At 36.1% G+C, this 110616-nt stretch overlaps 2 protein-coding genes across 3 annotated transcripts; one reads left to right on the top strand and one right to left on the bottom strand.

Annotated features, from left to right (window-relative positions):
• Nucleotides 1-859: 859 nt before the first annotated feature.
• On the bottom strand, nucleotides 860-17228 carry LOC145691063 (uncharacterized). Its single transcript, XM_081766716.1, has 3 exons — nucleotides 17131-17228; nucleotides 11278-11690; nucleotides 860-2490 (listed from the first exon to the last, which is right to left on the bottom strand). The coding sequence occupies exons 2-3, from the start codon at nucleotides 11664-11666 to the stop codon at nucleotides 1809-1811; spliced, it is 1071 nt and encodes a 356-aa protein (XP_081622842.1). The 5' UTR covers nucleotides 11667-11690; nucleotides 17131-17228; the 3' UTR covers nucleotides 860-1808.
• A 10167-nt stretch (nucleotides 17229-27395) lies between these two features.
• LOC145691062 (uncharacterized) lies at nucleotides 27396-79867 on the top strand. 2 transcript variants are annotated; one of them, XM_081766714.1, is made up of 4 exons: nucleotides 27396-27525; nucleotides 36661-36829; nucleotides 39692-39924; nucleotides 77267-79867. In XM_081766714.1, exons 2-4 carry the CDS (start codon nucleotides 36698-36700, stop codon nucleotides 78186-78188), a joined length of 1287 nt encoding a protein of 428 aa, XP_081622840.1. In that variant the 5' UTR covers nucleotides 27396-27525; nucleotides 36661-36697; the 3' UTR covers nucleotides 78189-79867. The 2 variants fall into 2 exon arrangements, with proteins under 2 accessions (XP_081622840.1, XP_081622841.1); XM_081766715.1 differs by lacking the exon at nucleotides 77267-79867 and adding an exon at nucleotides 64435-65203.
• Nucleotides 79868-110616: the final 30749 nt, after the last annotated feature.

The raw sequence follows: 110616 nt of genomic DNA, 5'->3' as shown, positions 1-110616 counted from the left end.
AACACAAATGTGTTCCCACTGGAAAATCATTTATTGAAAGACAATTGCAAGTACATTTGCTATTTACTTTTAAATGATAAAGAAGCTTTATAAATTTGTTTCTACAAAACCATAATCTACATAATTAAAAACGAATTATCGTGTAGTTCCGAATATATTAGAGCAGGCCGCAAAATTTCCCGTCGCCAGGTCGCCATTGGCGACTACAAATTTAGAGCTGACAACCAGTGTTCAGTAGTAATGAATTTTGTCGAAACTCGCAGGGCTGGGCAGTTTCTGTTTCGCACGAAAATAATTGAAGCGCTTGGAGGATAGTGTTATATTACATTTCTTAAAACGTTGCATTCTGGGGTTCATGCGCGTGTTATATGTTAATCATGCCATGTAACACCTTATTTAGTGAGTCCTCGTCTGGGTGCAGGTATTTAGAAAGGATGAAGGCGATATGTAAAGGAACAAAGTTGTGAAAGTCAATTTTCCCGTCATATTCAATTTGTTATATAGCACCTTTATCCTCCAAGCGTTTCAATGGTCACTGAGTGAGAGAAATGAATAATGTGGAGTCTCCACAACGTTGTTATTCGCCCCTCCTTTCCCATCCTTAATCGAAATGTTTTGCCTCCCGGCGTGTCAACACGAGAGATCGTTTCCCCCACTGTTTGAAGGTAAAACTGCTAGGGATCAGCCATTTGCTTAGAATAGATCAACCAATCATGTCACGATGTTAGTGATAAATAAATAAAAAAAGAATAATTAAATACAAAATATATTTAAAAAATAGATATTTGTATGAGTTACTGTTATCACTTCAATCGACAACTGGAACTTCAGTGCAGAGAGAGATAGTGCGTTACACAAACACGAGATTTTAAGGTAAGATATTTTTTAACATGTATATGAATTGTCCAATTCAAAATTGATTATCCTGAATCTAATTGTCCGGTTTTAAAATTTTATGCCCTGATGTAATCTATTTACTTGTCAAACCAAAGGCCGTGGAGGGGGCTCTCATAATTTGCACGTGAGATATTGGCGACCATAATTTTTGGATTGTCAAGTTCGTCTCACCAGGGGCGGATCCAGAACCGACTTCTGGGAGGGGGCGGAAGGTCGTCATACTGCTACTTAGAGCTACTTTTAAGAGCTTCAAACTCTGGGATGGTTTTTATTTATATATATAAAATAAGAAAGTTTCCTGTTCTGGTGGGGGGCGATTGTCCCGATCGCCCCCCTGGATCCGCCACTGCGTCTGACTTTGAAATTTTGCGGCCTGTATTAGAGGATCATATTGATTTACAGTTGAGGAATTTTAGATTATTGAAATTGTCGCTTTAATTTTGTTGAAAGAGTGAAACATTCAACATACTGCGAAAACAAATTATTGTATGTGCATATCGTAGGATATTGTTTATTTTATACGTACGAGAGAATGAAATATAAGTAGTCAGTTAATTACATTGTTTTTAAGTCTGCATCAAAACATTGTGTGTAAATCTATAAGAATAATCTAGAATTAATAAATAGTGAATATTGTGAATATTTCATTACGCAAAATTTTAAAATGTATACTATCAAGTCTCACTCTTTTAAACTTACATTAAAATAGTAGAAAATGTTTCACATTAAATTCGCAATATTGACGTTCCCTACAGATAGGCCCTATATGTTCAATCATTACTATTCGTAAAATCGTTATAGACCCTATATTGTTTGTTCTATTTCCGTTTGAGAAACACTACAACTTCCCTTTTAATAAAATTGACATGATTTGAATCAAAATGTCAGACCACTATGCTTCAAAACAAAAGTTAGTAACAATTACGTCTCATATGCATTCGAATATGATATTTGATTCCAGTGCGATCAACGAATGATTGTCCACAGTATTCGCAGTTGTACCTTTTATCTCCAAGATGGCGTTTGATGTGTGTTTGTAAGACCTGTTTGTCATAAAACTGTTTTCCACAGCGATCGCAGATACCGCCGCTGCCTCCCCTATGAACAGACTCTTCGTGGACATCCAGAGTGGTTTTTGAAACAAATGCTTTCCCGCAAAAAGAACACATGTGCCTTTTATCGCCAGCAACTGATTTTAGATGTCTACGAAGAGCGCTCGTGTCAGAATAGGTTCTTTCGCAGTGAGAACAAGGATATCGGTCTAATTGATGGATTTTCACGTGAGCTGTCAAATGAGTTTTAAGAATGAATCTCTTTTTGCAATGGAAACACTCGAACCGTCTAACGCCAGAATGAACGTTTATTTCGTGATATTTTAACGTGATTTTACTGTTTAATATTTTTCCACATTTCTTGCATTTGTACAAAACTCCCGAATGTGCTTGTAAATGGTTGTTCAGATAAGTCTTGGCCACAAACGATTTTCCGCACACTTGGCACTTATGTTTCCGTAGAAGTTTATCACCCCATTTTCTCTCGTTCTCCTCGAGGGCAAACACTGAAGAATATACACTAATTGGAACATTGTTACACCTGAAAACAAATAAAAGAGATCGGATAAATTTTAAACAATATAAGATATTTGTAGATGAAGTCTATCTTCCTTAATAATAATAATAATAATAATAATAATAATAATAATAATAATAATAATAATAAATCAGGGTCTCGCTACAAGGAATAACACAACCTTATTTTAATGCTATTAATAATTTAATTTCTCAAAGTTCTGGATTGGAAACTCATAAGCAAAAATATCCTAATAAAATTAATTCTGAAAACTGAGTGAATTCAAATATAATCCACACTGAAATCACGATAAATGTATGTGTTTTTCATCCATTGCTCTGTGAAAGTTTGTACAGTGCACTTTCACACAGGTTAGCACTTTGAAACATACGCGAGTATGGAGATTTTTTTTTTTTTTTTTTGTGGTGAAAGGTGTAATACTTCCCTCTGATAATAAAGGTGTCTCTTGCATTAGGTTATTCCTCCATGACTAACGATCTATTTAATCAGTAACTCGTATTACGGTTATCGAAGGATGACAATCTATACATAAAATATTATTTTCCAATATCCAGTTACCAACATAAGTATCTTCCTCTTGACTGTTGTAACCCTATCAGGTCGCATCCAGCAATTTGCTGGTGTCACAAACATCTGGATAGACGCAACCCAACGTGCACGTATGAATTCTCGCCGACGAAAAAGTTGGGAGACCTGCTTGAGCAAGGTCTTTATGCTGTACAGATGACGACGTATTCTAAAATGAATCTGCGTTGTTTGGAGTGCGGCGTATAATGAACTCCATATAGAGGAAGCTCGGGTATTATGGAATATTCGGTAATATGGAATACCTCATTATCTCACCTGTGATGTGTTGCTTCCAAGTTCCCATGATGCTCTACAGTCAGTGTCCTTGTGATTGTGACATTCATTGTGTTGGTAGAAATGAAAATCTGATTTCCTATTCCTCAAAATTTTACAGGTAAGTGTTTTACAACCTGTATTTTCCTATTGAAATGTATTAGAACAACAATTCTTTGTTTACTATGACGTTGAATATACAGAGTGGTAGGTTGATAAGCGCCATTATCCTATACACCTTCGAATGCGTTTAACAGCTCTTTCGTTTCCAAGTTGGCGTGGAGTGCAATATGGAATACCCGCAAGAAAAGCATGGTATTCCGTATGGTATTCTGATTACAAAAATATCTATCGGTATTTGGCAATTAAACATACATTTATGACAACAACAATGCTAAGCGTAATTTTTATTTTTTACATCAAATTTTCTGATGATACAAGGGGTGAGCTTGGGTCCAGCGTTCATCATGTTTAATGTGAGCACACAATGACTGTGCCGATCCTAAAGCAGAGTTTTATATTTATGACTTTTGCAAGTAATCAGATTCAGTTATGGCTTGGCATTCAGAACTTTCATATATTGTCACTGCATTCTTCGTATGTTCAGCAAACTCATTTTTTTTCTATATAGCATTTGTATTCCATATTACCCGACTATTTCACATTACCCTCCAAAGAAGTTTTGCCCACCCCTGTACCGAAACTTCTTTATCAAGATACGCAAAAATAAAGCCAAATATGTAAGGCGTATATTTGTTTTCCTTTCTGTTTCAATGTGCAATTCTTAACTGAATTACAAGCGAAACAAAACTGGTATTCCATAATACCCGAACTTCCTCTACGAATAGCATTGTACCTCGTTGTGTACAATGTGTTATTTCACTACATACCGTAAATTTAAAAAGTAAAAGTGGAAATCAATATTTTAATTTAATGAAATCATTATGTTTAATCACTTATGTGAATTTCTTAGTTTGTTTTCTCTATCCGTTTGTTAACCCTTATCCGGGCAACCGAGGCCTCCCAGGCCCAGTAGCTTCATTTTTCTAAAATTTCTCAATAACCATACATATTTCGAAGACATAAAATACTGAATTCTTCTATCTTTCGTCGAAGTTAAAATCATGAACATATCGAGTTGGTAAAGCTAATGTTTTTTTGTTTTTTTTTAATTTGAAAATCTTTTCCTGACGTAACCGGGCAACCGGGGCCTAGGAGGCCCCGTATAACTTTAGTGAAATTCCTGTCAAATATTAGATCAAATTGTCACATAATTATATATTGAACACGTGACTATTGTAACCTTTAGTCGGAACAGTATGCGGCAACAGACATTGAATTTTGATTGTTCTGCACTTAAAATATATACTGGGCCTGACAGGCCCCGGTTGCCCGTTTACGTTACAAAATTTCTGGACCGGATTTGCTATTCTGCTTGGCTTACAAAAGCGTGATACGAAGTTTCGCTACTTGACAAAAATATATACCGGTACATTCTAGACTAGTCTAAACAGTAAATGACAATAGGCATTGATTTTGTGTATTCTGCACTTAAAATATATACTGGGCCTCACAGGCCCCGGTTGCCCGTTTACGTTACAAAAATGTCTTGCCCGGATAAGGGTTAAATTGTCTAGACAAGGCGGAAAAGAATAGCGTTATGTGTACATATCTAAATTCTGATTGTCTCCTTTGTAGAACTTCCGCGTTATGTAAAACTGTGTACGCAATAAATTGTAACAAACTGTAAGAACTTTCTAGTTACTTATGCTGATGAACTTATTTCCGTCAAACTGACAATTTTTTGCAGACGTCGAGATTTTGGATTTGAGATTCCACAGGTAATTCTTTTGCATGTTTCTTTACTATCTCTGAAACAGTATTTAAACTGAGGATTTCCTACTTTCATTCAGTTCGGGCTCTAATATAGTCACTCGTAACTAACACACCAACACCTTAACCTTTCAGAGATAAACTACCGAAACCGCAACGCTAACTGTGAATTTAACCTATCTTACGAGAAGTAACACTCTTAATTAGAGCTTAGCTCACGAATCTCTGCCGCGATTGACGCCAACGAACAATTAGAATCGCGGCAAAGGTTTGTGAGCTAAGCTATATAATCTATTCTTATTCTAAGTTGCACTGGATAAGTAGCGAATCTAGTGGACTTCCTGTTTAGTCCCATTCATCGATCTACAAGGACGAACCGTTTCCAGGTTCATAAGAGAGAAACCATCTACATCAGTCGACTGCAGGTTAGTAAGATAAATATATTCCTTGTATACACAAATTCCTTGAATACACTACATTAGACACTCTACATTTCTTAAATGTTTAACGAAAGACTAATAAACTCCGATATAAAACATACTTCTGTGTCAAGTAATTCATTTCTGCGAAAAGATTAAGATTACCAATACGAGATTGGTAAAGTACGTGTGTCTCCATCTCTATAACAGTGTTAAGGCATGTTGTCATGAAGAAATAAAATTCACTGATCATACTGATTGAAATAAACTGAAAATATGAAGTCTGGAACAATTCAAGGAAATAAGTTTGTAAATCCATTCAATTGATCTATTCAATATCCCATCATTATCGTATCTCTTTCCTTCTCTACAGGCCCGTATCCAGGATGGGGTCGGGCCCCCCTAAATTTTTGCTGGTCCCATAAAATTTTCACGGTAGGCTTGCAAATCAACTATAATATGGTGGATCGGGACCCCCCTAACTTCAGTCGGGCCCCTCCTACATTTTTGGGCTGGCTACCGGCCTGCTTCTCTACAAGAGGTGTTGTATCCCTTTACGAAATGCGTTACTGGTACCGTAGAATTTTAAAACATGGCTATTTAGATAGAGGGTGTACTACTCCTTCAGTAATTTCTTGGACCGATTGCAATAGTTTCCCTACTTCCGGAGTTATGCAGCTGTAGTTTCTTTATATGTCTTCCTTCTTTCGAGTTTCTCTACAAAATGGCGTTAACTTATATATACTTACCATTTCTTTATTGTTCAAAAATACAGTAAGTAATAATTTTTGCAGACAGGATTTTTCTCATTTACAATTCATAGGAAGATTATGACCAATCAATATTTTATCCGAGGGGAAAGATTGTGTTGTACATCGTTTCTTCTTTTTTTCTTTCTTTTTATTTCTAGTTCAAGACAATTCCTGATACTCTAAAATCATGCTTGATAACAATGACAGGGGAAAACAAGGAGAATTTAACTTCAGACAACGGACATTTCCATTTATTTTTTATTGCTCTAAAAATTACTTCAGAGTTAGCTGATTACGGAGAACACTTCCTTTTGCTCATGCGTTGATTCTAACTAGTCTAAATTTTCCATTGAATGTCCATGTCGGTACAGGGAAAATGACTGCGCCCCTCACTAGGGAAACGGCTTAATGAAAGACACGATGCATGTTTTTCAAATGTTGCGGAGGAGAAACATAACTAATAAAGGAAGAATATGAATAACGATTGCATATTACGGAAAGGAGAATGCTACGCTCTGGATCTCCGAAATAATAAGAAGGTATAGAATATGGAATGAGAGAGTAACGCTGCCTTCACACTAGGATTTTGTGAGCCGCTCATGTGAACCTGTAGTGTGAAGGCATGAATCCTTCTGGGCCACTCAAAAGATCGTAATACCAAAATGGCAGTCATGCTAGAGCCAGAAGCTGTAACTTTAATCTTGAATATAAATTGCAAGAGAAAAAGGAAAAGAAGGTATAGAACAATGTGAATTCATCCTATAAGTCGATCAAGACTCGAAGAGTGTTCATGTTAGTCATCCAACTGAGAGAAGATGAAAGAAAAGTTTACAATTACTTCAGGATGTCTATATCTTCGTTTGATCAAATTGTATAATAGTAAAAAGTGCGCATTTTATCAGAGTTACAGCAAAATGAGAAAATTTTCAAGACAAGTATATGTACACTTTTCTCCATTCCAACTGAGTTCACGCTCACGTGTGAAGGGCTCTCATAAAATTGCGTGCTATTTTCTTCCCCTCCAGCAGCCCACTCGAGCCAGCTACTGGCGGGGTGGTCTTCATATCACCTCAGAGCCATGGTTCATTGCACCGAAGCGCGTATTGAAGGCGTACATTTAAGGGGACCGCGCCAAGGTTGGACGACGACAAGCCTGGACACTTTTTGCAGGGGTGCCCACAAGGGGGGGCTATGACGCAAACTGCGTCATTGAAATATTTGGGGGGGGGTTAAAAATCTATATAAATATGTTTGACGGGGGGGTAAAAATTAATCGAAAAGATTTTTTTCATGGAAGAATACCTATGGATAGACAATTGCGGGGGGGGGGGTGCGTCATGGACATAAGGGGGGGTGCGCACCACTGCTTTTTGTGTCTAAGCTTGTCGTTGGCCAACCTTGTCGTTAGCGACCCAAAATGAGATTTGTCAAACCATCTCGGGGTCGATCCCGACAAGCCTGGACACCTTCAGGAATGTGTCCAGGCTTGTCGTTGGCCAACCTTCTCGTCAGCGATCCAAAATGAGATGTGTCCAGGCTTGTCGGGATCGACCACGACAAGCTTGGAGACCCCAGGAATGTGTCCAGGCTTGTCGGGATCGACCGCGAAAAACCTGGACACTTGAGTAATGTGTCCAGGCTTGTCGTCAACGACCCAATTTGAAATGTCTGTTCCAACAAACTCTACCAGTTAAGGCGTTTCCAGTTCATACATACATGCCCCTCAATATGGAGTTGCATGGGTCGCATCTATATCGCTATTGGCTGATTCTCGCCAGTCAGCTACTGCCCTCTACTAGGGAATTTTCGAATTATTTTAAATTTATTTACCTTTTATTAAAAGAGATTATTATTTACAAAATTTTCGTTTTACTTAAAAAAATTACAAGCAGTACTTAGCAATCGTTGCAATATTTCCGCCAAAATATCATGGTAAGTACGGACCTTGCGATTCTGCCGTGAAAACCACGTTTTCATGCACCGCTGACTCTAGGGGTGCGTTCTTAAACATCGATCAGGTTAAATGCTTTCTTTGATTAGGTTAAATGCCTAGTGTTATGAAATTCTTTTCGCGAAAACGCTTATTTCGTTACGGGAGGTGAACCAAATATTACCGTGAGTAGGCGTACACTTCGCAAAAAAAAAAAAAAAAAAAAAAAAAGGACCTTTTTGATGAACAATTATGGAAATGAGTTATTTGGGGGAGATCATCTGCTGAGCAATCGTAAGCAAATTAAGTATATCTGGTTTCTGGAAGACTATCTGATAGAATAAGAAATATCTAAAAAAAAAAATCATGATCTACGACCATGTAGAGCATTTTTGTTTGCGTGCCTCTTAGTAGGATGTTGAAAAGCTGAGAATGGGGTTCGTCTTAAAGAGGGCCGTACTCAGGATTTGTTTGAGGAGTTTATAGGCCATATTTAGAATATTTTGAGGAAGGTATAGACTATATCTAGGATATTTTCATAGGTGCATCACTGTATTTTATTTAAACTAGTAACTATAATAAAGGACACTAACAGTGTCATAGCAGCATTAGGCTGGGACAACAAGTATTTGTGCTAATCTTGATGTTATTTTCGGACTATGAGAACATGAGCAATTTTGAAATATAAACCAAGAATATTCCAATATCGCACAGTGTGTTTTTCTACGGACGCCATCTCGATGGAGAACAATGTTACAAGAAAGTGTGGGTTTCCAAACTGGAATGTTAGAATTGAATCAATCGTTTGAGCTATACAGATGTAATCTTGAATGGTAGAGAAAATTCTGTGTGAAACTCTCTTGCTTCATATCAGTGTATGAAAGAGTGGATAGTTTTATGACTCTAATCCAAGGAAAATGAGACAGACGGGCAGCTAAATGCTGATACTTGCTTTTCGTACAAGTGTTACAGATTTGATCTGAAGAATCTGCATTAATACTAAGCTTCTTTCTCGCTCCCCTGGCCTATCGCATTCTTCAGTTAGTGCATAGTCTAACCCATTCTATTTCTCTTTAATTCCATCTTTTTAATATTGCTGTTACAGCACTTAATTTCTTCTGCCCTCCTGCATTATATATTTTGTCTGATAATTTACCTCTCTCTCTATGCCCACATTTCGAAAGTTTCCAATTAGATTTCATTATCTCTTCCTGCACGCCCGGATTTCCCAATAGGCCTACTGAGCCCGGGTCTAGGAACTAAACGTTCTTAGATGCGCACCGACAAAAATTGTATAAGAAACCGCCAGAGTGATCATAGTTTAGTTTTATATCCTTATTGTCAAAGGATAGGAGAATGTACTAACAACTTTTGATCAAGAAATCTTGCAAATCAAATGCGTAACATTGCATTTTCTTAGGTGATCGGTGTGAAAGTGAACATGATTTAAAGCATAAATTGAAAGCATGTAGAAAACCGTCGCCATTCTGCATTTCAGACACGAAAAATCAATGAATACGTTAGTTGGAAATTGATTCTATTTTGAATTGGAACTCCAAAAAGTTCACCACGTAATACAATCACAAACACTAGAGGTGAACACGTTTAAAGTTTCTGCGATTGCTTTTCGCGGCGAATAGCCGCAGTCTTAGCGTTCTCTTTTGTATTAAATGCATGTGTGGTTAATTGATACTAGGTGTTGCGTTAAAGTCTGACGGACCCGCTCAGTTCGGCGCCACCGTTTCAGCTCGGCGCTTATGTTAATCAAATGGGATGTGTGCCCTTGTACACAAAATTTTCGCCGAACTGAGCTGGCGCCGAAACGGTGTCGTCGAAACGTACCGGCCCCAAATCCTGATGGCTTGAATATGTTTGAAACCTAGGCATTTTTGGGTTTTAATCCTCGTTTTTTTTTTTAAAAAAAAATTTAAACCGGGTTTTTATGGTGGAAATTCACGCAATGCTGCTCTTTCAGCGCTAAATAAACTTATTGTCACGTGCTCTGAACGCACGGCCCATTGGAATGTGTCCAGGCTTGTCGTTGGCCAATCTTGTCGTCAGCGATCCAAAATCGATCCCGACAAGCCTGGACACCTCAAGAATGTGTCCAGGCTTGTCGTCGTCCAACCTTGTCGTCAACGACCCAAAATGAGATGTGTCCAGACTTGTCGGGATCGACCACGACAAACTTGGACACCCCAGGAATGTGTCCAGGCTTGCCGTCGTCCAACCTTGTCGTCAACGACCCAAAATGAGATGTGTCCAGGCTTGTCGGGCTCGACTACGACAAGCTTGGACACCTCAGGAATTCGTTTGAGTCTGGCGCAAGAGGATAAAATGAGAAGTGTCCAAGCTTGTCGTTATTCAAGCTAGTCGTCGTCCAACCTTGTCGTTGTCCAACCTTGTCGGGAGCGACCAAAATTAAGTGTCCAGGCTTGTCGTCGTCCAACCTTGTCTGCGTCCCCATTTAAGAAGATGTAAGGTAGGAGCTGCAATTCACGTGAGCGGCTCACAGGATCCTAGTGTGAAAGCTACCTAAGGAAAAAACAAAAGTTCTAGAAATATCTAATAAGATTCGAGAAAGAAGGCTGCAGTCGTATGGCCACCTAATGAGGAAAACAAGTGACCATGTGGTCAGAAAAGTGATAGCAATGGGAAAAGAGACAGAGAGAGAGACATAGAAGTATATGAATAGACTTAGTTAAGAATGACTTCAAGGAAAAAGGTCAAAAAGAGGAAGAATTCTGGGATACAGCTTTACGGAAAAGACTTACGAGAAGCGTGGACCCTATGAAGTGCGAAAAGACGGAGGTAAAGGAACCTCCCTACTCTTTGAAGTTTTTCACGCCCATACTATGCAGCACACAGTAAATTTATGACTGAAAGTTCAAAGTAAGTAAATCAATAACAAATCCTACTAATTCTGCTATTTCTTTGTCCATCAGCAGCTAATTAAAATTCTGTTCTTCGAACTATACTTCATTCTGATAGACAACAAATAAAACATGATACAAACCTTTCCAACGATGAACCTATATCTAGCGATCCCTGTTGAATGCCATCCTCTGACATTGCTAATTGAACACAAGACTCAATGTCCATAGTTCGTACGCCTTTGTGGGTGACTATTTCGCCAAATTCGTCAGATGTAAAGCTCTCCTTGTGTTCTGAAATGTTTGAGCTCCAACTTCTCTCCACATCTAACACAGGAAATGAAGTTCTATTCATATGTATAATTTGAATGTCCTTCAACTTCAGACGGATGGACACGTATCCGGAGTCTACAGAAGAATCAGAAGAACTACTACAATAATCATCATCATCGTCGCCAGAAGACTGTTTATAGGCAGTGACACATGTAACAGTGACAATTTCTAGTTCGGTGATCACTGACTCGGAATCCATATTTAACTCATATCAAGCTTATCGCTGAAACAATAATAATTGATATCATAAGGAATATTTACAGCCAAAAATTACTTGCAATACTACATATACTACAGAGTGGCCTATAATCAGTTGGAAATATTACATTTTTAATGTAGGAGTAAAATTCAAACAAAAGCTGACTCAGATAGCATGCTTTGACTCCAGAGAAGCAATAGAGATAGTGCTCAAGTACACAATATATGGCTACAAAGCATGCTCAAAGCGACTACCATTTTGTTGGATGCAAAGTTCATATCGTCGTAACACTAAAGCCTGTTATTACAATATTTGGTGATGTATAATACATCATCAAATATTGTATGAAATGTTTCAGCAAAGTGGAATTTCAACGTGTACGATACTAAGTTGTATGCAACTTTTGGGTTGGCTACATTTGATACAACTGTTCTAAAATAAAACATGTTTTAATCCTATCCAACAGTACATAAAAGAAAACAAACTAATATCGCGGTGCGGTGTCGCTAAATACGGACACGGCAAGCAATTGAAATGCTTATTGATGCCTACAAGGAGCCTCCTGTTTTGTAACTTAAAAAATATTACAATAAATTCAAACACAATGAAACCTTGGGGAAAATGTAGCTGAACTTAGGCTTTAAAAGAAGGCCAGAGACCACAGGTTGTTGAGCGTTCACATTTCATATGCATGGTTCAAATTCCAGTTGCTCGTTTATTTTAAGATTTATGATTTTAAAGCTTATGTTGAAATAACTGCCTCAAGCGAGTACTGCGTTGCAGTCTATGCCTACCAACAAATGTAACAAATAAATAAAAAAAATGTAAACAAATGAGCAACAAAACTAAGTTTTGTATTTGATCGTTTATAGTGCGTGTAAAAGTTTTAGCCAACTTATTTAATCAAATAACTATCAAAGATAAGTTTAATTAAACATTTGATGGAAAACTATGACCATGTATAAGGGGCTTAAATCACAAGTTCTGATTGCTTTTGTCATGGTATCCAATCGTTTACTAACCGATGAGTGAAGCTGGGGACTATTTACGTTAACCAAGAATTCTAGTTTCATTTTCTTTCTTTGAAGATGACACGTCAGATTGACATTTTAATCGCACCAACCAGATATATATTGCAATTTTTTTGGATCAAAAAACCCAATATATTTCAGGGAAAAAAATATATGCCTTATGTCTGGAGTACTACTTATAGTGCAGCCAAACCCAAACTACCACTTAACACACAAGGGAACATTCCGATATGGTGAATTCAATTGCTTAAATTAATTGCTAGCACTGGGCTCAACACCAAAAGAAACCCAGAAAAAGATGGTGTTTAGTGGCAGATCGTATACAGAGTGGGAGATAAGTGAAGCCAAAGTGCGAAGATATAGAAAATGTCTAGAAAAACCATGTTAATTTTGAAACGAGTAGAGAGATTGACGTCAAATGTTGAATATGAGAAATGCATGTTGAGCTCCACTAAATATGAGTGATATGAATCATGGGGGACATCTGAAAAGTCATTATGTTGGAAGTAGCGCAAGAATATACGGGAAAGGGGTCATGCGACATATGGCTCTTGACGCACACCGTCTATTGAAATCAATAGTGGCCAATACAGTTCGAGACCTCTGTTCAATTGCAACTGTTATGGAACTTATGAATGATTGTATGGTTGATATAAAAATAGAGACCATAGTGGGCACATTTGAAAAACGATAAAGAAGTACAACCGGTCTGTCACAGCTGTCTCTGGTACTGAAATTGAAGCAGTAGTCGATAGGTGTCATGAATGCGCCAGGTGTTGTTTGCAAATATCCAGTTTCATAGAACGCATATCTAATCATAGCTTGGAACTTTGGTGCTGTAAACTAGAAGTGGGTGAGTGATTGCAAGTTAATTAAGTTGTCTCGTTAGGATCATTTTTGAAGTCAGCTGACGAAAAGCGGTATATGTTTTACGAAATTCTTATATGGACGGAAGAACAACACACCCAACGGTTGTATGAGTGACGTGCAGCCTCCAAGGGGGTCTAGGGAGCCGAGCCTCCCTAAATTTTTGCTGGCCTCTCTAATATTTTCACGGTAGGCTTGCAAATGAACTATAATATGGTTGGATCGGGTCCGCTAACTTCATCCGGCCCCCCTACATTTTTGGGCTGGCTACCGGCCTGTCATCAGGGATAAGGAGTCGGGTAAGTTCACCGGACCCTGCACCAACTTTTCACCAATTATCCGGTCTCTGCACCAACTTTTCATCTTTATTGGTTCTCCATGAATTGACGAGGAGCAGCAGTTTTATCTGCTCTATAGAAGGCCAGAAAACGTCAGTCATTCTCTTTCAGATTGTCCTTGATCATATTGATACATTACGAGAGTATTGATACATTACCATAGCGTGGAACGCCTCCTGTTCCAGAGGTTTCATACTGTATTGGCCACTATTGATTTCAATAGACGGTGTGCGTCAAGAGCCATATATCACACGACTCCTTTCCCGTATATTCTTCTTGCTCTACTTCCAACCTGGCGGCTTTTCAGATGTCCCTTATGATTCACATCCCGCCTATTCTGTGGAGCTCTACATGTAATCCTCATATTCAACATTTGACGTCAATGTCTCTACTCGCTTCAAAATTAACATGGCATTTCTAGACATTTTCTACATTCTGTCTTCACACTTTGCCTTCACTTATCTCCCACCCTGTATACTGTCTGCCACTAAACTCTCTTTTTCTCTGTTTCTTTTGGTGCTGAATCCAGTGCTAGCAATCATTTTCAGGAAATGCGAATGGTCCCTTGTCAGTATGATGTGCTTATTCCATAAAAAAATATGAAAACTCGATTTAGGGGCTGTTTCAAACTTTTGTGCTCTCTCATCCAAATCTAATTATTGGCCAAGATCCAATCTTTTGATGCATTTTTTGGATCACTCCTGAAATTCTTGGCCAAGTTCGCAATCTTTTGATTCATTTTTTAAACCATTCCTAAAATTTTTGTTTGTTATTGTAAACGAACTCTTTCGAAATGTTACTTCTTTGCATTTCTTTTAATAGGAACATGAAGTATATTAAGAAAAACTGACTTAAAAATTTTAATGTTTAATATTGCATATTTATATTTGAACTTACAATATTATAATGAAATTTATTATAACTCGCATTTGCAAATAACGTATTACATTATTAGGCCTAACATTTCAGTAGTTAGAAACACAGCCGACCGTAGATTTCATTTGCTCCAGACCAGTGGTCGAAGTGAGATGGTATACGGTAGTGTGCCATACCGTCTCTGGTTTTTCAGTGCTAAAGATATACCGTCACTGGAGAGTAGATGCTAAATACCTTTAATAAATCCACTTTTAGACACAGTAATTGACGAATGTGTTTGCACGGGAAAAGATTTTATTTCTTATGTAGAAAGAATTTCTAAGTTGACAACACCGACATTTTTATATTTTCCCTACATTTTGTTTTTAAAATTAGCTGTCTTCAAAGAAGTTCATATAGTTTATAAGTATTTTGATGCGCCATATTGAATTGTTTATTTATTTATATGTGCGTGTATTCTTGCCTTAATGCATGTAAGTCGTGTTTTAAGCATGAACAGATTTAGGGCTTTTCTGCTGTAAGGGACGGATCTTGCAGGGGTTTCGAATACCCTTCAGTCGAGTGGGGGTCCGGGATTTTTTCCGCAAAAAAAACTGTTAATATAAAAACTCGGATTTTGAACATTTTCATGTATAATTTTCTATAATACAACGTACAGGGATTTTTCCCCAGAAAGTTGTTGGCGGGGATCAAAGTCTCTTCACAGCCTCTTCCTAAAGAGAAGCTCTCCTATGGTTTTCAGTCTTTCTGCAAATAGAAATACAATCTTTTAGGCAACATATCCTCACCGTATTTCAACATTTAGATAGCCGGTATGTCAAGTCAAAATCATAATAAAACATACAACCTCTGCTTTTATTTTCCACTTCGAACACTGCTCCAGGCAAATAATTTCGTCGCTGATAAATACGGCAAGAAAGCTAACTATAGCAATTTATCGTTGAAGTTGGCGATACAAGTGCACGATCGATGACCGATATTTGTTGTAAAATTGATTAAAGTTTAAGATTATGTTGTCTCGGTTTCTGCAATTTTGATTATTTTAAATTGAAAAACTTAATCAGTTTCTTATTATTTTATTATTATTTTAGTAGACTTTATAATTTTTAATAGAATTTGCCAGGACTTGACAGTGCTTTGGAACCCAGAATTAGAGAAATCTGATGAACTTAAAACTAAGCCGCTGCCCCCAAAACTCAAACGCTATCTTCCGTGAGTAGCTATAATTACGCCCAATGGAGAACATTGAAGTAGCTACTTCCAACACATTATTCTTAGTTTTAGATACGTTGTGAAATAATTTTAAATGAAAAATCAAATTACCTTAAATATTTTTTGTTTCTCCAAAATTATTCATGACTCTTAGTGAGTTATGGAATCCCGTCTAGGCATTGCTGGATTGGATACCTTAACAAGGCCCGCTTCAGCTAGTATTACGTAAACACGAGAAATGACACTGGACTAATTTTTACTGAAGAGGTCCAGGCAACTTTTCCCAGTGATGCCAACATGTGGGAAAAATCTCATATCGTGGGAGTTTTTGACCTTATTTTCTTGGAAAGGGATAAAAAGCAGCATATATGGGATTTTTCGAGATCAAAATTTACGATTTGTTCATTTAGATATTGTAAAAAGTCACTAAAACAGAGAAATTTAGGGCATTATCAGGCCCGTATCCACGGGGGGCCGGCCCCCTAAACTTTGGCTGCCCCTATAAAATTTCACGGTAGGCTTGCAAATGAACTATAATATGGTGATGAAGTATAATATGATTGGGTCGGCCACCCAAACTTTTACCGGGCCCCCCCTAAATTTTTGGGCTGGCTACGGGCCTGGACCTTATGCAGAGATGTTTTAACGTATGATTAGCATTATACTAAAGGACAGACGACTGTACGAAACATATGTTAGTCGAACTTTTTAGTATGGCACTAATCGCGCGTCAGAACGACTCTGCATAAGGCTCTTAGGGCCTTATGCAGAATCGTTTTGAAGCCTGATTAGCGTCATGCTAAAGGCTTGACTACTGCAGGGAAGATATGTCAGTCAAACTCTTTAGTATGGCACTAATCACGCGTCAGAATGACTCTGCATAAGGTACTTAATTTTTAATATTATAGCATACTATAAATTAGTATAACGTGGGAAATTCTTACGTAAAATGGGACTTTTTGTCTCTCGACATGAGATTTCATAATGTTTCAGGTTGGTATCACTGCCTTTTCTTAAGCTAACCCATCACTAGTATACTGTTCCCTACTCTATTCTATCTTCATCTAAGTTACCAAAACCAGTCCTACTTTTCGATGCGGGTGTTACGTAAAGTAAACCCAAATTAGCTCTAGTACTTACTTGAAAGATATCGATACATTTAACAGAAAATCCAAAATATATATTAAGACCACCAGTTAGGAAATAAAATGATTGTTTTATTCAACTCTTTTTTCTTTTTTTTAATAACCGCAAGTGAGAGTGAAATCTTCAGATACAGATATGCGTCATAGCCACCTATAACAGTTTTGTAATATGATTGCTTTCAGGGACGTACGCAGGGGGTTGGTCTTGGGTATTCGGACCCCCCGAAATTTCTACTTTTGTGTAAATTTAGGCTAATTTTAGGAGCAATTTTAGGAATTTTAATATAAAATACCCTCAGATTGAGTTTTCACTCCCCCCGCACGAAATAAATTCCAGCGTACGCTACTGATTGCTTTATAGAAAGTTCGGCAGAAAAAACCTGAGGGTTTTCAAATTCAAATCCTGACTAGACTGGTTATTTTACAAATTATACTTTATTATTTTTTTAAAAATTTGATCTACAGCTCAAAGCGTTTTGCTTACAACAATTACGTATGAAATATACATATTGTACAAAAAACCACAAGTGTTTAAATTTAACTTGATTTCTCTCCATTTTAAAAAATGTTGGTTAGACCACTGTTGTACTCACCCCCTCAATTCAAAAGTGTTTTCAGTAGGGATGGCCAGAACCAGTTCCTGATGGAACAGGTTTTTGGCACTGAACGAATCCAGTTCTAGAAGATCCGGTTCCGGAGCAGGTTTTTCGGATCCATGTCTGGAACCGGTTCTGAAAACCGGATCTCCAAGAACCGTTTCCGCCGGAACCGGAACTTTGTGGCCATCCCTACGCTAGACCCGAGCTGCTGACACCCTGTGAACAGTATGCTAGATGAAATGGTAGAAGCAACAGGCACGAGCCCAGGCGGCGGTTGCTTGTCTCCTTTGGCTAAACAAACTGGATAACTGGCAAACTCATTGGCTAAACAGGCAAACTGGGAAACTCATTTGGCTAAACACCCACTGGTGGGCCAAAATTTTTTTCTGGGGAGCAGAAGCGGGTCTGGGCGAGGAGGGCACAAGCGCGTGGTCCTCTTTGCAGTGTTTATAAGGTTAACTATGTGACTCTTTTACGGGTCTTTGAAGGCTTTAGAATCCAGGCCTGGAACCAGTTCCTATGATTCGGTTCTCGAACCGGGTTTTCGGACCCAGGTCTGGAACAGGTTCTGAAAACCGGATCTCCAAGAACCCGTTCCTCTCGGAACCGGAAATTTGTGGCAATCCGTAGTTTTCAGAGGGTTTCAATCACCTGAGATTGTTTACTTTGATTTTTTAACTGTAGATCTCAACCTTAACATCCACCGAACTTGAGTTACTGTTTTACATTGCTTTCGTTCACTTCTCTCTCTCTCTCTCTCTCTCTCTCTCTATATATATATATATATATATATATATATATATATATATATATATATATATATATATATATTGCCACATTATAGAACTATATTGTGTTTTATTAATTTGTTGATTATTTAACCATAATAAACTTTTGATACAATATAGGCCAATATTTAGGTTTATAAAGTACATCATATAGATAATTCCTACATTTATTTTTAAAAGTTTAGCCGGAGTTAATGAAGATTTTCATTAAATTTTGAATGTAATATTTAAATTCAAAAATACGTGTGGAATATTGATATAAAATGTCCCTTAAAATATTTGAACTATTTGGAGATTTCAATGAAAGGAATACCATCTGAATAATCTGAAAAACGTAATTTTATACGTCCTCGTCAAGACGTCATATTTGTCCCTGCAGTCGACGACTGCCTTTGCAGAGCATATAAAATGAACGAAACTGCATTGTTATGTCATCATACAACACTGCAAACAACGGATATTTAGCTACATACAAGGTAGCTTAAAAGTAGAGATACCTCCTGCATTGATCAAGTATAACATTCTAGTTTACGGATTTATTTGCATCGACTATTCCGGGCTTAAGTTATAAGTAAAAAGACGTTAAGAACTAATAAAGAAACTAGGTCTACCTGTTTGATAACAATAAGAAATGATATAAAATACAGTGAGCTGATCACTACGGGACTGTATATCTACTTTTGGGCCACCCTGTAGTTAGGGAAGAGGATTTCTGAAAACTGATCCATCTCAATACCGATTACTGCTTATCTTAAATAAACACTAGTAGTGCTAAAACATGTATTGGATTTCTTACCAACACCAAGAACCTCTCATAATGAGAAGGAATGAGCTTCATTCAACTAAATTGAAAGAGAAAGAAGTAAGCCCTCCGCATTGATCTAGTGGCTATCATGTGTCTTTGCTTTACGTGGTTCCGGGTTCAACTACTTGCGAGAAAGAGTAAACATTTAATTTAATCATTATTCATCCATCTCGTTTAGCTTGAAGGGCGTAAACGTGGTACGTTAAAATAATATCATTGCATTTCTTAGCGAACTAGGCACCTATGTATAGAATTTATTCAAAAATAACATCAAATATATATTGACAACCTCCCTGGTTCGTTTCTTAACTTGGGGATGTTTGAGTGAACACAGAGAAGTTATCTTCCACTCACTATCTGAAATGAGTGGGAACGTGATGTACAACTATGCGAGAGGTTATGGTTCGGTTCATGTTATTACGGGGATTCCAGTAACTGAATAACAACTCTAGGTTTTAATAATTGAATAACTGTTGTATTTTCATTACTTGGTGTAAGTAAGTGTAAAGTGTCGTGTTTTAATTCGAGTAATTAGAAGTTTGGCAGTTCTAACATTGCATGCCAAACAGGCCCGTGCTGGGGTACTAATGAGGGCGGTGGACAAGTCTACTAAGAGGGCGCCCATACAAATGGGTGTATATATATATACTTTGAAAGAAAATATGAGTGCCATTTTATATCAAAATCATCACCAAATTTGTTTTAATAATAACGCAAATAGTTAATTTGTGGAAACCTCTTTACTAGAAAAAATATTTTTAGTTCTTGTAATAACATTTCTGTCAAATAAAAAGAAGCTAAATATATCAACAACTTAATATAGTACTATGGCCTATGGACACAGGAGGTTCAGTGACGTGTTTACAATTGCTTTCCATTGATTTCTGTCCTTAGCCAACTGAACCCAGTTTCTACTTTATATTCCAATCTCTGTGAGAACCATTTTAATATCATCCTCCCATCTGCACCTCGGTCTTCCTAATGGTCGTTTTCCTATTTGGATTTCCAGTTAGAACTTTGAAAGCGTTTCTAATTTCTTCTATTTTGGCTACATGACCTGCCCATTTGAGCCTCCTAGACTTCCGCCAATTCTCATTCCCGTTCCGGGATTTTCCTTCAGAGTCAGTAATCACGTTTCGCAACCATACAGCACAACAGACATGATTATCGTTTTATATTTTAAGCTGCAAATTCCTCATCAGAATTCGCGATAACAAAAGATTCTTAACTGAATAATAACAAGAAATCTCTGCTTTCAGTTCAGTTCACATCAAATTTCGTAGTGATTATGGTTTTAATCTGTTAATAATAGTCCTAGATATTTGAAAATATCCACTATGTCGAAAATAAATATTATTTGGTATTTTAACGCATCCATAAAATGCAGTATTACAATCCCAATCCCAAACTTCCATGTACTTTGTTTTCTCTGCATTTACTTCCAGAGTGATAATAGAATCTTGTTAATAGAATGATTAGGAGGATGTATTGAATGTTCACAGAAGAGAAATGCCTCAATAGTTATTACAGTCAGTTTTGTTGCTTTTCTTCTGAACTGGAACAATGATTGATTCTTTTCACTCTTGTAGTAATTCCTCCTTGTTCCAGATAAGGAAAATGAATTTGGGTATCTTGCTCTACAACTTTTCCCCTCCAACTAAAATTAATTTTGTCTAGATCCAGAGATGTGTGTTTCTTTAATTTTTTAATAGTGATTTCTATTTCTGTCTAGTTCTGAAATATATGGTTATGCTGTATGCATTTCACTTTCTCCGCGAACATTAGTTTTTTTAGCTATGTGTTAAGCAAATCGTCAAAGAAAAATCCATCTACCTAGGTATTTACGATGCTATCCTGATCAGTGAGAACTGTTCCGTTGGCTTTTTTTAATATATAAGCACGAGGTTGATAGCCGTTCTTAAGTTCGTTGATGCATGTATACATGTACCGAATGCTTTTGTTTTTACTATTATCTTCAAGTTAATTTTAGCTTTCAAAAATCACGTTTCTTTGCTCTAAAAGTTTTGGAAGTTTTCTGCCAAATGACAATGAAACTTGATGTAGTTATTTCGTTCGGATTTTGTAGCCAACGCTACTTCTTCTGTTTTCTCTTTGCTACTTTAGTGCATTCCTGGTTGAACCATGGTTTGTTCCTACGTATTTCTTCGTGTCCCAATACATATTTTTCTTTTGCTTCGTGCTTCCCTCTCACGTGGCCCTCCTCTAATTTCTTTAAATTAAACCGCTCCGATTTTAGATATTTAATATTTCCTTTATTCGACGATAGTCTCTCTTTTATTATCGCTGCTACCAGGTATTACAGGTACGTCAGTATTACAGCCAGTTCCTCTGGACGACCGAACATCAATTTGTGCTATACTGTTTTCTTCTGTCTACTCAAACGTGTTTAATTTGAATATGTCTTTTTCCATCTGCTGAAGTCTAAGTATATTTATGAACGTCTCGATGTGGGAATTTTGTAATCTTCAGGATAAGGTTTCTGAATGTTGCAAAGTTCACGAGTCTAACGCCGTTGTCACAACTTTCCTTATGCAGACATTTATTCCCTATAATCGGTTTGAAAATAGCCTCTAGTCCTAACTTCGCACTGACACCGCCTAACAGAATTTTCATAAGGTATTGCGGGAGATGATCAAATACTCGTTCTATTCTTTCGTAAAAACTCTCTTTTATATCATTATCCTTATTTTCTGTTGGGACATGCATTTAAAACAATATTATTACATCACCGACCCTTAAGAGAAGTAAAAGAAAATCTATCATTAACAAATTCAACCCATGTAATTGCTTATATTATTTGTTTGTGAACGAAAAGTCCTACTCCTAGTTGGTAATTTTTAATGCGTTTCACGTAAAATAACGTAAAATTCCCTGACTTGAGTCCTCCATTTCTTTCTCATCTAACTTCCTGATATCCCACTAAGTCAAACCTCTATATCTAAACTCATTTGTTACAAATTTTAACGCGCCTACCCTATAGAGACTTCTAGGTATATTCCATGTTCCAAATCTCATGTCGAGTTTACTTTACGGAGTTCGTGCCAAGTTATCAATTCTAATCCGAGGATTCTGCGAATATATCTGAACAAGTCTTTTATTACAGGATGGGGTTGTTAGCCCCACACAAAATCTTTAAGCTGGAGGATCACCCCTTGCCGTCTGTCCGCGAGTGCTTATTCAGTATATTCGCAGCTAACGTCTATATCTAGAGTCTTTCTCCTCGATCCACAACCTGAGGACGCGCCATGCCGTAGCGACAGGAAGACCACATTTCATGGAAATTAATATAGCTATATTTTAGAAGTACAATAAGTATCGATTATCCGAACACTGCTTTAAAACACATTGGACCAATCAATATGCTCGGATATATGGATGCATATTAAGACTGTGGAAGCTTCGATGTCGTAAAAATCGTAAATTAGAGACTAGTGTCAGTGTAGCATTTTATGAATGCATCGTACGTTTGGCTATCCGAACTATTCTTGATGTATTACATTGTTTCGTTTTATAGCTACATAACTTTATAATATTTTAAAGTGATTATATTCTTTACCTGTTCTCTGCCAACAATAACTGTATGAATTTATAATACAAAACTGAAATACAGAAGAATAATTTAAATATATATATATATATATATATATATATATATATATATATATATATATATATATATAATGTGATATTTCGCAGGGCATCTTATGTAAAGGGCGCCTTGTATCCTTCACAGGTTCTTTGTTAAAAGTTACTATTTGAATTTATTCTACAAAGTTGGTATACAGCATAACTAAAACCACTTGTCTATAATGTGATGTTTCGTAGGGCGCCTAATGTAAAGGGCGCACTGTATCTTTCACAGGTTATTTACCATCAGTAACTGTATGTATTTATTGTACAGAACTGTGGTATACAGAAGAGTGAATAAAATCATTCTGATGTGGTCTCGCAAGGGCGCCTAATGTAAAGGGCGCACTGCACCTTTCACAGGTTCTTTACCAATAAAACTATAAAAAATTATTACTAAAAACTTGTACTTTCTTTATACTGTGATGTTTCGGAGGGCGCACCGGGACACGTCCCGGTGTCCCGGTGGGCCAGCACGGGCCTGATGCCAAACATTGAGCTGTCGACTAATGCTTAGAAAGTAGCACATACCTCTTGGTGTTCTGTTCTGCTACTGCTGCAAGCGCTGGTCCAAAGCTCCTTCCTATCGTCAGGCCACAGGCTGGGCGGTATCTCGCTGATGGTCACTCCAATGGATGGAATGGAGGTTCGAACTAAGAACAAGCTGCGATCTGCGTTGAATGCGCCGAAGTTCCGCGGATGGTCAGCATATTAATTATCCTTCGTAACGTATAATAGACTGTCAGAGTTCATCTGGCGAAACGATAATTCGCTTAACTTAAGGAAAGATGTTTCTAGACATTCTATTAAATTGAACTTTTAACTTCAATCTCCGACTCTCCGTCTCCGACTGTTCTCGACCGATCTCGACTCAACGAGAGTTCTCTAAACTGATCTCCCTCGACTGAATCTAATCAGACTGATCCAGTGACCTCTGGTCCTCTCGTTTTTGTGGGACTTCCTCTGATCTGGAATCCGCCGCTTCTGCATGACGTCAGAAGCGTGTGCTCTTTCTTGTCTAGGAAACGCAATGGTTTCCTCATTGTGGTCGACGACTGGCAATCCTTGGAATGCTTTGACTCACGATTCCTGGCAATTCTAACATACCCGAGAAACAGGAGCGTCATTTCAGATTTTGCTTGGGGGGGCAAGACCCCTTCATATAAGTAAAATTTCGCGTTTTTCACTGATTTACTATTATACTATTGATAAAATATATATACATCTCAAACTCAGGGGGGGCAAATGCCCTTCCCTGCCCCCCTAAATGACGCCCCTGCCGAGAAAGTGTCTTGTGTTCACAAACATCTTAGAAATTTACTTACAATGAATTCTGCCAATTCTTTCCAATCAGACATTAATTAAATTCTGACTTTAATTTCCTGTCATGAAAACAATTTGCTAAAGAAAGCGTGCTACATACCATCGTTACATAAGTTTTAAAAGCAATAACTACAATGTTTATGTAATTTGTTTTTAATGGATTATTGTTTCCCTGTTACTTTGCTGTTTTTATGAATCTAAAACTCAAAATTTAAATCTTTAATAAAATATGATTAACTAAAAATAAACCTAAAATAAATAAAATATACGGGCTCTGCCACAATATTATTAGTTATTATTAGATTATTGTCTTTTTCATTTCGAATATCTGTAGGGGCCAGTGAAGCCTGAGTGGAAGATCATTTACCTCTGGTGCGTGAGGTCCCTGGCTTGATCCCAGCTCGCGCAAAGTAAGCTTTGTTGTGGATTAACTCCGTGTAAGTTGGTTTCTCAGAGTTCTCTCGTTTCCTTCCACTTTCTTCATTCCACCATTTCATTGATTTTCAAATCATCGTCCCTTTTAGCTTGCACGGCGTGAACGTGGGACGTAAAACTAAAATATTACGTTATATTTTATTCTTTCGAATCTCGAACATAGTAATATACATTTAAGTACAAATCTATTTTTGTTTGATTTGTAAATTAGGTTAATTTCATGAGAATATACGATATAAAATTTACATATATTTCAAACTTAAAATATCAACGTGAAAGTGAAATAGTGTGTTTTTACACTTTGTGCATACTGTAGACTGATATATACTAATAATAATTGTGGTCTCTGCAGTTTATATCATATTTAATGAAATAAGAGCTTAAAGTGGAAGCCAATACAAGTTAGTTGCGCAAAGCTAACTGCTTAACAAATTGTTTATAATAAACTTCTTTCGGCATAATAAACTGCATCTTTCGGCATCTATACAGTTTGTATCTGGAATAATTAAATATTGCATACAGTGAGGAAGTTCAGTTACTAATATAGTAAAGCACAAGTATAAAATTGACGCAAATCAATCATCGACACTATCATTATGATTAAGAATTATTACGGCAAGATATACTTTCCTTAAACGTAGGTAGAAGAAAGCAAATTATTATATGTGTTAACTCTAACTAATTCTATGGCCTATGGAATCCGGGGATTTAATGCAGTAATTATAAAAGCTCTCCATTGAGTTCTGTCCTTAGCCAACCGGATCCAGTTTCTACTTTGCAATCCTATTTTTGCGAAGTCTATTTTAATATTATCCTCTCATCTAGGCCAAGGTCTTCCTAATGATTGTTTTCCGATTCCATTTATGGCTAAAATTATGAACGTATTCCTACTTTCTTTTATTCCGGTTACATGACCTGCCACCTGAGCCTCCTAGACCTGAGGGGCATTATGCAGAGTCGTTCTGAGGCGTGATTAGTGCCACACTAAAGGGTTTCACTAACATATGTTTCCTGCAGTAAGGCGGATTTTCATGTGTCCTTTACCTCCGTGAGTTGCGAGCGATTGTGCTAAACAGCCAATGAAATCACGCATCGGAGATGGCGCGCTACACTCGCGTCAGAGTAGAAATTTGTTCAATTCTGACGGAAGTAGCGCGCGTACACTATTGTATTCACTGACTAACATGGCGGAAGTCGCAAACTTTCTATTTTACGCATGCGCATTAGCTAGGGAGTAGTAATTTGGCGCAATACACGCACGGATGTATGAAAACGAAAATAATTTACGGTGAATACGCTACATGTGATGCTTCCGTTCTAACGCGGGCATGAAAATCCGCCTGTAGTCAGACATTTAGTATAACACTAATCATTCGTCAAAACAACTCTGAATATGGCAGAATGACTCTAATAATGTTTGGTGAATGGTATAGATTTTACAATTCCTCGTTAGGAAGTTTCCGCTATTCCCTATTCGCGATCTTCTTGGATGCGAATATTCGCCTCATGATTTTATTCTCAAATACTTTCAATCTCTGATTTTCCCCTCAGACGTGATTATGTTTCGCAACCCTCAGCACAATAGGCATAATTATCGTTTATCTATTTTAAGCTTCAAATTCCTCGACAAAATTTACGAAGGCAAATGAATTTTAACTGAATAACATGAATTCCCTCCTTTCAATTGACATTTAATTTTTTTCGTGGATATGGTTTTGGTAAGTTAATATTGATCCTAGATATTTGAAGGTATTCAATTTGTCGAAAGTATTGTTTTGATATTTGGATTCTAAATCTCTACTTCAATTCTTAAAGACTTTGAAATCCTCCTAGATTCTTTCTAAAATCCGTCTCGTACTTTATCGTTGTACTTCCCTCAACTTTACGACTTGTTTAATTTGGTCGAAGGGTCATGTTGATATACTCAGGAACTGTATTGCCGATGTAGCTGCCCGCTTTGGTGCGCGTCACGGCACTCACATTGAAATATCACCCATTGACCATTTATCGCTTCTTACTACGCTGCATTTTCAACTCTAGACTGCTTACAATGCTTTCTGTACAGCTGCACGTTGGTTTTGGCACCATCCTTGTCCTCTCCTTCCCCATCTTGGTTCTTACATTTAACTTTCCCTCCCTCTTACCTTTATTTTCTCCTCCGTAATAAACTTCACCTTCGTTTTATTGCGCAACGTTCATTTCTACTTCGAAAACTACTGCTCCTTTCTGTAATTGTGGTCTCGATGTTGGCACCATCAATCATCTAATTTTCTTTTGTCCTCTCTACCAGGGACACAGCCTCTTTTTCCTCTCCATCTAAGGGCGCCGATTTCTCTGTAAATTTGGGGGAGCCCATTCAGATGCAGAAGGTATATATATGAAGATTTTAAGACAAATTACACTCAAATTACGCAAAATATTGCATATTCATAAATACAATAGAGGGCCCGGGCCCCCTCAGGATCGGCGCCCTTGTCTCCATCCTCCATAAATTTCTTGATTCTGTCCTCTTTAATGTCGATTTGTTAATTTTTACTTATCTCCGCCTGTTCTTCACGCCTTTTATCTATATTTACAACGCTTTTGCTTTACTTTGCATTTTTTGCATTTTGTCTAGCAATTCATCTCATTCATCCAATCAGCCTTTTGAATCTACCGCTTAAAATTGCATGGGAGCTCTTCGCTGTGACAAAAAGACACAGAAGAAGAAGAAGAAACAGTTGTTTGTTTTTATGAAAGTGCAGGGATCATTAGTGAATAGTTTACAGTATTATTTATTTTGAGCAAGAAAGGTATTGAATTAATCTTTAGTATTATTACTGTTATTTTGGAAATTAAATACGTAAGATTAAAATGAACTTACTCACAGCTTGGTAGTATATGGAAAATATATTACAACATTTGATCGTGCACCTTGCTATGAATCTTTTGTAGTGTGAAGCAGTTTTCACTTCTCAGTTGAAATATAATTCATCCTAGAAGAAAGGGAAATTAAGATATAGACATCATAATTTGTTTCGGTAGTTTTCTAAGTAATAACCATTGTCATAAGAGAAATTCCAGCGTTAGTGAATCAGAGGATACTCCTTGCACTTGCTTAAATATGATATTGAGTCAGATCAAGTTATTGAGTATCAACAGATAATTCAAGCTGTGCGAGAAGAAAGTTTGGCATTTATTCCGTTAAGCTGCGCGTTTTTCCACATGACAATACTTATATTATCGGTAGGTTAAGTTAGATTAGATTAAGTGATGTTAGCATGGTGTCTATCGGTCACGAAAGTCATGGAAAAGCACGAAATGAGAAAACGGTCATGAAAGTCAAGAAAAAGTCATGAAATTTAGCTTTTGGGTCACGATTATTTTTTTAAGTCTAGAAATATAAGTACAGACTGAAAAACTTTGTTGTGTAAAACGTCGAAATTCACCACCAAAAATGTCTGCGGTCGGCTTTTGACGCTGCCAAATTGCAAATAAAGCACGCTTCTATCGCGTGCATGAAGATTCGACCTAATTCGCTCTTGAGAATGTTATAGAATTGTATGGGTTTGGTAAAGAAAAGGTTACGAAAAAGTCATGAAATTTCATTTTGGAATTTTAGTAGACATCCTGGTTAGGCTTGGTTTCGTTCACTTCACTGGGACATAGGTTTGGCATGACGGACTTATCAGAACTTAGCCCAAAAGTTTTAACGGCATTTATTCCGAAGTTCGCCATCCGCTTGGTTTTCGACAAGAAACGTAATAACAGCTGCGAAAATTTAAAGATCGTCAATTTTTAGGACCGCTTTAAAAGTGTATAACAGAATAAAATAAAGTAGGGTAGTGTCGGGTTAGCTTAAGCTTAGGGAAGTTTGGATCCATTTTGTTCAAATTTAGAGTTTAAGTTCTCGTTTCTCCTTAAGGATACCAACTGGAGTGTCTGTACACCTGCAAACATGTTCAAAATACAAATGCCCATTTCTTTCCTACAGTCCAACTATGCAGTTACCTTTCGCCAAGTAGTTCCCTCCGTTTGCTTAATAGTTTCAAAATTATATCTGTTTATTAAAAAGAAAGGGTTATGTTTAGCAGAAGGGGTCCAGAAGGACGTAAAAACAACAAATTTTACAGGAGAAATGGATGATACAAGTACTTAGACCTGACATAACGTACTATAAGAAGAAATAAGCGAAATTCTACCAATGTTTGGAAAATTAGGTTGGACTCCTACACTAATATAATCTAACATAAACTAATCTAACCTACACTAAACTAACCCAAACTCATCTAAACTAACCTAACCTAACCCAAACCTAATGTGAACAGAAATGATCGAAATTGCAACATTTTTAGAAACAATTGCTGGACAGCTTCTGCTAAACATTAGTCAAAACAAATAAACAGATGTTCTGCTCTCCTTACATATTATCAAGCACACAAACGTGCAAATTATCCATTACTTTGCGGTAAGTTTTCAAAATTTTGCTAGACCAACTTTGTAACTTAACTCTTTTAACATCAAAATCTTGGGTTAACGATATATAACACGGACCAATTGCCATTCTTACGCAGATATGGAACATGGAATAGTTAAAAGTTTTTTTTTTTTAAATACTGATAGCTACCATTGTTGTATCTTTACAGATAGGTTAATCATTGCAGATTTGGAAAATTGCTAATAAAACTCTGACGATCATTCAATTTTCGTAGCTGTGATAATGTGTCTGAGGACGGCTGTGTTACATAGCTGAAACTAACACAAATATATAATCTTAAAATATATATATTGCTGTGGTCAGTTGGAGTTTAATTAGCAATATAAATAGATATGCTTGGGGAAATTGTGCGAAATATACCGGGCTGTGTTTAGATAAAGGGGTAAGAGTCAGGGTTTGCCCAAGTGGGCTCAGCCCGAAAAAACCCAGTGGGTTTTTTCGGGTTGGACCCAGCTGAAAAAACCCACCTGGGTTTTTGACCTATTTGTTAGTATATTATTGATACAACTAAGGTGATAACATTGTACGTGATTTTTATCAAATTTTAGACTTTCCTTGGGCGAATTAGAAGCTTCCACGTTAATTTATACAACAATATTCAACATTAAGACCTTTATAAAGTTCTGAATGAACTAAATGATTTTTTTTTTTTTTTTTTTTTTTTAAACTTACCTTAGCTTGAGATAGTTATAGAACAAATTAATGTATAGATTATGCTTATAGCCTACTTGAAGCAAAATAAGCAATTTTGTACTTTAGAAAATATTTTCCTTGAATAGTATGCTCGTCGACTTGGCGACACCGAGGGACATTATCACTCATACGTTTGACGATTTAAAGTCATAGGTGCCGGTACTAATAGTACATATGTAAATACATTAGTAAAACTATTAGTATTATCTCTTACCTTTGATGTAAAACACAAGGTTCTTCAACTAAAATTTGGTTTTCCAACAAAAACAGTTTAGTTCAGTCATTTGTTGCTACTCTTCAAATAAGCATTCTGTAGAATCAACACCAGCAATAGCGTAAAAATTCTTGTCAAATTTAAGAAGCTTGAAATTGTAACGCTTAATATTTCAAGTGCAGAGTTCAAATTTCCGTACTAATGGAAGTTTTGATGTACAGGCTGTGAAGAAAGTGTTCGGGAAATTCCCGTATTAAACGCAGAAAAACTCCGTTCCATTTCTGCTATCAATATCAGCTTATTCGAAAAGTGAAAAACAAAAAATTCTGACATTGGCTGGGAATCCTGTAATTAGTGAATGAACAATACGCTGTTGCATGTCAGTTTCGAGGAAGTTATAACCCCACCCTGTTCGACTTGATAGCGAGCAAAATTTGCAATGCTACTTTTTCTATTGTACTTGATGGAAACTCGAATACTCTCCGGAACATAAAAAAAGAAAAAGAGATGACTTTGAGTGTTTCTACATTTACAAACACAGGGAAGATGACTAACCTTTTCTTCAGCAACACATTAGATAAGTTAACAAGAATTATAATCTTTTTCAGCGGCTAGGGGCACAGAAGTGTGCTTTGGTTCAGGTCTTAGAAAAATGTAAATCTGGTCCTGACAATTACGCACGACACAAGGAGAAAAATCAGCTTTTCACCAGATTAAACTGACGAACGTAATTTTGGCAGATACAGCCATGTAAATAAATATTGCTAAACGCGCGAAAAATATTGAAAGTAGATTGTACCGCTTATTTAAATAATTTGCATATTGTTGTCCTGTAAAGCATTTTTATAGCACATCTTAAGTTTTTAGGCATCTTCAGTCTATACAATTAATTGCAGGGTACGAACAGAGAAAAACAGCTGCTGCTTAGTGAACTTTCGCCTATTATATTCTTGAAAAAAAAAATAAATAAAATGAAATCTTTTAGTTTTAGTCTCACGGTTATGCCTTCTATGCTCAAGGTGACGGTGATGATGAGAAATGAATGAAATGACGGAATGAAGAAAGTAGGAGGAAACGTGAGAATCCCGAGAAAACACACACACAAGGTGTTTGTCCACCACAAAGCTCACTTGGCGCGAGCTGGGATCGAACTAGGAACCCCATACACTAGAGGTGAACGCTCTACCACTGAGCCATCCCGGCTTATTATACTTTTGTTCATAACCAGACTACACTTCATTGCATTGTGTTGGAAAGTTGAGGAAGGGGGGGGGGGATCTGAGGTGTCCCGTATTCTCATGGAGAAAATATGGCAGGTTTATTTACGCTAGAAGATGTAAATTTCATATGAGACATTTTAAAACATTTATTTATTTCATACAACATGAATTGTATCTTTGTTTTAAATTAATAGACCCCTTTTAGTATTCATATTTGGCGAACGTCAGTCAGGCTTCTGGATGACTTGATCTACAATTGTTCGTTTGTCTGCCGAGCTCCTTCATGGCTATGCGGTTAGTGTACGCGTCTTCGGTGTGGGACCCGGGTTTTCTTCCCCAAGGTAGCTCATGTGGTTCGGATTCCACGTTAATCAGTAGGTCCCGTCTCATATTGCCTCGCTGCTGAAAGGGGCGTTAAACACAAAATCAACTTAACTCGTTTGTCTGCTTCTATCACACACACTACAGGGTACAACTTCTGGCCTTTTAAGTTAAAATTTTCAGAATACAAGCACGAGACACTCTAAATTTCCTGTATAGATTTTGGCGGTATACCAACGTAAAATATCAAAATGGCGGCCATTTTTCCAAAACAGCGAGTATCCACGCTACGAAGAGCAATTTTCAGTTTTTTAAATTGAAATTTTGACGATGGAAGCACGAGATATGCTAAATTTGCTGTATAGATTATCTCGGCGATCGAATGTAAAATTTAAAAATAGCGGCCATTTTTTTCAAAACAGCAGTAAGTAGAAAATTGTTGCAAGTTGTGACAATGACAATCATGAAATATAAATCACATTTTAACACTTTTACACCAAAGACATTGAAATATTTCGAAAAAGCCCGATTAAACCCGAAAAAAAACCAAAAATACCCGAAAAAACCCATATGGGCCTAGGTGGGTTGGGCTTTTTCCAAAAAGCCCGGGTTTTTTCAAACCCTGGTAAGAGTGCACTTTGTGCAGAACATTCATAGGGACCAATACTTAAACCAGCACTGTACCGGGCCCGAAATTAAATTAAGGGAAACGTAATTGACTATGTCTGATTTAAGAATGGAACGGAAGTACATGGTGTAGAAATGAGAAATGCTATAGAGACAATATGTACTTACCAGAAAAGAATCCATAAGGGAATATGAATACAATGATGCAAGTAGTTACCCCTAACCTAACGTAATATTAACAGAAATTAGCGAAATTGTAACTTTTTTTTTTTTCGGAAAAAAAGAGTGGGGCACATACAAGTAACCATAGGTCAAAATTCCTACCCATCTGGGTGCAGGTAGGGTAACCATACATCCCAATTAATCAGGATTGTCCCGTCTTAGAACACTGAGTATTGTTCCGATGTTTTTACTACAACATGTCTAACGTTTATAATTTACTTTGGCGTGATTATTAATTTAAGATGTCTTCCATTTCAATTCAGGCAGAGCAAGTACCATCACCATCTCAGATATTGTTGAAACCTTTATATATATAGCAACTAGGCATGTTTTTAAGAGACCCATATTTTTTGTTTTGTCAAAAAGAATTTTCCCGCCAAGTAATGGGCCGTCAAAGATGGGGAGTACAATTTATGAATTCTAAAAGACATGGAAAATGGTCAACTTCGGAGCCCCTCCACTCAGCTATGGAGACAGGTAGAGTTATAATTCTTGTTGTGGTATGTACATAGGAATATAAATAACGTATATTTTATTATAGTTTGGTTTGCACATGCGTATTTTTTTGTACATAAATTAACAAATAAACGTCAGTTTATCTAAAAAGTCGAAGTTCGCGAATTTTTTTCGAGCACTTCCGGTTCGAATTTTAAAATTCTTTTTTCACGGTTCGTAAGATCTAGTTACCCGCCTTCCGAAATATATATATATATATATATATATATATGAATGTACGTATGTAGCTTCTGTGTGCAACCGTTTCGTTGCAAAAAATCGAGAAATTGTCAAGTTTTGAAGAATCGCCATTTTCTCGAAAACGCTATATTTTAATATTCTGAAATTTTGTCAGATGGTTCAACTTGACATGAATAGTAAACACACCAAATAATATTGTCGATCAATGCTTCATGAATTAACTACAGCATTTTAAAGTTACCGAAGTTCCGTTAACTTTGATGTCACAGTTGGCAACACTGGAAACAATAAAAGTGCAACAATTGGATGATGTTTGTGATTCACATTCATCAAATGAAGAATACAAGTTTTTCCTGACTGCTTTTTATTATTTTGATCAAAAATGCTCACTTAAACAGTAAAATGAGCTTTCCCTTACCTCTCCGTTTTCTTAAACCGAAGTAATCTGAGCTGGAAATTGCGATTACGAAACACAAATTTTAAGTTTACTTGAAACGGCCATCCAATAAATTCTGATGATCTACAAACAGCCTGAACTATAACCTCAGTGATGATTTGGAATGCTCCAAACAAAGTCCTAGTAAGTGCGATGTCATTACAGTGATAGAAAATGGACAAAAAGTTTTAAAGAATCAAAACGTTTTCTTATGCGTTTCATCAGAGAAATTTAGGGACTTTTTAATCAGCAATCCCAGGAAAAAAAAAAAAAAAACTGTGCCACTTTCTGTTTTCGTATCGTACGTTGCTGGTTTAACTGTAAAAATTATAATTCATGACTACATCATGAAAATCCAAAGAGAATTAATTGCTACCGAAAAGCACCGTATAAAATTTCAAGATACAAATTCTATTTTACTTCATGTGGACTTCGTTGAAAACTGGGCTGTTATTCTGCAAAGTGAAATTCAGAGTTATCACCGGAATATGAAACAACTGACAGTTTTGTTGTAATAAACGACGATAAAACACGATTCGGCCCATGTACTCACAGCCATAGACAAGATTCTAAAAATACTCGAAGAAAAGCGAAAGTATAAGTTAAAGAAAAAGGTTAGAATACGTGAAAATAAGTGTACAATTTCCCAAACCGTGTAAGTGATTTCTTATGGGGGCGCGGTGGCTCAGTGGTAGAGTGTTGACCTCCGGTGCTTGGGGTCCCTGGTTCGATCCCAGCTCGCGCCCTGTGGACTTTGTGGTGGACAAACACCGTGCTCGTGGGTTTTCTCGGGGTTCTCCCGTTTCCTCCCACTTTCTTCATTCCACTATTTCACTCATCTCTCATCATCACCGTCTCCTTTAGCCTAACCGGCATAACTGTGGGACGTAAATGTAAAAGATTTTATTTCATTTTTTATATTTTATGAAAAATATTTTTTGAACCTCTACTCAAAAGTGACAATAGAAGTTATGTACCGGAGTTTGCATTTTTTGCGTAAATTTTTGAATTGAGTTATATCTCGTATACATAGTTGTTTGCTAAAGGTGTTTTGTGCAATACTGACTTTGCATAAATGTGGAAAGTGTAAATATACCGTAATCTAAAGAGGAAAATACACATAAAAGCGAAGTGGTTTGTTTTGAGTGTTAGCTTTTAAAGTTGAATTCCAAGTATGTTTACGTCAGGGTTGTAAAGTATTAGAGTGTACAAAATGAAAGACGAATTCTGACCAAAGCATATTGTATTTAATAAATAATATCGTTATAGTTTCGGCACGGTATCTTTGCTTTCATCAGACACATTATAAAATACAATCTGCAAGACTACAGCGTATATATGTCTGAAAATGAGACGAGGTCATATCGACGAAGTAATAAGATCCGTCCTTTCACTAAAATAACATAGTTGTGCCAATTAAATGGTTAAACTTTCAAGTGAAAGTTGTATCATTAAAAGTTACAAATATGAGATATATACGAGATATAACTCAATTCAAAAATTTACGCAAAAAATGCAAACTCCGGTACATAACTTCTATTGTCACTTTTGAGTAGAGGTTCAAAAAATATTTTTCATAAAATATAAAAAATGAAATAAAATCTTTGAAAATGATTGAAATATGTAATCAATTAAAAATTGTTAAAAAAAGATAAAAGGACAGATCTTATTGGTTCCTAGATATGACTTCTTCATAATTTTCTGAGTTATATGAGCTGTAGTCTTAGAAATCGTATTTTATAATGTGTCTGATGAAGGCAAAGATACTTGTCGAAAGTGTAACGCTATTATTTATTAGATACCGGTGGTATATGCTTTATTCAAATACAGATGTTATTAGAAGAATTGTGCAATGGGTTTCACTGGGTAAAACTAGGTTTTATTGGACAAAATTGGATTTTAATGAGCAAAATTGGGCCTTATTAAATTTTGTACGATTTAAGTAGCATTTAAATATCGTTTTGCTACTTAAAACACAATTAGGGCATTCATATTTTATTCTACATAAACACAGTTTGTGCCATTGTCACTTTCTTATATTTTGATTTCTACTGACAAGAAAGCAGAATTTTGTAGAGTAAGAAAGAGGTGAATAATTTCTATATAGTATAGAATAGAATTAAAATCCCCTCTTGCACTCACAATTCAAATCTTTGAGTCGTCCTAACTGAAGATTCCTTCAGTTTTCTCAATACAAACCTGGCAAATATTGGGATAGTAGGTCTAGGTCAGGAACCAGAGATTAAAAAGAAAAATTGATTTATTAAAGGGCTATACAATATGGCCACTACAAAATAACGGAACACTTAAAGCTTTTTTTTTTTTAATGCCTGTTTTCAATTCCCTGATTGTAGTAAGTTTTTTCAGCGACCATCATTGGTCGATTTGCTTTTGATTCACCCTATTCAAACTTGATACTATTTATGAGGGATATGCTTTACCATTTAATTCTGTGACCACTAGAGGTGGCTGAAATTCACCTATCCTTCCAGTTCTTGCTTTATTTCGCAGATGTTCTGATTTGATAAATGTGTTCCATGCATTGTATTAGTAAGTTTTACATGAGCAGACATATTTAGATAACAAATTTATATAATGATCTTTGTACAAGTCATATATTGGGGCCACGGTGGCTCAGTGGTAGAGCACTTCCCTCTAGTGCGTGGGGTCCTTGGTTCGATCCCCGGTTAAGTAAATTTATGGTGGAATCGTGCTCGTGGGTTTTCTCGGGGTACTCCGGTTTCCTTCCACATTATAATTCCATCATTCACTTGCTTTAGTCCCAGTTTCCTTAGCCTAAAGGGAATAATCGTGGGACGTTAAACTGAAATATTTCGTTGTTTTACAAGTCTTATATCTGACAGTATGCTTCCTTTGGGCAGAATTACACTAAATGCAGAGCGTACAGTTGAAGTTTAGAAGTGCCAAACCAAACATTTACGTAAAAAATCAGTATTTTATGTATGTCATCTCTCTAGCCCATGATAAACACATTTTCAGTGTGTGATTTTGATCTTGTAGGTAGCTGATGATGACTTCCTGTAGGTAGCCTGCTGTAATGCCCACAGCAGGCATACAATATATACATTACGGAGCTGTACATTCAGCAGTGACCAGGCCAGTCTGGAAGTGGAAGAACAATTTTCATGCGGAGTCGGAATTACAGAAGGAGATTGATTACTTGCTGAAGGTAGGTAATGTCAATGGGTATTCAAAGTTCATTTTATAAAAGTATTGTAATTAGGGTAAAAGGGATTATGTTCCGATAGCTCTGAAACCGAAACCACTGAGGTTAAGTGGTTTGGTCAACCTATTTACCTCAGGTTGACAATTGCATTAAGTAAGATCGTTTGACAGTATGTTTCCGTATTGCATTAACCTCCTTCCCTCCCCCCGAAGAAGAAAACGTTGAGTAAAAAGATCAATCAATGTAAGAGCTACTTACTGATCTGCGTGAAAAATCAGAGATTTATAAAATAAAAATTAGTTGCACGAGGAATAGAAAAAGTATAACGAAAAGAAACCTCAAAATACGGATTGGAGAACATCTTAAACACGCAAAAACAGAACATTGGGTTTCAGGACTATTGAAACATTTAAAAGAAACAACCCAATACTGATAATTGAAGAATTTAATTCGGAGCTAAAAATGAAGTTAAAAGGCTTGTTTCCGAAAAGCTTCTTCTTCTTCTTCTTTTGTTTAAGAAATCCAAAGTTTAATTTAGATACGGGATGGTTGAGTAAAGAATGGAGACAGTAATTGACAAATACGAACAACAGACATAGAAATAGAAACACCAGTGTGAATTGGTAACTATCCACTACAAAACAAAAGAATATACAAATTGGTTCCGTTATGTTGTAATGGACTGCTCCACCATTATAGGAATAAGGAAGAGATTGCGATTTTTTTTTTTCTTCACTGCTCGACCCGGATGAGTCCGTTCCTTTTACTTCCCTGCTGCTTTCATCATTTTTCTCCTGTTTTTAACCTTCGTAATCAAGGCGCCAGGGGAGAGTTTTCAGAAGTAACAGTTACGTATAAATAAAATAATTGTAAGAATTACTGAGCATGTTAATATGTTATTTCAGTTCTAACTAGTATTTTGTTGTGATTTCTGATTTCCCTGACTACAAATATACAGCCGTAATGCAAGAGAGCAGAGTTATCCATAATTCATTTATGAAAGAAATGCACTGTAACTACCATACTTACGCGATTCTAAAACGCATTTTTTTCTTTCCTTTATTTTTCCCTCCAAAATCAAGGTGCTGTCATACATTTGATTACGCAAATTTAGGCCAGATTAGATGGAGTTTTGCCAAAAATTGCTAATCCCGTTAGTCACGAGTCTGTAAAGAATGTGTATTTTGCTGTGTATTTGGCCATCAAAAGTGGAAAAGATAGTGATATCGATGAAGAAACAGATGATGAGCAGTAACGTGTCAGTGTTGTTTTTGCGAGTGTTAGTGCACAACAGAAGAAAAGAAACAAGTTTAAATAAGTGCTGAATAATTATTTGTTTGTATGTGTGGGTGTACAGACTGATATAATATGATATCGATAATAGATTGCTATAAAACTGACACAAGCAATTGTTGTACCTTAATTACATTAGGAAAAAAAAAGTACCAACAGATGGATATGAATATACCGTAAATTCCATCAGTAAGTTCAATGTTTCTTTATATTCCCATAACATTGTTTTCCCATGTTTATTCTTTTTTCTTTTTTCATTCTTTAAAATCAATGCAGTGTAAGTTTTTCATTTTCTCCAAGAGTGCGTCTTACATTCTCGTAAATGCGGTAAATTCTTAATTTAAGTAAAGAGAAAACTTTCAAATCTTTTGTTAAGTAAAAAGAAAACTTACAAACCTTTTGAAATCGAAAAATTTATTTAAATGAAACATTTTTTAAGATTGTTTTTTCAGTTTTCTCACGTTTAAACTGGGCAAAATTGTGATATTTCAATGTTGCATTTTCACTGGTTCATTGCTACACAGAAGCACACTTCACGATCGATTGACCACTACAGAATCTGGTCAGGTGTCTTCCAGTCGTTTAACATTAAACATATAAAAGCAGAAAACTGTTTCGTTGTGTCTGTAATAGCAAAATAGTAATAATAGTAAATGCACCGACCTAGACACTACCATTGGAGCAAATATTCTGAAGTGTTCGAGGTACATGTATGTGTCTGAATTGTCTTCAGGTTCCTGGTTGCCGGATAACCAAACTATATAATACAGGTGGTCAGTGTTTGTATGTTCATGAATTTATGTATCGTATAATTTTAGTAATACTAACCGATTTCTATGATTGATGGAAAACGAAAGCTATCTATATAAAGAGCCTGCCATACTAAAAATAATATAAAATTTACCATTTTCCTTTTGCTTGTTTATTCATAAGTGAAAGGAGATAATAAAATGTAACTTACCAAATCATAGGTAACATTATTCTACAACAGAAAATATGAACCACAAGAACAATTCTAATTGTTTTTAGAATAACAATTCTTCAAAATCTAAGTTAAGGCGGCGACTAGAGGAACGAACTCAACTGCACTTGATTACGTATCATGTTGTCTTGGAACCCTGTGAACTACTTTTTAAATAACTTTATTATTTAATTTAAACTGTATGTTAAAACTATTTTGTTTATTAGAAATTAAATACAACTATTATTTAAAAAGTAGTTCACAGGATTTCAACACAACATGATACGTAATCAAATGCAGTTGAATTCGTTCCTCTAACCGCTGCCTTAACTTAGATTTTGAAGAATTGTTATTCTAGCAACAATTAGAATTGTTCTTCTGGTTCATATTTTCTGTTTTGGTAAGTTACATTTTATTATCTCCTTTCACTTATGAAAAACAAGCAAAAAATGGTAAATTTTGCATTATGTATAGTATGTGAGGCTCTTAAGAACTGTTGGTCTATACAAATGTAATCAATACAAATAAATGAGTAAGTTGCGGAATTCAGCATGTTTTTTTTTTTCTTTCTTCCTATTCGTGCCTTGATTTCTAAAGTAGAATGTTTTCAGCTAATTGCCAGGATGGATGCATTGGAGCAGGTGATGGTGTTGAACGATGGAGAGGAGGTGGAAGTAAAAGTTGAGACTGAGCTACTGATTGAGGAGGAAGAGGATTGGGAGGACTACGTGGTGGAAGAAACGTACGTGGAGGCCCTGGAAGAGGCAGACTACTCAACCATAATCTCTCAGTCAGAAAGTAGCGGAAGTCCAAACGACAGGGAGCAGGAGACAGACGACGCACGGTGAGTTCTTGTCTTCAGTGTTCTTTGATGAATAGGCTAAATCTAAAGGGACGAAATCAGCAGCCAGTCATTCTCATGTGCAACCTTTTTCGATATCTGGAATAAAGTAGCAGAATATGTTATTTGTACACTAAGATATATAGATGTTATAGGGTTGTTTACAGAAGTTCTAAGTCGGGGCACGGTGACTCAGTAGTAAAACGTTTTCCTCTGGTGCGTGGGGTCCCTCGTTCGATCCCCGCCCTAGTAAGTTTGTGGACATCTTTTCTGTGGGCTTTCTCGGGGTACTCGAATTTCCTCCCTTATTCTCATTCCACCAATTCTGTCATAATTCACTTGCCTTAGTCAGTGTCTCCCTTAACCTAAAGGACATAATCCTGGGACGTTAAACTCAAAGATTTCATTTCGAAAGTTCTAAGCCTAACTATGGAAGAAGAAACTCAGAGTTAAAGTATAATCTTGCTTTCTCACGGAGTTCCGTGACAGTTCAAAGCAGTTCGCCCAACGATGTTTAAGTCTGTTTGTACCGCTAGTAAAACAGTGTTGTCGAAATATTCCAGAATGTCATCTGCGACACGGGTGATGCCATCGGTATCAGAACGAACTTTTTTTTTTTAAGGTCTGCATACAAATGAAAGAAAAGGCAAAATTGGGCGAATAAGGAGAGTGGCGAATCAATTCGAAGCCACAATCGTGAATTGCTGCCACACCAACGACTGATGTGTGGATGGGGCCATTGTCCTAATAAGAAAGGATGTCTTTTGTAGTTTCTTGCTGTGCTTCTGCCAAATATGATCATACAGCTTTCGTAGCAGACCCTAATTTGATTACTTTTATCCCTTTAGACGATTATTTACAATCACCACACCCTGCGAATTCCCGAGAAATTGTAGCCATCACTTTTTTTTTTTTTTTTTTTTTTTCTGAGGGAGCTCACTTTCCTTCTTTCGAGTTAAAAATGACGGGTGTTTCCACTGCTTGGAGCTTCGTTTTCATTTATGTTGGAAATCGTAAACCCATGTTTCATCTACTGCTATGAACCGAGTCAGAAAGAATCTAAATTCGCTTGGAAAGTTGAAGATTATTTCCTAAAAAGTTGCATCTTTTCTATTTTGGGCAGTGGTAAAAATTCGGGCACTTATCTTACTCAAACTTCTGTCATTCCTAGATGCTGAATAATATTGCTGTCAGCGGTTACAGTTGATAATTTCATTATCTCAACAATATGTCTAATGTTCGATCGGCCATCAAATCTATGACTTTTTTCATGGATTTTGTCCATGTTTCGTGGGTTGGTCTTAAACGGGCATTCCTGGTCAAGAATCATCTTCAGTGCTGGTTCTACTAACTTCAGCTGTCTATTTCTTCACTTCGATATAACATCACCTAATATAGTAAGCATCAGGGTTGGCTGGTTTAAACCAAGGTGGTTTAAACCATGGTTTAAACCAAGGTTTAAACCAGCTGGTTTTTTTAAAAAAAAACAAGTGGTTTAAACCAAAAAACGAAAAATGTTCGTAAAAGTGTAAGTGTTTGTAAAATCTTGATGAACACACATTTGTGGGTTAGTAGGTTTCACTCTCGTATATTATTCGTATTATATTCAGACCTAAATTCCCCATGCATTACTCAAAAAGATTATATTACAAAAGCAACTTTTTTTTGCATAAGTTTATAAATGTTTGTTTTGTGATTTTTTGTAGTTGTATTTGTTATGTAATTGCAATCAAAGAAAAATTCTAAATATTGTTTCGTTTCAATGTTTACTATTGATAAAATACATCGAAATGCCGTACTTTGTGTGTGTGTGTGTGTGTGTGGGGGGGGTCATACAGACCCCACGAGAGGCATTTAGTAAAATGAGAAGTATCTTTGGTATCTATTTATGTATAAATGAGTTCGAGCCAAAGTGGACTCAAATAATTCGTATCTTTATTCACTTTTCTTACTTATATGCAAATTAAGTCGTCGTATTTCTTTAATTTGGACCAATAAAAGTCGTTGTTAACTAACTTGAACTAAATTAGTTCTCCTGTACTCCGCAGTACTTTGAAATTGTCCATATGTAATTCTGTATAATGGTTTCACTTGTGCAACTGTTTATCTTTTTGTCCTTCTGAAATGACTCTTGACAGTTATATTAAGAAGCATGTAAAGATCAGTACAACATATTTTTATCAGGATTCCTTCGTGAGTAAGTCGGCAGACGTATCGCATTTGTGGCCAATTAGTCCTGGTTCCGAGTTCAACTGGAGGACAATTTCTCTCGGATGTAACTCGAGAAGCGGTTTTTATTCCGCTTTAAGCTTATGTGACCCCTTCCAGCATAACCCGGTTGTTGCATAATAACATTAAGGCGAAACAAACTTATTTCTGTCCATATATGATATGAATATATAGAGCAAAATATTTAAACCAAATAAACCTGGTTTAAACCAAAAAAACCTGGTTTAAACCAAAAAAACCGGTTTTTTTGTTTTTTTTAATAAAAACCATGGTTTTTGCCAACCCTGGTAAGCATGTTGGCATTGATATCCTGCAACGTTGAGCTCTTCTTTTGAAGATATTCAACAACTAAACTCCTGGTGCAGTAACTTTCAAGGGCCAGGGCCTACCAGCTGAATTGTAATATTCGTGTCTCTGGGGTGATGTGTAGTCAGCAAATCGACTCCCTTCTCTGTTAATTCCGGCCTAGAAAGCCGGAATTCACAATTTTTTTCTTTCAAGTAGCTCTCCAATAGTCCTCATGAGTCAATGCCAACATCATTTGGTGAGTGTGAAAGATCACCTCCGTACGAAAAGTGATTAGGGAGTTGACGAAGATACAATTTACACTTTTAGGAATTTTGTAACAAACCTCGTAATATTTATATCTTGGTGGTTGTATTGCATAGAATATTTAGTTTGCTAATTAGAAAGGCGTGATACCAATAATAGAATTAATTATCAGTTTGTGAAAGCAGTACGTGACATGTGTTTTCTTTAATTTTTTAACATCTAAGTACTCCCACGTAGTGAAAAGCCAATGAATGCATTTTCAAGTTGTATATTGGCTAGGTGCAATATCAGGCTCACTGTTGAATGTAGCAATGATATGACGTCTCAAAACCATTGCTGTCTCCACGCGTGAGTTTTCTGATAACTATGCTTGCACTGCGTCTAAAAGAGATTTTGTTTGAGGTGTCCGGCACAGATACAAGATTTGACTATGGTATTCCAATGACGTTGCAAACTTAACACGGACACTAAATCTCTTTTGCAGATTAGTTTTCAATTTATCTGCAGAGTGGCGCAGATAAAAGTAGCCCGTGTGCAAGAATAAAGGAAATTCAGTGAAATTGCAGAAACGAAGAGCTGAAATGGACTTAAAATTTATGTACAATGAAAAATAGAGAGAAAAATGTACTGAAAAATACATTTATAGAAGATGTTGAAAGTCACCCCCCTGTGGTATCAATACACAGCTCAGCACGTGCAAGCATATTCAGATACACCCGGGGTGAAGTTCGGATATCGATGGCGGTAACTTCATAGCTAATTTTGTTTTTCAGTTCCTATATTGTGTGTGAAACCATGCTTCATCACTCATGAAGTAATCGAAAGGGTCTCACAAACAATCCTTGATATTATTCAAAAGCCACGTGCAGTAATATACACGTTCCTGACTGTCATCCTCACGTAATTGCTGCACAACTGTCACACGATATGGCTTCAAATTCAAGACTTTTCAATATCTGCTGGCAACTCCTCCTACTTACATGGGCCTGTTGGGCCAATTTACCTGTAAACTTCTTTGGGCTCTCAATAATTCTTCGGCGAATGTCTACAATAATTTGTGGTGTGCGAACTGAAGGGATTCTTTGTCGTTTTACATTTTGCCCAGATCCGTAGGTACCCCAGCCTCTGCATTGCTCTCTCTGCTGGTAGTCCTTGATATTTGATCCGGATATTTGACCCCAAAAATTTCGCCAGTTTCCTTAATCGAACCTGTTTTCACATATGCTTCCACAATTTCAATTCTTTCTTCTATCGAGAAAGTCATTTTGCAGACTGCAAAGAAAAACGTCCAACTTCACTAGGAACTGAAATGTCCGACGAATGTTAACAAAAATGCTAGGAAACGATAATTCTTGCATGTCGATTGTTGCATATTATCGATTGTTGATGAAATATCAATCGATAATTGCATAAACTGTCCATTGTTGTAGCTGTTTACTCAATTTCAGAAGTCAAAATATTTCATTTGCATTCAAAGGGGTGCGGGCTACTTTTAACTGCGCCACCCTGTCTTTTGTATAATTAATTGAAATGTGCGTCGTCCTACTGAAGATGATCTAAGTAACGTTCTGTAAGCAGAGCTGCTGACTCAATTTTTCATCTCTCCTTCAATATATTTGCATTGCTTTTCGAATGCTTTTGTATTTGCTACAAGCCTTGCAAAACTTGAACCAGGTTGATTTTTGTGGGTTGTCGAATGTATGACTTCGACAAGATTCATGGTATTTCATCTCAGCTGCGGTTAAGTCACGCTTCAGTTGCTTCCTTTATTTAATCCTCGACAGTTTTCGTTACACATGAAATAAGAGACTCCCAGTTTTCTTCCATCGTACGTACACTCTCTTCTTCTGACAGAATATACACTGCTTTGGGTTAAAAATACAGTAATTTCTCTCGTTTATCAGAAGATGTGGTATCTTGTGTGTTACTCTCAAGTACGAGAATGGAAGAGGGATTTGAAGTTTGTTGAGACAGGAGTGGGGGAAGCTTAGTAAAGTTTTGGTGGCCCAGTGATGATACACATGTAGAGACGGACCCAGAAGTTCCGGAATCTTCTCATAAATACTGAGTAAACTAACCGATGGTTGAACGCTCCTTTTACGTATAGCTGCTACATCTGTAATTTTCCTGGAGTTGATTTGATTTAAATTTTGAGGATTTTGTCACTGCGATTTCGTACATAATGTATTATACAGGACATTTTAGTACCGACGGAAGAAGATACAGTTAGGTTACACTCTCTTCCAGCCATGATTAGTAATAGATGTTACGGTAGGTCACTATTGTAATAAAATAATAAAAACTTAATTAGTACCGATATTTTCAAAGACTTTGAACGTCAAAATAACGCGCCGAAGAAAAATCCACAGCTAACATTACTAACAAAAAGCTCCTTCAAAAAGATATATACTTTATTTTTTAAGACATATAGGTAGTAGGCCAAAACGTTTTTCACCCTATATACACACACATAAAGGAAGAGCAATGATAGGGCCCAAATATATTCAATGTCAGGTATGTGGTACATCATTCTAATTCTGACTTCTCGAGGGTTTGACCTCGAAAATCGAAATAGAAAAAGAAAAAAGTTGATGTGATTCGGTGAATTTTAAGATTGAAAAAAAAAAAATTCATGGGATTCGTTGAATTTCATGGTAAATTTCATGGTACATTTTTCACGAAACGTTTTCAGCTAATGGTATCATAGAGATTCTATGTAATTACACACCTTCAAGTGAATGATTAAGCATTCTAATGGTAACCATTGGGGTTTTTGATGTCAAAAACTTAAGTTTGAGAAAAGTTTACGCGATCCGGTGAACTTAGTGACAAGTTTAACGGTGAATTCCAATTTTCCCTATGTAATTATACAGCTCTAGGTATGTAATAAAGCATTCTAATGTTTAGCATTGGGTTTCTTGACCTGGAAAACCTAAGTTTCAAAAAAGTTGGCTCGATTCGGTGAGATCCGTGGGAAGTTTCAAATTTGATCCCATTTTTATGAAAAATAGCATCACCATTACGTCCTCGGTCTTTTTTTCCCCAAATAATGCACTTTCACGGTTGCCAACAGGCATTTTCTTCATGTACTATCATCTTCTATCAGTGTCCTATGTGGCAATTCCCTCTTAAAGAGAGGGGAAGAGTTATTCACCTACTGGCCCGCAGTCTAATACGAATTGAAACAAGAATATTGGAGTATGATATAAATATTTGTAGGAGGTCTGTATATTTGTTATTTTGTAATCAAATATTAACTTATATTATTATTATTATTATTATTATTAACTTATATTAAAACAACCTTAAATAATACAACATAAAGGCGTGGCATGGTCGGCAGGAAGGGGAGGAGCACGCCTACAAGAAAGTCAGGGAAACTGAAACTAAGATATCTGTAGAAACTCTATGTTAGCAATCTGTAGTCAGTTGCGCCGTTATCGTAAACAGTTTCTATGTTATCGGTATATGGGAGATATTAGAAAGAAGTTAGAAAAGCGAAAATGTATTTTGTGGGTATAGAGGGGAGAGACCATGGAAGTCAGTAAAATCCTGGATTTGGATTGGATTTTAATTTTAGCGTCCCGTTCAGCAGCGAGGCTATATGAGACGTGGACCTACTGATTAACGTGGAATCCAAACCACATGAGCTCCCGCCGGGAATCGAACCCGGGTCTCCCACGCCAAAGGCGCGTACGCTAACCGCTTAGCCACGAGGGAGCTCTCAGCAAAATCCTGTTTTCGGTATTGCCTACTGCTATGTTCAAAGTATTTACTTCATACAACTACACGAGGAAAGGGTGGCAAAAGCCTAGGTAAAATATGTGTTAATGAAATTTGAAGCTAATAGTGTGTAAATACGTATATAATGTTTTAATTAGTGGGATTTTGTTATGTTTCTGCATACATCCTGTTTTCTTTCTTTTTCCTCCTTATAACCCTGTGTGCTCGAAATGATATTTACAGACTGGTTATAGTAGTGTTTGTTTCCGTAACAAGATTCTCGAAGCATGAAGGGACCGCGGTGGCTCCGTAGTAGAGTGTTCACCTCTGGTGCATAGGGTCCTTGGTTCGATTCCATCTTGCGCCAAGTGAGCTTTGTGGTGGACAAACACCGTGTGCGTAGGTTTTCTCAGGGCTCTCCGTTTCTCCGCATACTTCATGAACACCCTGTACATGAATATGAATTGTAAATGAAGTTAAAACTGCATAATTATTTATATGATAGTGTTGTGGTGTAGTATTCGTGATACAACTTCTCGCTTTCAATTACGATTGCATTTTTTAAAAATATTAAATATGTAATTATTTTATTAGATCTTATGATTCTAAGTGTGTTTTTATTATTTATTCTCTATTTATTCCATATATTTTTATGATTTTAATTATTCTATTAGGAAGTTTAAGATTATTTCCTGTTGGTTTTTATTAATTTCGTGTTTTAGTAAACTGTTGGTGTTTTACGAAAATAATTGAGTAGTTTTTTACATTAAGTGTACTGCCCTATGCTCCTTATACCTAATGTGTTGACTAGGTAGTGGGGCCGGCGCTGGCTCAATGGTAGAGTTCTCACCTCTTACGCGTGGGATCTGTTTCGATTCGAGCTCACTTCAAATTAGGCTTTGTGGTGGACAAACATCGTGTGCGTGCATTTTTTCCATGTTTTCCCATTCCTTCCCGTTTCGTCCGAAAATAGGACTTCCCAGGGATAATTTACTGGCAAGATTGCGTCGACGAACAGAATCCTTGAGGTTTGGGAACAACCAGAAGTCATTTCAGACTAAACCTGTTGAGTAGGGTGGGTGACAAGTTCACTACCATGCTCAACTAAGAATGAGGTCATAACATTAGCACGGTGTGGTGGTACATTGTCGATGTGGAGGTCACATTTTTATTTGCCATTTGGAGTCGTTTCTCAGTCAATTTCGGCAAAACTTATGTATCCAAAAGTGTATGAAAATACTCGCCCGTAATTGTATGACCTTTTGAATAGGGTAGGATAATATCACTCTCTGGAAATCACAAAAGATAGAATACAGGACTTTCTCATTAGATGCCACTTGACAAAATCTTTTTAGGAGCAGTGAATCTGTGTGTTTCCACTGTATTGAATTCGGTGCCTTTTTGTTTCTGGGTTGAATAATGGAATCTGTGATTCATCCATTGTCTCAACGCTTTCAAAGAAATTTCGTCCTTCTCTTCTGAAGCGTATCAAATTTCCAAACCTTGACCGAATCCTTGCCTGTTTTTGATCGTCATTAAGCATTCGTGAACTTAGCAAGAACCAACTTTTCTTAGGGGCCAGTTTTATTATTATTATTGTTATTGTTATTATTATTATTATTATTATTGTTAACCTTTTATGCTTCCATTATATGCCAGAGTTATCACAAATCCCCTGCATAGTGGCACGCCTATCTTTCATGATGGAATTTTTAACACGGGCAATGTTAGCGTCATTTGATGCTGCTTTTGGACGTTCAACCTCTGCTCATCTTTCACACTCGTTCGCCCTGCTTTGAACTCATGCATCCACTTCTTAACAGTGTTTTGTACACTATCATCATACACCCTTCAATTGGCGATAAATATCGACTGCACAACCCCCATCTGCGGTGAGAAATTTCACAATTACCCGTTGCTCTTCAATCGAAAATTCCATTTACCCTGGGAGTGTCAGAAACACGCCTTACTCGTTCAGGCAGCAGCTGCAATCTAGGAACAAAACCTGCACTGCTTAGAGATGAAGGATACAGGTGTCTGACGCCGCGGCTGCTTTCCTGAAATGAGAAAAAAATGTGAACTTAGAACAAAACTGCATGTGCTTTTGGTGTGCACCTCGTAGGTAAGACCGATACTTACTATTCCAAATATTCACATGCTGCACTCCTGCAATCAAATTTAAACATTCAAATGATTTTTATATTTCTATTCTGTTGTTGAGCTTAACAGTTTTTTCTTTCTCTTGCTTCTTTCACTGTTGAGCTTGAAAAGTTTTAGTAAGGTCAGTCAAATTCTTATGTAAACTGATTTTCTCATACCTTCCATTATTAAAAGGCAAAAAAAATATACTACCCGCAAACAAACAAACAAACAAAAAAGCATTTCTTATTTTGGCAGATAATACCTACTTTAGATTAAGGTTCTATCTCACTTTTATTAAAATGACTGTTCTAAGGGGAAAAGAGAACAGTGTGTGCAAAAAGTATCTCACACGTTCCTCGTGTTACAGATATAAAACTTGGTGTATAAAATTTTTATGAAGAAGAATCAGACATGTGCTCCAACGTTTTAGGAAATTCTGCTTTTAAGCGGAAGAAATTTTTTTTTTTAAATCAGTACATCAAAAATTACATAAAGTTTGTCTCATAAGCATGGGGAAACGGGTGATACGTTTGAAATATTTTTTGAATTGAGTTAGCGCTTGGTTTATGTCGGATTTTTGACACATCACTTTTAGTAAAATGCGTATATCAGAAGGAAGAAGGTGTTTCAAAATTAATGGAAAAAAATAAAAATTTACAGGAGCCCTTCAAGTCAGGAAAATAAAACTCAGTGAATAAGCTCATTATTTAAAAGAAATGAATACTTAGCTTTTCTGGAAATTCCGCGTTTACAAACGGGATGGAATAATTTGAATAACGTTTTCTACACATTCAAATCAACGTTGTCTGTACCATGAAGGGAAAACGGCTACATTACGTGAAATTAATTTTTATGAACATAACATGTTCTACAGCCGTTGTTTATAACGTCACTTTTATTAAACTGAATGTTCAAAATATATCGGAAAAATAGAGTATCTTACTAGCCCCTTAAGTTTGGAAGATGAAACTCGAAATATAAATTGATTATTAAATACATGTTGACACATGTTCTAGCGTTCTCGAAACTTTTGCTTCTAAACAGGAAAGTGGTCAATTTCTGTGTTTGTATTTTGAATTCCCATTTTGTATTCAGAAGATGACCAAAATCAAGTAACAGTTGAACCGAATAAAAATGAATATTTGGATATGAGCTTGGTAGACATTTGGGTCCACCTTAAATTTTATACTTTGATTGAAATGCATATCGTAAGGGAGCGACGGCTTTAAATATATTAAGTTGATTCGTAGCGTTTTAAATATAGGTTCGTTAAGTTCGTTTGTTTCGTGTTTTATTTGTGAAATGAAGTTAAAATTCAGTTAAAAACTTGACCAAGTCAAGCAGCTATTCAACAATGTAATCTCCGTCATTGTCAATAACTTCCTCCCAACATGGGGGTAGTTTGTGGATGCTCCGTCTGTAAAAATCTGTTGGTTTTGAGTTTAGGAACTCTTCAATCTAAGTTTGGAGAGCAGTTTCATCTTCGAAGTTGTGTCCTTCAATGTGATTGGAAATGGAGCGAGGTTGCTTGGTCACATTCCATCACACTAGGCAATTCTCTGGTTGTCTGGCGTAGGTTTTCGCGGACCAAACTTAGATGGTCTCTCTATGCGTCTTCGTCATGCAAATCAAACTGATTCGCTTTAAAACTAGAAAACCATTTCCTTGCTGTCCTTTCATCGACGGCATTATTTCGGTACACTTTACACATGTTCGTAACTGAATTTGCTGCATATGAACTTCGGTTGAAATCGTACAGCAGAATATGTGGGAAATATTCTTTTTTCCCGACTTGACGCTCCATCTTCAACAGCGAAGAAATAACAATCGTTTGTAACAATCTCGCTGACAACTCATATTCCACAAGACAACACTCCAAAATAAACAGTGACAATGTAAAAACGGTAAACAAATGAACAGCAATACAGTGTTGCCAAGTCAAATCAGAACGCTACGGAATTATGCCTCAACCCTTAGCTTTCAAATGTTCTCCATACACCTTCCCTTTTCTTGCGAACTAGCATTTAAACTAGTAAAAATATGTATATAAGAAAAGTATGGAGAGTCACTCTTCTGAGAGCAGACTGGGTAGCATAGTTGTTAACGCATCGGCACGGTAAGCCGAAGGTCCCGGATTCGAGTCTCGATTCAGTCGTGCACTTTTACACTCTTTGTATACAGTATTATTGAATTCGCACCTACAGAAGATTTGGTTTGTTTCTGAACATGGACACTGGATTAACCAAGCACAACAGCTACTCAGTCTCTCACTCTAGGAAGAATATAAAACGGAAATGACGTTAAACGAGACGTCTTACAGCGCGACGTTGCCACTTATTATGAGTAGAAGGCAACCGATTTGAGAAAATAAAAAAAGGAGGAACGTAAACCAAACAGCGCAGTGGTAAGCGACTCAATAATAATAATAATACCACGTTCCAGTGGAGAAAAGGGACGAAATCCAGAAAAAAATATTTTTTTTTTTACTCAAAAACTTCTAAAAAAAAGGCATTAAAAACTTTAGTGAACAATAAAAAGAAGTAACTTCATACAAAGCAAAAACAATAACTGTCCTTAACACGGAAGAGAATTCTTTGCAAAACTATTAACAGCCACTGCACAGAAAATTTAACAGTCTTTGAGTGACGTCACAGTAAAAAAAAAAAAAAGTTATTTGACAGAAATACATCTGAGCGTCCTCATTACAAGACGGTTGGAAAGCGATGACCGAGTTTAGAGATATTAAAATAATATTTTGGGCAAAGTGGAATAGGCTACAGGGCTATGACGTAAGGGATGTACCGAATTAAATCTGCCATTTTTAAATTGATGTAGTACCTTTATTACGTATTGTTTAAGTTTCTGTTTTACATTTATTGAGAGTAAGTACATTGACTTAAAGTATGCTCAAAGAAACAATGCAAAGAGTTCATGGATTGTATTCATAGCGCAGCTTCTTGCGGATTCCCTTCATGAGGATTTCGACAGACACTTTCTTGATCGCCCTGGCAGCAGCAATCCACTTTCGCTGAAACTCCTGAATGGTTTTCGTAACCTCATCTGTCTTCCTCAAAACGCCTTTCTCTTGCGCCCAATAACGCTCGATAGCCCGGCACTGCGGGACGTTAGGTGGGTTCGTGTCTTTTTTCTTTTTTTTTCTTTTCTTTTTCTTTTTTGACAAATTCGATCCCGTTGTTCTTCATGAACTCTATCGTCGCTTTGGCGTAGTGGGCTGGGACGAGATCAGGCCAGAATATAGTGGGGACATCGTGCTTTCGAATTAGTGGCAGCAATCGCTTCTGTAAGCACTCTTGGACATAGACCTGTGCGTTCACCGTACCCTTCGTGACAAAAACTAAATTCCTTTCTCCGCACTCGCAGATCGCCTGCCACACAAGATATTTCTCGTCGAATTTCCGCACTGCGACCGTTGTTTCGGATCGTGGGAGATGCTGTCAAAGTGAGACAGTATAGAATTGTTGGCCAGGAAGCGCTGAAAAGTCGGCCTTGACGTAGGTTTCGTCGTCCATAATGTGGCGATTTTCGCATCCCTGACGCTTGTGTTGCACTTCCTGGAAACATCCCTGACCGAAGCACTAGGGTTCTTCTTTATGGTACTCACGATCCTTTTGTAAAGTTGAGAGTCACATGGGCCGTAAGGATTTCGATTGTGTGGCTGTCTTTCGATCGACTGAGTAGTAATGTACTGTATCAGTATGGTTTGGACAGTTCTGCGCGGCATTTTCAGGTCCTTCGCAATCAAACTCCACAGGCGACTCGTTGACGGCGATCTCCTTCATTCATTGCTGTATCTGTACCCTGCAACATAAAACAATGAAACGTATATCAATTTCTAAGTTAATGTACGTGCTATCAATACATGTAAAACATAAAACTTGTACAATGCGTAATAAAGGTACTACATCAATTTAAAAATGGCAGATTTAATTCGGTACATGCCTCAGTTGGATCTAAGTTACGGTTTGTAATGTGAATGAGAATTGAGATGGTTTATAACGACTTGTTTTGGTTCATTCTGGAAGCAGTACGATTCAGACCTATGCGTGAGCAAGATCTCGCCGCACAGTCTATTGTGTTTGTAACCCGCGAAGACACATCTGTGGTCCGTAGGGCAAGTAAATAATTAGCTCCGAGATTTATCTCACTTAGCTGAATTAACTTACGGCCAAAGTGTACTTGTGTTTAAGTAACTTTGTGTAATTGCGAATTTTACTCGTCGTTACATTTTGTTTTATAGTGTAGGAATGGTAGTAATTATGTAAGTACAATAAGTCATATATTACAAGTATGCATAACTGATTAATTAAGATAGTGCAAGATAGAGTTAACTAGGTCTCATTACGACGTTGGCCAGGTGTATTCTGGAGTAGAAAGGGAGCTTAATATCGCTTTCTCTCGAAATTGTTCTTCATGGCGAATGACTCTTTGGGTACACTTGAAATTACACTCTATAATACTTATGTTACATATTAATGCTGTCAATCAAGGTTGGAATGTTTCATATTTTGGACAGCACGGTTCTCGAACCCAGGATCTTTGATACTTTATACTATCTTTGTTATAATCCTTTGTAATTAACTCAGAAAAAAAATTACTACAATAAAAGGAATAGGAAGTTCCAATTAATTTCTTTCATTTAATGGCTAATTGGTAACAGTGAATACCTAGGTTATTTCTTAACTATGTTCTAAATGTACATAAAACAACTGAAATCATTTCTAAACATTCTAGATGTACAAATGTATGTAGAAATAATAATAGAAGAGGGAGTGTAATTACTTACCATACGTAATCCACTCCTGGAGGCAAGAATCACCCAAATCTTTGCTCCAGACAAGTTCAGTGGGAGAGAGTTCGCAATGATAAGGGGGAGACGTCCGGCTTCCTTTGCAATGCAATCTATTCTCTAGGAGACTTCTATGTGAGAAACAACTTTATTTAACATTTCAATTACTTAAAATTTGTTCCAGCTTGAATCACATTCAACACCTTCATTAGTTAACCATTCTACAATTTCTTTTTTATTACATGATTACTGAGCGTGTGGGAACAATCACGAAATTTGGTGGTACATTCGGAAGTTTTTCTTGGAAATGTGGTTCATATTTTGCTCCATCTAATTCTCCGTGATAATCTGTTTTTGTGCCGCGAAAAACGAGGTCAACTCCAGGAATTAACCCCTCTGTCATGGCATGAATCACTATTACTCTCTCCCCTTTCCAGAGGTGCCTTGACGCCTAAGGGCAAACCCTCTCTCCAGCTTCACTGGCTGGTTTTGAAAATATGAATACACATTTAATAAAATGGCTTTTTCACCAGTAGAAAGAGGTTTCCCTTTCTTTCTTTGCTTCTCATAACAATGTGGGAATTTTCAGCCACTGTCTCAGAAAATAGCACTATAGCAGTGAAACACAAAATTAACTAATAACAACACTAATAATAACACACAAATAACGTACGGAATAACTATAACAAGAAAATAACAAAATAAAACAAAACGGAAGAAACACGCACAACAAAATTCACTGAACTACCACAGAACACAATGAATCAAAACTGTCATCCCGCTTCTGCCGACGTGGCAACAACTGAGCTCATGTTGCCAAACGTACCTTATCGTAAGAAGTTTAACTGATAAAAAATGAGTTTGGATACCCCTATTGGTATTCTAACAGTCACTCTTACTTTCTTTGTGTATTTACTGCAAAAGTAGCGACATTTTAAAAAGTTCTTCGATAGACTGATATTTGAGTGATCGTAAATCTTACAATCTTACTTGTGTCATGCTTGTTCTTTTGTCGTCGGCTACAGATAGTGTTGTAGGTACTTATATCAGCTAAACGTACCAGCTACGCTGGACACACGAACAATTATAAACTGTTGCGCAAGTTAACTCTAAAGTTTAATTTGTTTTTACCTCAATTTTCAAAAACATTTTAAATTCTGTCACTAACCGAATTCACCAAAACCATTTTTGGTTTTAAACCGGCTCGTTTTTCTATGAAAAAAATGGTTCGGTTTTCTATTAAAAATCGACTTCAGTTACAAACGTAACAGTTTTCTCTGAAAATCGGAACTGTTTTTTTTTAATCTTCCCGGTTTTTGAAAAATCTCTGTCGGTTCTTTTAAAAACCGAAAAAACCGTTATTTCTTTTTGCACCAGTAGTATGGAATACAACATAGAGCAGTGGGTAGTCCGGGAACCCACCCCCGTTAACGTCGTTTTAAGCTTTTTTTTTTCTTTTACAAATTTTAGCCCTTATATTCCCTCACCGCTGCAATGACTTATTCAAGGAAATTTTGTTTTGCTTAAAGACTTTCAATAGAGAAAGGGCAAGCGCATTTAAACAGGTTTTACATCACAAATAACAATAAAATACATAAAAATACAGTGTACTGAAAATAAGAATAGCATAGGCTATTAACTTTGAAAGTTTTAAAATTGGCTAGGTATAACTTTGACAAAAATAATAATGCAGGAATTAAAAAGAAAAAAAAAAACTTTCGGGTGTGTATAGAATCTGATCCTCCCTGGCCACACTACTGCTACAAAAATTAATATACTTTAATTTTTTGTTATATTATACCTTTCGTAAACCTCTCGTGAGGAAGGAATCTCATAAATTGTGGATTCAATTAAGAAAAATCAGGACATAAATAAATTTACGAAACAATCCGAGTAAATTTTGAGATAAGACAAGAATCAATCCTTCGATAATCGAGACGAGAAATAAGTCTTCTGTAATCGAGACGAGACGAGGAAACCTGTCGTCTTGTGAGTCAATCTATTTGGACAGATTGCAGATTGTCAGTGTTCATCTAGCGACCCCGAAGACTCAGTTCTACACTAAGTTTAGTGAGTTCGGACATTTTAATTTTGAGCCCCACCGTGTGGATGGAGGCTAAGCATAGACTTGAACAGCTTTGGGAGAGTTACAGTGAAACCTGTCTTTCTTGGCCACCATTGGTTCCATCGAAAAGTGGCCAACTTAGACAGGTGGCCACCTTACAGAAAATAAGTGTGATTGATGTATTTTTAGAATAGGATTTCTAGTATTACTTGATTGTAAAATTTTAATAAGCAATGGCATGACAGCTACTTTTAAATAATGTCTGTAGAGTAATCATAACAATATATAATACTAGAAAAAAATACTACAGTACGTTTAATACACACAATTCATTCAACTTTCTACGTTTTCAATCCATTAACTCACACGTCCCCTTCCACCGAATACACACACATCAAAATAAAAAATCGCTCTTTTGCTGTCTGTAGGGTAAGAAACTTCCATCTGAACTGATTAAACATTAACAAATATTTTCTCTAAATGCTCTTCGAAAAATAGCGAATCAGTTATTAATAACAAATTTATTCATGGTGGTTCATTCTAGACGAATTTCTTTTATTCTTTTTGGCACATATGCACATTCTAATTTTGTATTTAACTACTTCGTGTTAATGAGCTACAAGTGTTTCCCTCAAAGCAAAAGATGTTTTGAGAAAATATTCAGGGAATTCATATCTCAAAACTCCCCCTACTTTTCGACAAGTCGTCAGGTGCCAATATTTTACAATTAAGATTGTTAGCTTTAACCTTGAGAATTTTCCGGAATTACTAAAGCTCCCCACTGATTAAAGGATCCGATATAGCTAATGGTTTTACCAAAACAGATAGGGTAAACAAATACGTAAAACCTGAATTCCTGTACGTGCTTTTTCTTATTCACATTTTCTTTCACCATCCCTTTATCAGGATAGTGTAATGGGAATTGACCTCCAAGAACAAATCGTGGGAATCCATGCTGCTTTGTCTGCAGTCCAAATACAGAACATCTGCCTCTCATATGGAAATACGAAAGGGTTAATAAAAAAAATGAGGAAACGGTATTTTGCGTGACCAAGATACGCAAGTAAATTTATCATTATCATCATTGGATAAACATTGCTTCAATGTGGCCAACTTCTAAGATAGATAGGTGGCCAACTTACAGAGTAATAACGAATGTCTTATGGGAAAATGCAGGTTCAAGACGAACCAGGCCAAGATAAGCAGGTGGCCAAGTTGACAGGTTTTACTGTAGTAGTCATCTGAGTGACCCCCAAACTATGGATTCGACACTAATATCAATCGTTTTCGATTATTTTTACATATCAACCCACTACCAACTCGTCATATACTAAAAGCGTGCCCTCCCACTAGAAAGGGAATCAATACGTACGGTAGGAACTTTTACTTAGGGGGATGTTCAAAATAAAAGGAGGTGTATTCACAAAGCAATATATTTTGTAACTCAACTATTAGTGATAATAACTGGTTTAGTCTCCTCCCTCTCAACCTTCATTTATACCTATCAATTTGCTAAAAATATAAATAAATAAAATAATAATAAAACGCTGTAATTATTTCTCGGAAGGGACTGCGGCGTCTAGAAGAGAAGGATTAAGCATGTCTATTTTGTTATTTGTCTTTATCGAAACTCCGAAACAATGAAATTATGTGTTTTACAAAACCAAACATGAGAATGTGTTTACTTCGTATTTTGAAAGGAAAGAAATAAATCAGCAAACCTAACATTTTTTTTAAAAATTGATGCAATAAACATATGATACTAATTGATAGAATTGGATTTGAAAATAGAATTCGATTCCTTTCCTATCCAGGAATGTGTGTAAGAAAATTGAATGTTAGAAGGTCTAAAATCTGAAGGGAATTATCAAAAACGCTAAAATTGGTAGGCTGTCTGCTTATTTTATTTTTTTTAAATGTTGAATTTCAGCTTTCTAAGTTGAGCGGCTGGTGAGATACTCAGTTTTTTTGCAAAAATTCGTACTCCTCCCTACTCCTCCTTGGTATATTATTATAATCAATGTGATATGATAACATCTCAATTGGAAGGGACAATAGTCTTTCATCCTTTCTGACAGAAAAGTGCACTTTTTGGTACTGGCTACACTGGTTTCACGCGTTTTATGTACTTTCGTTTTATAATCTTACTAGGTTGAAACAGAGAGTAGGTTGTAGTACAATCCACGTGGTCTGAGTGAAAGAAAGCTGAAGAGTTTGTGTATGTTCTTGGAGCGAAGTTGGTAACGTAGTGGTTAACGTACGGTAACTGTACACCGAAGATCTCGGGTTCGAGTCCCAATCCAGTTGTGCACTGCTTCACTCTTTTTGCATTATTCAATTCACACCTGCAGAGCATTTAGTTAGGGATTAGGATTTAGATTTCTGTTCTTTCGACATCTATGGCCATTAGGGTGGAGTGAAAAGAGGCCAAAGAAGTTTTTTTCGAAATTCGATTTTGGATAGGGGGCAAAAGTTGCATCATATTATAGTACTTTACCATGGAAAATTTCAATTCTCTAAAATAATTTTTAGCCGGGGCGCAATGGGCCTTAAGTTTGAAAGATTATGCAAATAAGTGAAAAGAGGCCATTTTTTTTTTTTTAATTAAAGTCAAATTTGGATATGTTGCAAAAGATGCATCATATCGTAGTACTTTACCATGGAAAATTTCAATTCTCTAAAATATTTTTAGCCGGGGCTCCACTGCCTTAAGTTTCGTAGATTTTGTAAATAAATACATGTTTGTTGTGTATTTGTGTAATTATTAGACAGCTCTTCGCTTGAAGTAGACTGTAATTTGAGGGTGTTAAGATTCGTTGTAGTGACGAGATGAATTTCTAAAGCTACCGAAGTTCATATTCTATGTTACAGGCTACATCAACCCAAAATTCACCACTAAGAGGTGGCTGCCGTCGAGTTCAATCCCACCCACCCGCCAACATTAGATTGAATTTTTCATAAGCAGCGTTCACGTCTTCCTGCAAAATACTGCGACTGTCTCAAAAGTAGGCATGTATTTTCTCGAGTCAATTTTGGAACGAATAAAGAAATCGCTCTCTCGTGCCCCAGATACTGAAAGAAGTTTCACTAATTAATTTCACTAATCTTTCCACTACTTGCGTATGACATTTGAACTCAGAGATATCATCACATGTATTTTCAGAAGCGCGAATTTCTTGCAATTTTTCGTGTGTCTCATCAGTCAGTATTAGCGTTCTATTATATTACACTCATTCCAGTTTATCATTTCTGTGTAATTATTAGTCTTGAAGTTTAATACTGGTACTTCGAAGGAACGAATTTCAGAAGGTTTACACTGCTTTCTGGATTGAAATATTTTATCAGCAGCAACGATTCGTGTAGTTGATGTGTCGACACCAATCATGGCAATGAGAATGTTTTAAGGATTCGCATAGAATGCATTTCTGGAAATTACTTTATGACTGGAGTCTTGTATGGTTCTTGCAAACATCGCGAAAGTGTTATGGTCAGGAACAAATGTTTAGCTCCGTATTTGACAAAAGGTTTCAGTTTAATGTTGAACCACACTTTTACCACGAACTTTGATAGAGTTTTGAGCTCCTCTGAAGAATTTGGCATTGATATATACACCTATAGACGCAAAAGTCTGTAAGCCACTGTTAACCATCGAACATGCCCAAGTTTCCCAGGTTTCTTAATCTGCTAGGCTTTTATCAGTCTAATCTTATGACAGGTTGGAGTATTTCACACAAGTACCTCTGATCATAACTGAGAACACGCACATTTAGGAGTGTAGGAGGTTCTGAAGAAATCTTTTCGAATCCGTATACTGAATTTGTTTCACAATTCACTAATGATCTACCAATAGAGCCAGAGAAAGTGAAGGGCCAGTACTTATACCGTCGATTTCTTTTAGTAAATGACGACGTTTCTTTTAGTAAAAGACCGACACACAAACTCAGTCGCGAATACACAATATTTTGATACACAAGGGCACATAATACATCAAGTAAAACAACAGTTATTTACGCGCATATGCTTATTAACTACAGTAAATAATCTATAATACCAGATACTATATTATTTAATATGAATATATTAAGTGTTATAACATTTAAGTAAACAAATTAATATGTCTTGACATGCACTTCCAAAAACCTTTCAAAACCCTGGGAGGCAACATCCCCTTTGCCCCTTCCCCGCTGCAGGCAACCATGCTTCCTAAAATCTATCTCAGACAAGTTGATAGGAACTTCTATCCCCACCACCTACCTGCTAGCTGGCTACGGTTTGAGACGGGGGTTCTGTTGCTGTTCTCTTTAGCAATACAAGCCCCCATTCGCTGCTATGTAGATATTTTTAAAAAACAGTGTGTAAACAACGAATTGAAACTCTCATGTTATAGTGTACGTACTTCTTGGTTCTTAACACATTAAACGGAATAACCAAAACGGGTTAACAAGTAACTGTCAACTCAATTTTAGTATGCTCATTATTTTAAACGGCGGGGGTGTGCAGAAGCGTTGGAATAGCTGACTATGTCTGCTACTCGAGTGCGCATTACAACTGATGGCAGTGTTGGACCTTGCACACAATTTATTGTGTCGGCACAATGATTTTATCAGGTTTCTTTTTTGTTAATACACCAATATATGCATAAAAAAATGAAAGGACATATTTAGTTAACGTCTCGCACGCATGCCATATAGATTAAAGGAGACTATGATTATTGAAAATGAATGATAAGGAAGTATTGATAGAAGATTAAATTTGGCCTCCCGTCGGATTCTGTACAGAGTTGCTTGTCCCACCCCTGTCTGTTTTGCAGTCATGTCGGCCAATTGTTCTACATTTAAATAAGGATGATGTTCTCTCAAAGAATTAAGCACATTCAAAACGCAGTGCCTCTCACCACTTCTCAAAGCTTTTCCGCGTTTATGTTTTATCACGGAACTGGAAGACATTCTGGAATCTTGCTTAACACACACACACACTAAAAGCACGTTACACATAAATAAATATATTTTGTATGTATTACACATATATCCACTAATATACTCCCTACTATATACAAGCACTACAGTATTTTCACACACTACAAAGTTCACATACGCTAAATTCATACAATCTTCACAGCGATATTCCACGTATTCGATGTCCAATCGAATATACAACTATTTTTGTTTCTTTCTTTACAGTGGGAACATATTTTATTTCTATGTCAACCATTCCTCATAGCTCTCTCCCCCCTTCTAACACCAAATAAAAGAATCAGCATAAATTTGGTTTATAAATAACTGTTGTTATACTTTTTTTTAAATGGTCAAATCAATATTTATTAGTCCTATAAAATACATAAACAATGCTATATCCTTTTCTTAAACTAACCATATTAATTGAAGTTGTCCAGCAATGGAACAGCAAACTCCCTCACATTGACAGAAAGCGCGCGCGTAGTGGAGTGGAAAATTTAGATTTTAAACAATACTGAATGTCTCAAACGTTTCCTTCCCTGTCAGAGGTGGTATACCTGCTTTCCCCTCTTGCGGCGAGAAAGAGGAGGAGAGTAGGGGAGTTTTCTTGTTTTCCTATCAACTAGTTTGAGATAGGGTTTAGTGTTCTGTGTCTATATTTATATGCTGCTTCAAAGATTCAGGAGAGAGAAAATGCATCTTGGTAATGTATCAGAAGTCCATGCCATTTCATTTTCAATCTCCCGCTCTTCGGTTTGTTTCTTAATTTGTTAGCTCGAGGTTTACTATAAACTTTTTAGTCTGTTAGTTGGCAACATTTACACACTGCCGTCTGCGTCGTTTACAAGAGCTGCAAAGCTTCGTGAAAAAACGAATAGTAGAGTATAATACTCTTTGGCTGAAAGCTTCACCGTAAGGTCGCTTTTTGACTTTCCTTCCTTCTCTTTTCTTGAATTTCTTTGTCCAAGTAATATAAATAATAATGAATATCATTTTTTACTTACCACGCAGCGACACAACTAGTCTAGTTATCGTCCGGAGCAAGAACTCGCCTTAGCGCCCCCCTCCCCCCCGACCAATCAAATCAAAAGGCTCCGCAACTATATCTGATATTGGCATCAGACAGTAGTTCTCCTATTCCATTCTTTCTTCAAGTGATAAAGCTTGATTTCAGAATTGTAGTACATATTTTAATTTTTAGTACGAGATAAAACACTAAACTACTTTGTAACTGATTGACAAATAATCTGAGAGTAGCATGCTTGACACATTCTTACAGTCTTAACGAAATAACTGCAAATCGCAATGTTTTCGGAATTATATTGGGATGTGGATATGTGTAGAATGAATCAACATCTTTTGCTTTTGAATAGAATATTTAATTATGAAAAACAATGAAGCTGTTGTCTCGAGTATTATACTCAGACATTTTACAAATCTCTTAAATCGATGTAAGTTAAATGAAAACACAAACAGCTGGAACTAAAACTTAACCTTACGGCCTCTTTTGGATGCAAAGGTTTCACAATGTCCTCAAAAGATAGCTTTGAAGCTAACTTATGCTCTATGGATATGATCCTAAGGTTGGTGAGTCGTTGTTATCCTGTTAAGTTTCTGAGGTATTTTTTTATGATATTTAGTTTGCTAAAAGTCCTTTGCTTGCTTTATAGTGAAAATAACTATATGTCCAGTTTTGCGGCCTCCAATTCGACGCCCGGGGCACAAGCCCCGTTCCCCCTAGTTACGTCACTGTCACCACCAACCAAACTATTGTACTATTAACAATACTGCCAAAAGTTCATTGTAGGATATCAGAAGTCTTATTAAATAGCAAAAAGCTTCTTTATGACAGACTCGCAAGATGCTTATAGTTGATCACTTTTCGTCTTATTATTCCCAAATTTCAGGACCATTGCGCCCCGGCTAAAAATAATTTTAGAGAATTAAAGATTCATGTTGTTATCTACTGACAAAGGATGCATCTTTTGCCCTCTATCCACAATATAAATCTACTTTCAGCGAACATTTGCTAAATGGGTACATAGTAAACGGAAATTGATTTGCAAAATATCAGATTTAAAGCCCGTTGCGCCCCGGCTAAAAATTATTTTAGAGAATTGAAATTTTCTATGGTAAAGTACTACGATATGATGCAACTTTTGCCCCCCTATCCAAATTCGAATTAAAAAAAAAAAAATCGCTCCACCTTAATGGCCATGTTAGTCCATCACATATGAGGGATGATGTCTTTTGGCAATCACACTATCTGAGGAAAGAAGCGGTTAGGGACCTGTATGATAGGTACGATCCCGGCATTTGCCTGGTGTAAATGAAGAAAACATCACTCGGGATGACTGGGCAGAAAAAGCTTTTACACTTTTTCGACCGTGTGTCCCTACCGGGATGCAGAGAATTTAGTGTGTAGAAATAAATTTAAATCGGTTGTTTCCTCCTTTCTATTGAGACATAAACTATATTCTTGTGTATAGTGATGATTTTCATAATAAGTAACGCCCACGTAAAGAAAAATCACAAGTTGTTGTGCGTTATTAGCTATGTTTTTTTTTTTTTTTTTTTTTTTTAATGCTTACGCTTCGAAAATACTGACTTATATTGGTGGGCAGTAAATTCAGTTTTCATTATTACTCTGTTATTATTTTAAGTAAGAGACTTGTTAGAACTTAAATTAATCTAAATTTTCACTGAATTTAATATTAGTATGATATATGAAATTAAGCTAATTTATACTGCAGTTGTTTTGTGTTGGTGGTGTGAGGATGTATTTTTGTCGTTCCCATTGATCAGTCGAATAGACAAAGCCTTTGCGGTTTGCATAGACGTACGTAGCAAAAAATGAGGTGTTAAAGTAACAGAAAATGACTACCACTTCAGCGTGTTAGTTGTGTGTTAGTAACAGTTCTACCATCTGTTTTCCTTATTTCTTAGCACATAGAAACAATAGATACTAACAGTAGATGACACTATTTATGCAACTGTTATCAAACCATTCAAAGGTTTACAAAACTATTTTCGTGACAGATTATAGAAACAATAGTACGTTATTCGTTACTTGACATAAATGCCAAATATACTGCGTAAAGCTTTGCTCATAGCAAACAATAAAATCCAATGTAAATTGTCGAGGCCAGTTACTAATGATTTCTGATATGTTCCGAAGGGGATGTCCTTGGTGTTAGATTAACACACAAGTAACAGGCTAAAGTGGTAGTCATTTTGTGTTATTTTAACACCTCGTTTTTTGCTGTGTAGGAAGACTGGAAGACGAAAATTACGAATCAGGGACGTTTGAAGAAGAATCATAAAATTCACAAATCTCTCGAACAACTTGTGTGGCTTTGGCACCTCGATTAAACCCAAAGAGCAGCAGGTGTCAAAAATGCTCTTTTCTGTCGACTTGACAGTCCATTTTAATGACCTGAAAAGAACAGAAAATATATCAGCATACAAAATCTGAACACATTATATTGTAGAACAAATAATGCCCTATTGAATAACATAACACGCATTGCCACAACATTTTATTTTTCATGCAAAATTTTCACTGAAAAAAAAAAAGCAAACACTTATGGGCCGACCCATTAGTTTTTTGTCCCACGACTTTACTTGTAGCTATTTAGGCTAAAGGAGGCCGACAATTACTGAAAGTAAATGAAGGTAAAATGATTAGAGTGAGGATATGGAAAACACGGGAGTACCTCGACAAAAACCACAGACACAATGCTGTGCAGCACAAATTCACATCGCTTCAGGTTCAACTAGGGACTTCTTGGTTGAGATGAGTGTTCTGCCAGTGCGTCCCCGCAAACCCGGATTCAGAAACAGACGATCAAGAGTTGCGGAAATGCTAAAAGATTAACCTATAGGCAAAAGCGTGGTTGTTTTATCTGACGGAACTTATTTGTTTCTGAATAATTTCAAGAAAATACACCCTCTGCACAACCTGTTAGCTTACAAGCGATCTTTTTATTATGCTAGTACCAATAGTAAAGTGTTTTCTTCTAATTCCTGAATACTTGCAGGGCACTACATTACGTGATCCATCCTCGTTCAGAAGGAAATGACACATCAAGTATACCTCATACAGTTAACACAGCGACTTACAAGTGCGTGGATTGTAAGGCATGTTTTGTGAGTAGATTTAAATATCTGAACCATAAACATTTCGTGTGCAATGAATGCGGGAAATTTTTCTTTAAGAAGTTCCGTTTGGAGTCTCATTTGAAGACTCATCTCAACATGAGAGAATACGTGTGCGGTTTGTGTGGAGTGTCGTTCGTAGAGAAACAGAATCTGGTAAAACACGAGTTAACCCATTCAACAGTCAAAACCATTCAGTGTCCACAGTGTGGGAAGGCGTTCGCATCTGACGTTCTGTTGGACGTCCATTTACGAGGACACGAGAGGACGATGAACAAGAAGTATCGCTTCGTGTGTTCTGTTTGTGAGAAACCGTTCTATATGAAATCGCATCTGAACGCCCACTCAAAGACTCACACGAGGGAGAAGAATTATCTGTGTTTCATATGCGGCCAAGCCTTTTCAGCGACTGTCACTATGAACTGTCACTTGAAGACTGTGCATTCGGACGATCGGCCGTTCACTTGTGAAGTTTGTTCAAAGGCTTTCAAGAAAAAGACTACTTTAGCTACGCACATGCGCATTCACTTAGACGATCGCCCGTTTAAATGCACAGAATGTGATAAGAGTTTTAAATACAAAAGAGTTTGTCAGGATCACATGAAAATACATTTTAAAGTTATTAATAAAATATGATTTTCCGCTGTCTTACTTGTCACTTTCTTTTCCACTTTTTTCTCATTGAGACCTGAGTCAAAAATTAATACTCTTTTCTTCCAAACAGTTGAGAAACTCGTGGATAAGAAGTACTATGAAAGATATTAAAGTGGTTGTACTTTCCTATTTTTAATCGGAAATAATTATATACAGAGTGTTTCAAAACAACATCGATAACGTTCGAGAAATGATTCCTGACACCAAGATAAGACAAAAAAGTATAGACCAACGTGGGTGCACTAATGCTTCCTTTCGGAGCTATAGGCTGCCTAAAACATGAAAAAATGAACATTGTCGGTGTTGTTTTAAAACACCTTTTATCAGTAATATTTTAACAGAATTCATGCTGCATTTTTGTCAAAACACTCTCTTTAAGATCAATCTCAGCTGCTGAAAGGGTTTTAACTAGGTTTAGGATTTCCAAGTGCACATTTGTTTCATTTTAGAGCGAAAACTAGTTACTTCGAATGTTGCTTCCAGTTGAAAATAGAGGTAATTTTCGACCACGTTTCAGTCCTTTTGGGGAGCACTTTACTCCTTTCATCTATTCCAGTTCCGGGGCCGTGGTGGCTCAGTGGTAGAGCGCCTTTGGTGCCTGAGGTCCTTGGTTCGATCCCAGCTCGCACTAAGTGAGCTTATTGGTGGAAGAACACCGTGTGCTTGGGTTTTCTCGGGGATCTCCCGTTTCCTCCCACTTTCTTCATTCCACCATTTCATTCATTTCTCATCATCACCGTCTCCTTTTGCCTAGCCGGCATAACTATGAAACGTAAAACTTAGATTTCATTTCATTTCTATTGCAGTTCCCTTTCTTTTCCTTTCGTCTTCTTTTATTGCTACTTTTTAAAATTTCGTTCCAAATTTCCTAGTCGTCGTGGAGTGAATGGATGAGAATTTTGACAGAATCAAGGAGTATTTGTTTTCCCTGGGTCCAGACGATGAAGATGCCGTTTCTGAAATACATAAAATTTTTTAGTCAGAGAAGTTTCGCGATTGCAAACAGAACTGTTTTATATCTATGGTTACAAATATGTAATGGCTGCAATTAAAAAACAGAGAAAAACAACGTTTAGAAATGGGACGATGTGTTATCAGCTTCCGTTAGGCAGCAATTAAAAGAGCTTTGCCAAAGAAGTGCTTGCGGTTAATCTTCAGCAGAACCCGAATGTTATTGAATTTGCAGCATCTACAGAACTTCCATTCGGGTGAACATGAAGGCTGCTTTATTGGTCTTTGTGGATGCAGAAAGGATCTTTAGCTATCTCCAGATAGAAACGTGTTTACGTTTGACGTCGTTAGAGGTAGACAAAGAGAGAGGGAGAATAGGTAGTTTGTATTAAGCTGTTTTCTATTACACTTGAGGGGAAATATCACATTTTTGCTCTTTTGTGACCGTCGTTTAGTACCTTTTCCCTGCCTTTCCTCCTATGAAGACCTCCCGTAAAAGTTCTAACACTGGCTATAACTCAGCGGCCAGCAATATTTCGCCTCATACGTTCCTGAAGTGGACCAAAAGTTAAACAAAATGATTTGGGTAAATGATGCTGCGATGTGTCAAAGTTTCTTCTTTAACTCCTAGACAGTTGCATTTTCTAATACCTTCGTCATTACCATTTAAGAAGTTTTTAAGGTTGTTTCAAAACAAAATGAAATAAAATGTTTTAGTTTAATGTCTCGCGATCATGTCTTTCAGGCTAAGGGCACGGATGATTAAGGGAAGTGAATTATGATGAAATATTTGGTACAATGAGAATATGGGACGAAACAGGAGTACCCCCCCGAAAAAATCTACGGACATGTCCACCACAAACTTGCTTGGCCGGGGATAAACGAGGGCCCACGCACCAGAGATAAGCGCTCTATCACTGAGCCACCGTGCTAAATTGTTTCAAAAGAGTGAGTCAGTAATGTATGTACTTCAGCAAGAAGATGTACTCTTGTCGGGAGTTTGTTAGGTCGCTTCGTAAAGGCTTTCAGTTTAGTTCAAAGTCTGTTGAAAATCTGATTCAGACAAAATTTCCAAGTTCATTTCAAGAGTTAAATATTACTGAAGATAAGATCAAAAACAAGGAACAATCTGGAAAATAACGAAAACTGAAATTCAGTCTATTTTCTTGCATCGAATAAGGTTTTCTTAGAAAATCATAGAACATACTTTTTAAGAACTACCATTGACCTCTCATGTTCTAAAACCCAGTTTAAGTTATGATAACTTATAGGTGGCTCAGATGGGCAAGTGCTGTAGCCTAAATGGAAGAAGGTAGGAAGAGTTTCAAAGTTCTAACTGGAATTGCAATCGAAAAACGACTATTAGGAAGACCTACGAGCACATGGGAGGACAATATTAAGATGGATCTTGCAGAAATAGGAATACAAAGTAGAAACTGGATTCAGTTGGCTAAGGATAGAAGTCAATGGAGAGCTTTTGTGAACGCAACATTGAACCTTCGGGTTCCATAGGCCATACAGTTAGTTAATTAGTTATGTGAAACATTGTCTTCTGCATCCATTACTTCACTAAGATTAGTACAAGATACTCCATAGAGAACAAATCCGAGATCTTTTCTTCCTGAAAAATTAAAGAATTATGTAGAAATCTTCAAAAAAAAAAAAAAAAAAAAAAAAAAAAAAAAAAAAAAAAAAAAAAAAACTTTTGGGCAAACATAACAACAACAAATAAACATTGTATAAATTAGACTTACCCCACAGTTATTAAGAATAGAAGATCCAGGTTTATAAGTGTGTAGAAACGATTTATATTAATGATCGTATTTTGTTATCAAAATTTTCTACCTTTTAATTATTAAAAGTGGCTTGAATTTCTGCGAATCAGTAAACTAAGTTTTTTCCTATTATATAGGATGAATCCAGCGGCGTCTCTTGAGGAAAGACACATCATAAAAAATTTAAATTTTCTAGCTACAAACTAATGCATGAAAATGTATGCATAATATAGGAAACCACGTACATTAAATACCAGAAATACCAGATGTAATATAGTAACCATGGAGATGCCCCCCTAGAAAATTTTCTTTGGGCGCCCCTGAAACTAAGGGAACAAAGCTTACCTAATGTAGCAATTCTTGTGGTTAAATCTTCTCTTAGACTGTAATTTAAGTTTTTACCGATATGACTGCTCAAGAATCGTCAGTGGATAATAGACAGTGCTTTTTCCACGCTTTACCCTCTCCGCTGATCTAGTGACTAGCGCGAATGCCTTTGGCACATGGTCTGAGGTTTTATTCCCGGTGGAAGGGTACAAAATGTAATTTCACAAATATGTACTATCATTAATCATCCGTCTCGTTCAGGCTAAGTGACATTAAACTAAATCATGCATGCGCACTTCGTTTCTCGCATATGTCATGAAGATTCTCTTATAGCAGGGTTCATAGTGCTCTGGTCTCTTGTAAATAGTTGAAAAGTGACCAAAAATACACGAAAAAGTGACCAAAAGCACACGAAAAAGTGATCATGCCCCTTTTTCCTTTGTCAATTTCTCCATCACCCCTCTCTTTGTTTGTTGTTTTGTTTAATCTTTTCTTCTTTACTTCTTTTTAAGCTTCCTCTTTTCTTAGGTTTTCTATGAATGCTTTGTAGTTACGGTACGCAGATTTAGCAGATGTAAGAAGCTTCTGCGTAAGTGGAACGAGTTCAGGCCTATTTCCGAATTTCTTCATCCCAGACATATTTAACTTAGCATTGAGAGTTCTCAAAGCCATAAAATACTCAAATTCATCACCTACTCTTAAGAAGAACATATAAGAAGCATAACACAAGACGAACATGATGACCACACAAACATACACTCACAGCGTTGAGCGGAGCGTTAACTATTACGAGAGAAATCTAAAAGACTATTATGATAGAAGAAAGAATAGACATAGAAGGGTTCCTCAATCCCACCTTGAGAGCTTAAGCATTCACCAACCATCAACTGTGCTTTAGAAAGAATAAAAGCTGAAGTGAGAATAAAGCTGACTGTTTCACATGTGGCAGCAAGTATTGAAGCTTTCAGAAAAGTGATGAGTAACAAGTTTCTGCCTTTTTCCATTTATTTTTATATTTTTCTTAGAAAATTGCCAATTTTAAACATAAATCACACGAAAAACTCACTTTACCTCCCAAAAAAGTAACTTTTAGTGACAAATTTGAAAAGAAAAAGTAAATTTTAGTGATCAACTTGAAAAAAGTAACTTTTAGTTAAAAAAGTGACTCGCTATGAGCTCTGGTATAGTAATGTTAGTCGTTAGAGTGAATGTTTCGAAGTACTGAAGTTCTATATTTTTCCTTATGAAATGAGTAGTGGCCGAAGTACCAGCACTCGGGCTTGACTTGTTTTTTGACTTATGGGATTCTGTACAACAAACTGATTTTTAAAGGAAGCTTACATATACTATTCACAATCTTACTTAAAGTGTTATGCTAACTTTTGTGGCGTGCAGAGGTGCCAGATCAGAAAACGTAACAGCAGTAGGAGTATATTCAGTTTGTTACTCATCAAAGTATTGTACACTATGATAACTTTTTGCTGAAAATTACGAGAGAGAAGAATTTCTTGTAATAGATTTCTGTAATATGGAGTAAATGCAAATCAATCTGCTTGATGTCTTCAGTTAACATGTAAATTTAAAGGAGTAAGTAAAATTAATAGATGATCCTCATACAAAACAAGTTTATGTAACGCAGGGTGATGTGGGAATAAGATTTCTTAACTTCTGCAGTCTTCGGTCCCTGGTTTTGCAGTGTAGCCATTTTAGAGAGGCTGGGTGAATCCGTAACGAGGGTTGAACAGGAATTGAATCCGGGCCTTCTATTGGTAGGTTGACACCTTCGGCTCTTTACAGTAATCATTCTTTAAGAAACAATAATAATTGGGATGTAGAGGAGAGGCGTTCTCAACCTAATGGTCACAAGCCATGTAGTCATCCCGTCACATCGTGCTGTTTAAGGCTCCATCGCTTTTTCTCTGTAAAGAACTGAATAAAAACGAACAAAGTGGCAGTTGTGGGAAGTAGGCCAGCTGATTCTTATCAAATGTTCTTAGTCGTTTCTAACACCTTTCGAGTGGTCCCGCGTAGCGTAGTCACTAGTTGGTGGGGGCACTCGGTCAAAAAAATGTAGGAAGCTTTTTCAGGCCAGCCACCCTGAATGAGGTTTTCCTGGGTTTCCCTCATTTATACCAGGCAAATGCCGGGGTGGTACCTAATTTATAGGTCCAGGCCGCTTCCTTCCCCCCCAAACCTTTCTTCTTTCCCTTTTCTCTGATATTGTGGTCTCTGAGAGACGCTATCTCTCATACGTAACGGGCTAACATAACCGTAGATGCCGAAAGCCCAGAAATCTTAATTCCTAACCAACACCTTTCGTATTCTGCAGAAATTTGAATGCCTGGTAATTATGACGTCAGAAACGGTGAGAAATGAAATCTTTTAGTTTAACGTCTCTTCAGGCTAAGGGAGATGATGATTAAGGCAAGTGAATGACGATGCAAGAAGTGGTAGAATAAGAAAGTGGGAGGGAACGGGAGTATCCCGTCACCAGAAATTCACTTAGCTGGGATCGAACCAGGGATCTCACGCACCAGAGGTAAGCGCTGTACCACTGAGCCACCATGTCCCCCTGTGCTCCCAGACTTCAAACCTACGTATAACGAAAGTCCCTGAAACGGTTACTAGTTTCTTTAAAGTGAGTGTAAATATTGTTATATCTCCAGCATATAGCAACACGTTTCCCCATGAGCTCCTCCGTGGCTAAGCGGTTAGCGTACGCGCCTTTGGCGTGGGAGACCCGGGTTCGATTCCCGGCGGGAGCTCATGTGGTTCGGATTCCACGTTAATCAGTAGGTCCACGTCTCATATAGCCTCGCTGCTGACAGGGACGCTAAACTAAAATCAACTCAACTCAACTCAACGTTTCCCCATATCTTTTCAATGTATTTTGTACGGTGCGACAATGTTCACAGTAACTGAATGAACTACAAAGAACTTAACCATGCTCTTTTTAATAGTTTTGCTTTCTCATTCTAAACAACAGTTAATTTTTAATATTCACAAACCGGCTGCCAATAATGCAAGTCTATCAAGAATGAAAGAAATAATAATAATATGCGCCCTTGCAAATAGCGAAGATCTGAAAATTAGATTAAGTTATAAGTTTTAAAGACAGTCATAGCCAGTCATTCTCACCAGCTTCAAAACCTATCGAAAGCAAATGCTGTAAACTGAACTCCCTTATAAGTTGAAAAACTTGTGAGCTTTATAAATGTATTATTGCCAAGAACCAATGTCGCGCCATGGAAACTCAGCGCCTGGGGCCAGAGTATACGGCGGCGTCCCCGTACATGTGAGTGAGGTCGACACACCAATCGCGAAGCGCCTTCATGGTTGGCGCAAAGTGTAAAAAAAAAAAAAAATGCTTTTCTTTAATTTCGAACACTTTTTATTATTTTTCTTCCATTTGTATATATATTCCTCCTGAATTTAGCGCTCCCTTACTTCAGCACCCAAGGCCATTGCCACGCACGCCCCCTTCCCCCACGGCACGGCACGGCAAAGGACCTATCCCAAAATGTCAGATATATTTGGTAATTTATTACTAAATATTTGTGGAGAAATTTTGCTGGACTTAAATTGTAAAACTCAAAATATTTGAGCTTTAAATTTTTATTAGCAGAAAGTAAAAACAGAAAAAAAAATGGTAACAAGGAAACGAAGGCACATGAAGTAGTGACTTAACAGCAATGAACATAATTTTATACGTACTTTCCTTGATGAAATCATTTTAACATTACTTTTGGAATTGATTTGTAAAGCTTTTTGGCAGCTGATGTCTTAGTAGTCGCATAAAGATATACCAGAATGGACTCTTCTAATAAAAACAAATGGCGTGCTGGAAAAGAAAGAAAAAGTTAACAATGAGTACTATACTAGAAATCCTTATGGTATGGCTTTAAATTACATAATAACAGAGAAGCAATACACAACTGCAAATGAAGGAAAAAAAAAAAAACTGACTACAAAATGGTTTAAGTACTAGGTTCGTTCAGTAAGTCCTCAGAAAATCCGAAATATGACACTCATAGTATCGAAAAAGGTTTCCTTTTAGTAAACATCATTCCTCACGAGAGAGAGCTCCTCCGTGGCTAAGCGGTTAGCGTACGCGCCTTTAGCGTGGGAGACCCGGGTTCGATTCCCGGCGGGAGCTCATGTGGTTCGGATTCCACGTTAATCAGTAGGTCCACGTCTCATATAGCCTCGCTGCTGAACGGGACGTTAAACTCAAAATCACCTCACCTCCTCACGAGAGACTTGTTAAAGTTTCAGCCATATTCATGACGCGGTTTCATTGTCATAGTCAATTGAAGAAATAAACTTTTTTTAATAAAATAAATAATAAAAAAAAGAATTTTATGTGGTTATTTAAAGTGTTCTATTTAAAAGGTTAACCACCGAAAGAGATCAAAGCTGAGTTGGATGAAGTTCACGGCAAATCTGTTCCTGTGTTTGCGAATGTTTACAATTGGGCAAATGAGTTTAAACGTGCCCGTCCATCCAGAAATGATTAACATCCTTCGGGACATCCAATGGAAGTGATTTCCTCCGAAATGATCGACAAAATCCACGATATGGTTTCGAAAGTGCGCGAAATAGTTGAGGCCGCATGCGTATCACAAGGTGCAGTGTTTGTTTCCAATTTTGTACGAAAAATTGGGTTTGAAAAGAAAAATTAGCCAAGATAGATGTCGTGTTTGCTGTCAGTAGAGAATAAACGCAATCCTATGATCTATTTGGAGGTTGGTTGGTTTAGCGCTTTTTCGTCGCAATCCCGACAAGTTTCTCCGTTGATACATAACAGTGGATGAGACATGCCTCGGCGGAAAACGATTCACGTCGAACGAGGAGGTCATCGCCCAAGCAGATGCCTATTTCGAGAACCTTCCGATATCCTACAATTAGGATAAATTTAAATAGTTGAGGAACGCTGGGAAAAATGTTTAAGCTAAAAGGAGATTATGTTGAAAAAAATAATGAAAGAAATCTACCCAAAATTATTCTTTTTTATAATTTTCTAAGGACTTATTGAACGAACAATGTGTTACACAGCATGTATCAACATCAAGTAATGGCAACAGAAGAAACTGCATGACAGACTAGCTGCTTCCTATCAAGGACGAATTGATGACAAAATGTGTCGTATCCAATGGCTATATGAAGAAATAAAAATAGTATAGCGCGTTTCTTAATATATTTCACAGTAGCTGCTGCTATGCTTAAACAATGAAATCAATTCTTTTCGTTTTGACGTCTCATGATAATTCCTTTTATGCTAAAGAAAACGGATGATTAATGGAAGTCAGTGATTGTGAAATTACATTTCTGTGTTCCTCCATGGGAAATCGAACCCGGTAGTACATGCACCAAATGCTGCGCTACTCACTAGAGCACCGGGGAGGGAGTATGCCTAAAAAGAAGAACTGTACTTAGATATATAGAGTGGCGCATCTCCAACGCCTCACTTTCAAAGGTTTATATGTACTAACAAGAGGCGTTTAGGAAAACAAGAAAGATACCTTAAATTAATTACATAAGTAGAATGGGGACTCTACATTCATTTTCCCCGATTATTGTCGAATTTCTAGGACACTATATGAATATTTGGAAGGGCTAATGAAGGCGTTACCATGACACCTGTGAAATACGAATACTAGGTTCCAATTAAGAAGTTCAACTTTTTACATAATATTGTGGGGATGAGGTAGTTCATTCTTTTGAAATTCAATGTCCCTTTTATCATCAATGCTACATGAGACTGGGTCTAAAGCTTAATCGGATCTGATCGAATCAAGTCCCATCTGAAATCAAACCCAAAATCTCCTGTGTAGGAGGCGAGTATGCTAGCTGCATAGCTAGAACGAAGCCCTCAATGAATTATGTGTGTTACCTGCATAACAATGTACAGATGAGTATTTAATAGCACTTTAATAAGGTCAACAATATACAGAAAAAAACAACAGTGGACTTAAAATAGATCCCTGGTGTTTTTCTGTCAACACTAAGGAGCTCAGATATTACGCTAAGATACATTTGTTGTTTACATCGTAGGTAAAATAGAAACCCGTTAATAATAGTAGATAACGTAACTGGCTAACTGTCATATGGAACCCAGAAATTCAATGCCGCGTTCACAGAAGCTCTGCATTGACTTCTGTCCTTAGGCAACTGGATCCAGTTTATACTTTGTATTCCTGTTTCTGCGAGATCCATCTTAATATTGTCCTCTCATCTGCGCGACGGTCTTTCTAGTGGTCATTTTCCGATTGGATTTCCAGTTAAAACTTCGAAATCGTTCCTACTTTCTTCCATTCTGCCTACATGACCTGCCCATTTGAGCCCCCTACATTCGATGACCCTAACAATAATAGTAGTAGTAGAAAATTATATTTGAGTTAGCCAACAGCAGCTTATGACCAACCACACCGAAAGGCTTAGTTAGACCTAACAAGACCTTAATTGTTACCTATGACATATCAAAAACATTTGATCCTCTGTACGCTACGTTCTCAAGAAGTCAGTGATACATTGTACATACTAAGGTTTACGTCCAACGTAGTGCCATCTCCTACTCTCGTGGCTGTAACTCCAGTTCAACATACCTATAATGACATGAATGATCGTAATTATTAAGATACCAACCTGAAATTGTGTAAAATTTGAAATCCTGGATATCCAGATATTCAGGATAGTAACTTTTCGGCGTCTTTTGGTGTAAGTATTAAACAGTGTTTTTACTGAAAATACAGTATTAAAAACAAGTAGTAGTGTCGTGTGTACAGTACGTAAAAGGAGCTTGGTTTGTATGGTGTCATTTTCTCTGTTATTTAAACGAACTGGGAGTGAATTTATACCACTACCGCCTTAGTAGAGAGATTAGAATAGATGGATGGAATATATTCTTGGGATGTTTAAGTGATTACAGAAAACCACTTCTCGCTATCTGTTACCGTTTTCACTCCTTAATACTCATCGTTAAAGCCGGAAGTAGTTGATTTCTACAACTTATTGTTTAAATAGTACGTTAAGAGAGGGATGGTACTGATTCTTAGAACTTCAAATTGATTCTCTACAACCACTTCTCGTTATCTCTTAGGGTTTTTCCTCTGGGTAAATCAGTATTTAAATCGGAAGTCACAGCGAATTTTACCATTTTCGGTTTTAGTAGAGAAAAAGATGGAAGTTAAATGTATTGTTGAGACGCTTAATCGATTGTAGAAAACTATTTCTTTAAATATTACATATTCTAGTCCATAGCAATCAACATTGAAACCGGAAGTACTTGATTTCCCCCGCTTGTGGTTTTAATAGTTATATTAGAGAGGAGATTTAATGCATTCTTCGGACCCTTAATCGATTGCAGATAACGATCGCTATTTGTTATCATTTTCACTTTATGACGATTAACGTTATAACGGAAGTGGTGTATTTGTTCTACTTCCGGTTTCGTAGGGAAATTAGAGATGGAATGTATTTTTAGGATGCATAATTGATTACAGAAAATCGCTTTTCGCTGTATATTATGATTTTTATTGTAATGGAATCAACATTGATTTCTACCACTTCCAGTTTGAATGGAGAGTTGACAGAAGATGGTGCCTGCTCTTAGAACTCCAAATCAGTTCCAAAAACACGTTCTTGATATCTGTTATCGTTTTGCTGTATGTAAATATCGAAACCGGAAGTTGTAGTGGATTTCTGGCACTTCCGGTTTTAGTAGAGAGTTAGGGATGGGAATGTAATGTATTATCGTGACGCTTAATCGATTGCAGAAAATAACGTATCAATGTGTTACCATTTTTACTGTAAAGTGATGTTATTTAAAACCGGAAATGGTTAATTTCTCTCACTTAGGGTTTGAGTATCGGCTCCAAAAAAGAACTTGAGTATTAACTTTTGACCCTACATTTTCACCAAATTTGATGATGATTGCCAAGTAATTCTTGAGATTTTTTCTCTTTCGGACGGACGGACAAGGTAAAAGTATAAAGGAGTTTTTGGAAACCAAACTGCAAAACAAGAAACAAAAAAGGCAGTGAACATTATCTTTAATAATAATAATGGTGTTTTTTGAGTAAGTAACAACCGTGTCTTCTAATAGAGCAATTGAATGATGATCTACAAGGATAGAAATTGCAAATTTATATTTCCAATTGAAACAATGCGAAGTACACTTCCTACTAGTATCTGTTATATAGCAAAAAATGACATCAACAAAGAATACTTAGACATTTAGCCCAGTGTATTATTGAATTTTAAAGAATTTACTTGAATACAAATAATGATAAGCATAGAATTAGCAACGTTTTATCATTAAAATTCAATTGCGTCAAATTTTTGTTGGTTTGAAATCAACAAGCTCCTACAAAAATTGATTTGCCTACAGACCTACAAAATTCCATGATGTTCCAGATAAAATTAAAATGAAAATGAGGGCGCGGTGGGTCAGTGGTAAAGCACTCACCTGTAGTGTGTTGACTCTCAGGTCCGATTCTATGTTATGAGTGTTTGTGGTGGACAACATCCTGTTGGGGGTTTTCTCGGGGTTATCTCATTCCTTGCCACATTCTCACCTCATTAGTTATTTCCTATTCCTGTACTTCCAGTAGCCATACGTTTCCTTTATCCTACAAGGCATAACAATAGAAAAATGAAATCTAAGTTTAACGTCCCACGGTTATGCCCTTTAAGCTAAGGGAGACGATGATTGAGGCAAGTGAATGCTGAAAGAATTGGAGGAATGATAACGTGGGAGGAAACGGCAGTACCCCGAGGAAACCCATGGACATGATGGGCATAACAATGGGATGTGAAGCTTCATTTCATTTAATCTTGTAATCAGAATCTAGACACTTTTAGCTCTTTACTTCATCTGTTGAGGTTCCATAGTATAAGGAAATATGTAAATCTATTCTGGTGTTGCATTTCGTAGCATTAAGTCAAAATGAAGGCAGTTGATTTTCCAGATTATGAGTACAGATGTTTATAATCTTTTTATTTTCAGGGTTGATAGTGACACATCTATAGCAAATGAATCGAAGGACGCACCTGATGATAATAAAGGAAAGGACGGATGCGGAAGCCAGGAGTATGTTCGCAGAACGGTGGTTTGTGATGTGTGTGGATTACAGTTTACTAACAAGTGGAATTTACATTCGCATATGAAGGAACATTTACCGCTAGAGGAATTGGTGTGCGACATATGTGGCAAAACATTTCTCAAAAAGCGAGAACTGAATAGACATAGAAAAGAAGACCATTTGATACGAAGAAAACTTGTTTGCAACGAATGTGGGAAAGAGATCTCGTCAAAGGAGAATATGCGGAGTCACTTGAGAGTTCACTTGGGCTATCGAGAGCATGTTTGTCAGCTGTGCGGGTTAGCTTTCGTGGAGAAGCACAATCTGAAGCGTCACATTCTAATCCATACGGGCGAGAAGAGTTATGTGTGTCAGCATTGTGGCAAGGCCTTTGTTCATCATGCTGGGCTATATACGCACTTGTTGTCGCATAGTGAAGAAAGGAGATATAAATGCCATCTATGTGAGAAATCCTTTTACCTTATGCAGTGTTTACAGAAACACGTGAACACTCACATTGGGTTGCGGGAAGACCTCTGTTCAATCTGTGGCAGGGCGTTTAAGGATAAAGCGACAATGCGGAAACATGAGCAAACAGTTCATAGTGATGAGAGACCGTTTGAGTGTCAAATATGCTCCAAGGCGTTTAAATTAAACAAAACCCTTATTACCCACATGAGGATCCATTCTGATATCCGCAATTTTCAGTGCACCGAATGTGATAAGGCTTTCAAATATAAAAGTGTGTGTCAGAGCCACATCAAGTCGCATTTCAAGAGACCCAAAGAAATCAACATAGAATATGATCCAGATATTGTTAAGAATGTGAAATTCCCGTTTCTTTAGGATAAAAGCTTAAGTACAGTTATTTGATTGAAACTGACATGGCAAAATAAAGTTTTGTAGTAGTGTTAGTTGCACATATAATGATGCTCAGTTATCATTTTGTTCCCTAATAACATATGATTAGTGACTCGATGGTTCAAGAGGCTTCGATTTCTTTCGTTATTCAGTCATTAGCACTCAGCTTTCAAAATCTTGCCCAGCTCATCGATGTAGATATTGATTGAAACAGTCGAATGCTTTGTAGTCCAAGGTTGTTTATTATAGCCAGTGTTCGAAGTGGAAGAAAAGCAGAGGCGGTATGTTTTATTACTATTTTCACTCGACATACCGGGTATCTAAATGTTGCAATACAGTGAAGGTATGTTGCCTAAAGGACATACCCTGGTCTAGTGGTTAGATAGTTGGATTCATGTCCACGTGGTCCCGGGTTTGATTACCGGCCCCAATTTTCGACGTCCACCCAGCGTCGTGAGACAAACTGGGGAATCACGTGAATAAAAGACGTGACAGTCACTAGGTTTAGAAAGTCTCCGATACACCGGTTAGCTATAGCGCGACGGAGCGTTCTGACCAAGTGCTCGTCACTAGGCTGGAGGTAGTTACACCGGTCGCTAACAGAGGGCGTGGAGAGGCTCAGGCCCACAAATTGGGTCGTTACGCTAAGTTGTTTGGTTTGGTTTATGTTGCCTAAAAGATTGCATTACTGTTTCCACAATGAATCAAAACTATGGGAGAAGTTTTCGTAGTTACGGGTGGTATATGGAGAAGCATAGTCCCGCCTGCAACTTTCTGCGAAGAATAATAAAAATATCCGCGCATCTTGTATTATAGAGAATTATACACGAAAATGCTCTAAAACGGATTTTTTTTTTTTGTATATTAACAATTTTTAAACAATTTTCCGCGGGTAAATTCCCGGACTCCCTACTCGATTGAGGTATTCCAGACCCCCGGATGGTTATTATCCAAAAGACGCAAAAATACGTTTCAATGAAACTACATAAGCTCCATTAATTTAATATTATTGACACGCCAAAGAATAACCGAACACGTAAGCAAAATAATATATTTTGATTGCATAAACTATATTTTTTCTCGTAAATACGAACTCAGTTATGCATTTTTTTCCATTGCAGACAAAAGAAGTCTCGGCGAATTCATAACAACACTTTCCGATTTCAGTTTAAACGAGTACCTGCATCGCTTTTTCTTTGGATTGGGCAAATGAGTGATTTCTTTCTGTCTTGTGACCATTATCTGCAACCAACACAACGAAAACGAGTTCTTGCGTAGGAGCAAAAGGGTGAATATCTTCGTAGACAACTCTCTTTAAAAACAAAAGGTAGGAAAAATATAACAAAATTGTTGGTGTTGCGAACTTAGAAGAAATTATTTCTACATAACAAATAAAATCTTTGACGTGGAAAGCAATTCGTCAGTTACTCTGTATAAGAACTGATTTATTAAAGGTAGATTAGCAGCCATTTTCCAGTAACGGCATGTCTTGCTCACTGAAAAACCAGTGGCAATATGTCTTTATCACTGAGAGAAACCAGAGGCAGTATGGCATGCCACATGTCTCACTGAGTATATAGCATTTGGTACTCGAGAATTTTAACCCTGCTTGGAAGCTGAACATTATTCATTTTTGTTTATTATTTTATCTATTTATCTACCGTAGAGAATACAACTGGAAGTAAAATAAATAAAGAATTTATACAGCGATGTATTTTAATTACATTAGAAAGTAAGTACATTTCTTCTGCGAAGCTGATCCTATATTAAAAGGCTTTTTGATATTTACAGAAAGACACACAGGGATACAATAAGAAAAATAATTGACTGAGATGAACATTTTTACTCTGCTTTACCCAAATTAAAATTTTGAATAGCCTGAGTTAGTCAAATTGTAGTAAAAATATAAATGCAAACGTCCCAACACGTGACGTGCAATGTATTCTGTAAAATTGCATAGATTTTTTTTTTTTTTAAGAAACGCAGTTTCGTTGAAGAAAAGCGATAAAGAAATACCAGGGCGGGTGGACAAGTAACCTGGTTCGCATCCTAATGGAAGGCGCAAATGTCATTGTACATGCAGTCACAAAGTTCCTTTTGTTTGAATAAATACCCTGTGCTCTTTAGTAATTCTGACAGTAATTAATTCTTTGACAGTTCCTTAAATACAAGAGTTTGGAGCAACAGTGATAAATAAAACTAAAATTCGTTTTTCAAATCTCTCTTTTTTTTTTTTTTTTTTTCTGGAAGACAAATTAGTGAAGCAAATTCATGAGGATATTTTACCTAGATTGTCTGACTCATATACTTCCTATGAGACTGTTCGCCTTTCACTGAATGAATTGAAACGTGGCAGAACATATATTGAGGATGCACTGCGTCCTGGAGCTCCGAAATCAGCTGTGACACCCGAAACCATCGGTAAAGTTCATGATTTACTTTTAGCTGATGTGGTTTGAATACGTTAAGCTCTGAGTCCATGTCACATATAACATCGACGTTAAATGGTACGCTAAATTGCAATCCACCAACCAGATTAGTGAAAAGTCTTCGGTACTCTAGTGACCAATGACCGTCCTATACTTGATGATAAAGAACATAATGTTTCACTAACTCCCATGTCGCCCTTCGTCTCGTCAATGATTAAGACAGCAATGTTCAACTTTTTCCCTGCGTTAAGGGTCTCGCCCCAAAACCTAAATTTTCGTGTCCCTCTACTCTTCACTCAAAATACTTGAATTTTATAGCACACAGGCTTCAAAGTGACCCAACTCTGTTAGTAGATTAAAGGAATGGGACAAGCCGATAGAGAACTACTCAGTAAGGATTGTACAATTTGAAAGCAGTCGTACACATATGTTCTAGCATTTAATGCATGTGGATTGATTCCCGGTGAGAAAACATCGAAATTTGAAGCAGTATAGTGGTTCAGATTCCACTTTTCACAAACAAAAAGCAGTTGTAACATCGTTATGATAAGTAATAAAGCAAAAACAAATAAAGCATTGAATTTCTGAGGAAATTTCAGATGAGAAGTATCACAGCATACGGTTTCCATTTAAGAAAATGAATTCAAAATGGCAGTCATCGACATTGCACGTCCTAAAAAGTTTTTCCCACATTTGTACTACTACCCTACAGTACTACTGTTCAAATTCTTTTAAAATTTTGCATTTTACGTGCTTTGGGTGTTTTCACACTTTTAGACCACACTGTAAATAAATATCCATTGTCTGCAATATCGTATAAAGGTATAATTATGCAATTCCGCACACTATCAGGGGCGTATTTTATGGGCAACCGAAGCTACCGGCGGTAGCCCTTCAACATTAAGAAACTAAGTTAGTATAACACGTATAAACTAATTTAGAATAATAAGTTTACAGTTTATTGTTCTTTTCTTGGTATTAGTTTTTTATTTTTTATTTTTACAAAATATGAATAGTACTAACTCCACAAGACACAGCTGTTAACTCTCTGAACGTAATCTCTCTCGCTTTATGAGAGACTGATGATGTGGCAACCCGCTAGCATACCACTCTCAACTATCATGCTGCTACCAGCAGAAAGGTTCATATCACTGCTTGCGTGTTCTCGTAAAAATTCCGCTTTAACAATGTGCCAACGAGGTACGAGCTGGCAACCAGGTTGGTTTACTGTGTGAAACCGTTTCTGTAGGCGGAGTGACAGAGCAAATGGAAGTTATAGAACAATCACATAGCAGCCATTTTAGAGATATCTGAGAATTTCGGTGCATCATTCCGTAACGGTTTGAGTCAACGCAATAAAAAAAAATTAGTGTTTTACTTTGCGATTGTTGGTATTGTAGTTATAATTATTGCGTTATTTGAATTGTATTACAATCCGCGAATTTTGCGCAAACCTTTACGAAATGAGGCATATTGTCGATTGTAGAATATGTTGACTTCTATTTACTTTTACGAGCGTTGTCATTGATATCGATCGGGAAAATGAAATGCTACGAAGAAAATTGACAATTTTTTTTATTTTTGATACAAAGTAAACTGATTAGAGGACATTTGTTTGTAAGCCTAAAACAGTACAACAGTGGATTTAAGGTCAAATATCACTATACATAATTCGTAATGCAAAGTAATGAACGAAAAATTGCTCTTGATTTGTTTAAACACGAGAAAAACATTGGATGGGATAACCTGGCACTTTCTGTAACTATTTGCGTTTATGCAACGCTAAATTTGCGATTTAGGTTGTGGTAATCGGCATAGCAACTGTAGTGATTTTCTGCATTTTTCGCGTTGCGTTGCAGTACGCAAACGTTTGTAAAGAGTGGTACGGAATGACAACTAATATCAGTAACAGAGGCGGCTTTTGACTGAAATGATATTGGTAAAAGATAACATTTTATGGATGCAATCCATGACAAGTTAACTGTGCAGATGTGTGAAGGTAGAAAACATTAATAGTCTCAAAACAAAAGTTCTATTTAAACACATCAACCATTGTTTGTTCATTATTGTGCATATTTTGTAAATTATTATCATTATTAATAACAATATACAGAATCAGTGGTAGCCTATGCCGTCAAACCTGTATACGCCACTGCTATTTATGCTGGGCAAAAATAAACGTCGAGTACAGGAACACCTATGACGTGTACCTATAACATTGCTTTATTATTTTTTTTGAGAGATAATTCAGTCGGTATTATTCTTTCTTAATGCCTCTTATATTGGTAAGTGTTTGAAGAAATATTTTCCGGAACATAGAAATTTGAATTTAAATATTAAATCCGTATTCTAGTGGAAGTCCAAATTCCTGATATTGTTGCACTATTAGTCCGAGGAACTCTATCCAAGAATGCGAAATTATTATCGTTTGTGATCAACATAGTTTTCTAGTACCAGATGTTCTGTCAAAATCGCAATCATATTCCATTATTAGATAATTATTGTGAAGGTTACAAAAATACTACATCTGCGTTACTAGCCACCTTGAAAGCAAGTTATATATGTTTAAACCAGTTATTCTGTTATTAATAGCATATAACAGAGAAGCATTACTAACAGAAAAGCACAGCATCAAGAGTGGATTGCTTTGTCTCTCTAATAAACGACTAATGGTTGTGAACGTTGATAATTGACAATGTTAAAGTTTGTATGGCAATTTTTATAAAAATACTGCATCCATGTTATAAATGGATCGCTAAAACCAAAGCTTCTTAAAGTAAACCGTAAATTGGAATTTTTATTATCCTTAAATTTCGTGAGTATTTTATGATACAAAAAATAATTTAACATTTGTAGTAGGAAGTGAAATACAGTTAAAATGGTTGTCTTCTGAGAAGGTGATGGTATTGTGACATTTGAGACTTTGTAAAGCAAAGATCCATTTACATACGATGAACGTTAGTATATCTCCCATTATTATGTCCCAAAACTTAACATGGGCTGGAGATGAAGCCATCGTTAAAAGATTTTCCTTTCTCCGCTGCGTACGCAGGTCTTCGACTTCATCTTTTGTAAAGAGGGTGCCTAATATTTGATTGACTTCAACATTTATTAACTCGGCATACTGCCAAATAACATGTCGCAAGTTATAATTAGTTATCCCAAGTAATTTGTAGCAATGGTTATAAAAAAACTCTCGCTAATCTTCTTCTGGATTGAATGCAAATAACTCCTACGAACTTTTAGGAAGATGATGCGTTTTGTTTTCCCACGTTTGGCTTCTTGCAGCGTAAGTATAAGTGAACATTATTGTTCTTCTGGAATAATTTTGCTTTATGTTGATATTCAGAACTATTTCCCATTGTCCCAATCATTTATATGATAATGTTCTCGACGCATTCTTCGCCGTGCAGCCATTATGTCTCCAGAATGCTCAACAGGCGAACGGCTCATCGTCTCTTACGTAACCTTCACGCTAGAATCCTGTAGCCGCAGCTGCAAGCTTTACATTGTTTTAAATGTAACCCTGCAGACATGCGTTTCGCTGCAAGTGAGCCGCGGCTCTAAGCTGCTATGATCATCCCGCCAATAGCTGGTTCAAGCAGGCTGCTAGCGGGTAAGAAAGTAACACGCAGCCTTATGAGAGCCCTTCACACGTGAGCGTGAACTGATTTGGAATGGAGAAAACTGTATTTGATGTTCGAAATTTTCTCATTTTGGTGTTACTATCAAAAAATGCACACTTTATAGTATTATCCAGTTCGCCTGAAGAAATTGAGAAATTTTCTTTCATGTCTAAGTTTAGGAAACAGTCTCTAAAGTGAACATTCTCCAGTCTTGACCGATTTATAGGATGAATGCACATTGTTCTATATCTTCTTTTCCTTTTTTTCTTGCAGTTTATCGCCAAGATTAAAGCTGCAGCTTTTTCTGGCTGTAGCATGGTTGCCATTTTGGTATTACGATCTTTTGAGCGGCTCAGAAGTATTTAATGTTTTCACACTACAAAGGTAGCCTTACCGAACCTAAACTTCAGGAGTGGAAGTCGATAATTACTTCTCTTTACTTAACCGTAAAGACTGCCTTTTTTCTTCAGTGTAATGACACCTCTGACATTTAATGGGTAATGTAGGCTGTGGGTGACCTGAAGTCTCGAAATAAGAAATATGAAAATTTGTTGAAAATCATGACCGACTTTGTTCTCAGGAAGCAGACAAAAACTAGAAAGCGAAAAACCTTGATTTAGTTGTTGGGCAAAGTGGAAAATAGGAAGTCTCTTGTGATTTTATTTCAATAATAATTACAAAATGGCGGTTCAATGAATGTAGACAGCATACAAGGAGTAGGAGCTGCAATATTACGATAAAACTCCGTTAAATTTTACAAATTATTTTAATTGCACTATTTTTCAATGTATTTGCACTGAGTTCTACGTTTTATCACTAGCATTCATTAAGAAGATTCAAATAACTAGAAGCGAGTTCCCTTTCACATCGCGAAACTACGGTTGACTTTCAAACTATGTGAATTCAATACTGAAACTTCAAGTAGTACATTTATAAATACTATTTGCAATAGATTAACATCAAAGAAAGAACCTGTTCCTCGGATGCTGAATACATATCAGAAAGCCATTACTCGCTGTCTTTTAAATGTTTTTGCTGTATGGGAATTAACATCAAAACTGGAACTGGTAATTAGTGTCTATCACTTGTGCTTAACAACAAAAATAATAGAGATGAAACATATTCTTGTTAGTGAATCCATATAAGAAAATCTTCCTGTTGCTAATTATTTTGCGTTTTGTCTATTATGCGATCAGTGCTGAACCTAAAAGTAGCAGATTGTCACAACCTTCGATTTCAATAGATAGTTAAAAGACGAGAAGAAATTCATTCTTGAAACGATGAATTTCTGTGAAAAAGTTTTCTGATATATCTTGCTGGTTTTGCTCTATGGAAATAAAAATTGAAACTAAAAGTACTAGTAAATACTAAATATTTTCGGTTCTAATAGGAGGTTGCGGATGATAATGGCATGTTCTCTTAAGACGTTGAATCTATTGCTGGAAAAGCGTGTTGTTATCTACTACAGATTTTGTTCTATGGTGATCTACTCTAGAACAGGAAACGGTCGATTTTTATTATTTCCGGTTTGATTACAGGGTTAACAAAAGATAAAAATCTATTCTTGGCTCACTGAACATTGCAAAAAAAAAAAAAAGCTCGATTATTCGTTAATGTTGCTCTATGAAAATCAATAATGAAACCGGAAGTACTAGTAAATTGCTAACACTTCCGGTTTCCATAGTGTTGCGGGTGATGATGGTATGTTCTCATAAGACTCTGAGTCTATTGCTGAAAACAGCTTGTCGTTATCTATTACCGTTTCAATTTTGTGGCAATCGTTAAAAGCGAAAACGTTTTATTTCAACCACTTCCGGTTTGGGTAGATGTTTAGCTTAGGATATGAAATTTATTTTGTGAATACTGAATTGACTGCAAAGAATCTTGATATCTCTTCTTGTTGTAGCTTTACAAAAATCAACATTGAAACCGGAAGTACTAGTAAATTTCAACTACTTCCGATTTTTGTAGACTGTTCTGGGTGATATATTCTCTTAAGATGCTGAATTGATTGCAGAATATCGCTTGTTGCTTTCTACTGCAACTTTTTTATACAGCGATGGAAACTGGAAACGGAAATAGTTGATTTTTACCACTTCCGGTTTGAATTGAGGATTAACGGAGGAAATGGAACCGATTCTTGAGACGTTGAATCGATTGCAAGAAACACTTCTCGATACCACTTACGGTTTTCGCTCTATGAAAGTCAGAATTCAAATCGGAAATAATAGTAAATTTAAGCCATTTCCGATTTCAGCAGTTTTAGAGACGACCCGCTCGGGAGAGTAATACTCCGGAAGTACGTTTTTTCGCGCGCTACTCTAGCCAGCTGTTTTACGCGCTATCCTAGTCAGTTGTTTTAAGTTGGTCACAAAATCTATATCATTTAGTACAAGGGGAACAAAACGAGCCTTATATCATGGAGTACAAGGGCAACAAAACGAGCCCTGCGGGGATTCTAACCCGTTCCTACTACTACTACTACTTATCTGCACAAAAGTAAGTAAATCACATTTTCGAGTATTAATTTCGTATTATTTTAATTTAAAAAGTGTTATAAAAATGTTTAAAAAAACTTTCCTCGGTCCGGGTTTGAACTGGCGCCAAAAGGGATTTCGTTACTAGCATATAGCGCTAGCCCACTCGGCCACGAGGACCGACAACAACAATCGTCTGAATTCTGCTATTGGAATGCAACGTGGCAAGACATAGATAACGCCAACCAATCAGAACTGTGTTTTCCGTTCCTACTTCCGGGAGCATTACTCTCCTGAGCTAGTCCTTTTTAGAGGTGATGATATCTTCTTTTGAGGTGGTGCACCGATTACAAAGAAAAAAAAAAACAAAACGCTTCTGGCTGTCTGTTACCGTTCTTGTAGAAATTACAAATGTAAAATCTTTTAACTTCATACATATATTTATTATAAAATAAAAAATCCATAAATATTAAACACAATACATATTTAAAAAACTAAAATACTTATAAACTAAATCAAACCTTACTTTCATATTCATCGCTAATGCAGCACCTAAAGCTGGTAAATGTTCTGTTATCAAATTTGCATCCTTAGGAAAAGCTCTTTCCCAAGCTTTATTTTCTAATTCTTTGTAATATGTCTAGAAGCTGTATCTTAATTATCTCTGATGTAGTAGATGTGTTCTTTGCAAGTTTCGCCTAATGGATTTGTACCCTTATTTCCTCTCTTACCTTTCTTGTAACTTAGTACCTGGCAGTTAACCCGTCAAGTTTTCCTGAAGACTGGAGCGTTTTTCAATGGGTCATCGGAGTTGGTCACACTCCTCATCACCACACCCGTTCAGTGTCTGAAACGGCTCCATATTAGACTGACCATTTTGCTAACTTAGGAGCTCGCCTGCGGATTATCCAATCCTAATCGTTATTACCATTGCGTTCTGTCATTACCCGAGATCCCTGTACATGTTTCCAAAGAGAGGTGGTAGATTAGGCTCTAAGGACGTTCCCGCAACAAGGTGTATATTGCCATGCTCTTTTAAAACATGACAGTGGTCAAAAGTTGAACGCAGTAACTATATACTATAATTATAACCAGAAAAATAAAAAAAAAATATAGTAACACAACGTAACGTCTACGTTCACCTACGTTTGACTTACACTTTTAGAAACTTTAATTTTAGAGAAGTATTTCTATATTTACTGTTATTCATTTTTCTAGTCATATCTATTCTTAAGAAACCATGCTCTTCTCCCCAACGCATATTGCATAAAGATTGTATTTTTCAAACGACATTTCAGATTCAACAAATTCATCATGTATGTGTTTTAGATTCAGATTGTCCTGTCTAAAGATACAAAGAAAGTTTAAGTTATCTCTAATTAATTGTTTTGGTACTTTAGAATAGGTTTGTCCGAGATGGAAAAAGTTTAAGACTTTATGACGACCTCGAGTAAAATATTTTTACATTGTTTTCTTCTAAAATAAAATCATCAAACACTACCACAGAATCATTCTCACATTCATCTAGTTGAATAATTTCTTCGTTGTTTCCTCTTACTATTGCTATTGTATCTTTAATATCACGTTCCATATCTCGAAAAAGTTGTAATAGTTGCTGGTATTTAGATTGATTGAGACTTATAGAATAGATATAAACATTTACATATTTTAACCAGTCAGTTGCCAATAAGAAATTATCAATCATTAACGTTGTTTTTCTGCACCCACTAGACCCAACTATTAAACATCTTATAATATCAGGAAGTAATACACCATTCTTCCTTCTCTTTGTTGTTTATTCTGTTAATCTTACTTTAATATCTCAACTATCCATTTTATTTTATTATATAATAAATGAAAGTACTTAATTTAAATGGTTGGCGTGGGAGACCCGGGTTCGATTCCCGGCGGGAGCTCATGTGGTTCGGATTCCACGTTAATCAGTAGGTCTACGTCTCATATAGCCTCGCTGCTGAACGGGACGCTAAACTAAAATCACCTCACCTCACCTTAATTTAAATTGTTATTCATCCATATTAAACATACCCTTATATTATCCATTTCAAAAAAACTTAGAAATAGCTCTTGCAGGATTTTACACAACATACTTAACACCAAACATTACAGAAAAAATAATAAATTAACAGTTAGTATACATTACAAAAATCCCAATACATTACAAAGATCCCATTACTAAAGAAGTGCTACTTTTTTCACAGCAAATCACAGTTCCACCTGGTCAATATAATTTTAAAGAATTAGAAGATTAGATCAATTAGAATGCGTTTCATTAGTATTTTATGGGACAGAGTTAAATTTACCGAAGACAAAAAGAAAAATAGAGTTAAAATATTAAAAGTTGTGACATAACCTTAGATACCATTAATACTGTATTAGGTTTTAGTGAGAAGAATTTACCTGAGAAAACAGAACATCTTGGAGATAAGCCACCAAAGTTTCATCCACTTGATACTATAAATATTCACTGTGATTTAGCAGAAGGTATGATTTTAACACACAATGACCCAACACACAACGAAACAGATTTAATCGCAACATTAAAACAACTGCAGAGTTTAAAGAACCTATCACATATGAGCCCAAACAAGATATTTTTTCCCAATAGATCGCAATATATTTAACAGCATCAAAGTTTCAAATCGAGATGAGATCGGTGATTTGTTTGATTTTGGTGGAGTTCGTATCACAGTTCTACTTGCTGTTAAATAATCTGAATTTTTTTTTGTATATAATAAATATTGATATCTTTGGTAATATTAAAAGTAAGACACTAAATATTAACATGAGCGAAGAGCAATTGGAATTATCAGAGAATTTAAGTACGAAAGAAGAGCTTAGTGATCTAGATAAAGTTTTTACATCAAATAATACGACATGGGTTGATTTTAAAAACAAAAGACTTGTTAATGTAGCTAGTGCGATTGATCAACAAGATGTAATAACTTTAGAACAACTTGAGCCAATAATTAAGTGATAGAAAGGAGTTTGAAGGTGTATTAAAAACATTACAAGACACATACTTGAAGAAAGATTGATTAAATATAAGATCAGAATTATCAAATAAATTAAATATTTTGATACGAGATACATTTATATACGTCAGAAATAGACTGTTAGGTTTTTTACATGATGCAATTACTAATTCGGATGCTGTAACATTACGTAAACTTAACTCAGATAAATTTGTTACAAAAGAAGATTCCCAAACATCAAACAAACAAAGAAGCAAATATGCTCATTATGAAAAAGGAAACTATTAATTTATTATATCGATTGAGAACTAAAAATGTTAAAGATCCAATCTTTAGAATATTTAATCTATCGAATGGTTGTAAGTTTCTTTATAATGAAAAAATAATGCATATGAAATTAAGTGTGGATAGATACTTTTTACATATATTTTTGAAAGTTTGTTTAGTGGAAAATTTCCCTTTAGACATTAAAAAAGGTGATATAATAATGTTTCAAGCAAATAAAAGTCCATCTTTCGAAGGACAATTGTATGAGAAAGAAGGGTTGTATGAGAAAGAATATACTCCTAACTGGTCAACAGAAGTATTTCTTAAAGAGGTTATTCCATCCAATCCACCAACATACAGAGTACAAGATTTAGATAACGAAGATGTACAAGGAAGGTTCTAGGAGCAAGAATTATTAAAAACTAAGTACAAAGATGAGTTTCTTGTTGAGAAAGTATTGCGTAGTATATGTATATGTTAAATGGCTAGGGTTTGACTATTCCCATAATAGTTGGATAGATAATGTTGTAGTTTAATATGTTTTGTCTTTCTATGGATATTACCCATAAAAGGATCCTGCGGGCGCTACTAAGTTATGTCAAAGTGGCGGTAAAATATTTGATCACTGGTTAGAAAATAAGCAGTCTAAAGAGTTAATCGATTGTTTCCAGAAACGTTATCAGCTAAAATCAATTTCCTAAAAAAATGGAAGCTTCTATGAATTATCTCATAAAAGTGAATATCGCATTTTGTGTCTGAAAGTTGTTTGTTTAACCCTTTTAAATTTTGGCTTTTTTGAGGTATTTTGTAGACTTTCACTCAATCATCTATTACGTCAAGACTACTTATCGTAGGATCATGGTTCATACCCTGTTTTGTTTCTAGTAAAGCAGTGTTTCCAACTGCGTCCGTAAAATTTCCCTAAAGTGTACCAAATGCGGGAAATTTCCGCTCAAGTTGGGAAAAAGGGATTTTCTTTTTAAAAAATATCTTTTTATCGCGAATATCTCCCCTTTGGTATAGGATACCATCATGCGAATGCTACTAAAAACTTTGCTTTATCGCGAAGAGAATGAGATACAAAGATTGGCTCTGGAACGAATAGTTTTGATGCTACAGCCGATTTACATATTTTCCCTTGATAATACCTTTTTAGTGAATTTTTGTACTATCATCATCATCAAGACTGTTCATTGTGGGAACATGAATTGTACCTCGTTTTCTTTGCAATGAACTAGTCTTTCAAACGGTACCACTCACATGTCTCTAACATGTACCATAGGGGAGAAAATTCGTGAAAAAGGAAAATTTTTGTCAAAAAAATCCCTTTTCCCCGATTTTGGGCCCCTCTGGCCGGCCCCTGTGTCAACCCACAGAGCCCCAAGAAATCTGAAACATACCACATACTATGTGTAATAACTGTACGAAGTTTTAATGTTATATCTTGAAAAATAAGAGAGGAAAAAATATTGCTCCATGTGCAAACAGTATCAACTTTCCCCTATGTGAGCAATGGATAACCCACTTTTATATAAAATTTTCCTGACTCATCCCTAATTATCGTAGAGACATGATTGATACATCGTTTTGTTTGGCCAAAACCAGTCGTTCAAACGGTACCTTTGGCATGTCTCTAGCACGTTCCATAGTGGAGAAAATTCGCGAAAAAGGGAAATTTTTGTCAATCCATTTTTCACCGATTTTTGGCCCCTCCCTATGGTACATGCTAAAGACATGCGAGTGGTTCCGTTTGAAAGACTGGTTCATGCCAAAGAAAACGGGGTACGTATCGTGACTTTAGAATAAATAGTGATAATGCTGTAGATATTTTACTAAAGTAATTGACTAAAAATGTGTAAAAAATGAAAAAGTAATGAAATCGAGATATTTTTCACACATGTCTGTTGACTACATACCTCATTTTCTTCAGCGTAAGGCAGCCTTTCAAATGGTACCACTCAAATTTCGCTATCGTGTACCTGTGAAGACAAAAATGGGGAAAAGGGAATTTTGCTTTAAAAATCCCCTTTTTTCTATTTTGGACAAGATTTTCCCGCTTCTGGTACACGATGGAGAAATTTGTGTGGTACATTTCGAAAGCCTGTCTCAGCAAAACCAACGAGGTACAAGCCATGATTCAAGGGTAAATAGTAATGTGTCAGGAATTAAAAAAAAAAAAACTTCTCAAATATACTCTTTTTTTAAACCCGTCGTCCATGTTTGTGACGTCACAGCCCACAGACAGAACACGCGAGGCTGCAAACTGCCCATAAAATATGTTCTATGATGCTTCCATATTTGAATGAATGCAAAAAACCCGGAATAAAAAGCTTTACTACAGACATAAAGCAAATTTCGAAGGTCGACGCCATGGCACAGGTGTTGTGCCATCATAATTTAAAAGGGTTAGATGAATATAGTGTTGTTCCTAGAGTTATGATGAAAGATTCTGCTGGCTATAATCTCTATTGTTGCGAAACTGTAAAAATAAAACCTGGGTACACTCATCTACTTAAAACTGGAGTTAAGATAGACATACCGAAAGGATACCTTGGGAAAATTTTTCTAGATCAAATTTGAGTTTAAAAGAAGATATAGATGTACGTGCAGGTGTTATAGATAGTGGATACCACGGAGAAGTTATGGTTGTAATTAAGAAATGAACGTCGATAATATGGTCTATTTGTGAACTATTTGGATTTAAAGCAATGCTTAGATTCTTTTAACTTCCTTCCGTATGGTGAAACTATTCTTAAAAGATTTCAGCGGATTGCCCGGTTAGTTTTAATAAAACATGAATCATTACGAATTGAAGTACTTACAGAATTTGATAACGAAACCGAAAGAGGTTCTGGAGGTTTCGGATCGTCAGGTGGAATCACATGTAGCTTCTAAGAGCCTATAAAAATGAAATCAAACTATTTTCTTCATGAAAAATATGAGTACTATTGATAACTCTCACAGTTCAAACGATATTTGCTACAAAGATAACTATTGGTATGGTTTATTTGGTGATTTTAAATTGATCATCGATAAGGAGATGGGATAATTCTACGCTACTAATTTCTGTCAAGATGGTGGAAAGAGATTTACTAATTGGTTAGAAAATAAACAGTCTAAAGAACATATAGAATATTATAATGAAAAGTTAGCTAGCGGGAATGCCGGCCAGCTAAATTCGTTATATAAAGCTACAAACGAGAAAGGCCTATTAGTTTCCGGGACATATACATATAAGAAAATATTCCTCTCTATTGCTTTATGGATATCTCAAGATTTCCGTGATGAATGCTATGTTATTATCAATTAAAGTTGTTACAGAATTTGATAACGAAAGCAAAACAAATTCTTGAGGTTTCGGATCGTCAGGTGCAATTTGATGTGGCACCTCTTGTAAGAGAAAAGAATATAAAAAGGAGCCCCCGTGAAACGCGATGTCCATATTTATGGTAAGACGAACCTCTAAAAACCAAAAGCCAAAGAGTTTAAACATTGGGCCACGAGAATCTATAACATAGACTCTTCAAAATAGTGACTAAGTATAAATAGAAGCTCGTTAGGAATCTTATCTTTAAATTCTAAAACAAAAGCTTTTGATAAACGTTGTCTCAATGAAATGCCTATCCAACATACTCTATCAGCATAATCTTTCATAAAGTTCTCAGACAAAGTTTGAAACCATGATATATCATCCTAATTAAGTTTATCAGCAAACTATCTAATAAAATCTGATAATTTTTTGTTTGATATAATCCCCCAATTAACTTTATGAGCAAACTCTCTTATGAAATCTGATAAGGCATTGTATGTTAAGTCTTTCCAATTAATCTTATCCTTATATTTACGTATAAAAATCTTCTGTAATATTTTCTGTAAAGCACATAAAAGACCATTGCTCATCTGTTAGTGTATCTAATATTTCATCTGACAAATTCATAATATAGTTCTCAATAATGTTTTATGTAAGGCGTTCGTTATTTTCCTTAACAGCTTTTTATTTTAAATAAATAATGTAACACGTCAACAGCAATGCAAAAATTAACTCTTTCGTCATCATCATCATCTAGGTTATAATAAACATAATCTGTATCATACTCAGCATCAATTAAAATCATCTTCATTATCATCATCTAAATAATAACACACACGATTGAATACAGGTGTAAGAGATAATACTTCTTTAGCAAGTGACGTTCGATTACGATTTTCTATATATGAGTAATTTCATTTTTGCAAAGGTATAAAAATGAAGCTATTTTTTAAAAGTGTACAAGCTGTTTCGAAAACCATGAAAACCACGTCAGAATTGAAATGTTTGAGAAAAGATGAACTGATAGAAAATATGTTTAGAATATAAATCATAACAACCCAGTGAAGAAAACAAAAGCCACAAATCTATGGTAAATAAGCTGTTTGAAAAAGTTCCATTGCTTGAGTTGATTAAAATGTATGGAGATGAAGATTTGAGACAAGATATAACCAGACTTATGCATATTAAGAAGGTGAATTGGAATGATATAAGCAAATATCAAAAATTATCAGAAGACTTCATAAGGGAATCTGAAAATGGAGTTGATTAGATGGAAGTTTCATCTAGAAAAAGTTATCAGAAGATTTTATAAGAGAATTTGAATATAAGTTCAATGATGATCTTTGGGAACAATTGATGTTTTTTTTAGAAATTGCCAGAAGGTTTTATTAGAGAATTTTGTGATAAATTTAGACAGCGATTGTTGGAACATTTTAGTAATGAAACGTATGTTGAGTGAAAAGTTCATTAGGGATTTTAAAGACAACTTTTCTTGGTTTATCATATCACGTGACCAACTACCTGAAGAATTCATTCCAGGATTTTGGGATAAAGTCTATTGGAGTGAGATTGTAAGACATAAAAACACTCTTCTGATTTTAAATTTTAACTTATCAATGGATTTTATGATGAGACAGAGCTAGCTGATAATATCAATTATTCTATTTGTGTTCGGAATATTATTTACAAAGTTGAAACCATATGCAATCATATTTTTTGTAAGAGAGTTTGAGAGAGTGGTTGTGTTTAAATGTTAACAGTCCATTATGTAAAAAGAGGTCTTAAAATTGATCACGAAATCATTGAAAATAGTGATATACTTTATGAAGATATAGAATTTTATGATGCAGTTAAAACTTTTATGGCAATGTATAATATCATTGAAATGGAAAGAGAAGATGAGACAAAGTGAAAATTGAGTCCAGTAATGAAAATCAAAATACAAATAGACGAAGAAGGAGACGACGACATAAACAAAGAACAAAAAGTATATAAAAAATGGAATTTTGAAAAAAGAAATAAGAGTTGTAGTATTCGTTTCAAACATGTCAACCTATTACTTAACTGAAAAATCTAAACACAAAGAATTGCAACCTGTTAAACTTCCAGATCTAGATAAGTCTAAGTTTTATGAAATTATAGCTTGGAAACTTATCAACACGAAGAAAGGTTCAATAGCATTAGTACATTTAGATGATACAGTTAAAGCTATATTTCCAGATAGATATAACGAAGACACTGAGCAAGTACAGAGTGATTTGAAAAAGATGATAATATTTATGCTATATGAAGATGTACAAAAGTTTAGTAATGGATTTACAAAACATACACTCATTTTTGAATCAAAACCTAGAAACTAGATTAAGTTTGTTATTTGATTAAGTGTGCAACACTTTTATGATGATAATCATCCGTGTAATGTGGTTTCCTGTCACCACAACATGGCGCGTCCTGAGGTTGCGGATCGAGGGGAATGCCTCTAGATAAAGGTGTTAGCTGCGCATATACTACATAGGCAGTCGCAGACAGACGACAAGGAGCATGGAATAGAAGTTTTTCTAGTAGGTTCATGTAGCCCGGATGGCTAGGTGTAGATGGATCCTATGGTTAAGAATAGAGTTCCTCCGGGATTTCATAGGCCATGATGGTAATCATAATAATGAAATCTGAAAAATATTTACTTGTAATAAAAGATGAATTATAATAGACATACTGTTAAGCAGTTGAAACAGCTCTCCAGAGAAAGGAGTATTAAAGGTTACTCCCGACTACGGAAAGCCGAACTTATTTATTTACTAGAAAAAGATTACTGAAAATACTTAGACAAAGCCTAAGAAGACAGAACATATTCCCATTCCAAGAAGACATCTTAGGAGAACCGAAGCCCAAAAGACTAAGTAGAAGGAAAGCTTTAAAACTATTCTCATTTGAAGAAGTATTTGAGGAACCGAAAGTAAAACCTGAATCACTACCGATTGATGTAAAACTCCAAGACTCTGCCTTTAAATCAAGATTAGAAACATGGAGATTCAAAACAGATTATAAAAAAAACATGATCCTCTAGAACAATATATCACTTCAACATCAAAGGTTTCAATAAAGAGACTGAACATCAGTTTAGAGAAACATGGTTCGTTAAAAGCTAATCTCTTGATAAACTGTTAATATAAGAAAGAAAAAGAAATTCAGAACTTTTACTTTATCACTAATAACAGAGGTATTCCAATCAACCAATCTAAAAGAATTCGTAACTGATGCTAAAAATAAATATTAAGAACAAGAATGGATGAGTGCGAAGCTAGAGGTTCTGGATAGGCTCTCATGAATATAAACTACATGGCGTTAGCTGTTAATAAATATGCACCGTAAAGAGGATGATAATACAGAGAACTACCAAATAAAATTAAAAGGAAACAAACTGTTATTAATGTAATGAACAAAGATGAAAAATGTTTTTACATGCAATTGCATGTGCATTACATCCTGTTGAAGAACATCCACAACGACTATCCAAGTACAAGCATATTTTTGTAGATCTGGAAGAAAAATTAAGAGATATCGATTGTCCTGTAAAACTACGTGATATCTCTAAAATTGAAAGAAGACAATATATCAATTAACGGATATACATACAACGGAAAACACATGGTGTACATTTTATATCATACTCAAACAAGACACCCATGTGAATCTATTATATGTAAAAGAAGAAAATAGCACACTATTGTTGGATTAAAGACTCAAGTAGATTAGTTGGTAAAGCTCGAAAGTATTTATTTGATAGATGCTTGTTATACTTTTAGTCTCAAGATGCATCAGATAAACATGAGAGAGATTGTTCTACTCACGAAGCTGTTAAAATAGAAATGCCACCAGAAAATACATATGTTAAATTTCAGAACCAGCAATATAAGCTGAAAATGCCATTTGGGATTTACTTTGATTTTGAATGTTTACTGCATAAGGTTATGGGATGTAAGGAATATTATCCAGAAAACGAATTATATACGAAAAAATATCAACAGCATAAGCCATCTGGATTATTATATTGTAAAAAGTGATGAAAGTAAAACAGATTCGGTTGTGTATAGAGGTAAAGATGCTGATAAGAAGTTCATAAGAATGTTAAAGAAAGAAACCAAAGAAATATCAAACATATATAAACAAAATAATGAATTACGTCTAACACATAAAGAGAGAAAAGAATTCAAGAAATCTAAATGCTGCTCTTATTGTAAAGTAACATATACTCCACAGAATCATAAAGTCGATCATATAACTTGGAAGTTTGTAGATGCATTATGTAATAGTTGTAATTTAAAAGTTAATGTACCTAAGTTTGTGCCAGTGATTATATATAACAGGATATGACTCCTACTTATTTACAAAAGGGTTAGTATATAATAAAAATAGATTTAATACCTAATAACGAACAACGTTATATATCATTCAGTAAAAAGGTTGGAACTATCAAATTAAAATTCATAGATTCATTTACATTTATGGCATAGTTTAGATAAATTATCATCAAATCTAACGAGAGAACAAATGGCTCACACACAACACTTCTATCCTGATGAAGAACAATTTGAACTTGTAATAAGAAAAGGTGTTTACCCGTACGATTATGTTAACAATTGGGATAGGTTTAGAGAAAGAAAATTACCACCAAAGGAAGCATTCTTCAACAAGCTTATGAACACACATATAAGTGGACTATGAGCATGCAAAGAAAGTATGGTAAACATTTAAAGTTAATAATCTAGGACAATACCATGAGCCATATCTAAACACTGATGTGTTGTAATCAGTAGATGTGTTTGAGAACTTTAGAGAAAGGTATAATAGGTGGAATTAGTCAATGTTCCAAAAGATACATAAAATCAAATAAATATGTGGAAGGTTACGATGAGAGTAAAGAAGATTCTTACATTATGTACTTAGACGCCAATAATCTTTACGGATGGGCTATGGATCATCATCTACCGTATAAGTGATTTAAGTGGTTAAGCGAAGACGAGATAAGAGAAATACATGTCACATGTATACCTGATGATTCCGATACTGGTTATATATTAGAAATAGATCTTGAGTATCGAAAAGAAATACACGACTATCACAAAAACTATCCATTAGCTCCTCAAAATATATGCCCACACGACTATCACAAAAACTATCCATTAGCTCCTCAAAATATATGCCCACCTGGTTTAAAACAATCAAAGCTATTAACAACCCTATATGACAAAGAAAAATATGTGATTTACTATCAAAACCTAAAACAATGTTTATTACTTGGATTAAAATTAAAGAACACACCAAGTAATAGAGTCTGAACAATCAGATTGCTTAAAGAATTATATAGATTGAAACACACAGATGAGAACTAAAGCAACAAATGATTTTGAGGATTTCTATAAGCTCATGAATAACAGTGCATTCGGAAAGACAATGGAAAATATTAGAAAGAGAGGTAATCCTATAAAAATAGAATGTGATCCAGCAAGAGTAGAAAAACTAATTGATAAACCAAATCTTAAAGATAGAATTGTTTATATAGATAATCTATGTGCGATAATAATGAATAAGACCAAATTGACTTTCAATAAACCGATATATGTTGGAATTAGTATATTAGCCCTATCAAAGTATTTAATGTACGACTTCCATTATAATGTTATGAAGCCAAAATATCAAGACAAAATAGAAGTATGTTATACAGGCACGAATAACTATATTTACCATATTCAAACAAGATGTATAATAGGATATGAAAAACTATATTGATTACTTTGACACAAGTGATTACTTTGAAGATAATAGATATAAGATAGCACAGACCAACAAGAAAATACTTGTTAAGATGAAGGATGAGGTTAAAGGCACAATTTTAGAAGAGTATTTAGGTTTAAGAAATATGATGTACTCTATAAAAGTACCTCAAATGGATCTAACAGACTTTAAAGGTAAGTTCTATAAAGAAAATGTAAAAACGCGAAACGTGTAAAGAAACGTGGTATATATAGAACTTACATTTAATGAATACAAGACTGTTCAATCAAAGGGACTACTATAAGATGAATTTGATTATAAGTTATAGGCACTATATATTTAGCATAGAAGTAAATATGTTAGCATTAAGTTGTGTAGATGATAAACGATATGTTTTAAAGGATGGGATAACTACCCTGCCATTGAGACATTATAAGATAGAAGTGTTGTAGATGCAAGTTATACATATAATTTTAGATATGTATGGATGGATGTAACTATAAAGTTTTGCGCTATAACTTAAGAGAATTATATAGAAAATTTACTCATTAACCTACTCTCGTATATGTCTCAAATAAATTCACTCGTTAAAACTAGTTCAAAAATATACTTTATGCTTGACATCAGTTTTTTTTTATAAACAAATACATTAAGATTTTTTATTAACCTACCTTCATATATGCTTCAAATAAATTCACTCGTTAAACCTAGTTCAAACATTTATACTTTGTTATGTTTCAGATTAATAGGTTTCGATTGGGTGCAATAATGGAAGATGAATGTCGAAACCCGAACTGACAGTAATCTTACACACTTCCTTTTAACTATGACTGACGTTGGCTGTCATCTAGCGGAATTTTTTATAAAGTTTCTCGCTAATGTTAGCTGAATAACGTGGAGTTTTAATTTGCATAGTTGAAGTCGTTTGTTCAGAAATTTTCATGAGCGATGGCCTTGAATCAAAAATACACAAACAGATGCTTCGCCACTTTTTTCGGCGGGGATGTCTTTCTCAAGCTGAGATAAAAGACCAGGAAGAAAAGCGTAAGATACATTTGGCTGAAGTCCAACTGCTAAAAAAATAAAACGTTGCTGCTACAAGGCTCTATAGGCATTATGCAAATCATGTGCATATACAAGAAGCAATTCAACTAACATACATATACTCGGAGTGAAATTGAGAGAACATATGTATACACAATTGACTGTGTGAGCTGCATTCTTAAACTTCTCACTAATCAGCTCTCTGTGAAGCGATTTGAATGAAACAAAAAACTGCAGCAAATGGAATCGTTATAATCTAATGGCTTTCACAATAAATTGTTATTCCCTCTGTAAAATACTCCAGTGGCGTATTTAATAGAAGGTATAGAGCAATAATAGCGATGTTTAATAGCCACAAACGATGTATAAAAGAGCTGTAGGGATGCTTTCTAACGGAGTTATAGCGCTAGAAAAGTGGCCCCGTAGTAAGGACCTTATTCTACTTAAAATATTTCGAGTTCGGAGAACATTTTGTTATGCCCAGACATAAACATACCCGTACATACATAACACATGGGCCAACCAAGAGTGAAAGAAAGAAGCCAAATTTGTAAAAACACCTCTCTATTTTTCCTGCTCGCTTGCACGGTCGTGAAAACAAGCAACTTTGAATTGTTTCAATTGAATGGGCAGTCAGAAATTTGAATAGGCGAACGCCAAGATATTTATCTAATAAGACCCATAAACAGTTTTTCAGTCACTTTATTAAAAAGTTCCCAGGTCTTAATTGTTAATTCTATCCAGTGTTCCATATTTGTATTGGTAGCAATAAAGTTTGAATTTTCAGGCCAAAAGACTGGCTTTGGTAAAGCTTTGACTAACTCTCACTAAAAGAAATACACTATTGTATATTCTCTCATATGTTTTCCCCTCTTAAAGTCAGTTTTGTGCGAACATGACGCTAAAAACACAATAGAAAGAGTTCTTAGTTCGAATCTAAAGTTGTAAAATTGGTATAGCGTTTCAGAACTTAAGAATTTGTATCTGCCTTTCATGGTTTGTTTCCAAAGAATATTTCCATATTTGTTTCATATATATATATATATATATATATATATATATATATATATATATATATATATATATAGGATGTTTGAAAACAACACCAACAACGTTTGAAAGGTAATTTTTGATACCAAGATAACACAAAAAGTATAGAACAACCTGGATGCACAAATGCTTCCTTTCGGAGTTATAGGCTGCCGAAAGCATGAAAATAAAAATAATTTTAAAGGTCAATAACTCCAATACTATGGGACTTAGCAGAGTCGGGTCAAGACTTCGCTTAAGAACTACTATATGCCCTATCTAGATATCCATGTTTCAGAACCCTGCGGTACTTCCGAAACAATTTTTATAGAGGTAGTTGATTCAAATTATATCCCTGTAGCCAAACTCCCTTTATAAATGTTGTTCCGTATTACTCGTCTGATTTTTCTCTGCATGCGGCGAAGTTGGGACTAACTTCCTTGTTTAGAAGTGGTAGGAGCAACATTGCAGGGTCGCCAGAGGTACTAGTTTCTTGAGATTTCTTTTATGGTCAATTTTTCGAGAAACTCAAAAGAATATGAACAGAAATATTTTCATTCGGTATCGCTTAACACTGTTTCGATGGTGCCGGCATGATAAGAAAATAGAAAAATGATATGCACGTTGTGCTCTATGAGGGAAACGGGGGTGTTTGACGGCGGAAGATCTAGCTGATGCATAACGCCTGTTAGTTTGTAGGAAGACATCCTGGCAACCCTGTAAATACAGAAAACCTGCCTTCCCTTCCACCACTCCCTTCACCAAGTACCAAAACATAAGCACAACAGCAGCGCCACTACAAAACATGCAGTTACTCGTGTGACGGGTAATACCTTAAGATTCTGAAACGTAGGTTTTTGGTAGACGAAACTATCGACCAAATATTTACCATTCGCCAAATACTCGAAAAAAAAAGTGGGAATACAATAGTCCGGTACATCAACTATTTATTGATTTTAGAAAGGCGTACGACTCGGTTAGGAGAGAAACATTATACAACGTTCTTACACAACTTGGAATACCGAGAAAGCTAATTAGATTAATTAAGATATGTTTAAATGAATCCCAAAGTAAAGTCCGGGTAGGAAAATTTTTGTCCACGAGCTTTCACGTCGAAAATGGCCTGAAACAAGGAGATGCGTTGTCGCCATTATTATTTAACTTCGTTCTGGAATACGCTATAAGGAAAATCAAAGATAGCAACCAGGGCCTACAGTTGAACGGTATTCACCAGGTTATGGCATATGCTGATGATGTAAATTTAATAGGGAATGATAGGAGAATAGAAATAAATGCAGAGATCTTATTAAACGCTTGCAGGGACATGGGTTTAGAAGTAAATGCAGAGAAAACTAAATACATGGAAGTGCGTCGGGACCGTAATACGGCAAATTATAGATGCGTTAAAATATTAAATAATACTTTTGATAAAGTAGATAGTTTCAAATATCTAGGATCAATATTAACAGAGGAAAATCATATTCACGGAGAAATTAAATGTCGACTAAAAGTAGGGAATTCGTGTTACTATTCGGTTCAAAATCTCTTGTCGTCGCGAATTTTGTCGAGGAATTTGAAGCTTAAAATATACAAAACGATAATCATGCCTGTTGTTCTGTATGGCTGCGAAACATGGTCACTTACTCTGAGGGAAGAACATAGACTGAAAGTATTTGAGATCAAGATCCTGAGACGAATATTCGTACCTAAAAGGAACGGTAATGGGGAATGGCGGAAACTTCATAACGAGGAACTACATAATTTATGGTTTACCCAATATTGTTAAGGTCGTCAAGTCTAGGAGGCTTAGGTGGGCGGGTCATGTAGCTAGCATGGAAGAGAGTAGAAACGCTTTCAAAGTCTTTACTGGAAGACCAATCGGAAAACGACCATTAGGAAGACCTAGACGCAGATGGGAAGACAATATTAAGATGGATCTCGCAGAGATTGGAATACAAAGTAGAAACTGGATGCAGTTAGCTAAGGATAGAAGTCAGTGGAGAGCTTTTGTGAACGCGGCATTGAACCTTCGGGTTCCATAGGTCATAGAGTTAGTTAGTTAGGTTTCTGGATAGGGAACATATTAGTTCCTAAGGGAAGTCTTGACCCGACTATGGTAGGTCTCATAGTTTTCTAGCTATGGACCTTTAAAGTTCATTTGCTCATATTATCGGCAACCTATAACTCCGAAAGGAAGCATTTGGTGTCACGAATCACCTTCGAAACGTTGTGGGTGTTGTTTCGAAACACCCTATAGATATATATAGGGGGCGCGGTGGCTCAGTGGCAGAGCGTTCACCTCTGGTGCTTGGGGTCCCGGGTTCGATCCCAGCCCCCGCCAAGTGAACTTTGTGGTGGACAAACATCGTGCTCGTGGGTTTTCTCGGGGATCTCCCGTTTCCTCCCACTTTCTTCGTTCCACCATTTCATTCATCTCTCATCACCGTCTCCTTTAGCCTAACCGGCATAACCGTGGGACGTAAAACTTAAAGATTTCATTTCATTTGTTCCTATATATATGCCTAGGTATATAATACGGATTTGGTTGTTAAAAAATTAGAATAGAATCACTGTTAATATCACTTCTGTACATTGTTACGATTGTTTTTCAACGTGCAAAAGCTACATACATTAGACAAAAAGTTGTAATGTTGATGTAAGCACAATTGAATCGGTGAGTTGGAAAAGGTACACATTCCAAAAATATAAACTTTCAGAAAACTAAGAAAAACTGTTTTGTGAGAAAACTAATTGTTCTACCAAAACATTTACTATTGTTAATTTGTGTCGTTTAGTGTAGCAAACCTATTGCACATGGTACCTGTATATAATTTTTTTTATATATACCATATAATTGTGTAAAGATGTTTAGGAATATGTTCCTTTTTCAACTCAATGTTTTTAAATGCACAATACTTTATCCCAGTTAGTGGATAATGTTAAACAGCTTTCAGAAATAAGTGAGTAATATTATTCAATCTTTGTATAAAGGCAAACAAATGTATTTCAAAACTGTTAGCTACACATATTGACAGAAATAACAATGTTTTCCGATAAAACAATGGCCATTGTTGAATTTTTCAGAGTAGACAATCGTCAATCATCTTGATCTAGCGGATCAGCAGCTGAAAAACAAAAGCCTTGATCGAAAAACATTATAAAAACATGTTTCCTTTCAGTTTGACCATCATTAGTAATTTCTTTTATATGTGATTAAAACACACCGAGCTGCGAAAAAGTGTTGAGATAATAATATTAAAACGATTTACTTTACTTTGCCATTGCAAATCAGTCTTTTTTTGTTACATAAAGGGTCCAATTTCATAACCTACTATAAAACATGTCTGTAATAAAGATAGCAATAATTAGGTTAGGTTAGATTGTATTATGAAGTTTCGTGTTATATTCCGACTGTAGTTAGGATAGATAAGTTCAGGTAAAATGAAAATAGTCTAAACCAATTTACAAAATATAAAATACTGAATATAAAATTTACATATGTTTCATTGTGATTAAGCGTGTTATATTTAATTTTGATCTTGAGGTCTTCACAGGTACTGCAGACACCGACCTGAGGTCTGCCAAATCGGTAACCAATGTTTTTCTTGAAATATTCCAAATAAAACTCATACTTAATTACATTCTTCAAGTCAGGAAATTTTCTATGAAAAGTTCATGCATTTTTGCCATATTAGGCTGAGCATCGAGTTATATGACTGATGTAGACGTATAATGTGCAACATATTTATGAAATTATTAATATGTTCATGTATTTTAACTAGATGTGAGGCTGGAATAGCATTAGAACGGTGTTCGTGTTTACCTCTTATGTCAATAGGGAATTTCCAAGAAACCAAAATCTTTGTCAACCTAATAAGAACTTTGTGTGACACCGCATGAACGCTTATGTGCGCATTACGACATACTTCAACTCTGCTCGTCCCTTTCATTGCAAATTACTTGAAAGAGGACTCGTATTGCTTTGGGTTTTGATTTGATGGTCTGAGCCTTGCAACCTCATGCCTCTCAATTAGGCTCACTAATAATGTGTCCTGCTTGTTCTTAGGTCTGCCACTATATAGGGTTTTGATAATGTTCTCCTTTTCCTCAATAGAGATACTATCCATGCACTTTCTCACAACTTGGGCCGGTTGTTTTGGCTGGAACAAGGACGCCTGCTGAAGTTACAAACTCCTGACCTCGTCGACGCCTTGCTAAGTTTTCCATCTTCCGTACACGTTTTTCTTTGTTAAGTCTACCCTTTTTACGGCTTGGTTCACCACTATCACTGTCTGTTTCGGACATTGTTACTAGGTTAAAGCAAAGAAACACTAATTAACTTCACTACACTACTTTTCTCAATGATCTTCACTTTCCACTTTAAACATAACCAACATGACTTTAAACAACAGCTCACCTGTTAAGTCATAACACTACAGTGCCGCCGGCACTAGCGCGGCTGCGAGTTGAAGAAGGGACATATTCCTGGAATATGTTCCTTCTTCAACTCAATCGCATCTACATATTTTAGGCAAACTCATTTGCAATAGTGAAATATGTTTCTTTTTCTGCTCTATGACTGTGGATACGTCCAAAGAAAAAAATGGCTATCTCAGTTTAATTTGTGATAATTTTGGAGTATGTACCTTTTTCAACTCACCTATCAATTTGGAGGTCTACTGTAGTTTCACACTGCTGTGAAAAAAAAACTAACTCACTTTCTATTGCAGTTAATTAAGATTTGATTTCAGTCTAGTTCCCTTTCAGCAGTGAGGCTTGTGACCGTCAGGATGGCCACAACGTTACATTTTTTGGACAGACTGTATTTTCTCAACTATTAATCATCATGCAAAATTATTATTTTATTCATATAAAAGGAGAAGTTATTTTTCTTGCTTCATTCTGAACGCCTCGAAGGTAGTGAGAAACTCTGTTCTTTCTTTGCCTGCAGGCTTTCTTCACACTTGTCATCATTGATAATACAAAGAAATCATTCTTTATGAACCAAACACATATCTTATTAGCAGAGAGCTTTGAGACAGCAAACTTTTTTCTTTTCTTGAGTGAAGTTACAACTCATTGTTTTCGCTACTGACAACTATCTTGTATATATTCTTCATATCAACAATTATTAACGTTTGGAATTTTTTTAGACATGAAATTGTTACATTACTTGCAGGTGCGCGTTGAACGTTCAATTCCCACGCAATAAGGTATTGTTATCTCAACTATCGTGGGAACAGCGCTCACAGTCTGTATGAGTTGCAGACAGAGTGGTTAATCTACACAATTGCCAATGCGCATTCCTTTTTACTAAACTGTTTTACTGTGAGGTGAAAATGCATCAGTTACGGACCGAGTTCTTAAAGTTGCCTCTCAACACTTATTTAATTGCAATCTCCAGTTCTTTTTGCTCCCGCGAAACTAAAACACGTGTTGCCAAAGCTATTAAATATACCACCACTATATTTGTATCATGTAGGGATATGCAAACTTTTGTGTTTCCCTTATTAAAGTTTAAAATACACCGCCAACCGAGATTTTCCCACTTGTTGGCAGAAGCGAGGAGTTGGCGCTTGGTATTGGGAGAAGCAGGAACCAAAAATACACAACAGATGAACTTATGTGCTAATATGTGATGGTTATGCAGAAGTATTAATGAAATGGTATTACTTTGTGAAATCATATTACATCAACTGGAAAAGTGAACGAAGTGTTCAAGTAACTATTTTATAAAGTGCATCGTTTTTGGAGATGCAGAGCCTCGACGGAAGTTAGTTTTCTCTTCAACCCCGACACTCATTGCCCCTATTTCGCAGTGAAAGTCCAACGTGAATAATGAGTTAGTGAATGTGGTAACAAAGTTAACCAAAGGACTATATTCGCAGCGTCTTCATCTACCAGATATATATATATATATATATATATATATATATATATATATATATATATATATATATATATATATATATATATGTTTTCGTGATATTAAGTGTGTACGCAGTGTCATTCGCTCAAGCATTCATGCTATATTAAGTGAAAATTTTGTGTTATATCCTTTCGTTTACTATATATATATATGTCTATTCAATAAATAGGAATTCGCCCAAGGTAATATTCTCTTTTTTACTTGCGTGTGTGCGAATGCTTATGGATCGTCAGCTTGCCAGTCGGATATATGCAAGTGTGTGTACAAAAGTAAGTATGATTAAACCTGATTTTTGAACCACTGAGGCTATTTATGTCATCGCTCATTTTATCTTATTACTGTCAATTTGCGCTTGGACAGGACACGAGCTCTGACCCAGGTTATCAACTGTTTCTTTAGGGAGTACTCTGGAAGCCAGTATCCAAGGGAGACGGTAGGTAGCAGGCTATATGAGGCATAAATCTACAGGTTAGCGTTAGATCCGAACTAAATGAGCTTCTGCCAGGACTCGAACATGGATCTCGCACGCCAAAGGCGCGTGCTTACTACTTAGTTATGAGGAAATTCAACAGATAACTAAGACATATTTAGGAAAAAATAATTACGAAACCAATAACATGAAGAAGTTGACGGAAGAGTGCAAGTATATTTCAGACAAATAACTGTAAACATGTATTCATATGCGTATATATTTTTAATTAATAATCTTAGTAAGAAATCGAAAGTTTAGGAAGAGTATTCGCATCAGATGAAGTAATGTTTGTAGTATGATATAGTCATATATTCAATAGTACACTAGTCAACAAGATTTTGGCACAGAAATGAAAATACCTGATTCTAATAGAATATTTCACGTAGAATTCGAATCTGCAATCAGTGTTTCTTTATCATCCTCAATTTCCCCGTGACAGGGATTTTCGGGAAATTTCCCCTCAATTCCCTCCTTTTTTTATACAATTATTGTACCTGTAGCTCGGGTACCCTTAGGTATATAAACACACAAATTATATTGTATGTTAGCTTGATTTATACTTAGTAAGCCCTCTAAGTTTCATAAGAATCGCATTATTCTTTCTAGAGAAATAAACATATTTATATAAAAATATGCTATGTGTACTGTTCATTTTACCATGTTCATTAGTGCAGATAAAATCACATATAACTTCCACGAAAATTACAATATAAGCACGGTTTATACCTCATTGGACTTCCAATGAAACATATTTTCAATGATGTGCACACCATGTCACAATTTTTGTATAAGGGAATTTCTAGAGGGATTTTGTGGGAAATTCCCTCTATAAAGTAGTTTATAATATATTTTTTGTCTAAACTTGCTATTTGTATATAGTGATACAGAAACAGGAACTGCACTAAAACACAGCTTTATGTCTACTTAATAAATAATGTTAATTTCATGTGAATCTCATTATTCTGTCTAGAGATATAAACTATTGTGTCTATTTATAGGTAATAAAGAATATACTATGCAAGACTTTTACCAAACACAAAAACCTAATGTTGAAGTATTATTGTCGGCACATAGATGGATACTCGAATACAAGCATGCTTTCTGCGGGAAACAAGTCACTTTTTAATATTTTGATCTGGCACCAATGCATAAAACATTGATGACTCACGTAGTCTGATGACTGTTAGTAGCGTTGAGTGACGGTCCAAGCTGGACGCGTTTTAGATGTGGCCGCGTGTAAGTTGAAGTGTTTGTGCATTGTGGAGTTCGAATATATTGTGTTGTGTGGTGATGCACTGAGTTATATTACGTTTGTGCTGATTCATGATTGATGGAATGTAGATTCGTGTGTGTATGTGTATGTGTGTGTGTGATACATTACAGGATACAAGATGCCTAGGAGGTATGTAAATCATGCGGACATTTCTGTTATGTATGTGGGGGAGCTGACATTTAAATCGCAACGTAGATGTTTTACTCCACTTCTGATGAAGTGCTATCAATTATATTTTGGTTGCTGTGTAGGAGACCAAGATAAGAAATGGGCTCCTCACTACATTTGTTGTACTTGCCTGAAACGTCTGACTGGGTGGGCAATGGTGAACGAAACATGAACTTCGCTGTACCGATGATCTGGAGGGAACCAAAAGATCATTCTTCTGACTGCTACTTTTGTATGACACAGATAAAAGAAATAACCAGTAAATCTAAGCACACAGTGCAGTACCCTAATTTGCCATCAGCAATTAAGCCAGTTCCACACAGTGCAGAATTACCTGTACCAGTACCTCCTGGTCATCTTACGGTAAATGAGGATTACGTACTTGAGGCAACTACTGAAGTTCCAAATGAAGAAGATGATCCTACTTATGTAGGAAGCACATCTACATTGGATCCCCATCTGATAACTCAGGGTGAACTAAATGACCTCGTACGGGATTTAAAACTCTCCAAGATAGAGGCAGAACTTCTTGCTTCTAGACTTAAAGGCTGGAATCTGCTCCATCGTGACACTAAAGTTTGTATTTTTCGAAACCGTCATACGAAGTTTCAAAACTACTATTCTCAAGAAAATTATTTAGTGTATTGTAATAATGTCTATGCTGTGATGGATACACTCAGACATGCACATATAAGTACAGAGTGGAGATTGTTTATTGACTCTTCCAAAACTAGTTTGAAGGGTGTCCTTTTGCACAATGGCAACAAATTTCCTTCAGTGCCTTTGGTTTATACAACTAATATGAAGGAAACCTATGAAAACATCAGAATAGTGTTAGAAAGAATGCAGTATGAGAAACACAAGTGGACCGTTTGCTGTGATTTAAGTCATTTCTTTGTTAATGGGTTTGCAGCTCGGTTATACGAAATATTATTGTTTCCTCTGCGAATGTGACAGCAGGAACAAAGCGGAACATCACATCAAGAAGGAATGGCCAAAGCGTGTATTAACTCCTGGACAGAAGAATGTTGTTAATTCCTCACTGGTGAGCCCTGATAAGATAATTCTACCTCCTCTTCACATAAAGTTGGGGCTCTTCAAAAACTTTGTTAAGTCAATGGACAAAAGTAATGCAGGATTTTGTTACCTCAAGGAAAAATTTCCTCGGGTTAGTGACGCTAAAATCAAGGAAGGGATTTTTGTAGGCCCCCAAATAAGATGTTTGATTCGTGACAAAAATTTGAGGATCTCTTAACTCCTGTTGAGAAGGCAGCTTGGTGTTCATTTAAATGTTTAACAGAGAAGTTTTCAGGAAACCAGAAAGCCCCAAATTACTGTGAAATTGCGAGTGATTTCCTGCAATGATTCAAAGAAATGGGTTGCAACATGTCCTTTAAACTTCATTTTCTAGACTTCCAACTGGATTTCTTTCCTGAAAACCTTGGTGCTGTGAGCGATGAGCATGGGGAACGTTTTCGTCAGGACATTTCCTCCATGGAGAAGAGATACCAGGGACAGTTGAGTTCACAGATGCTAGCTGATTACTGTTGGACACTCAAAAGAGATGCTCCAGAAGCCAAGCACAGAAGAAAGTAGACAACTAAAACATTTTAGTTAAGGTAAG

This window comes from Thermobia domestica, chromosome 7 (genome assembly GCF_964235325.1).
Source record: "Thermobia domestica chromosome 7, izTheDome1.hap1.1, whole genome shotgun sequence".
Taxonomy (NCBI): domain Eukaryota; kingdom Metazoa; phylum Arthropoda; class Insecta; order Zygentoma; family Lepismatidae; genus Thermobia; species Thermobia domestica.
This window is presented reverse-complemented; position numbering and strand designations above follow the sequence as displayed.

Bases quoted from the DNA above. Each gene is read 5' to 3' on its own strand.
- LOC145691062 (XM_081766714.1), top strand. From the start codon at position 36,698: ATGCCCACAGCAGGCATACAATATATACATTACGGAGCTGTACATTCA. The intron at 36,830-39,691 runs GTAGGTAATGTC...GAATGTTTTCAG, and splicing joins AGATTGATTACTTGCTGAAG to CTAATTGCCAGGATGGATGC. The intron at 39,925-77,266 runs GTGAGTTCTTGT...TTTTATTTTCAG, and splicing joins CAGGAGACAGACGACGCACG to GGTTGATAGTGACACATCTA.
- LOC145691063 (XM_081766716.1), bottom strand. From the start codon at position 11,666: ATGGATTCCGAGTCAGTGATCACCGAACTAGAAATTGTCACTGTTACA. The intron at 2,491-11,277 runs GTTTGTATCATG...ATTTGTTTTCAG, and splicing joins ATAGGTTCATCGTTGGAAAG to GTGTAACAATGTTCCAATTA.